The sequence below is a fragment of the Bicyclus anynana genome, chromosome 9, assembly GCF_947172395.1.
Source record: "Bicyclus anynana chromosome 9, ilBicAnyn1.1, whole genome shotgun sequence".
In the NCBI taxonomy this organism is placed as follows: domain Eukaryota; kingdom Metazoa; phylum Arthropoda; class Insecta; order Lepidoptera; family Nymphalidae; genus Bicyclus; species Bicyclus anynana.
This window is the reverse complement of record NC_069091.1, coordinates 3,826,613-3,970,791: the sequence shown is the minus strand read 5'-3', so window position 1 is coordinate 3,970,791 and position 144,179 is coordinate 3,826,613. Positions and strand designations below refer to the sequence as shown.

General features: G+C 35.5%; 1 protein-coding gene across 1 annotated transcript; it reads right to left on the bottom strand.

The window, feature by feature from the left end:
- Positions 1 to 24,145: 24,145 nt before the first annotated feature.
- On the bottom strand, positions 24,146 to 102,282 carry LOC112050184 (zwei Ig domain protein zig-8-like). Its single transcript, XM_024088377.2, has 7 exons — positions 101,590 to 102,282; positions 69,395 to 69,487; positions 43,520 to 43,728; positions 40,165 to 40,375; positions 37,388 to 37,515; positions 31,071 to 31,390; positions 24,146 to 26,668 (listed from the first exon to the last, which is right to left on the bottom strand). The coding sequence occupies exons 2-6, from the start codon at positions 69,450 to 69,452 to the stop codon at positions 31,175 to 31,177; spliced, it is 822 nt and encodes a 273-aa protein (XP_023944145.1). The 5' UTR covers positions 69,453 to 69,487; positions 101,590 to 102,282; the 3' UTR covers positions 24,146 to 26,668; positions 31,071 to 31,174.
- Positions 102,283 to 144,179: the final 41,897 nt, after the last annotated feature.

Genomic DNA, 144,179 nt, shown 5'->3' with positions numbered 1-144,179 from the left:
GCTTCCTTACTGCAGCTATCGCCTCGGCTTTAATTTTCAACTTATATCATACTGTACTATTACAAAACTGTTACAAAACCATATTATTATAAACCAGTTTTTAAGTATTATAACAAATATTCCCAGAGACAGAACTCATTTATTAGGTAGCTAATAAAGATTATTAAATATCTTAGTAAAGAGTGCCGCGGGACCCGTTCCCGTTCCTATTATAGGAGTTTGTTTATTTGAGGGTCGGCGCTATAAACAGATGTTCCGCTCCCATTTGCTGTCTGATATTAGCCCAGCGCCGGGTTAATATAATCCTTAATAAGCTAATTAAAGGAAAATATGGGTTTAGACCTATTTGGCTACAGGTTTACTGCATATTTGTTTATCTATACTAATATTCTAAAGGTAGGTAGAAAGTTTCAGTAGATCTCTGAATCTACAAACCGATTTTGATTTTTTTTTATTCTTTACAAGTTACAATGTCAACTGATGGTGATGACACAATCTAAGGTGGCAGCGGGCTAACTTGTTAGGAGGAGGATGAATATCCACACCCCTTTCGGTTTCTACACGACATCGTACCGGAACGCTATAAATCGCTTGGCGATACGCTTTTGCCTGTAGGGTAACAACTAGCCGTGCCCGAAGCCTCCCACCAGTTAAATTGTTTTCATCATCATCATCATTATCAACCCATATTCGGCTCACTGCTGAACTCGACTCTCTTTTCAGAATGAGAGGGGATAGTACAATAATCCACCACGCTGGCCCAATGCGGATTGGCAGACTTTACACACGCAGAGAATTGAGACAATTCTCTGGTATGCAGGTTTCCTCACGATATTTTTCTTTCACCGTTTGAGACACGTGATATTTAATTTCTTCAAAATCACATTAAACAATGGGAATTGGGGTTGGTAAATTATTTTGCAACCTATTCTCACACATGTGGTGAATTCTTTTGTTCTGCCTACTCTAGGATAATGATGAATGGTGGTGATAATGGCTTTCGTATGTTGAGTTTGACGTTAGAAATAATTATTTTACCTTGTCTAGCTAGCTGTTATGTTTATATTACCTTTCTTAATCGCTTACGTAATGGAAAAATAATACCCTCTTGTTTAGAAAACATAAAAAAGGTGTTTATTAACACCTGAAAATTATTGCAAATACGAAAACTAATAACAGTGTAGTTTCCATACGAAATAATTAGTATGTAGGTGACTGAAAGTAATTACCTACAACACGCAATACTTGATGACTCAACAATTATTGTGGAGTTTCTAAAATAATTAATACCTTGCTGTATAATTTTAATAATCGTATCAATTTTGATTCTAACTACGTGTTACAGAAGGTGGGAGAAGTAAAATAATACTTTCACTGTACACAAATTTATTCGATAACAATTTCAGCATAGCTTCCGCTATAATGTTAATATTACACGCTGATGGTAGTATAAGAATAAATCTGCCAAACAACCCTCTATTTTATAATATTTGCAAAGTTAGTGTCTACTGTTGGTAACACGAATATGTTAACAATACAAGTACGTTTTAATAATAGTTCCGGAGTATTATTATACAAACCAAACGTTATAATTCTATCTAAAACACATTAATTAATTAGAGATTTATAACAATCGTAAAATAATATTAAAATATCGAAACACAAAATTGAGAAATTAAATACAATATAAATCATAACGTGACGTCACAATTGTTAAGAGTAAAATAACCAATGATGAATTTATATTATGTAAAATAAATAATTATATTTATATAAATCATTAATAATAACCTCTATGCTGTTCGGATTGATAATCATTGTTAATTAATTAAATTTAACTATAATAACCGGAAGTCATTAAAGTATGAAATGGAATGACGCTACTATACGCTAGGCGGCGACACGTATCTATACGAAATAGGCGGGAAGCAGGTACTATTTGTAACATACGAGTGTTGTACACAACATGGATATCAATAGAAAATATTCAATCTCTATGGCATTTTTTAATGGCAAAAACGCTTTGGTGCTGGATGGGTCCTGTAGTAGACAGTCAAACTAGTCTGATAATGATGATGACAAAAACAAAACCATTAGTTTCATTGAATCTTTCTTTGTCATTGGTTATGTTTAAAAGAAAAAAATAACGGAGTCAGCCCATGTTTTCCAAGTCACAAAATTACAACAAAGAAATAACGTCACAATGTGCAGGTGTGTCATTATAATCATTCGTAAGAGATGGTATTACATCTAGAGAAACCACCATTTAAAAATGGGCCATAGACTGTACTTTGAAATTATATACGTCTGACAGAGACAAATCTGTTGCAGCCATATTTCCAAGATCAAAATGCTCTAACCCGACGTTAAACCGCAAGTTTCAAACTGAATACGCTATAATGCTTAAACATTTAAGAAGACCACAAAACAATGCTGAAAATTGTAGGGATATTCGCTTGGAGTTTGACATAAATAATAATGCTTGCTGCTATAAATCCGCTGTTCAGTTACAATGATCTTGTACGCATTTTATGTGCTGCAAGTAATCGAACGAGAAAAAATCAAATTCATAACTGAATTATAATTGATAACATTTGAAAGTGTTTGTAAAGCCAATTTACTTATGTCTACTTGAAATTTACAGGAGCACTTTCAAATACCATCCGTGTATTTGTAGTGACTCTAGCGTAGTGTTGTTACAAGTCACAGTCGATCCCGGCCCCTGATTATCAAACGCAAGCTTATAGGAAAGTCTTATTAAAGTGTTAATGATTATAAAAATGATAAAAAAGCTTGGCTTATCAAAGCTTATCAAAGCTTGTTGAACTAAATTATACGATTGTGTAGTACTAGAAAGATTAGTTCTAGATAAACTATAGTTTGTGTACTCGTAACATAGTTTGTGTACTCGTAACTCGTACTTAGTTTTAGATAAGATTGTAAAATGGTAGTAAACAAAAAAATAAACCTTGCCTGAGTTTGTTGTGGGCTCTTCTCGGACTAAGGCCCATTTGGAACCCTCGTAACTTTTATTTTAAGTTTTTGACTTTACTTACCACCATTGAAGCAAGACTCGGCTTAATGTTTCAAAAGTGCTTGTAAACTAAGCCTAATTGAAATAAATGAATTTCGAAGTTTTTGAATTTTGCGTGCAGCTCTAGCGGTAACAACATATCAATGCCTTACTGTTCGCAGAATCTTTAATAAATTATTAGGATTTTTTTTCAAGAATCGTCTTTAAGTGATATTCAGAGACGGACAAAAGAAATGAAGTCACATTAATTTCTTGGATCTCATTAATAACAACTATTCTCTTCATGTCATCTGAGGACTGTGAGCGCCGTGGGCTATTATTTCTTTATATCCGATACGGGAAATTAGGTCAGTGGAAATAGATTCTTGAGAATTGCGAATGATTGGAACTACTTTAGGTCGCCATTAGGATGACATGGTGTTTGCGTAAGGCGACATACATAGGTATGTTAGGATTTGTGAACATGTTATTAATTAGACTATTTGTTTTGTTCGATGACTTGATAGATACATGTTCTGTTTGATGGTTTTGTTATACAGAGTGCTAGGGAGTACTTTCCCATAACTCTAGGGTTACTTAACAAAATTAATATTTGTTTTGTAAATAGATCTTGAAATGTGTCCCGTATACGCATCCTTATATGACGTATCAATATTTTAAAATGCAACGTTGTCGCTTTGTTACATGGATAGTCGGTATTATTTGAATTACTTTGTATGAAAACATATTATATTTTTTAAATATTAGTCATGCAGTGGTTCCTCTATGTAGTTTCGTTAATACCTCGAAGTTATGGAAAATACTCCTGAGCATTCTGTATACCACCCACTAGAAGATTAATTTGTATGTGAAAATAAAGGAACGTCAAAGCAGAAGCGCATTGTTTAATTATTTGAAGACTAGCAGACGCGCGATTTCATCCGCGTGGTTCCCGTTCCCGTAGGAATCTCTTTCTCCAGTCGGTCCCTCATGACTGAGGAGCGATAGCGAGAGGCGATAGACAAGGCTCCTCCATCGAGTATGGTCGCTAACCATGTGGATAGCAATGTAAAAGGTGCGGGCTCCTGTTTCCTTTAGAAAAGAAGAGCAGTAGTTTCAGAACCTATTCAATGCAATGCAAAAAAGAACAATCATTTATTCCTTTTTTTTATAAACAAAGGAAAGCAAACGATATCGAAACCGGTTTATCAAAAAGCTGTTGCTTAGATGACAAATTGATAAATATAACAAATTATAAATTTATCTCTGCCTTGCTGTCAGCATCATCATTATCTGCCATTGGACGTCCGCTGCTGGACTTAGGCCTCTTGCATGGACTTCCAAACAAAACGATATTTTTGGCTTTGGAATGACCACGCTGGGCATGCGGGTTGTTCATTTGCAGACCTAGACTTCTCGAACCGGTGTCGCTGCTGCCCGACACCGGTCTGTGATACTTATGAAGTCTAGCTGAATTGAAATGGTTATACCGCCATTTGTCGGTCGCCAGAGCCTCGTCGGTTCATTTGGACGGTGCACCGCGAGCAGATGAGGTTGGCAGTTGGGGAGGCTAACTGGCACTAGCCTCCCCCTTACACCCCCTAGCCTCCATTGACCATGTAGATAAAAATTCTAAGTCATCTTCTAAAACTTTAGCTCCAATTACAAAAAATTGAATTTTTCTATATTTTGTAAATTTATCATATTTAAAATTCACTTCAAATAAAATATTTACTATGATATAAAACAAGGCATTACCGTATTAAACAAATTGTAAACAACGTTAAGTTAGCTCGACTATTAGCCGTATATTGTCCTAACACTAATATTGTTCCACCGAGAGTGTACGCATTTGTATACGGTATTTACGTAACCTATTTACACTAAAATGTAGCAAATAAATACATAGCAATGAATTGTAGAAGATATTCCTAGATAAGTGCTAGAATACTACGATCTCATTAAATGTTTAGAGTAAATAAACTTCGAAGTAATTGCGTATTCATGGTCCTGTTAATTTATACTGTGTTGGCTAAATACGGGCGTGTTCAAAACTAGAGATAATTCCAAGTTGTTTTAAATACTAATAATATTAAATAGAATTCGTTTTATAAACAATGTTTGTTGGTGAAAGCTGACTAACTTTTTTCTTTTTTTATTCTTTACAAGTTAGCCCTTGACTACAATCTCACCTGATGGTAAGTGATGATGCAATCCTTTCGGTTTCTACACGGCATCGTATATAGTTGCAAACCATACAAACTTGTACGGTTTGCAACTATACAGGATATATACTTTCTTATCTATACTAATATTATACAGCTGAAGGGTTTGTTTGTTTGTTTGTTTGATTGAACGCGCTAATCTCAGGAACTACCTACTGCTCCGATTTGAAAAACTCTTTCTCTTTCCCATTTATCGAGGAAGGCTATATATTATTCCCGTATTCTTACGGGAACGAGAACCACGCGGGTAAAACCGCGCGGCGTCATCTAGTATTTAGTATAAAATCACAAGGGTCTGGTCATCATAGGCACTAAATCTATTAGGAGAGGTCGAGTTAAGGCCAAGTCTGCTATTAAAGGCCCATGAGGCTGATTTGAATTATATTTACAAATGATTTTTTCATTAAATCTATAGGTAAAACAGTTAATTCTGGAGGACCTAATGCCCATAATCTCTTGTTTACTTCAAGCATACTTCCAATAAAAGGTGGTCTTTTTTTATGTATTTTTCATGAATAAATCGAAAAAGTTTTAATTTAGTTGGCGTTCTCTTCAAAAGGTGCCGTGCACCTAAATCTCATCACAACTTACTTAATTCAATGAAAAACTCTCCAGCTCTGGAAATGTCTTAGAAAGCAACCAATTTTTAAATTATTCTCGTCATATTTTCCATTATAATTATATCGATAATATAAATCTATTTCATTGGTGTTAGAAAAAGATATTCGACTTACTACACTAGACACATTACCTAATCTACAATGTACCCGGGAGTCGAACTTCCAATGAGAGGTGAGTAATTTCGACATTACGTAGTTCATTATTGCCTATCTGACTAATTCTTTGAAGGCTCTCGATTCGCGGTGCAACGCATTTCGACCGCCCGTCTTCCCCGTTGGGGCATCTGATGAGCCCGTACACCCACTTGTGGGGAAGTTTGCCCCCTTAAATCGAATTTTTTTAACCAGCTATACCTACAGTCCACAACTTTATTCCCGTGGGAGTATTCCCATCACAGAGCACAAAGTCTAGGAGATTACTTGGAAGTAAAATCCTTACCACAGAATTTTTCAATCCTCATGTTTTTTCTTCACCGTTGTGATAATTAATTTCTTAAAATATACACAACTGGTGCATGCTCCGGTCCGGATTCGAACCCACACCCTCCGAAATCGTTGGCAGAGGTCGTATCCACTGGGCTATCACGGCTCTAAGTCATAAGGTCATGCATAAAATATATTTTGTTTCTAGGCGCAGACACTATAAGCGCTGCTATAATATAGCCCGATTGTCCCCATTTAGTTAATACATACAATACTTAGTTATTATACGAGATTCATTACATTTATTACGACTGGTACCACATTTGGCCCCTTTTCCACATTTGTGTTTTAGAATAATAACCTAGAAACACGTTACCTCTACGGTCTTTTGTTCGTAGCCTACGCTGGTAACAATACAAATGTTAACAAAGCTTGTCCTAAGCCCCCATTCGCACGAGAGCGAAAAAGCGTTCAAATAAAGTATGAAATTAAATGAAGGTCCATTTACAACGCCCATCATTGAAAATGCAATATTGCTCAAAAACCGTAGCGTTTTAAAAGCTCTCTCGTGTCAACATATGCTTGGGAATGCATTTGTTGTATTAACGTCCGTTAAAAAACTCTCGTGCGAATGGAGGTTAAGCCGTAACCGTACGTTGTGACCCTATATCTCACGCTCGCCATATTCCCAGCCATCGCCTTAAGTTTAATTAGTTCCACTTTGCACTTGTTCTACACAAGCCCTGAAAAGCTTGCCATTTCCGAAGGGCTCTGAATATAGATTACATTTAACAACGTGATCCCAATTTCTGCTTTCAGTGTTCAAACAATTTAATACTCGAATAATATGACCCGACGCGGCGGGTGACCGTGGCGATTTTGACCGTGTTTGTCTACTGTCTAAATGTCATTTACCTACTGTGTAATATCCCAGATGACATTTGTTACATAGAATCTCAATTTCGTATATATCAACTAACATACGACAAAGCCTGCTGAACTTATAGTTTCGTTATTCCTTTGGAAAACCATATACTTCTTTTCTTTCTTTTTTACAAGATATCTATCTGACGCTGTCAGGCAGCAATTTATTTGAAACTGTAGTGTATATTAATAGCCGAAATACAGCTGCAGTGTTGGGATACGACAAATATTTAATTGTAGGCAACGTAAACTTTGCAAGACGCTTCAGTATATAGTGAAAGGAAATTGTATAAACTGTAAAACAGCAAAAGTTTTCAAAAATGAGAGAAAATTGACGATTTTCTTTAAGAAAGAAACAGGTAGTGCGTTTTATGAAACAGTATCATGTCGAGATAGATATCACGTAGGGCTCATGTCTGATAATAATACAAGAAAGATTTATTCCAAAGATTGCGGCTGATAAAACAAGAAGGGTTTATTCCAAAGATAACGTCTGATTATACAAGAAGGATTCATTCCAAAGATTACGTTTGATAATACAAAAAGGATTCAATCCAAAGATTACGTCTGATAATACAAGAAGAAATTATTCCAAAGATTACGTTTGATAATACGAGAAAGATTTATTCCAAATATTACGTCTGATAATTCAAGAAGGATTAATTCCAAAGATTACGTCTAATAATACATGAAGGATTCATTCTAAAGATTACGTCTGATAATACAAGAAGGATTTATTCCTAACATTGCGTCTGATAATACAAGAAAGATTCATTCTAAAGATTACGTCTGATATTACAAGAAGGATTTATTCTAAAGACTAGCTGACGCCGCGCGGTTTTACCCGCGTGGTTCCCGTTCCTGTAGGAAAACGGGGATAATATATAGCCTATAGCCTTCCTCGATAAATAGGCTATCTAACAATAAAAGATTTTTTCAAATCGGACCAGTAGTTCCTGAGATTAGCGCGTTCAATCAAACAAACAAACAAACAAACAAACAAACAAACAAACAAACAAACAAACAAACAAACAAACAAACAAACAAACAAACAAACAAACAAACAAACAAACAAACAAACAAACAAACAAACAAACAAACAAACAAACAAACTCTTCAGCTTTATAATATTAGTATAGAGTATAGATTACGTCTATAATCTCGTAGCTTTCGAGGCGAACTCGAAACTCGCACTTGTGAAATAAACAAGACATCAGTTTCAGAATAGCTCTCCAGATATTAGAAAAAACTTGCCTATAGATATAGATAATTGCGATCTTAGACTGAAATAAGGGTTCCATTTTTGTACTACGTACGTTTAGAACCCTAAGAACGATCAATTAAATTGATGTACTTTATTTTCAAGTTTACGATAATGTACAGAGAAAATGTATGATCTAATTTTAGGTAGGGGTTTTGCAATGTAGCGATTATACCTACTGAATGTGAAAACTATTACTAATTTTGTGTGTATTACCTTTTTAATAGGCAATTACGTAAGGTTTAATTAGTAATTAAGTATTTCTGGAGAGCTATCAAATGGAATATATATTACTCGTTGTGTGCTCTCAAATTCGCGCTTTTCACAAGTGCGTGGTGGACCATTCTAGGTTTGATTTGGTTACAGTTAGATTTGTTAATTAAGTTGTCCTTTACTTATGAAGCTTCTGCTAAAAATAAGCTCTAAAACCTCTTTCTTAAATGATGATGATTTTAATCAAGCAATTACTAATTACGCTTTTTTACACTTTGGGTGTGAAAATACCCAATCTTATAACCAGTGTTGTTAATTGAATATACTTAAGCAATTAAATTGATCACGTTAAGCGATAAGTAATATTCTTTTTATTTAAAAAATTAAGAAATAACTCCCTCTGCACTCCAACCCGTCGATAAATTGTTTCAGAATGTCATTCCCAACACTATCCAAAATTTAGAACCTTTATCAAAATTAGCGCCACTTTGGTTTAATCCGGGATGATCCCTGGAAAGCTGGCTATCGTAAATGGTTTAGAATATAGATTAAATTTAACGACGTGATCCCAATTTCGGCTTTTCAGTACTCAAACAATTTAACACTCGGATAATGTGCCCGACGGGATGACGGCAATATTCGCCACGTCATTGTTAACATTAGGTTATTAGGCTTCAGTTTAACATTAGGTTAGTTAATCTATTTTAGTATTATTTATATCACCATCAATTACAAGCTAGCCCTTGACTACAATCTCACCTGATAGAATCAGAATATGCACACCTCAGAATTTTCTTAATTCTCTAGGTATGTGAAGTCTGCCAATCTGGATTTGGCCAGCGTGGTGGACTAAGGCCTAACTTCTCTCATTCTGAGAGGAGGCTCGTGCTCATCAGTAAGCTGAATATGGATTGTTAATGATGATGATCATTTACAAAGTTGGTCGATGCCAGCAGACCAGACTTGAGACACTTATTTAGAAAGAAACATTATAAAATCACAGGTTCAGGCTGGGAATCGAACCCAAATCCTCTGTGTTGAGAACCACAGCTCTACCAAGTGCGACAGAAAGGTCGTGAAAATTTACCAAAATTATCTTGTCAAGCCTTATTCCTTACAAAAGCAAAATACATAAAAACTTCCAAACTAAATTAGATTATGGTTCAATTATTTCAATATTATTCAATGAACTAACTTTACAAATGCTTTTATTAGATTTATAGATAACGTAATATAAATTCAACTATTCAGTATTCCCTAGGGCACTTTTGTATTGACTGAATTTCAATTAAGTTCTAGTCTCCCGTGATACGATCATCCGTCAAACGATTCTTAATTGAATAGAGAGATCTACGAAGCTTATTTTGTCAGGATTTCATATTAAACTATTGCATTGCTTTCATCGCGGGCTTTGAGCGCGGAGACGAATCAAGAAATTATCGTAACGAAAATAAACCTAACACCCAAGCCGTGCATCAAGTTAACACATTTCGACGTTGTCATATCAACTGGACAAAGTGGTGTGAAGTTAAGCATGCCCCGGACCAGATTCGGACCCACACCCTCCGGAAGGCAGAGGTCGTATCCACTGGGCTATCACGGCAACTGTGCCACGGAGGCCGACAACAGTATGAATGTACATTATTGCTAAAATACTGGCACCAAATATACTGTGGGTCTGTCACCTACTTACATACCAAGTTAGTGAAATAATAAACGATTGCACCTAAACAATGACAGACAACAAACAACAACAGTAATGTGAAATGTCCTTAAATAAACAAAGCACGAACAATTATTGTTGGGAGCAATTCTCTATTTGTCGTCAAACCTCACGCAAGTTCCTGCAACTGAAGACAACAATATACAACTGGCGCTAACTGGGGTAACTTTGCATGCAATTTCGCTGTTATCCTTGATAACTTCTGACTGAAGTTTAGATTTACCAGACTAGTAAATCTGAATATTAATATCTCTGTAAATGACTGGCTTTACCCGTCTCTCCTTCTTCAGTATAATCTAAAGCAAACAGTTGAAACGAAAATCTATAAAACTAGCCGAGGCCTCGCGGTTTCACTTGCGTAGTTCCCGTTCCCTTGAGAATACGAGGATAAACTATAGCCTGTGACAGTCACAAGTAACGTGGCTTTACAATGTTAAAAGAATTTTAAAAATCGGTTCAGTAGTTCCAGAGATTACCCCCTACAATTCAAACTTTACCTCTTTATAATAGTAGTATATTTATAGCTCAAGTATTCCTTTGGATATAATATTACTTAGGTTAGTTTTTTTCCTTATTTTTTTTTAATGTAAATAGGCTCGCGTTTGACCATGATCTAACCTGATGGTAAGTGTAGATACAGTCTAAGGTCGGACACGCTTGCCTAGAAGGTGCCTATTCATTCACTCTTATTTTTAAGATACCCAAGTTATAATATTCAGGAAACACAGACTTGGGAAGGGTATTCCAAACCTTAGCCGTGCGTAGTGCGTGCGTAGTTATAAATTTTGTTTGGGATGTAGAACTAGCCGTTTATCATTTTATCTAAAATTGACTACGACATGTCTTATGATCATGTATAAATGATTTTGGTAAAACCTGATAATATAAATCAAGTAAATCAATCAAATTAATGAAAACACACGATCGACGATGCCATTGACAAAACCTATTAACAATTTGTAGGCTCAACTGTGCGTGGTAACTATAACGCCACTCAATTCAAAAGTCGTTTGATCGCAAGGTGAATCAAATGGAATTGGCCTAATATCCAATTGAGTGGATTAATCTAGTACATCTTATTTCCTTTGAAAGGAAGTGGCTGCGAATGGGGTGCTAAATGTTCGCCCCTGGCACATAAATCGTCGATTACAGTCCGAGGGTGGTAATAAAGTCGATTGTTATATTGCTTTGCTACAACATAAATCGTATGAAAGTCACTTTATATTTTTTATTAAAAAAGACATGGAAAACTACATACTTACCTACCTTATGGCTTCCGTATGGCACTGGGCTTGCCCATGGCACCCAAGTCGAACGGCGTTACGCAGTTTTTAATACAATATAAGAAAAAAAACCCTTTCATTCTTTGCGTAATTAATTGCCTACTTATTAGAGCCTGGACACTTATAATCTGGTACCTTCCGAAGGTCCAAACTTGTGGTGAAACTGATGATCTGGCAATTACAAGCTCTTAGCCTATGTTAATGGAACGCCTTGTGATAGAACTCGACTGTAAGTACTACCGTCTTGCTTATTTATGCCACTAAACAGCATTGCTGTTGTCACCATTATCATCACAGCGGGCGATGGAACAAGCTATGCTCGGAGTATCTCTGCGTGAGGAGATCCGCAGAAGAACCATAGTAACAAACATAGCTCAATGGAATCGCGAAGCTAAAGTTTCAGAGGACGGGGCACATACTCGTAGTTCGAAGAGCCGATGGACGATGGAGTCCCTAAATGCTGGAATGGCACAGTGTTGATCGACCCCTCACCTGGTGGACTGACGATATCAAGCGAGTTGCAGGGGCTTACTGATACATGTGGCTCAGGATCGTGATGTTTGGAAGTCTCTACAAAAGGCCTATGTCCTGCTTCAGTGAACGTCTATCGACTGATTTGATGATGATGACGAGGTATAACATTCTTGTACGTCTCAAGCTGACTGTAAATAGGTAAACACATTGTAGGACGTGCTTTTTGCATACCCACTTAACATCATGAAGCAATGTGCTTTTTCCTGACTTAGAGTAACTGTTTCGTAAACATAAGCTGTACAGCTCTCTACGTAGTAGGTATATTATTTATTTTCCAAGTTCATTGAATAGCTTGCCAAATCTCTCAGTGATCGTATAAATTCGCATAAAACGCAACAATTTGTAGCGCTGTTTTATGTTTTTTTCGGTTCGATAGATGTGTAGTTAATTTTGCATGACGTATAGCTCCCGATTTATTTATCTGAACTATGTACGTAGGTATTTACGTTATGACTTTCTTTTTTATATCTTGTAGTAGGTACAGTAACTTAGATTCAGTCTGTGAAAGACTTTCGGCCATATTGATTAACATACATAAAGATTTAAACTTTAATTTTCTAGGACCAAACCACTACTATTTAAAGTTCAGTTTATTTTGTATGTGGTTTTTTAAATCTTAATCTATATTTATAAATATGGTTTTAATCTTTGCTTATAATATGGTCAAAGGTTGTTACAGTGTTTCCATATTTGAAAACGTCTTTGATGGCGGCTACAATCTCTCACTTGGAACCTTCGCAAACCTTTGTTCTTTAATTATCTTATCTTAATACACATTAATTAGGCTCTTCCCTGCGGGTACTGATCCCGTTAAATTAAAACAGAATACTTGCTTGTAGGGCCGACAAATAATAGTCAGAGAGATGGTGGGACATTTTTACAAACAAGAAAAAAATTCAAGTTGTAATTTTTCTTATAGATAGATGTGCCAGTGAAACAAAGTAACTTTAGTGTTATTATTTACAAAAAACTATTAAAAACATCTATATTCACAAGTACATAAATACTTGATTTTTTGACTCTATCATTCACATAATGCTTTCAATGCTAATATTTTTTTCTTCGAGTGGGCTATTTGCTTGTTGCTCGTCATTAATGTTCAGCGTTCTTCTTAAAAATTTTCACTAGCTCTTACACCGTAACGAGCTCCTACAATATGGTTTCTGAAATTAGTCCCTAAGCACTCATTATTTAGTCGAATAATAATCTACTGTATTATCACGTCGTATACTGGACCGTTTTAGATAGATCTCATAAGAAATTTTACTTTATCAGCCTTACAATAGAGTCTAAAATAAATCGGCGCCGATTTTTAATGATTGCCTTTGTCAAAGAGCCTATTTAACATGATATAATTAATACTCTTATGATCCAAGATCAGATACAGATACCGCAAGATGTAACTTATTTTTTGAAAAAGAAATAATTACATAGTAAAAAAAATAACAATGATTGCCTGCTGCATAGCAGCAAAATAAGCATGACATTACTTCTCCGGATGAGGTTCGTCACAAAAAGCGCCAATGTACCTGAAATTATCATTATCAACCCATAGTCGGCTCACAGCTGGGCTCGAATCTCCTCTTAGAATGAGAGGGGACAGGCGAATAGTCCACCACGCTGGCCCAATGCAGATTGGCAGACTTCACACACGCAGAGAATTGAAATAATTCTCTGGTATGCAGGTTTCCTCACGATGTTTTTCCTTCACCGTTTGAGACACGATTTAACTTCTTAAAATGCACACAACTGAAAAGTTGGAGGTGCATGCCCCGAAGCGGGTTCGAACTCACATTCTCCGGATTCAGAGGCAGATGTTCTATCCACTAGGATATCACAGCTTCCTGAAACTGAAATGCTCTTTCTTTTTTGTCAGTAGGGTGGTAACTAGCCACGGCCAAAGGGTCCCACCAGCAAGACCAGAAAAACATTAATAAGGTTAGGTTAGGCTTACCTGGTCCTGAAATAAGTGAATTAGACACAATAATAAATTTCCGCAAAGTAAAGCTTATTTTTTTAAACGAGCATAGCATAATGCTTACACTATCGTGGGCACTTACCTCTAAAATTAAGTTATTCTAAGTAAATCATTAATTATCTCACCGTGTGTTTCCGACTTAATCTCAATAATTTATTTTATAATTATACTTTGGCACGCTATCTGCAAAGATATCGAATTTAGTTCACCGGTGTTGCATGCAATACTTTAATTAGCGATAATATTAATTTACTGGTGCCTATTTATGCGAGCACAAGTTGAAGAACTAGGGCTTTTTGTCACAGTACAGCCCCTGTAGCCAAGTGGTACGTCGATTCTCTTACTACGATCGCAAACGCTTCGAAAACTAGAAAAATGTATGGCTATCTAACACTGAAAATTCTTTCAGTGTTACAATGATGAAATTTTGCAGAGAGGTATCCTCTATAGTTACACAAGATTTAGCGATAGGGCCGGATTAAAGAGGTCTAAGGGCGGACGAATTCGCGGGCGTCCGCTAGTAATGTATAAACACACCCAGACACTGGAAAACACCCATGCTCATCACTCAAATATTATTCAGTTGTCGAACCCACGGCCGTGAATGCAAAAACCAGGGTCACTACCCTACTGAGCCACTGCGTTTCTTTACACTCTGCCGCCTCACAACTACAGCTGAAGCAAACCCGTTATCATAAAATAGAACATCTCAACTTCCTGCATTCCGTATAATATCAAAGCAAATAAATTAGGTTACCGCAAATAGAAATGCTTTGAACCTAGTAATATAGCTTTGCAGCTAGCTCTCTCTAAAACTGTTATACGAGTAACTACTTCGCTATGCATTTATTAAATTAATTTAAATGCTTCGTTGTATAATTCCGCATAACTTATACTGTCCGGCTACGAGTCATAATTTTTAGGATTCTCAAGAAGAAAATATTATTTTGTAGGAAATAATAGTCTGAGACGGATATGACGTCGCTCGATTTTGTGTTGGCTCGTGCCGTCGCTAGGTGGCGAGACTGGTTCCCGTTAAGAGTAGAGAGTTAGAGAGGGGTGGCGATCGGTTGGCGGGACCGACTTGCGATATAAGGCGCTCGTCATACAGTTGGCTTCAGTATGCTCGTGGCGTTTGAGCCGTTCACATTGTTGTGTAATTCTTTATGGGTTACTTGGGATAGGCGGGGAGAGTGACTTGAGTGGAAAAGGGGAGTATATGTTAACAGTCAAGGGCGCCTTAAAGCCTACACACAACGTTCACAAGTGCGTGACTTCACTCAAGGTCATTCTCTGCTACTCTAGGGTCTTATTAAGGCTACAGTTTGATTTGTAAATTAAGTTGTCGTGACAAATATTGGGAATCAACCTTTTGTTTGGTCTTCTTATTTTCTAAATCCACTTTTGTACATTCTTCCAAAAATATCATAACGAGCAGATCCCAAATAAATGGGATGGACTTCACTTACTCATCACTATCACTTAGAGGTATGAAATATAGATAATAACATTTTCTCAGACCAATTGATGATACATAATTATAAAACTTCATCAAAATCGATCAAGCCGTTTCGGATGAGTACCTAAGTGTGTAAAGTACTTAACACTGTGACACGAGAGATGTATCTATACTAATATTATAAAGAGGAAATATTTGACTGTTTGCTTGTTTGCATTGAATTGGCTTTGAAACTACTGGACCGATTTGAAATTTTTTTTATCTGTTGAGAAGCTGCACTATCTTCGGATATATCTTTTATCCCCGTATTCCTACGGGAACGGAAACCACGCGGTTGAAACCGCGCGGCGTCTGCTAGTGTATAAAATTTTCAAACTACAAGAGAGGTTATATACCACGCTGCTGCTCTGGATGGTGGGGCTCAGGTAACAAGTAAATTTATTCAAAAATCACAAATGGTAATGATAAAGTCAAAATGCATTTATTACAATTAGGCTTAGTTTACAAGCAAAGTCGGTTTATGTTATTCATTATTATCAACTCATATTCGGCTCACTGTTGAGCTCGAGTCTCCTCTCAGAATGAGAGGGGTTAGGCCAATAGTCTACCACGCTGCCCAATGCGAATTGGCAGTCTTCACACACGCAGAGAATTAAGAAAATTCTCTGGTATGCAGGTTCCCTCACAATGTTTTTCCTTCACCGTTTGAGACACGTGATATTTAATTTCTTAAAATGCACACAACTAACTAACTTTTTTATGTTATTATAATGGTGATAATTAAAGCCTTAAAGTTAAAGTCAAGGGGTTCAATAGGTAGATACAGAGATAGGTAGATTACCCCAACAGTTTTTTTTTTTGAAGTCTACAATCTAAGATCATTTCTTGCTTTTTAATTCGTTTTTAACATTCGTTTAAATCGTTTAAATTGTTCATTTGTCACACAAAAGGTATTACAATTGTTTTGAAGTTCAAGAACAGGCTGTCCTAGCTAGATTTTATGGATCTGTGTTAAGGACAACCAGCCCTATTTTTACATTATAAACAAACACAACAAAACATCACAACGTTCTACTCTTAAGCACGTAAGAGGTCACTATTGAAACTCGAGCTTCTTGTATAGACGGCTCCCGAAGCACTTTTCCATTGACTGAGTCTCGATTAGCTCTATTCATCCGCGGCCTGCCTCCGGCAAGGCTTCTAGGACCTTTGTAGTGCCTGCTCGAACCTGTGAAAGGTTAGGAGAAAAGAAACTACCCGATTTCTATTAGCCTGTACCACTCACATATTGTGAATACCTTTTTATTTATTATTTTTCCAAGGAATTACTTTTATATATAGAACAGGAACTATAAGATTGTAAGAATATAGAGTATCAGATGAGGTTCATAAAATAAGAAGAAACCGTTTTGTAAATTAGTAAAACAAATAAAAACTGAAGTACTAACCTTATTATTAAAATGTAGAAATGTATTTAAAAAACTACCTCTTCCCTTCTCTTATCTTATACTAGCTGACGCCGCGCGGTTTTACCCGCGTGGTTTCCGTTCCCGTAGAAATACGGGAATAATAAATCGCCTATAGCCTTTGTTGATAAATGGGCTATCTAACACTGAAAAAGTTTTTTAAATCGGACCAGTAAATCCTGAGATTAGCGCGTTCAATCAAACAAACTCTTCAGCTTTATAATATTAGTATAGATTTTAGGATTTTCAATTATTATTTTATGTTACAACATATTGGGTGTTTAACACTACCAATTTACCAACTTCGGGCTGAGATTTTTTACTGAAAATTTCTTGGAAGAAAGAAACGCTGAGTATTTCATTTCCCGAGACAGGACTCGTACTCCAAAATTACATTTGCTAAGCACTGAACCGACGGCAGTTCCTGGGAACCTTACTCAGGATATGTTTGTTATTAAAGCATCAGCTATTTTTTTATAATAATAAAAATCATATATTCTCATTAAAACATATACGCAACATGAAAAATATAGCTTTAAACTATAACTAATGGATGGATGCAGGTATCTATACTAAGAAAGAAATTATATGATAGACACCTGCGAATTCCCTGCTTAGATATAACAATCATATTATGTCATGTACAAACATGGCGGTGTGTGTGTGTGTCTGTTTCAGTCAGTGAGTGAGTGTATGCTTGTGGGTATATCTATGATATTGATATTTATAAAACTTGGTAATGTATTTATTTTGTAGATATCAAACCCGACAACGACACGTATGTCTTAATTTAATTCAGCATAGGGTAGAAGACATTTCGGGAAAGGTTTCAAACATCAATTCTATCTTCTTTAATACGTGATGTTATGTACCCATCGATCAACTTATTCGTTATGATGTTTTAGAAATGTTTGCTGAATAACTGATTTATATTATTACTACCTTGACGGCCTCCATGGCGCAGTGGTATGCGCGGTGGATTTACAAAATGGAGGTCCTGGGTTCGATTCCCGGTAGGGCCGATTGAGATTTACTAATTGGTCCAGGTCTGGCTGGTGGGAGGCTTCGGCCGTGGCTAGTTACCACCTTACCAACAAAGACGTACCTCCAAGCGTTTTAGCGTTGCGGTACGCCGTGTAGAAACCGAAAAGGAGTGTGGATTTTCATCCTACTTCTAACAAATTAGCCCGCTTCGACCTTAGATATCATCACTTACCATCAGGTGAGATTGTAGTCAAGGACTAACTTGTAAAAAATAAAGAAAAAAAACTCGTTGTTTTACAAAAAATATAAAATTAAAATTAGTTGAAATATACCCATATTGTAAATCAACATTTACTTTAATAAATGTTGATTTAGAATACCGTTAGGGGCTAGCGATCGTGAAGTTTTAGTTTTTCATCTTTTCTTGCGATATTACAGAGCTTTTATTTTTTACTTTTTAAGATAATGCTTTTTTTATCGTTGATTAAATAAAATCAACACAAAAAATAAGTATTTACTTCATTATATCAACACAAAGCCAAGACGTAAATGCAGAAAAAGAAAGTATTTCTTTCCTTAAACTTGTTGTATTAGCGATTTTATCCTAGAATAATTTCCAAGCTACGTGCCCAAAGTCGGGTTGGATGGATTGCGGTCTGCAAGATTAAATTATCAATACTTAAGTACTCCGGTTCCCTTTTCCCCGAGTGGTTTGAAGGATTAGGTCATTATTATTTTTAGCTTATTCCCATCTTAATTCTACTTGCTTCGTCTTCTAATAAATAGGGGGCGGCTTTATCTCAAAAACTCAAACTCAAAGTTCATTTGTTTCAATTATGCTTAGTTTACAAGCACTTTGGAAACGTCATATAATAGTATTATTAGATAATATGTAAGTATCCAGTCATGTAGGTATTTAGGTAAATAGCCAGTAATTTCCGAGCTATTTTGTCGTTTATATTAATTAATTATTAATTATCATGAACACAATAACCCAACTTTTCAACGGAAGCTTATAAGCTTCTGTTGAATAAAAACTTTAAACTTATTGAGAGAAAGTGCCACCCTTGCCTGTGGTTTCAGTTTATTATAAAAAAACGTATGTACGTTTTTTATAATAAAGTGATTAAATTACTCTTAAATAATTATTACTTAAGCAGTGATAGCCCAGTAGATATGACCTCTCCCTCAGATTTCGGAGGGTGTGGGTTCGAATCCGGTCCGTGGCCTTTGCACCTTCAAATTTTCAGTTGTGTACATTTTATGAAATTAAATATCACGTATTTCGGACGGTGAAGAAAAACATCGTGAGGAAACCTGCACACCAGAGAATTTTCTTAATTCTCTGCGTGTGTGATTTCTGCCAATCCGCATTAGGCCAGCGTGGAGACTCGAGCTCAGTAGTGAGCCGATTATGGGTTGATAATGAATTATTACTTACATCTATTTTACAGGTCTGGTATGGTGTAAAGGAAGTGAGATAGTATACTTGAGCGCATCGTCTGGCATATCATTGATATTTGTATGCGGGATGCTGCAGCGACACCGCTCCGTGTGGCTTCTTCCTTAATGTGGGGTAAAATAATAGGAGGGGAAAACGTGAAAGTCTTTGTTCTATCGTTGACAACCTATATTCGGCTCATCAGTGCGCACGAATCTGTTCTCAGAATGAGAGGGATTAGGTTAATACGAGTAGTCCATCACGCACGTTGGCTTTGTTTTATAAAGGTAGAACATTCGCATTTCCAACTGCAAGTTAGTGGTGCAGTGGATTTATCAAGGTACAGACGCAATGTCGATGTTTTAGCTAAACTACAGCTAGTAAAGGTAGCAAAGTAATGTTATTTCAGTTGCAGTTTCAGCCTGGTTTTGTCGAGTGGTCGTCATGTTTAGCATTGTTGACGGTGAGTATACAGGAAACAATTGTTTAGGTACCTACGCCGAAATTGTGTTGAGTTTATGTTGGTACACTTCAAATTGGAAAGTAAACGAACCGTGTAACCGAATATAAACGTAATTTTGGACACAACGGTCATGTTATTAAAATTTTCGTACCACAAAAATGTGAACTTGAAAATAGTGTCAAGTCCGGTAAAGTGGATTTTCAAGGTAGTCAGATGAAAAATCTATACAAGAGAAAATCGGTGTAATATTTCAATGTTCTTAAAAAAATTCTCAGAAGCTTATAAGATAAAAATATCCCATAGCGGATATGTGTGTCCTACTATAATATTATAAACGCGAAAGTTTGTATGGATGTTTGTTTAGATGTTTGTTACTCTTTAACGTCGCTACTACTGAAGCGATTTGGCTGAAATTTGAAATGGAAATAGACTTTACTCTAGATCAACACATAGGCTACTTTTTATCCCAAAAAAATTATGGCTTCCCGAGATTTGCGAAAACTGATGATTTTGATGATATGAATGTTTGTTACTCTTTCACGCCTCGACCACTGAACCGAATTAGCTGAAATTTGGTATTAAGATATATTATAGCCTACTTTTATCCCGAAAAAATCCATGGTTCCCGAGAGATTTGTGAGAAGCTAAATTCCATGCGGACGTAGTCGCGGGCGTCCGCTAGAAGATTTAATAGAAGAAATCCCATTAAGCACAGTCTTGGTATGTCTCGAAGGTATATGCAGCGCTCTCGATGAAAGCTCCTACGATTCTTCACTTTTTCCAACTCTTCCAACTGTTTAACAGTATATAATCATAATATACCAATCAACTGTTACCTAAACATGGATCCATCTATTGATGAAAAACACATCAAAATTGGACCAAATCGGACCATCAAAATTGGTATTTGAGTTTATAGCAAACAGGCAACCAAGCGTTACACTGAAGCTTTACCAATACGTTATTGATCTATTATAGTTTGTTATGAAACGTCTTCAATGAAATAAACTTACCCTAAATACCTCGCCATACAAAAGAGTCTGTCCACAAAAGGTATCCATTGTTATGTTCTTTCTTACCGCTGACGTGACGATATAAAATGATAAATAGCTCACTTCACTGGTTCACAGCTACAAAAGAAGAAACTCTGCGATGACCAGACATATCTAATATTATGAAGGTTAATGAAGCCGTGATAGCCCAGTAGATATGACCTCTGCCTTCGATTCCAGAGGGCGTAGGTTCGAATCCGGTCCGGGGCATGCACCTCCAACTTTTGCATTATAAGCAATTAAATATTACGTCTCAAACGGCGAATGAAAAACATTGTGAGGAAACGTGGATAACTGAGATTTTTTTTAATTCTCTACGTGTGTGAAGTCTGCCAATTCGCATTGGGCCAGTATGGGTTAGTTTGAATGAAGATGATGATGACGAAGGCAAATAAATTTTTAGCCCATGCTCCTACCATATGTATGGTATAGTATGTATGGATAAGTATGGCAGGTAGTAATTGTAGTTACTCTGTGGTTGAATAAGTTGTACCAAACAAGCGCGCTGCCATCAGGCTCCATTCAGTACAATTTATGTCCGTATCATCAGCATCATATCAGTCGATAGCCGATGTCCACTGCAGGACATAGACCTTTTGTAGAGACTTCCAAAAATCACGAACCTAAGCCGCCTGCATCCAACGAATCCCTGTGAGTCGCTTGGTGTCAGTCCACCTGGTGGAGGGTCGACCAACTCTGCGCTTTCTAGTGCGGAGTCACTATTCTAGCACCTTAGGACCCCAACGTCCATGGGCTCTCCCCCCGTCGCCACTTTAGCTTCACGACGCTTTGAGCTATGTCGGTAACTTTGGTTCTTCTGCGGATCTTATAGCATGTCTGTGTATCGTTCCACATTGCCATGTGTTTTTAAAATTAAAAAGACATGGCAATTAAAAAGAAATGGAAATAGCTAAATACCTAGGTACCTAGCTAAATAGCTAGGTAAGTTAATCATTCGATATAGCATTGCACTGCTTCGACTGATTAATCTGAACGGAGTCTCAGAGTGCATCGGTATTGTAGCTTACATACGTATAAGTAGATAAAAACTTTAACGCCAATAGCTTTCTAGTGACGGTTGGTTTGGTTGTTGAAGCTTCACTAGCTCCGTAAGTGTCGCATAAAGTCGTAGTCAAGCCAATGTTTGCCGACTGTTTGACATCTAAACGCGACGGACGTGCCTGTGGCCAGCTCCTCTCTACGATTTGTTTGACGTCTGCCCACCTAGTGGAGATCAACACTGCGATTTCCGGAGGGAGCATCCTTCCACTGACGTGAACCTGGCTCTTTGACGTTACTGAGCATGTAAACATTACTGTACTCAGCTATGTGCTAGCCTTTTGGCGCTTCAGCTTTGATAAACTATTTTGATGATTTCGGTTCCCCTACAAATCAATGTACCTACACAATTTTGTTATGAAATATTGTTAAAGGAGATGGTCCAAAATTGTATGGAGCCTAGGATCAGTCATTGTACCCTGGTGGAAATAAAAGAAAATATTTTTTTTAAACTGATAAATTGATACAGCAGCAGGCAGGTCATCTCCTCCCGAACAAAAATCCAGGTGGGGGTACGGGCCTCGAGGCTATGCCTCCTTGCCCGGGTAAGGCCAAACGGTGGAAATTGATACTCGAACAAATCTACGAATTTACTTTAATTCTTTCGAAATAATATTCATTCTCTCCCAAGAAATGCAACATTAATATGGGTAATAATGGCGTTTTCAATGCAGTAGTCGATTTGACGATTACTGTCAATTGTCATGTTGCTTTAAGGGCGCCATCTTGATATAACTCAAAAACTTGGGTTTTAATTTTATTTATTTCTTTTTATGTTGTTCGATTTAGGTATTCACTTCTTTAGGTTTTAATAAAATCCTTGTATTTTTTAAATTTTAATGATACGGGGTACAAGAGTGGACTTGAAATGAAGCATCTCCTTTGTGAATGAGAATATTCTGTTATTTTTAATACAAATGTATATAAAGGGTGCTAGGTAGTATTTCCCATAACTCTATGGTTACCTACATTCTTTGAAGAAAATTAATTAAAAATGTCTAAAGATCATGTTCTTAAATGGAGTAAAAAAATGTATTTTGCAAATAGATCTTAAATTGTGTCCCTTATATAGCATCCTTATATTATGACCTAGCCAAACTTATTCATAGATAAATATCATGAAGTAGCTTACTAGTGAAATGCGGAGTGCCAAATGCAATATCTCCTCGATATCGACAGCCTTACCACTAGGATTGCGTATTTTAAAATGCAAGGATAGATTAAGGCGAGTGTTATATAATTATTTGAATAACTTTGTATGAAAATATAAAAAAAAATAGTTTAAAAAATTGTTATTAAGTTTGGCTCCTATGGACTTGTCAACACCTTGAAGTTTGGCGAAATACTCCCGAGCACCCTGTATATGTGCATTAAGAAGAACATTAGTCATGTTTTTTAGGCCGTTTGAAATTCAGCCTTTTGAAGAAGACTGATTAAGTCCATGTTGACAATGGCACATACCTACCTCCGTTCATAGAACAATTTGCATACAAAAAACGTACATTATCTCGCTCAAGTCGCTTACTACACTAGGATTCACTGTCTCTTGGTCTAAGATCACGGAAAGCCTAACCCTGAATAGACCTACAATATCCCTTACCTAACATTGCAAAAGATTTCCCCATTTAATGAAAAATGTAGTTTGCTACAAATACAAAAAGCACGTTTACATCTATAGAAAAGTACGAGTAAATCTGTTGACCGGTGCCCTCGGGTGCTTTTCCATCGGCTGGGCTTCGATTAGCCCCATTCAACTCGCCCTAGGCAAGGTCTTTCGAGCTTTTGTCAATGCTTTCAAGCCCGTAAAACGCTATACTGCAAACGAAGATGGCCTGATTTTTTTTTTGGCCATTGTTTCGTAAAAGGTTACGGGATTTCATTCCAATAATGGACACAAATACAATTTATTTTTTATGTTACAAACCTCTTTGTAACATTAGCTTAGATACATTATGTTTATGTACTTTATATATCTAAATTAATTAATTATTATGTGTGTAAGAAACAAAATAAAATAACAAGTGTTAATAAAAAATGGTCTTTTAATTAAATCAACTTCAAGTTAAAAACAATTTTTCTAAATTATACCCTTACCCTAGACTACCATCGTAATACTATTTTAATATAATACAACAATGTAATTGAATTGAACATTAGAAATATTCTAATGTCTATTTATAAGAGCCCCTACACACTAGTGTTACTAACGAACAAGTGTATCGTTTGTATGCTGTTGGGTCCTTAACACCTTCGCTGCGGTACGAGGTCAATTGACCTTGTACGTCTAGCGTGTTCAAGAGTTACGAGATCGATGGACCTCGTACCCAACTAAATTAAGTTTTAGTATGACATCAAACAACCTCGTACCGCCCCAGAGAAAAGTATAGAAAAATCAGTGCCGCAGCGAAAGTGTTAATAAGTCGTAACATCGTCACTTGCAAATTTTGCAAACGCAAAAGCTTTGTTAGAAACGATATCCAGAGCTACAATAATGTTGGAATACAGAATTTCTGACTCGTCGTGACGGATTAGACTTAGAGGAACGTAGGGATCCATAAGATTTGTGAGCTGATTAGAGTCCATCCTGTCCGGTATTGGATCTGCAAGTTCGGGTTACGTATATAAGTTTACTTATACCGGAGTTTACGGCATAGCTTCGAGTAGTATGCTTAATCATTCATGAGATTTTACGCAGCTCTTCCGTCCAATAGTCTATTATAATGAAATCAACTTTGATAAACACTAGTGTAAATGGGCTCTAAGATTATTTTAATCATTACTGCGGAAACTAAACACATTGTGATGGTTCCGATAATATAATACTTGGGTGTTACAGTTAATCTATTCCGAAAAGTCTGTTCGTTTTGTAATTAAATGAAAATTTATTGAAAAAATGATAGAACATGCGCGTTTGTATGTAGACATTGTACTTAAACTGAAGGCTTTATAGAAAACTTCTTCAGTTTACACACCAGCGCGCTGACTGTCAACACCTAATAGCTCAGGTAACCCAGTTAGCTACCCGAATCAAGAATTTTCGTAAATATAAAAGTTGAGCGATTCTGCAAGAGAAGCTACTCACGGAAAATTAACTTTATCCTGGGCTAGAAGCACTAAGTTCAAAGTCAAACAGACCTCCAAAAGTAGTCAAACTATAATAGAAAATGACTTGACTTTACCCAACATTATGACGCGTTGCGTGTTTAAAGTATGTTTCCGCAATAATATTCTCACATTTACCCTGGTACTTAGGATATAATGGATAGCCCTAAACGACACTTGGCACAGATAGATGCCTTTAAATATTATAATTATGGTAATAATAATATTATAGTATTTATTTCGATGTCTTACATCTTTAATTAACGAGATATATAAAACTTTACGGCATTTCGATAACAAAATTTGTTGCACTTCTATGAAATATACTGCAAGACCGATTTAACCTTTTAGTGACTCGTAATTTGGTAAATGGACTGTGTGACGTAATTTATTACAAGAAACTGCATTATCTTAAAAAAAAACTAATACAATGTGATACGTTCTTATTCTGAGGGTAGGTGAAGGCAAAATTAACCTCAGACAATCTTTCATAATAAAATTAATAGTTATAAAAATGTTTGAAAAACTGAACTGTTTCTGGCAATTAATATTTTTGAATGCAGCCACTGTGTTAATGAATACACACAGTACTGTTTGTTTAACTTAGTTATATCGATCTTGTAGTACAATTTATTGTTTATAAGTAATATTATTTACAATAAATATTATTTATCAAATAAATCTCAATGTAACACCGTAAACAGACAGTTCAAGATTTATGGTAGGTAGTTATATATATACTTGGTTGTAATATTTACAATTTTATTTTGAATATTATCGAATAACGTATTCGTATATCGTACTCATATTCCATATTATGTTATATACTACAGATAAGATATTCTGATCACATTCAACATGATTTTTGTTTTAAATTGCTGCCCTAAAAGTATTTTCGTCACAATGGTAATATGAAGATTTTTGTATAGTTTCTTATTTTCCATATAAAAAAATTAAGACAAAGTTAACATTTAGTAGGTCATTTCTTCATTTTTATTTTGCGTATCTCTGCTTACTAGGGCCAGTCGTCTGCAATAGCTTCTATCATTAAAAATAATAATTTCTTCAATGTCATTTTCGTAGTTTATTTGCCGTATATACGAAAAAATATATATGCTAAACTATATGTTAAATATAGATATATATTTTTCTTTGTAAGAATTGAAAATATCAAATAAAAATTTAACGTAATAAGGTGTTTTAGTCAAATGAAATTTCCACGCTTGCACAAGTTACCCCACGTTACTCTCAATATAATAATACAAAAATTCTGAATTCTCGTTTTCATTAAAACTTATTTTATGCCGTTATAATTAAATTATATTACACTTTTTATATCACAAAAATACCTAAATATAATATAACGCTGACAACGCACAGCACAGAGGGGAGTGTTAGGCTTCTTGCACAATGCGCGTTTCCTTGCATGGCGGCTGGTGTTTCCCCTGGAACAATAAATTTAATTAGTTTTTATATACTTACTAGCGGACGCCCGCGGTTTCGTCCGCGTGGAATTTAGTTTTTTCACAAATCCCTCAGGAACCATGGATTTTTCCGGGATAAAAAGTAGTAAAATTATGTCTTAATCCATACTCTAATATATCTAAAAACCAAATTTCAGCGAATTCGGTTCAGTAGTCGAGGCGTGAAAGAGTAACAAACATTCATATCATCAAAATCATCAGTTTTGCCTATGTGTTAATCCAGAATAAAATCTATTTTCATTTACGCCAAATCGCTTCAGTAGTATCGGCGTTAAAGAGTAACAAACATCCAAACAAACATCCAAATATCCATACAAATTTACGCTTTTTTAATATTAGTAGGACTAGTAGGATTCACACCACACAATTTCTAACTGGCAAGACCTATAACGAGTCTGGCACTAATTAATTGCCTTTACGCCTAACATGCAACCGACGACATAATATCTCGTGCACCGCTATTAGTTGATAGAAAAATAGTGGCGGAACCGGATATATCGCTGTCTCATTCATTGCGTAGGGATGAATGACATAGGATTGGGGCCATACCGCCGCTATTGGTCGATATCTATTTCCTTTCACGAGATATGTCGTTGGTCGCATTGTTGTTCCTTTGCTCATACAATTTACAAAGGTGTTAAAAATAATTATGATTTTACTAAAGTGTGCCTGATCGATATGCAAAATTTTAATATTAGTTACCTACATTTTAATCAATCGTGAAATTAATTACAAGCAATATAGAGTAAAATAATGAGCAGAAAAACATTATTAATCCAATAATGAACAGAAATACATTATTAATTGGATAATGTCAAATAACAAAACTATAAATTACTTTATTTATAACGTGAAATTTTAAAAATTCATTTATGTCATAAAACGCATTGTTCAGTAGAAATCTACGCAGATTATTCTTAAAAGTAATTAGGTACATGTTATAACGTCGAAAACAATTTTAATTGACTATTACTCTGCTTACTATTTACTCCGGGCAGCATTTTGATCATAGCGGCCATTTAAATCTTAAAGTTAATACACATAGATGCACACACATAGATATTCCCTATTCCCTCAGTCCCAGAGGCCGTCTAAGGTCACTGCTTACTGAGGAACTGTTTTAAAATTCCTATTCATCCTTACCCATATGCAAGGGTGAATACTGAATAGGAATTCTAAAAGCAATAGCACTCCATCTTAAGCCACGTATTATATACTTAGCTCGCATTCGCTAGAGAGCTTTTTTAACGGACGTTAAAAAAGCAACGTTGAAATACAATTCCCAAATTTATGTTCATATGGCAACGTTTTAAAAACACGACGCATTTTATGGAGCATTGTTGCATTTTCAATTTTGGGCGTTGGAAATAAACCATGAATTAAATTAAGGACTTTATAAAAGCGCCAACGTTGTGTTTTAACGTATCGCTTTTAACCTCTCGTGCGAATGAGGACTATATATCAGGTTAAACCACTTGACTCCTAAATGTCTCTCGTATCCGTTACGTGACATATAAAAAAATGTAAAGTAAACTTAGGGCAATAGGCGAGGACAGTATCATGCTCCGCGCGATAGAGGAATATAAAGATTTTTTAAATAGCTCACAACGGTAGATTAAAACCGCATTCCCTGACTGTCGGCTTCTTCAACGCAGACGGGCTTTTCGATAAAATACTCGCGGGCAGCGAATGGTTAAAGTCAAGCGTATTTCTGTCATACAAAAATGTATAACATCCTACAAGCACTGCTTACCCTGCAGACACATTTAGAGTCTTTACTTTAAATAAAGTTTGAATGAGAGAAATTTGAATATTGAACAAATTGGACCTACGTTATATGCTTAAATCTCTCTCTAATCAAAACTTTATGTATGCCACTTGCTTACAAGCGATTAGTCGGAAAGCCTAGAAAGAGGGACAGCCTAGCATACCCCAGCGCAAAGTGCATACCATTGCATGCTGGTGTATACTGGTAGGTAGGCCATTATATTAAAAATATCGTTACAGAATAGCCTATCTGATCCGCATCGTATGTATCGGACGCATTGCATCAAACGTATTTTTAATTTTACGATAAAAAAATCCGTTGCGATCTGTACAATGCGGATCAGTGAGTTTCTATGACTTTCTATACAAAGAATACTAAAATCAGTTTGATGCGATCCGATGCGTACAATGCGGATCAGCTAGGCTATTCTGTAACGATTAACTTTAATACTCGCAGGTGCGAGTTTCGAATTCACCTCTATCTCTCTCTGTTTAACACGGCACTATAAAATGAGAAGAATAGCTGCGAATGCGAAACTCGCACTTGCGAGTTATACAAAACATCGTTAGACACGCCTGCCGTTTATGAGTGGTCTCTGATTTTAATAATAAGGCCAAAGGCTTACACTATTTTAGTTTCCACGCTTTAATAATTCAGGTAATTTCGTAAGAATGGAGTGATTATTTTTATCAACGTACTTCAAAGGCTGAGTTTTTCATATAAAAATTCAATTAACATTCCGTTTCTGAAATTTATTTGACTAAAAATGGCAATAAAGATAGTTTAATTACCTGACCGCAGAGTAAACAAGCTTTCAGAAGCAGTACCACGTGAAAGCTAATAATAAACCACTTTTAAACAGTAAAACGCCGGCCAACGTATTAAATGAAATATGAAACAAAGTTTCATTAAGGTGTAATAACACGCTGCGACGAAATTAATTTCATTTTTATGAAATTCAGTCACGAATTTTATTATTTAGTTCACTTTGTGTCACACAGCTAATCTTTTAGGGAAATTAAGTGTGTCTTACATAAATAACAAACATTGACTTAGTTGTTGACAACTTAGTTACCGTTTTATGTTTCTGTATTTAGTTTAATAGTAAATTACAAAAGTGCTGTTTTCGTTTTATAACAATTTGTCTGATTAAATGAGAATTATAAACTAAATAATAAACTAACTAAAAAGAAGGTTAGATACAACAAAGTTAAGGTTTGGTTTTTGTATACGTAAAATAATTTTTCTAGCTATTAAATTAATAAAGAATCTCGCGATCACCGATGCTTGTTAAAATATTTATGTTAAGTTACGTAATAAATAAAATTATTGTTAAGTTAAGTTAATTAAGTTTATAAGTCTTTGCAGGACTTATAAACTTAATTAACTAACTTATAAACTTAATTAACTTAATTAACAGGACCGTTAACTGTCAAAATATTTCAGTTCGATGGCGTCGCTGAATTTCCTATTAAAATAGAACTAACGCAACAAATAATATTTTGCGATGCGTTGAATTTAATGCATACATTTTCCTTCAAATATCATATTGTGAGTTCACATTTCCTATTCTATTTTCATTTTTGGATATATTGCGAGAAAATCTCCGTACTTCTACGGAACGGGAGTGGCAGTTTTAAATTTTGAATCTAATAAAACCATCTTTTGAAATGGAATATCGGTATGTATTTTTACTCGCACAAAAGGGAGTGCAGCTACTTCGCTGTTCTTTTATAAGCCATATTATTATATATAGTAAGGCAAGCAATGCAAACAATAGTATTTTGAACATCGCAGCTAAGTATTTAAATGCTAACTATGAAGAATTTCCATTCAAAATCAAAATTCATTTATTTCAAGTACGCTTAGTTTACAAGCACTTTTGAAACTTACCTATTTAAATTCCGTTTATTTGTCAGATAATTAACAAAGTAACTGAGTGAATTTTACCTGTACCTTTTACTGACAGTGTGTTCGTCAAGCATTTGATGTCTATGTGCGTATTACCTGCACCTATGATGGTGATGTTTTGACTTTCGACTAAAGTTGTAAGTATGACTTCCCAGTGGACAGGTAAAAATCACCATAAAGCGCGTAGCTTGCACCAGCGTACTTTATTGATATTTTGGGTAATGGTCGCCATTGACGCTCAATTATTCTCAATTATTCTCACGTTTCTGAAAAGCAAACGGCAGCACCCATGCGGCATACTATACAAGTCATGTACGCAGTGACCAACACACGATCAATTATAGTCGTGGGTGCTACAGAAACGTGAGAATAATTGACCGTTTGTGGCTAGCGTAAGACTCACCAGTAAGTACGTAAACGCTTGCTATAGCCGACAGTGCGTTGTTGGGCACGCACTGGTAGGCGCCCGCTCCAAACGTATGTATTGCTTGCACCAACAGTCTACTGCTACTGTGTATGCAGGTAAAACTTACCCGTAAGCAATTAAAACTCACCAGTTGGTATGTGAACATGTGCCGTAGCCGTCAGCGCATTGTCAGGGACGCACTGGTAGGCGCCCGCGTCGGATGTGCTCGCTGCTTACACCAACACTCTGTTGCTACTGTGTATACAGGTAAAACTCACCAGTTAGTACGTGAACGCGCGCCGTAGCCGTCAACGCATTGTCAGGGACGCACTGGTAGGCGCCCGCGTCGGATGTGCGCGCTGCTTGCACCAACAGTCTACTGCTACTGTGTATGCAGGTAAAACTTACTAGTAAGCAGGTAAAACTCACCAGTTAGTACGTGAACGCGCGCCGTAGCCGTCAACGCATTGTCAGGGACGCACTGGTAGGCGCCCGCGTCGGATGTGCGCGCTGCTTGTACCAACAGTCTACTGCTACTGTGGATCCCCTTCTCTGTGACCAGCGATATGCCACCGCGGGTAGAGTCGAAGTTTATCGTCTGTGTGTAAAATTCAAATACTTTAATAATTAGAAAGGCACACAAACTACACATTTTCAAATTAATTACACTTTTTATTGCCTGTTAAATTTAGACCAATACGCCTAAATTTAACCTTTGTTATATTACCTACAAATTATGAAAATCATAAGTAAGCCAACTAACTGTATTCATTAAGAAAATATTGTTCGGTAACATCCCGGTTAAAATGTTGTATGTACGTTCCTTATACAAAAAAGGTAACAGGGACTTAGTAATGTGGGTTAGTAGGTTAGTGTGATAATGTCTCCGTAAGTATCGACCATAACTTTCATAAGTAATAAGTTAAAAATCGTGGACGTGAGCATGTAGGGTCAGTACTATACATGCTCTTCGAAGCACGGGAGTGTCCCACCAACAGGCAACACGATATATAAAGCGCAATACCTATTGACAGAAGACCACTTTGGAAATACATCACTACGACTTTGTAAAAGGAATTATTTTGTTACTAGCGGACGCCTGCGACTTCATTGACGTAAAATTCTGTTCTACGCAAACTCCGAATCATGGATTTTATCACGAAAATAAGTGTTTTAAGCCTATGTGCTAATCCATATTCAAGGCATATTTATAGTTCAGAATCATTTGGCTCGATGCATCCACTCGCACACTCACGCACACAATCTTTCGCATCTTTACAATTCAGCTGTTATGTGATTTGCCAAGTCAAGTCAACTATCTTTATTTATTTTTTGGATTGAAGTAACAAAATGTCAAAATGTGTGAAATATGACATGATATTAAACAACGAAGTTAGTTTTGCAAAGTTTGCGTGCTGTCAGGCATTATCACGGCACAGGCAGAGTTATGAACAGCGCTGCATATTCATGGTTTTGAGTTTTGCATACGATGACACTGGGATTCTAAACTTTGGTAATAATTGGAAACTCAAGTTAACCTCGAAATTACACTGATATTAATTTAAGCAAGTTTTATTTCAAGAAAGTATCACTTGAAATGATTTATGTAAAGGGCATCACGTGAAATTCTGAGTAAAACTTTTTAGAGTTAAAAAAAAGCCTTTAATAAAGTGTATATTTTAAGGTATACGAGTAAGTAATGTGCACCAAAAATATAAAAGTAAAAGATTTTTTGAATTTTAAGTTCACATTCAGAAAATGGCAATAAAAACACTTTCTTGTATCGTATCGTATCGTTCAGTCTTATAAAATAAATAATATGATAAAAATATAATATTAATGTAAAAAGTATTTATTAACTAAGCCGTTGTAAACGAGTTAACATAAAAGTTCTTTATGTAATTAGGTACCTAAGTTTAAAATTCGTAGCAAAGCAAAACAAGTAACTTTGGGCCTTACAGTTTATCCCCCCAAGTATCAACTAAGTAAAACCAAGATACTGTAGTATACCGAAGCCTATAGATAGGCTAAGAGCTGGTGAATGTATTCTCATAGCATAGTTATATATGTTAATATTATAAATGGTATTTTTTTCATTGAATGGCTGCATTCCTGGTGTTACGTGAAAACAGAGTCTAAGATGAGAATCAGCTAAGTAACAATTGGTATTAATTTTATTTGTACCATTATTTGTACCATTTTCTTGGTTGAATTAAACGTTACATCGTAGTGGATTGTTAAGTCTCTTAACAGTATGTCTTTGCATTGTTTTGATAGTTAATCATCGATACAAATAAAAAAGTAAGCTAGTCGCAGTTGCAGCCTACCACCAATCCTTACTACCTTAAACAGTAAAGCAAATAAACCAATTACTAGATTTGACTGCGCCCGTGCGCCGCGTGCCGGTTTTTTCAAGCACAAAGGCCCAATCAAATACGATAACTTTCAATTAGTTAGTAATGTATTTTTATGTTGTTCTAAACAAATAAAGCAAACGTAGTTAGAGCATTGAATTACAGTCTCAACTTGTTGCAAACTATGAATAGCCAGTTAGCTTAAAATAATATATATTGGTGATAAAATGGTTCAGTTTATTATGTTGTGATGTCAGAATTAAAATGAAATATATTTTGACTTACAACGGTACGCCTATCAGTTGTCTATTTATTAATTGTCTACGTCGTTACCGTAAGCTTACGCAAACACAGCAGCGTGAGAATGTCAAAATGGAATACGAGTCCCTTTTCTATCAATCTCAAGATAAAAGCGAGAAAAATACCGTTTAAAAAATTAAAACATCAAAGAATCGTCTTTGTGGATCAACGTAGTACCTCACTCAAAAGCCCTCTGTTGGATCCGGAGGAAAAGCCTGTTTATTACTTTCAATATTAAAAGTTTCCTCTAGGGGATTATAAACACTCAAGTACTAGTCCTCAATATAGGGAAATATTTACCCACTTACTCAAAGTCCGTAAAATATTTTAAGATGATAAGTTTTTCTCTAGAATGAATTCTAATAATTTAATATTCGATTGATGGAGTTATATCGAGCATTCACTTAATCTAACAATGCACATAAATGTAAGCATTGACTTAATTTACGCGGTTCAACTTAATTGATTAAAATAATAAATCTTAAAATCTCGATTACTCTTTTTGACTATCGCTTGTAAAGCAAAATTATATGGATCACCTTAGTAGTATTTTTTTAAGAAAACTCTCTTTCATCGTATAACTCGTATTTTAAGAGTACCTAAAAATTTTTATAAAGTTCCCATTTTTGGCTTAAATTATTACTTAAAGCAGATTAAATATGTACGCAAAACTTATAATTTGTTGAAGATAATCTGTTTCAAAATACTAAATTTTGAAACAGATTAAGTTAAGGTTAAGTTTCAAAAACTATACAAATTACGGTTAAATTGCAAAAACTATACAAACAAACATTGTACGTTTAAAGCAAACCACACATACACACTCGTTTAGTCTACACTGAAAAGTGAAAGAAAATTATTTCTTGTGCTGCCAGGTAAAAATAATACCTACGAATATCTCTATATATGCATTTTTCTATTACAGCTGCTTTGTCAAATAGATTTTTAGAGAATTGATTGCAGGAATAAATGGTTTACTCACTCTTGGACTAATAAACTTGTAGTCGTGGCGTATCGGGGAAAATGGAATACCTAATGGCGGGCCCAGAGGGTATTGTGAAAGCATCGAATTTACAGGCCATTTGCTACTCCTACGAACACAATCGTGTGATCGACTTCCGAGTTTAAATGTACCTAAACCAAACATGTGTCCCTTATTGACAAATACTCCCATGTTCAGTTTGATTAGGGATGTCCAACTAGGAAAATGATGTACTTTACATATTGGTGAGTCTTCATACATGGTTATTGGAAGCTTGGGTCGACTAAACTTTTGACATCATCAGTATTTGTGATAGCGTTGTAAAAATAAATAGAATGTCGATCGGGCCTGTGGACAGTAATAATCCATCCATCCATCCATCCATCCATCACCTTACATATTAGTGAGTGAAGAAAGGACTACATGGTTATTGGAAGCTTGGGTCGACTAAACTTTTGACATCCTCATTATTTGTGACAGCGTTGTAAAAAGAAATAGAATGTTGATCGGGCATGTAGTCAGTAATAATCCATCCATCCATCCATCACTTTACATATTGGTGAGTGAAGAAAAGAATACATAGTTATTGGAAGCTTGGGTCGACTAAATTTTTGACATCATCATTATTTGTGACAGCGTTGTTAAAATAAATAGAATGTCGATCGGGCCTGTGGTCAGTAATAATCCATCCATCCATCCATCCATCACCTTACACGTTGGTGAGTGAAGAAAGGACTACATGGTTATTGGAAGCTTGGGTCGACTAAACTTTTGTCATCATAATTATTTGTGACAGCGTTGTAAAAATAAATAGAATGATGATCGGGCATGTGATCAGTAATAATCCAAAATCCCAGCATATATCGTCGTCTGGGAATCCTCTATAAAAAGAGTTGTTTGTACACGTAAAGTTGATAAAGAATCTTCGAGTCGTAACTATCGTACTAAAAATTACGTGAAGCAATGTAGAACCTAGGTCATACTTTCCGCGTACCTAATACAAATAGTAAAATAAAAGAAAATAGCACAAGAAGGTCATTTCACAAAATAAGAGCCTAATTTCTAGCTTCAACGGCTAGATCTAAATTCAACGGGTAGTAGGTTCGATCCTTATCTGGCGTATCAGTTTCTAACATTAATTTAATTAGAAGGGAGACCGAAATATTACATGGAAAGACAAGCCAAATTTTTATGTTAAATGAAACTACATATTTAAATACGTTCAAGTATTTGCCGTTACTTATTTGCATTTCGCAAGTCTTGGACCTTCATGCCCGGCATCGCTTCACATATTTTTCACAATAAACATTAATAACACAGCGGGGAATGTGAAATGAGAGCCATTTCAGACCCATTCTTACATTTTTTCTTTAAATCTTAAAAATGTTATGAATACAAAAAAATTCGACGTAACATTTCGTTCAAATGAGATACAAATAACATTTTTACGTGGAATACGAATATTTCAATTGTCATTATGGTATTTCATCAACGTAATGACATTTGTTTTTTGTGTACTATACCTATATACATTAAGATATAGGAGGGTTACATTATATATTTTATTCTTCTTTTTCGAATATTGCGTTACTAATGACGGAAAGAAGTACAGATGCACATCATCATTATCCTTCATTATTAACCCATATTATTCTCACTGCTGAGCTCGAATCTTCTCTCAGACTGAGAGGGGTTAGGCCAATAGTCCACCACGCTGGCCCAACGCGGATTAGCAGACACACACGCAGAGAATTGACAAAATTCTATGGTTTCCTCACGATGTTTTTCCTTCGCCGTTTGAGACACGTGATATTTAATTTCTTAAAGTGCACACAACTGAAAAGTTGGAGGTATGCCCTGGATCGGATTCGAACCAACACTCTCCGGAATCAGAGACAGAGGTCATACTCACTGGGCTCTCATGGCTCAATGCACATAATACACCTACAAATGTCTATACAAACAACGTTAGTTAGTAAAGATGTCGTCATCTTAAACAACGGTCAGTGTCTTTATACAAATAAACTACTTCACGCGTAAGCTATGTTAGTAAAAGTAGTAAACTACGAGTATAATTATGAACGAAAGTCTTTACTTTCCTTATTTGCTTTCTTTCATATGGTTATAAAAGTTTCTCTTTTCTTTTTCTCGTATGGTAGTAAAGCCAAACTCGTAAACTCACTGGCGCATTATAGCCAGTCTTGTCATTTATTACATCTAATTAGATCGACATAATTCAGTATAAACTACCAAAACACAGGCAAGCTTGTTTACCGTAAAAAAATGTCATTTTTACCTGACTCTTACTTCCCAATATATTAGATCATCAACAGATTTTTTATTCACATTTTAAAAATTTTAACAATGTTGGTATAAAAATAAGATACAAAAACACTATTAAAAATTTATAAAACATCCAATCACTTTGCTAATAACTTTTGTGAGTTTCCATACTTTGGCTTACGTTGAGAAGCTTGACTTATGTGCCCCGCCCATTGCCACTTTGGCTTTGCGACACGTGGAACAGCCCCTTATATAAGAGAATATTCTCCTGCATTGGCCAATAAGATAATCCTTATGATGAGACAATTAAAAGAATGTAGTTTTGACGGCCTCAGTGGTATGCTAGGTGGATTTACATGACAGAGGTCCTGGGTCCGATTCCCAGCTCGGCCGATAGAGATTTTCTCAATTGGTCCATGTCCCTATCAGCCTGGAGGCTTCGGCCGTGGCTAGTTACCAACCTACCGACAAAGACGTACCGCCAAGCGATTTAGACACAGGAAGGGGTGTGGATTTTCATCCTCCTCCAAACAAATTATCCCATTTCCATCTCAGATTACATCATCATTTACCATCAGATGAGATTATAGTCAAGGGCTTACTTGTAAAGAATAAAAAAAAAGTTAAAATATTATAGAAAGCCTGCTAAAGACGTGTAATATCGTGATCAATTTACCTTTCCTCTATGCGTCCAGTTGATGGTACTAGGCGGTTCAGGTGTATGCCTCACTATGCATGTGAGGTTTATTGTGGAGCCGGCGTAGATGAATAGGTCTGGGCCGCCCATTATTTCTGTTTCTGGTTCTGTTGGGCAAAAATATAATACTTCATAAGCCTCAATAGCTCAACGGTAAGAGCGGTCGGACTCATCACTGAGGGGTGGTAATTCGATCTCCGCCCCATTGGTCTATTGTACCCCTCCTAATACAGTCTTTCCCGACTAGTGGAGGAGGAATGGGAATATTGGTCATATTTAAAAGTTATGACAAATATTATTTAAAAAAATACAGTTTTTGTTAGAGTTTGATTAATTAAAGAGACTGAAAATGCCCGGCAAATTTAAAAACACTTCGTAAGGAATTTCTAAAATTATATTGCAAATATTGGAATGACTCACTTTGATACATGCATTTTTTTTTCTAGCAATGTAAATACACACATTCGTTATTTTAACAAATATTTTAAGATTTATTTAGGTAATAAGTCTACTATTTTAAGCAGTCAAGTTCTAACGAAATTAATATTACTTATATTAAATTTGATATGTTTCAACTACCCTACTTTTAAGTATTTACGCAACTACGCCAGGAAAAATAGGATTTAATAAATTAGGATTTTTTTTTTTTTTTTTATTACTTACAAGTTAGCCCTTGACTACAATCTCACCTGATGGTAAGTGATGATGCAGTCTAAGGTGGAAGCGGACTAACTTGTTAGGAGGAGGATGAAAATCCACACCCCTTTCGGTTTCTACACGACATCGTACCGGAACGCTAAATCGCTTGGCGGTACGTCTTTGCCGGTAGGGTGGTAACTAGCCACGGCCGAAGCCTCCCACCAGCCAGACCTGGACAAATTAAGAAAATCTCAATCTGCCCAGCCGGGGATCGAACCCAGGACCTCCGTCTTGTAAATTCACCGCGCATACCACTGCGCCGCGGAGGCCGTCAAATTGTAATATGTTTACAACTTCGTGATTTTTGTTATATTGGAAACTAGGAAAGTAGTTCCCGAATCTCGCACATAACCCAATAATGAAGGCCTTTTACTTTAACAGTCAATAGAGATTTTCTATTGGGGTAAGTGGAAGCAAATATTCTTTGTTAGATTATCTCTTTGACATCGTTTGGAGGTAAATACATTATTTGGTCATTCATTCTTTGGTTGGTTTTGTCAGGAGAACAAGTCAAATAATAGGAATTTCTTCTCATTTCTATTTTCAAATTTTGTAAATCAATCACAGATATTTTATTTCACTATTATGTAATCTGAGGCTTTGTAAAATGTGCATGTAATATCACTCTTATAACCAGAATACAGCAAATAGTCAGGTATAAAGATCTCTAGTGTTATAAATCATATATTAAGTATAGATATTATATCGTCATCATCATCAACAACAATTCATGTGCGGCTCACTGTTGAGCACGAGTCTTCTCTCCGTATGAGGGAAGTTAGGCCAATAGTCTACCACGCTGGCCCAATGCGGAATTGGCAGACTTCGGACATGTAGAGAATTAAGAAAACACTTAGGTTTAGGTATGCAGGTATCCTCATGATGTTTTCCCTTCACCGTTTGAGGCACGTGATATTTAATTTTTTCAAATGCACATAACTTGAAAGTTGGAGCATGTGCCGAATTTGAAGGTATCCCTTCCGAATAGAAGGCAGAGGTCATATCCACTGCGCTATCACGGCTCTTGTACTTGTATTACATTTACTGCATAATTTTGTCAACCAACGACATTATGGAATCAACAGAATAAAACTGTCATAAAAATAGAATTGTGATGAACTGAATTAATTAGAATGAAATATTCGGTACTATACACCAGAAATGAAATGATAAACTAAAACAAATTCTACGTATAATTCTTGTATATTTGTCATAGAACAGACTGGTTTTCCTGGAATTTATTTTTTGAATATCTGTGCAAAAACGGAAAATAAAAGAAAGAAAATGTATTTTCATCAGGCGGTGAATAGAACAACCACTTCCTATATTAGTTACGTTAGTGTATTGTTGCTCAAGGAAACTCCTGTTCCAGGTTTTATCTCTTTACAAAGGCACTATTTTTAAAGACTGACAGCATAATGTAATATTTCTAAAAGCAGGACAAAGTTTTACTCTGTTTATTGGCGTTGGCTTTCCACTTACTATCCTTAACTACTAGTGATTTGACTTAACTACTAGTGACTTAATTGTGATAGCCCGCGATAGTCGTGATAACTAGTGAATATGACCTCTGCAAGAGCCGTGATAGCCCAGTGGATATGACCTCTGCCTCCGATTCCGGAGAGTGTGGGTTCGAATCCGGTTGTGTACATTTTAAGAAATAAAATATCACAAGTCTCAAACGGTGAAGGAAAACATTGTGAGAAAACCTTAACCTAACCAGAGAATTTTCTAAATCCTCTGCGTGTGTGAAGTCTACCAATCCGCATTGGGCCAGCGTGGTGGACTATTGGCCTAACCCCTCTCATTCTGAGAGGAGACACGAGCTCAGCAGTGAGCCGAATATGGGTTGATGTATTATTTATTTATGACCTCTTCTGGAAGTTTTGAGTTATGTGCATTTTAACAAATCATCACGTGTTTTTTTTTAAAAGACAAGACAGTTTGGTTATAATTATGGTTAGAATCGTCACATATAAAGACGTTAAGAATTTGCATTTTTAATCAATTGGGACCATTCCTGAAGAAAACTGAAATCTACAAAAAAGTTTACTTACCTACTATATTAAGATACACCGCGTGACCGATAGGTGGCGTGGTAGATATCTGGCACTCGTATTGCCCGGAGTCTCTCTTCTGTGGACTCCTGATCTTCAGCGCCCACTCCTCGGAGCGCGGCTTGTGTTGCGCTTCGAAGCGTTGGTCCGAAGTGTACGTATACCGACCCACTGTCAGTAGGTGGATGTCACGGTGTCGTACCCAGGACACCTGCACAAATATTTTTTCTAATTTAATTATTATCATCATTAAAAACCCGTATTCCCCTTACTGTTGAGCACCAGTCTTATCTCAGAATGAGAGGGGTTAGGTTAACAATCCACCACGCTGTCCCAAAGCGGATTGAAAGAAGAAAGAAAATAAAATCCTATCCTACTAATATTATAAATGCGATAGTTTGTATGAATGTTTGGATGTATGTTTAGATGTTTGGATGTTTGTTACTCTTTACCGCCGATACTACTGAAGCAATTTGGCTAAAATTTGGAATGGAAATGGATTTTACTCTGGATTAACACATAGGCTACTTTTTATCCCGAAAAAATCCATGGTTTCCCGAGATTTGCGAAAACTGATGACTTTAATGATATGAATGTTTGTTACTCTTTCACGCCTCGACTACTTAAACGAATTAGTTGAAATTTGGTACTGAGATATATTATAGCCTGGATTAACACATAGGCTACATTTTATCCCGGAAAAATCCATGGTTCCCGAGGAATTTGTGAAAAACTAAATTGGCGCGGACGAAGTTGCGGGCGTCCGCTAGTTCATATCTAAAAGTTAAAGACAATCAGTACCCTATCCTTATGACAGCATGTCTGTCTGTAACCCTTAAAAAGAAAAAATGTACAGCTCAGCATATGCCGTGCACTACGTACAAGCATAGTTAATACACGGCGCTGATTTTCAGCTGAGTAAAAAAATTCTAACATTTTCGGCAAGCCGAAACAATATAAACAATTTTCAATGTCAAAATCTGTAGTTAGTTCTCCATAGCTTCAAGCGAAAATGGATATACCTAAATTTCATTTTATCTAATCTATCAAATCTAATAGCTGAGGCTTTCCGACCTTTATTAAAAAGGCTTCACCTAAGCGTTTGTACAAAAATACGTTTCAACTAGCTAAGGAAAATAATACAGGGATACAGGGTACTTATAATAACAATCCTTGTTATTTATGAGAGTACTGAGCACTTAATCTTTGTAGGCAAATGGATGTAATAATACGGAGGCGGGCAACGATCATCTTTGATCATACTAGTTATGATCAAAGAGAATATCTATGTAAATAACAATAGTTATTGAGGCCTAAGATAAGCAAAGTTTTATTTTTACCTTAAAGTTGATATTGAAAATTATTATTTTTGATTAATAATTATTTGATGTACATAACACAAAAAAAAATCTGGTGTATTTATGAAAATAGTACATTCTGTCTTTTAATGGAGAAGACAATTATTAGGGCACAATAGTTTTCCACAAGAACCTATCTTTTCTCACAAATCCGCAACTATCCTTTACGTTTCTTCTATACAAAATACAAACATACTTCAACAAAGTATGGAGGTACGGCAAAACGCTTCAGGCAAAACATAAGCGCAGGATAAGAAATTAATATATAACAAAATACGTTTTCTACTTGAGGAACCATTAAACCTGCTATCTTCCAAAGTTACCACAGTTCGTAATTGTGTTATGTTTTGCCTTGGCAGAGGCACTACTGTACCTTATACCTATATAGTAGAAAATGCCGGTAGTTCAATATTAAAAAATAATAACTGACATTAATGTTGTATCTGTCTGTTTCTAATCTAGATTTTCACGATATCATACAAACAATCGAATTACTGTAATTATTTATATAAACATTTCATTAAATGAAAAGAAAATAACATTTCGAGTAATTACTCAATTCCCTACAAGTTGTACTATGAAATTAGACTAAAGCCCCTTTTCTGTGGAATACATAAAGCCCACAAGGTGGCGTAGCATGCACAGCTGTCATGTGACTACGTCGTAGCGCCGTCGTAGCAGCGTAGAGCCTATTTAATGATTCACTTCACAACAAAGGGCTCTGAGATTGTTGTGTAGAAACTGTGATTGAATACTGGCCACTCGGTCGTCTAGCCTTTAACAAACTGACATCTACTATACATTTAAAATCCAGGCTTTTAAAATAGTCACTGCCTAAACAACAGGAATACAATTTGGATCAAAAATACACATAATTTGGATCAATTCAGTTAAACACGTGGTAAAGTTACGAGTAGGTATATAATGCCTTTATACCATTTAATGTCATGTTCTTAACAGGGGTTAAAGTAATTTAAGCTAAACTTAACATTACTTGATTTCCATAACCTACGTATTTGATACTAGCTAACGCCGCGCGTTTTCCCGTTGGTTCCCGTTCCCGTAAGAGTATGGGGATAATATAGCCTATAGCCTTCCTCGATAATTGGGCTATCTAACACTGAAAGAATTTTAGAAATCGGACCAGTAGTTCCTGAGATTAGCGCCTTCAATCAAACAAACAAACAAACTCTTCAGCTTTATATATTAGTATAGATATAGATTTTCTAATGTTGTATTTATGCTGATAGCCTGCATTATATTATATGTGTTATGCTGCATACGAAACGGGCGAGAGGCACAGCTGCCAAATTTCAGATAGAAATGCATAATAGAATATCATACATATTGCCATTTCCATATCCTTTGATACATATTTTTATATATTTATTATAATCGCCGAAGGTTTTGCGAAATATCATTTTCGGTACGTTCTGTAAAAGCGAACTTTTAATACTATTAAGGTGCTGATAGACTTGAGTATTCACTTGTAATAGAACATCGACCATTCGCCGTTTTTATGTTTGTCGAACTAATAAGAAGAAGAAGATATTGATTCCATTTGGATGCAGTAAGAGCACAGAGCCGTGAACTGTATGAACCATGATAGCCCAGTGGCCTCTGCCTCTGATTCCGGAGGGTTTGAGTTCGAATCCGGTCCGGGGCATGCCCCTCCAACTTTTCAGTTGTGTGCATTTTAAGAAGAAAAGTATCACGTATCTCAAACGGTGAAGGAATAACATCGTGAGGAAACCTGCATACCAGAGAATTTTCTTAATTTTCTGCGTGTGTGAATTCTGCCAATCCGCATCGGGCAAGCGTGGTAGACTATTGACCTAACCCTTTTAATTTTGAGAGGAGACTGAAGCTCAACAGTGATCCGAATATGGGTTGATAATGATGATGATGATGAAGGGCACAAAGATGATGCAGAGTGGAAACACTAAAAATATTTTTCACGATCATTATGTTTTAATTTAACGAAAAACTTCACTTACAGTTCTATTCTGAAGGTTCTTCACTTTGCACAGAAGTATAACTGGGTGTCCAACTAAGCCGGTCACGTTGTCCGGCGTGCTAGGGTCGAAGTACGGCGCGCCTGGTGTCTGCGGCCAGTCTTCTAAGAACTCTGTGCGGAACCGGCGCGAAGACTCGGAGACCGTGTTCTGGTCTCGCGGCCGATTACTACCGCTGTCTTGACGACATACTGCAAAGAAAAATCACACTAAAGAGGCCATACCAACGTTTCACAATAAAATTGGGTAAAAAACGTCCGTATAAGATGCAATGCAGGGTATACCAAAAATAATATGGGACATCTCATCATCATTATCATTATCATCCCATATTCGGCTCATTGCTGAGCTGCCCAATGCGGATTGGCAGACTTCATACTCGTAGAGAATTTTTATTAATTATCTGGTGAGCAGGTTTCTTCACGATGTTTTCCTTTACCGTTTGAGACAAGTGATATTTTATTTCTTAAAATGCACACAACAAAAACGTTGGAGGTGCATGCCCCGGATCGGATTCGAACCTACGCACATCTATTTTCGGAATAATGATTCCTCAGACACATTTTCCGGGGGCTGCTAAGTTTTTCAAGTACACCCTACCAGAATAATCCAAAGTGACTTGATGGCTTTTGCAGCTAAATACAATGTCTGAAATGGTGGAAGATCGAATAATAAGGTAGTGTAGAATAATACTCGATACTTGAATTTCAGATGTAACTGACAGTATGTATAAAAGAATATGGGTTAATTACTACTTCTCGAATTGGATGCAGGGAAGTATCAAAATAATAAGTCTTCAGCAACATTTTACGAGGCCCGCTAATCATCACTTACAATCAGGTGAGATTGTATCAAGGGATAAATAAAAAACAATGTATATGTTTTAGAATTTAAACTATCGTGAGTGTTATTCATATTAATTGATTATGAACCACGGCTAAAACTCACGTGATATTAGGTCGGAGTATGCCCGACTAGTTTCGAACTCATACGGGGCCCTTAGTCATGAGCTGGCTCTTGCATCGCGGCACGATCCAAACTGCGTGTAACAACAAAGTGTAACGGAACCTTCACTCCCCACCACTCAACCCCTCTCCGCGCCCCTAAGGGCCGCGCGACTTAGGGCCCCGTATGGGTTTGAAACTAGTCGGGCATACTCCGACCTAATATCACGTAAGTTTTAGTCGTGTTTCATAATCAATTAATATGTATATGTTTTACAAACTTATAATTTAAATTATTATTTTTTGCTTTGACTTTGATTAAGTGCAGAGGCTCAGTAGTGAATTAATCTCGATCTTTATCATACATCAACATTAGCTTGGACACAAACACGTTCAATTAGAAACCTATCAAAACTTTCACGTCCTCAAAGGAATAATAATGACCCTCAGTCACCCTCGTCGAAACTTCCTAACATTATGCAGGGTGTGAACAATTGAACAACTAAAGTAGAAAGGACCAAATCCCTCGAAATACTGCAACACATTTGTCGTAAATTTGATGCAGCATACTATGTTCAAGGCATTATCAACCCATATTCGGCTCACTACTGAGCTCGAGTCTCCTCCCAAAATGAGAAGGGTTGGGTCAATAGTCCACCACGCTTGCCCGATGCGGATTGTGTCTCAAACGGTCAAGGAAAACATTGTGAGGAAACAGACAATTTTCTTAATTCTCTGCATGTGTGAAGTCTGCCAATCCGTATTGGGCCAGCGTGGTGGACTATTTGCCTAACCCCTCTCATTCTAAGAGGAGACTCAGGCTCAGCAGTGAGCCTGATAACTCGGCAAATAAGGCATAACTTTAACCTATTTCATAATTTTCTTCATGTATACTGCTCCCCAGTTAGGTCTCCAGTTCCATATTAGGTATTTAAAAGATTGCAGCCTGCTTCAAATACCTATTTAAAAATGTCGACCACCTCTCCAACTATAAGCACTCGCATGATTCCAAAGTAATTCAATCAGATTATCAGTAATCTACAAAACAATAAAATGAATAGTAATGAAGCACTCACAGTATCGAAGTATTTACTTAGAGTAGTACAATAATGATAATTGATTACAATAAGCAACAAAGTGGCTCTGAATTATCATAGCAGTGACAGTCACTCATCTAGCTTCACCATAATTATATTTTAGTCAAAATATAAAAAAATATATAACCTAAAACTACAACTAATACTCCCCTTTTTAATTAAATGGTGTAATAAGTTTTCAAATTAATTGCTGATAAACTACACTACAAACAGTAACCAATTAACGGGTATCTACTTGTTCTTCGCAACAAAATGCTAACTAAATACTATAGATCTAAGGAATTCCTCTGCGACAATCATTTAGATGAAGTAATTCGATCAATATTTCAACCATTCAATACAATACAGTGGTTATTCTTGCTGCCTAAATATAGGATTTATGAAAATTTCCTTATCTTTAACAGCCGCAAAATGGATTGCGTATCGCTTTTTTGGGTTTTACTATTAAGTGCCTGTGTTATTACTGTCGATGTTAGCTTTATTGCATCTAAACAAGGAAACGTATTGAAGATCATGTTCTGCGTCTTTAATTCCATTTTTCAAACCACTGGTTGTGTTGCTGCTAGTCTTATGCATATATTCTACAGGCAACTGAATATTGAATTGGTTTTAAATATTCAAAGAATTTCGAAAATAGTTACGTCAATTAAAACTTCTAAAAAAATTAAAATGTTTAACGTTCTCTCATGGTTTACGTTTTTTTTTGTTACATTAGGCTTTGCGGGTCATATTATGTTTTATTGTGTTTATAATAATATCAATTTCCTTCGGTGTACTTCTTTGCTATTTGCACTTTATCATGATGTACAAATCATGTACGTCTGTCGCATCACCATTTTGCTGAAGGAGTTTCTAGATTCATGGAGTTCAGAACTTCATAGCTTGAAATTAGTTGCGAAGGAAGACATGGTGAACATTAATAATATAACTAACGAAGGTAAAACACGAATTTTCTAACACAGACCTTTGTAAGCTTATTGGAAATACATTTAGGTATTATTAGTTTAGAATTTAAACTATCGTGAGTGTTATTCATAATAATTGATTATGAAACACGGCTAAAACTCACGTGCTATAAGATCGGAGTATGCCCGACTAGTTTCGAACCCATACGGGGACCTTAGTCATGAGCTGGTTCTTGCATAGCGGCACGATCCAAACTGCGAGGTGGCTGCGCGATGCGCTGCGGCTCGCATTGCGCGCTGGGAGAGGGGTTGAGTGGTGGGGAGTGAAGGTTACACTCTTCGACGGTTCATTAATGTCATCTTCATTAGACTTGTCTTCTCGTAAGCAAACCGAAATAACGCTATCTTCTTCCAAGTTTTTTGTATGAGACTATAAAAGAAATAGCGGTTTCCACGCTGTGGGCAGCAATGACCCATGATCCCGATTCTCGTGAGTTTAAGCCGTGTTTCATAATCAATTAATAAGTATTATTATAACCAAAAAGTATGGTGATTTAAATAATAACTATATATTTTATGTTTTAAGGTCTTTCAGGCGGCACCAGTTGCATTACATTTGTTAATAAACACGAATTGAAACAATTATTACAAGCATATAAGAAAATATTAGAAACTTATGAAATCTGCAAAAAGTTGTTCCAATTTCCAGTATGTCATATTTTGTACCATAGATTTATTAAAACTCCACAGTAAATGGACTCAATGCCGAGAATGCTTTGAAAGTTGGGCTATTATCATACCCACTCCTGATAGTCTTTACTGCTGATTTGAGGAAGAGAAAAAAGGGGATTGTTGCTCACTTTAAAAGCACACAAACGGATCCGATTAAGCTTCGCTTCGACTCATTCCTTACCCCTATCCTATTCTACTCCCACCCTACTCCTATCCTACCCCCACCCAACCTTACCTTATCCTTCCCCTACCCTACTTCTACCCTATCCCTACCAAACACCTACACAACCCCTACCCGTACCCTACTCTAAACCCTAGTATATATAGAGATATGTAAAACTACAAAAAAATGTGTACTAGTATCAACCAAAATGACCTCTGTAGTAGACCAAGTATATGACCTCTGCCTCCGATTCCGGAGGGTGTGGGTTCGAATCCGGTCCGGGGCATGCACCTCCAACTTTTCAGTTGTGTGCATTTTAAGAAATTAAATATCACGTGTCTCAATCGGTGAAGGAAAACATCGTGAGGAAACCTGCATACCAGAGAATTTTCTTTATTATCTGCGTGTGTGAAGTCTGCCAATCCGCATTGGGCCAGCGTGGTGGACTATTGGCCTAACCCCTCTCATTCTGAGAGGAGACTCGTGCTCAGCAGTGAGCCGAATATGGGTTGATAATGATGATGATGATCAACCAAAACTAAAACTTCTTAATATTTCGTTTTTCAGATTATATACCATGGAGCAAAATCTTTTCTGTATAGCTTAGTTATTTTTCAAATTCCACTCAAAATACTGCATGACACACGATACAGCGTTCGATTATCCACCGTGAGTATTTATTTACTCAGAGGCACAATTATCCGCCCACTTTAATATGCTCACGTATATTAGAGTGGGCGGATAATTGTGGCTCTAAGTATATAATATAAGAGTGAAAATGAATCATTGATACTATACCTATTATGTGTATTGTTACTCACACAGACGCTCCAAGCAGACGATTTTAACGTACCATTTATTGTATTTTTGACCATAGGGGTTGTATAATATGAACCGAAGGGGTTGTGCATACTTTATGTACTTAACGTAAAGCAAATCGCTAATTGTTATTATATATTAGTTTTCGAAGAAAATTAATTACTTATTTCGTTTTCAATTAGGCTAGTTAACACTTTTTTTTTAAACGGTCTTATATTGATTATGCTACAAATCGGATATGCTTTAGTTTGACGTATACATGTTTACTAATACTATGACGTCACAAAACTTCGGATAGTATTTTTGGCGTTTGGAAAAATAGATAGAATACGCAATTTTTAATATGAGTTTTCTCTCATAATATTTTACTATTTTTTATTTAAATTGATATAAAAATTAATAATGTTTATATTAAACTAGCGGGCGCCCGCGACTTTGTCCGCGTGGAAATCAATGTAAACTTTCAACCCTTATTTCATCACTTTAGGGGTTTAATTTCAAAAATTCTTGAATAACATTATATTAAGTATTTTTTCATGATTTATGAACAATTTTTTAAGACTGTAACTCTAAAAATTAAGGACTTTCCATACAAACTTTCATTACCTATTTTAGCTTTATGCATGCAAAGTTTCAGCCCGATCGGATTAAAATTGACGAAGTTTCATACAAACTTTCATTCCCAATTTTATCCCTTTGGGGATAGAATTGATTAAAATCCTTTCTTCGCGAACTTCATAACATCTACCTACTTGCCAAATTGCAGCCCAAACCGTTCTAGTAGTTTGCGCTGTGCGTTTATAGATCACTATGTCAGTCAGTCACCTTTAAGATTTTTTTTTTCTTTTTTTTTAATTTTTTATTTCTTTACAAGTTAACCCTTGACTACAATCTCACCTGATGGTAAGTGATTATGCAGTCTAAGATGGAAGCGGGCTAACTTGTTAGGAGGAGGATGAAAATCCACACTCCTTTCGGTTTCTACACAACATCGTACCGGAACGCTAAATCGCTTAGCGGTACGTCTTTGTCGGTACACGAGTTATTTAGATTTAGATTTAATATCAGCCAAGTATCAATCTTTGAATACGTACTATCAGGGTACAACTACGATGCACTTATAAAAAATCTATTTTAATCTTCGATTTCGCAATGTCTTATTAATTTCTTTGTCATTCAACGATTGTTATTTGTATTTATAGGGAAGTAACGAAGACATGTACAATATTAGTATATCTATATGGACTGTTAAAGATTTGCTTCTAGAATGTGCGCTTTCTTTCACTAGCCAATCGTTCTACAACAAGATTGAAGAAATCCAATCAGTTTGCACTTCTGAAGTTAATAAAACTACAGTTTCGAGTGAGTTTTACATTATTTACAACTATACTAGCGGACGCCCGCGACTTCGTCCACACGTCGCAATTTTTAAAATTCAACCCCTAAAGTCACTACTCTAGGGGTTGAATTTTAAAAATTTTAAAATGAAAGACTTTTCATAGAAGCTTTCAATATCTATTTCACCCTCTTCTATTTCTAATTTAGGGTCAAAAAGTAACTTATGTTTTGCTCTAAGGTCCCATTTACCATTATATCAAAATTCATCTTGATCGGTTCAGCCGTTTAGCCGTGAAAAGGTAACAGCCAGACAGACAAACAGACATACAGACAGACAGACTTACTTTCGCATTTATAATATTAGTATAGATATTTACAGGTTGCATTATTTTCTATGAACAAATTATTTAATCACTTGAGAATTTTTCAGTTAATTACTTATATCACAAAGATGCAGAATGCAGTTAACAACAACAATTAGAAGTTGTACAAGAAATTTTTTATTCATATAAATAATTGCTGTTTTTAATTTTTTTGTACTCGAAGACTTAAGTGGTTAATTTTTGTTCATTGGTTTTTTACGTAATAGGTAAGATAAAAACATATGGGTTTATTAAAAAAAAGAATTAGAAAATTTTCAAACAAACAGCGTAAAAAAGGTCTTTATTAGGACAATATTTGTAGGGGAGTTTGTTTTATTTAAAAACAATTTATGTTTATTATAATATTAAGTAAAATAATAATTTTTCAGATGCGCGACAAACTTATAAGAACATATTACGTTTAAATGGCGTAGTCTTTGAAAAATTGTATGCATATGGTTTATACAGAGTGGACGCTACATTTCCTCTACAGCTGATCGCCATTGTTACTAATTATATTATTGTAGAGATTCAGTTTGCACTTACTAGGAAATAAAATAAAATTCGTAAGACATACATACTTAACAGTGGCGAAGAGTCCATACAAGCCGATTCCCGCCGGGTTACCGTTTAAAAAATTAGAATTAGAAATCTTTAAATATGGTTTATAGTATGTAAGGATATATGAGAAACCTTAACACGCGGTATAATTTTCCTTTTCTTTGGGATCCATTCGACAATATTCCAAACTTCACCACTGCTACTTATGGACGTGAATATTATAATTAAATTTTAAAAAAATCTCAATAAATCATTTTGTTTTATTCCATTATAAGTTAGCCCTAGTTAGTTGCCTCGACTGGTGACAAAAGGGCTGTCTCATTTTTTGCGCAAAGGATCGCCTGGCTGTCCAGCGCGGAAATTCATCTAGCATTCTTACCACCGTTTCACGTGGGCATGATTTGTATAGTTATTAGGATAAGTTGGCTTAAGTTCCTTATTGTGTTATTTCTCAATAAAAAACAAACATTGGCAAAGTTAGCCCTTGGCTGCGATTACACTTATCATGCGTCACACTAATATTATAAAGGCGAAAGTTTGTGTGTAGATGTGAAAGTGTGTACGTGTGTTTGTTCCTCTTTTACGCTGCGGCTACTGAAGCGATTTGGCTGAAATTTGGAATGAAAATAGATTTTACTCTGGATTAACACATAGGCTACTTTTCATTCCGGAAAAATCCATGGTTACCGCGGAATTTGTGAAAAACTGAATTCCACGCGAACGAAGTCGCGGGCGTCCTCTAGTTCACAATAAAAAAAAACATAGGCAAAGTTAGCCCTTGGCTACGATGTTAGTGACGATGCAGTTTAGTATAGAATATATGGATTTGACATTTTGAAATGTTGTCCAATTTTTATTAATTGTGTCAAGTTAGTGTCAAATCCTTATTAAAACTGACGTCTGGCAGTTAGACACAGATAATGCAATGAATTGTATGTCAAAGGGATGCTCATACGAATTATTATTGCCCACTTGTAACAAGTAATATAACTGATTAGACAAATATAGAAAAATTTGAAAATTGGCCTTATGAGTTCTTCTTAATGGTCCGAATGTAAGGTCTTTCAGCTTTTTTTCATTGTATAGAGACTGGGTTTCTCCTTTCAAAATGACGCCGGTAAATGGAAAGAAGGTGGGTGGTGGGGAACCCTAACAATATAGGTCGGAAATGAAAGGTCACGAAAATACCATTACATAATATATATAAATGATAATGTATTAAAAGTAATAATTTATTCAGTTATAGATTAACAAAATTGACTTTATTAACCCGGCAGCACTTACTAGGATTTTACAAACACTAATACTCGCTACTGGGTAAAAAATACCACAGATTTTATGGTCCATTATTCAAGACAAATATGTAGTTTATTGTTTTATGTGCATAGTATAATTTTAATAATATTATTTTAAGTAAATAAAAAGATATATTACAGTCTAATCATTTATTTATTAAAAATATGAGCCTTTTGAAAAGAAAGTCATAAAATTCGAACAAAAATCGTTATACTCAAATACAAACTAACAAAAATGCTTTTTCTTCTTAGGAACTATATAAAATTGAGATATTTATGAAAAGAAGACTTAAAAACTATAAAATCAAAACAAGCATATATTTTTTATACCTCGGGAAGTTTTAGATATTTGGCATAGAACTTGTTGTTCCTCGCCCGTTAGTAAAAATGACTTTATCTCACGTTATCGAAGCAGTCCTCACATATTGCGGCTATATGTTCCCGGCATATTCTCTTGGAGCATAACTTACGAACTGTCTTTGTCTTTCGATTTTTTTTCCAGTCACATACGGCGCAGCGAGAGGATGAAGTAAGCCCAAAAGAGCCCGAAGCTCAACAATGTCGGTAGACTTACAGTCGCGTTCCCTCGTGAACTTAGATTTCAGATCTTCAATGTCAATATTTGTGTTATCGACAATCTTTGAAGACGACTTTCAGTAAATATAAGCTCCCAAGCCTCTATTATAGAGGAGCAAGATCTACCTTCACCTTTCCTAAGGTGAAGGTAGTTCCTCCAACTTTCATTTCCTAAGGTAATTTCAATGGCACATCTTCTAACTATTCTTCATTTGAGGATTGAGGTTCTTCATTTAAGGGTAGATCGCAAGGAACTTCGTCAAGGTCCGAGTCTGCGTCTGATTCATCAACATCTTGCTCTGAGTCACTTTCATGTTCACTATATTGCTCTGAATCTTCTACTTCCGAAACATTTTCTTCCTCGCTATCTTCTTGCTCAAGTAATTCTGCTATAGTGCTATCTCTCAGCCCGAAATCCATTTTAAATAGGCTTTAAAAGAAGATAAACAACCTTAAGCAAACATTTAAAAAAAAAAAAAAACGAGAACTTTCGCTACTGGGTATTTTTTACCCATAGTCACTTTAAACGTCCGTTGTGGCGATTTGCCCGTGACGCGGTGTGCGTGTGCGTTAGTTAGCAACTAGAAGCGCGTGGCGCCGAAGTGTTTCGAAAAAGAAATACATCAATTTATAGGTACTCTGTGGTAATATTTACCCAGTAGCGAGTGCTGCCGGGTTAATATTATTCGTGAGTTAATAATCGAATACTGTGAGTGATTGGCTACTTTGTAATAATTACAGCTACCTTTATCGATCTAGAACTTTCATATTACTTTTTCTGATAGACAATAAGTAACTAGCTTCAGTGAAATAAGTGTGTATTTCGAAAACGTTTGCTTTACTTAAAAAGGATAAAAATGGTTAAATATTACAATTCGAATGAATTTTTATATGACAACCACTTGGACAAAGATGTCCAATCAATATTTCTACCTTTTAACACTATGCAGAGGCTGTTCTTATTGCCTAAATACAGAGTTTATGAAAATTTCCTTCTATTCAACAGTCGCGTAATTGATTGTGTCTCACTTATTTGGATTCTTCTATTAGTTGGTTACGTTATTGGAAGTGATGTGTACGACCTTGCATTTTCAGATAATATTTTAACTATTACTGTTTTTGTCCTGGTTGATTTAATTTTTCATAGTGCCGGTTATTTGACCGCTGGCCTCTTGAACGTTTTCCATGGGAAGCTGAATATTAAATTTGTTTTAACCGTCCAAAGAGTTCTAAAATTTCTTACACCCAATGAAATTGGTCACCATTTCAAGTTGTTCAACATTGTTTCTTGGAGTTCATTGACTATAATTCTTTTGGGATACGCATTACATGTAACGATTTATACTATAAATAGTCATAGCTTCTTCGTTGACGGTATTTTATTAGTGTTTGCCAGTTATTTTGATATGCATATAATCACTGCTTGTCGTATCAACAGTCTAATGAACAAGTTACTTACCTTATGGAGTTTAAAACTTGGTAACTTAAAAAAAGTTATTCTAGCTGATGAGATGGCTAATGGCAATACTAGTGCATTTGAGTTTAATGAAGGTAGGTAGATCAATTTAAAAATAATTAATGTGATTTTTTAATTTAATTGTTGACATTATTTTAAAGATTCTTTTTTCGTTAGTTGTTTTATGCATTTGCGTAAAGAAGAACATTAAACTGTGTACTTACTGCGTATATAAGCACAAGTCCCTACAAACGGCCTATGTCCTGCAGTGGACGTCCATCCGCTGACATGATGATGTATTGATTAATTCATTTGAAAGTTTAGTAATGTTAATGTGTTAATATTCATAAATATATCTTTTATTTATTTTTTGCTACAACAGTTGCCGCCAGTCGGGATTCAGATGTTTTTGAACAGGAATGGAAAATGCTATTACAAGCATATGAGAAAATTTTAGAAACTTACGATATTTACAAGAGGCTGTTACAAGTTTCTGTAAGATTTTTAGAACATTAGTCAGTCTGAAGTAAATGCTGTTACTAACAGACTTTTTTATTTTACTACATAGTACTGTAAAATAGTTAAAATACTAAAGTTTATAAAGTGTGTTCATTTTTTTCTATAAAGGTTAATCTTTATTTATTTTATTCAGCTAAGTTTTTTTTTATACGCGAGTGCCTACTTATATTTATATAAATTTCGATAATAATTGCCTTCCTTGCTTTCAGATCGTGTTCCACGGAGTGAGAGATTTTTTGTACACCCTACTTTTCGCAATGGTTTCACTTGATATATTTTATTATTCTTCAAAAAACAATAACTTTCCTGTAAGTATTTTGAATATTTCTAATGACTTGAACAAAACATTTTAACAGACTCAGACGTGATTACAAAAATAAGAAAACTAATATCGAATAAAGGTCATGATTCACAGCATTTGTCAGGACAACTTAATTAACTATTAAATCAAACTGTAACCAAAATAAGACCCTAGAATGGCAGAAAATGACCTTGAGTGAAGTCACGCACTTGTGAACGATGTGTGTAGGGTTAAAGGCGCCTTTGACATATATCTAACACTCCCCTTTTACACTCAAGTCACTCTCCCCGCCTATCCCAAGTAACCCATAAAGAATTACATAACAAGAGATGTGGACGGCTCGAACGCCATGAGCACACTGAAGCCGTCCGTACCGCTAGTCTTTGCGACGCGGCGATAACAAACGTTATTCTATTTTCGTATTTTTCTTGTTTAATTCTCTCTGTATTATTTATGCTCGTACAATCGTACATAATCCAAAGTCGGGTTAGTAATAAATATTATAAATTATAGTATAATATGTTGCACTTAATATTTTGTTTTTTTTCTCTAGATGTCAAATAAAAGAGGCATGAAATTGATCGTAGTCCATTTTTCTGGATTGATGTGGATAATAAAAGATTTGTTTCTGGAATGTGTGCTGAGTTTTGCGAGTCAATCATTCTACAACAAAATTGTAGAAATTCAATCACTTTGTATGAATGAAGTCAATAACAACAAAAATTTGCGTAAGTTTATTAATTTGTCTTGTTAAGAGTGTGTTATTTATAATGTGTAATCGTATGCATTTTGAGTCAAGACAGCCAAGACAAGCCATTGACACAAAAGATATATAGTGCATAAGCATATACGACATACGTATAGCTGCACTACTTTTTTTCAAGCTATATACTCGTATTAGCATTACTTGTAACTATGTATGTAAGAAAATCTTGGAATATTAATTTGACCCACTTAGCGGTTTTCGATAAGGATAAACTTTTGCATACGCTCTGAGTTCTGATGACAATACATGACTAGCTACTCGTAAGAAACGTCATTACAAATCCAATATGACGGCCTCCCCAATCACTTTATCTAAGTAGGAAAGACAAATCTTGGAATCTTAATTTGACCCACTTCCCGGTCTTCGTGTAGAATGAAATATTGCACACGCTCTGAGTTCTGATGACAATACATGACTTGCTAAGAAACGTCATTACAAATCCAATATGGCGGCCTCCCCAATCAATTTAACTATGTTAAAAAGACAAATCTAGGAATCTTAAATTGACCCACTTTCCGGTCTTCGTGTAGTATGAAATTTTGCACACGCTCTGAGTTCTAATGACAATACGTGACTAGCTAAGAAACGTCATAACAAATCCAATATGGTGGCCTCCCCAATCACTTTAACTATTAAGGAAAGATAAATCTTGGAATCTTAATTTGACCCACTTAGATTAAGATATTGAAAATGTAATATATTTATATCTGATATTGTTATATGATTTTCAGTGTTTCATTGTTAACATTTCAGATGCGCGACGGACTTGCAAGAACGTTGCACGTTTAAACAACGTAGTGTTTAAAAAATTGGACGCTTGCCGTTTATACAAAGTGGATGCAACATTCCCCCTGCAACTAATCAGCTGTATTACTAATTACGTAATTGTGGAGATTCAGTTTGCGCTAAGTAGAAAATAGGTAATAATCATACCTGTTATAAGAACGAAGTTTTTTAGTGAAACAGGTTATAATAAAAAAATAAGAAAAAATATCATAAAAAAATAAAACAGAAAAACACAAATCGTATAATATTTCACTTTGTCCATCGCGATATAGTTTTTAAATAAGGATTAAATTAATTTATAAATAACATTGCATGTTTATATAAGCACAATAATTTTATCATAGTGAAATAAAGACGTTCTATTTATTTTACTTATTTCATTTTTCTTTTCCAATTCATTATTCCTTTTAATAATAATGATAATAAGAATTGTTTATTTGAAAAAACTCAGTACACAAATTGCAATGACGTCCTGACCCTTAAACTAGGTAAGCCCGTGTCTTAAGGGCCAGTGACTTCCCTAGGTATGAACGTGTCATAATGTATGTCATAATGAACATGACATTTAAATGATTTAAGTATAAGATGATGATGATGATGATTATAATGATTACTTGACCTAAAGGCGTGCCAAAAGGAAGGATTATGATTTTGGCAGTCTTCAGTCCAGGTCTACCATCCCATGAAGTAGACGGCCTTTGATGGCCTCCGTGGCGCAGTGGTATGCACGATGGGTTTACAAGACGGTACGCGCTATTTACTATTTAAAGTTTGAGATTGGAGTTGTTTGACGTGTCACTTGTATGTGAACCAAGCAGGCGTTACTTTGCGGAAGTTCATCGTGATTATATAATGATTTATTTATTTTGCTATCCTCCGCGAAAAGCCGACGAATCCATGCGACAACGTCACCCAGGTCCGTCAAAATACTCTCTACGTACGTTTCACCCCGAAACCGGAGCATCCTCAGGAGATGTTGACTCTACAACGTACTACAACTTTGCAATTGCACGTTCGGGGTGAAACGTACGTAGAGAGTATTTTGTCGGACCTGGATGACGTTGTCGCATGGGTTCGTCGGCTTATTATGTTTACAAAGTAGCTTATTCAGTTATTATCCATAGTACAATAATAAAATTAATACTTACGAAGCACTTACAGTATTGAGCTTTTCACTTAGAGTAATACAAATAATAACAAAATATAAATTGAAACAGTTAATTGATTAAAGTAGCTTTGATTAATGACAGTCACTTTTTATTTCAGAATAGAATAAATAATTTCTATACTAACACGTAAAGGGAAAACAACGGACCCTTTTTAATATGCGTTTAATATTGAGTGCTAGATTTTACACTTATTAAAATAACAGTGAATACTTCTGCGTAAATTATCGCAATTCTTCACAAGCTATCAATGTCAATAAACTACGTACTACACTATATTGGATTAAAAGACAAAAAATGGCAAAACACTTCAGATCGAATGAATTCCTATATGACAATCACTTGGATAAAGATATTCGATCGATATTTCTACCATTCAAAACTATACAATATTTGTTTTTGATGCCCAAATATAGAATTTATGAAAATTTCCTAGTATTCAACAGCCGTGCCATGGATTGTGTATCGATTCTTTGGATTTTAATATTGAGTTTTTTACTTATCAAAGTTAATATTGACTTAATTTTAATTATACCAGGAAACTTGTATATGATATCAGTCAGTGTGTTTGATTTAGTTTTCCAAACTACTGGTTGGATTGCTGTTGGCTTTTTGAATACGTTTTACAGAAAACTGAATGTTGAATTGGTTTTAAATGTTCAAAGAATTATCAAAATGGTCATGTCTGACAGGAATTCCAAAAAATTCCAATTGTTTAACATTGTCACTTGGTTATCGTTTATTGGTGTCACTTTGGGGTTCAGTGTACATATTGTGCATTATTGTGTTTCTACCAATCTCGGTATTATAAGAACTGTTACCACGGTTTTTGCACTTTATTACGACATGCAAATAATTTCCGCCTGTCGCATCATCAGTCTATTGAAGGAGCTTCTAGAGCTATGGAGTTCAGAGTTTCGTAATTTAAAAAGAGTTACTAACGCAAATATGGTTAACAATGATAATCTGACCAATCAAGGTAAATATCAACATTATTGCAATACCATCTATTACATCTATCACATCACATCATCATCATTGTCAGCCGATGGACGTCCACTGCTGAACATAGGCCTCTTGCATGGACTTCCAAACAAAACGGTCTCGAGCCGCCGGCATCCAGCGGCTCTCTGCAACCCGCTTGATGTCTTCGGTCCACCTAGTGGGGGGTCGACTAACACTGCGCTTTCCGGTGCGGGGTCGCCATTCCAGCACCTTGGGACCCCAACGTCCATCGGCCCTTCGAACTATGTGGCCTGCCCACTGCCACTTCAGCTTCGCGACTCGCTGAGCTATATCAGTGACTTTAGTTCTTCTGCGGATCTCCTCATTTCTGATTCGATCACGCAGAGAAATCTATCACATCTACACATTATTAAATAATAGCGTTTGGTCTCCCTGCCGGGGTGAATGCTCGCCCTGTGCAAAAATAAATTTTTACTTGTATGTAACGTATATTTAAGTTTATCTATTTTGCGTATTTAGGTAAGTTTGTTCATTTTTATTTCGACTTTTTATATATATTTATGTTGTACCGGGCGTGAGAGTTAAATTCAAGTAAAATAATAATAATAATTTATTTATTGGCTTTTTATTATAGACTAACTGACGCCGCGCGGTTTCACCCGCGTAGTTCCTGTTCCCTTAGGAATATGGGGATAAAATATAGCCTATAGCTCTCATCGATAAATGGGCTATCTAAGACTGAAAGAATTTTTCAAATCGGACCAGTAGTTCTTGAGATTAGCGCGTTCAAGCAAACAAACAAACAAACACTTCAGCTTTATAATATTATAGTATAGATTACACATTATAGATATATAAATACTATAAAAATATTTCAAACATTTCTATAAAAATATATATTTTTTATTATGTACATGACCAATGTTCCCTTTTCCATCTAATTAATTGTAAAATGCAAAGCCCATATGCTGGGGATAAACCCTTTATAAAAGAGTTAAAATTTAAGTTCGGCATAATTTATATCATCAGCATCCTCAAACATGTGATATCAACCGATGAACGTCCATTTGATAAAGGACTTTCAATGGACTTGATACTTGATATAGGACTTGAAAGGTCCTTTTGTAACGATTTCTAATACAGCACGGTATTGAGCCACCGTAGTATGACTAATGAACATCTCTGACTTTTATTTAGATTATTAATGTCAATAAAGACTAAATAAAATAAAAATACTTTGGGATAGTAGATAATCTTGTAATGTGTTCTTACAGATGACGCCGATATTACAGTTGATAATCAACACGAGTGGAAAATATTGTTACAAACATACAAGAAAATTCTAGAAACTTCTGATATTTGCAACAAGTTGTTCCAATTTTCGGTATGAGACTTTTAATTTTTAGACCCTACTTTTTTTTTGTTTTTCAACTACTCGACCGCCTAACTGCAATCTCATCTGATAATGATGATCGAGGACTAAAACTTGACTTGGCTACATCAGGGACTCTATTGCTTAGTAGTAGATCGTTATTAGTAGAGAATCGCCATCGTGTTATATAGTGCCGGACTCTTACCGGCTAAGAACCCCTCCTATTTTCTAAACGCTGGTGTCCTTGCGTTATATTATAGCCATATAGCTCGTGTACTTTTTTTAACGTGGGGAAATCCTCATGAATACCTTATATAATACATTTTCTATATATATCAGCTACTATTGAGATTGTTTTTACGTATCCATAAATAACCGTCGGTAGATAGTGGGGACACTTGACTCATTAACAAAAATTAGCTCACGTAATCTTTACAAACTGAATCAAAAACATTGGTAGAAGACCCCTCATTAACTTAAAGAACTATCCTAAGATACTCCTCGCTATAAAGTTAACGAGTAAAAAAAAAACATTCCACTTTACATGTACCAGTACCTACCCCAATTTTTTTTCATGATTTATTATACGACTCTTCATATTTTTTTTAAAATGTGATTGCTCATGCTAATTTACTGCTTTCTAGTAGTAAAAGTGTCTGTGCTAAACAGCGGACAGACGTCTGTCTGCGGACAGATGACATGGCGAAACTATGAGTATAAGGGTACGTTATGTGGACAACGGAACCCTAAAAACGGCTTGACGTACATGAAAATTGCCAGGCACAAATAAATTTTGCCTCTATTTTGTGGTACCGTTTTTAATGCGCTTATTAACAATCCAAATCAATTTATTTAAAAAAAAATGAACTAGTAAATTAGTGATTTATTTAATTGATTTCAGATTATATTCCATGGAGTGAAAACTTTTCTGTACAGCTTGGTAATTTTTCAAATTCCACTCAAAATGTTTTTTGAAGCACAGAATAAGCTTCTAACAGCTAATGTGAGTAATTTTTGTTATCATTCTTTAATATTAGAATTATCAATAGGCCTCATGACTATAGGCCTATTAAAAACTATATGACCTCTGCCTTCGATTTCGATTAGGAAGTCGTAGGTTTGAATCCGGTTCGGGCCATGCCGTGCGACTCTAAATTCCACCCGGACAAAGTCGCGGACGTTGGCTAGTCCCTAATATTTTCTTTAATCCGCTAACGGTGACACATATTAAAATCACCCGGTCTCCCAGACACCGGATGATTTGTGTGAACATTTACGGAACCATACACTGGGTGTGATCCGACTCGCTTTTGGTCGGTTTTTTTTTGTTTATTTATTGTAATTTTGTATATAGTAAGTAGATCCTTTCTTCATCGTCAATCAAAAAGTCCATTTGTATTTTTGTGACAGAAAAAAAAAATTATTTACTTAAATATTTTCTACTCTATTTATAAATTATTATTTTTTACTTTTTAGGCATCCGCTATAGACATGCACAATATAAGTGTTTTTATATGGACTGTAAAAGATTTGCTTCTAGAATGTGCACTATGCTTCACTAGTCAGTCATTCTATAACAAGATTGAGGAAATTCAATCCATTTGCATTTCTTCAGTTAAAGATATTACAGTTTCACGTAAGTATAGTATTCTCATCTATGAATAATTTTAGTTTATATATTATATATTTAAGTTACAATGCTGTATTCCGAACAGATAAATTTCCATTGGTTCCACTAATGGCACGTGTGAAGATATATCTAAGCTATTATTTTAAAGAGGAAAGATTAGATTTTTCCGTACACTGTTTGTTACCATTTAACTCAAAAACTACTTGACTGATTTTAAAATTCTCAACCCATTTATCAGAAACCTAAGCTTTCTCAAACGTTATATAGGATGTTTGTACTGTGTAAATATTTTGAATTTTTTCTGAATTTGAATTTCATTTCATTTTACAACATTGATTATACTATATTCCCGTATTCACACGGAAATTTCTGCATGATCGAATCATAAATGAGGAGATCCGCAGACGAACCAAAGTCTGACATAGCCTCAGCAAGTCGCGAAGCTGAAGTGGCAATGGGCAGACCACATAGTTCGAAGAGCCGATGGACGTTAGGGTCCTTACATCCATCCACCTTGAGACCCTAAATTGCACCAGAAAGCGCAGCATTGGTCAACCCCCCACTAGATGGACCGAGAATATCAAACAGGTCGCAGAGAGCAGGTTCGAGATCGTTGTGCTTGGAAGTCCATTCAAGAGGCATCCAGCAGTAGACGTCTATCGGCTGATAATGATGATGATGATGATGATTCCCACGGAAACGTGAATAACGCTGATGAAACTGCGGGGCGTATGCTAGTGAATAAATATTTATAACGTTTTTTTTTTTAATTTGTTGCATTTTGTCCAAAAATCACCTAGACTCTCTAATACATCTTCCAGATGCACGAGACACTTGCAAGAACGTGATACGTTTAAATAACGTAGTCTTTCAAAAGCTGAATGCGTATGATTTATACAGTGTTGACGCACCATTCCCTCTGCAAATGATGTCCAGCATTACTAATTACGTTATTGTGGAGATTCAGTTTGCGCTTGGTAATAAATAGAAAACAACTGCACCCAACTCACGATTTAGATCGTGTTGAAAAGCAGGTTTTTCAGATTTCTTTTGTATTTGTACAATGCTCATTAATGGAAGCTTATTACAAGCTTATTACAAGTGTGTGTGTGTACAGGAGATTTTATAATAAATACAAGTGTGTGTGAGATTTTATAATGAATAAAACATTTAACAAAAGAAATTGTCTGGAATTTTGCATCGCACATTGAAGTTCGTGCTTAATAGGGAATATAATATGTATTGATAAGAAAAAACACCTGCATAACAGTGATAAATTAAAAAGCATAGTTGTGGAACATTTTCCTCGCTCTAGTTGAGGTACCAACGTCATCAACTGAAGAACATCGATAAGTGAAGGAAATGCTGACGAAAATGGGTTGGAGTTTGTGATAGTTAACCGCAGAACTTTCTGTGTCTCAAGAATCAACTCAAATTTAATGAATCGCGTAAATATGGAGCACGTTAATACTCAACGTGAGCCGAAGGACCAAAATATTCTTCGAAAACATTCGCTAAAGACAATCATAGACAAGAGGCGTCTACAGACGACTATGAGCACAATATATCTTAATTTAAGAAGCAGCTTATCTATGTTCAACGCCGACCGAATGAAACCGAACCGAAACCGTACCGAACCAACGTAGATCGAAGATTTAAGGCGATTTTCATTAATTGTCCACCCTAATGACACATAAGAATAGTCTGTAATCTCTAAGTTTAAGCTACAGTTTACTTAAATCATGAATACTGGTTTTAACATTAAAAAACAAGTATTACAATGTCGTAATCTACCTAAAGGTCCCTGAAAAATATGTTATAATTAATATATTTTAGTCGAAATTCGTTCTCCCAAAATTTGGACATTTTAAACTTACTTTGTTTGAACATTATTTGTAGTAAAGCCTTATTAATTTAGGACCCATGTAGCTTATAAATTAAAATAAGCGAGGCCCTTTGTCTAGTTACTTAATAACACTGAAAATTATTAGAATATGTTTAATAAATATGCTTGTTTATTTAAACTGTATTGTGTATTGTATTAAATGAAAATATCTGTTTGTTTAGCCAAATGGAAATTTATGGACCTTTGTATTTTAACAAATATAAATAAATACAAATACCAATAGTTTTATTTATAATGCAAATGGTAACTGCCTCTTAGGTTCAGTAGTTAGCCTGCCTTGCCATGCCTCCCAGTCCTATCATGAATCATGGGTTCGAACCTAGATCGAGTCATGAAATATTGAGTTGTTCTTCCTTCTTTTAGTAAGTATAACTTGCATTCTACATCTATATTTAGTAACAGACAAGGGCGAAACATTATTTCACAAAAACCTGCGGGAAATATGGATGAAATAAGTCGGCCCAGCCTTTTCAGAGATTAGCCCGGACAAACGAAATTACAGACAGACATGCATTTTAAAAAAGCTTGATCATACTTTAGCATCGTGTATAGCAATAAGAACTTTAAAAAAACAAAGACATTATTTTGAATTAAAACACAGACACAATTTTTTGAAAGCAATACCCTCGTCAAACATATGACGCACACATCGACAATGTTGGCCAGATTAAAGCTGTAAAACGTCGCTATTCCCCAAGGGATAATAATTAAAAATGTAACACTCAATAAAGTGGTTTTTACAAGTCTCTGGCGTAATTCTATTTCACAATTTATTTTGAAGTACGTATTTTCTGAGTTTGGTTTTTTGTTCATTTTTTTAGATATTTTTTTCCTCGGTAGGTACAGATTTCTCGCACCAGTGTTGCTGCTGCCCGACACCAGTCTGTCATTGTGAATGGTTATACCGCCATTCGTCGGTTGCCAGAGTCTCGTCAGTCCATCTGCAGGCACCACCTAGCTCAACGAGTCGCGAAGCTGAACTGCAGCGCACATAGTTCGAAGAGCTGATGGACGTCGGGGTCCCAAGGTGCTGGATTGGCAACCCCGCACCGAAAAGCGTAGTGTTGCTCGACTCCCACTAGATGGACTGAGGCCATCAAGCGAGACCGTTTTGTTTGGAAGATGGACTTCCAAAAAAAACGGTCTCGACCCGCAAGAGGTCTACATCTAGCAGTGGACGTCTATCGGATGTTAATAATGATGATGATGATGATAGTGATGACTTTATTGATCAAATTTTAATGATAATGACTGACACAAATGCTGCTTGCAGCTTGACTACAACATCAATTAGTGTTAGTAAAGCGTTAATTTGTAAAATTGTAATAAATAAAAAATATATTGAATCATAAATATATAAGCTTTGCAATATACTTCTCAGTAAAAGCTACTTGAAACGCACGCAATTACGCAAGTCCTCTAGCTTTCATACACTGAAAGCTGAAAGCCTTTGTAGGCAGACTGCGGTAATGATTTTTAATTATGCCGTAACGCAATTAACACCTCGGTGGTCTAGTGGTTAACCGGTGCAGCTATACGTATTATGAGATTTTAAATTCGTTAGGTTCTAAAAGTTTGTTGTTTTCTTTTATCCAATATTCTAAACTTACCTATATTATTAATGTGAAAGTTTTTTAACTTTTAACACATCTTAAAGATAGATCTTAAAGATATTAGGCAGATAGAGCTCATGGAAGAGCTCAAGTGCGTGTCGAGCCACTTGCTGTGTAGGGTTCCGTAGATTAAGTTAGCACTTTAATCTCTTATTAGTGCACAAAAATACCGATAACGATACCCCACATTATGAGATAAACGATAAGAAATTCATCCCCACTTTACATGTAGGGAGGGTACCGTAAAAAAAATATTCATAGGATCATAATGGGATAATATTATGAAATCGTGGGAGATACGGTGCTACTATTGTACCTTATCTTATGTACTATTTATTATCTACTAATATTTCGGCAATCATTGTAAAAATATAAAATTTTGAAGTTTACATTAACTATGTAAAATAAACTTGATAACGGTTTCCTGTCGGTCTGATAACAGAACCAAACGTTTATGCCTCCATCCTGTTACGTAGTCTTTAAAAATTACATGAATCAAAATATAAATGGGAAAATGGGAACCAAATTTAATATTACAAATGTGTGTCGTTATCGAGTTCGCCGACAAAAGAAATGATATCTAAGCGGGTGCCAAATTTTATAGTCAATAGTCAATATTCATTTATTTCAATTAGCATTAGTTTACAAACACTTCCGAAAGGTCAGGTATTAATATTATTAGATAATGGTGATAATAATTAGTCGAAAACTTAAAATTAAATTTACGAGGGTTAAAATGTAGATTAAGTATAAGACTTCGTTATCCACCCATAATCGGGTCACTGCTGAGCTCGAGTCTCCTCTCAGAATGCGAGGGGTTAGGCAAATAGTTCACCACGCTTTCCCAATGCGGATTGGCAGACTTCACACACGCAGAGAATTAGGAAATTCTCTAGTATGCAGGCTTCCTGCCTATCGCAGTTAGGCGTTAAACAAAAAGCTACTTCTGTTGTTGAAGAATAGGTTTTATCTTTCATGATTCATCTTCCTTTGTTAATATTTTAAAAGCGTATCAAAACATTAAATTATCTGAAAGCATTATGGTTTGCGTTCAGATATAAAATTAATCACGTTACACCAAAGACATGAAAAGAAATGGCGCGGAAAATAGACGGTCCTCGGGGAGCCGTAAATCCAGAGATTGTCAACAGTTTGATTAAGCGGTAAATTTTAAATCACATTTCCTACGTGATGACACTTTGTCACGGGAGGGTTTTATGAGTGTGTAACGGTTGTCATCACGTCAATACTGATTTGGATGACGTTTTAGGGTTATAACACACATAACAACTCGGAAAGGGATTGGTACTGCAACTCGAGCTGGTTAGTATTCTTTATATGCAATTCCTTGCAACGCACAGTAATCGAAATCGTAACGTAATTGCCTTGCTTCGGGACATGCTTACGACTAGTCATAGCCGAGTCAACGTCTGGTTGATGTCGAGACGTTACAGTTACTATCTCTTTCCAAGTTCTTGCTGTGCTTTACTTTTAGGTAGATTTTGATGGATATCTGTTTAATTCAACTCTTCGTGACCGATCGGACAATTTTATGTTTGCATTGCAAACCGAAACATTTGCGCTGACTACAATCATACACAATGAACGATGAGTTAGGTTGAATCGCGCTCACAATGCAACGGTTTTTGTTAGAAAGGTTTCGATGTCATACGCTTCCCCTGTATTACTCCAAAAAAAATTAACAATGCCTTTCTATTGTACTAGCATCCCAGTCGTTTAAAATGACACAAACGCGTTCACACTTTAACTGGAATTATAGATTTCATAGTTATAATTATATACGTACGTTACACTTATAAACCTGACCTCTGCCTCCGATTCCGGAGGGTGTGGGTTCGAATCCGGTCCGGGGCATGCACCTCCAACTTTTCAGTTGTGTGCATTTTAAGAAATAAAATATCACGTGTCTCAATCGGTGAAGGAAAACATCGTGAGGAAACCTGCATACCAGAGAATTATCTTAATTCTCTGCGTGTGTGAAGTCTGCCAATCCGCATTGGGCCAGCGTGGTGGACTATTGGCCTAACCCCTCTCATTCTGAGAGGAGACTCGAGTTCAGCAGTGAGCCGAATATGGGTTGATGACACTTATAAAACTCTTGTTGACGACCGCTCTCGCACAGTTGGCAGTGCTGTGCTTCTCAACAGAGAGCTATTTCATAATAATTTATGCAATATGCATGCATAGGTGGTAGGAATTGTCTGTCACTAGCTGCCAAAGACGTACCTCCAAGAGACTTAGCGTCGGCGACCTGGACGGCCTTCTAAGCTTCTGGAGCGAGCTCGGGGAGCGGGGACCTAAACCGAAGGACCCACGCACAACGGCCCAAGGGCAAGTGTGGAAACGGTCCAGAAGGGAGAAGAAGAGAATTAGCGTTCCGTACTACGAATGAGATTAATCTATGACAAGTAAGCCCTTAACGAATGAGATTACAGTTAGGAGCTTACTTGTCATAGATTATAAAAACCGTTTCTCGAGTACGATATAATATATCTGTAAAACTTTTTAGTAAAATTACCAAATAAACAGCACTTGAGCATTTCAAAATGCGGGAAGAAAATTCCGAAAATAGATGATCCTCCAAGGAGCGTAAATCCCCGGATTGTCACAAGCTTGATTAAGTGTTAAATTTTAATTTATGATCCCTCGGCGTTGACGGCGAAGAGTGACGTTTTACGACTCTGGCATTCGTAGAGTTGCGAGACCGAAAACATTATATTTTACGTTTTGTTGGGAAATAATAATTTCTTCACAACATTATTATGAAGTGGTCAATCTCATAATATTTACCTATGCAAGATATATTTTACAGCACAAACTCTATATTTTCATAATCAAAGTAAGATTAAAATGATATAGGTAAAGCGCTCTAAGCTTATTCTATCCGTGTTCATAATTCTGTTGAATATTATAAGAGTAGCGTGTAATATACATATTTCATTTACTCTAGTATCTTAGAGCTTCAATTTTGAAATTGAATAAAATATCCGAATGACGTAATAATATTCACCTGAATATTGTATAAATGAAAAAGTTATATTAGGTAAATATTACGTATTCTATTGCTAATATTAGCAAAAGTGTTTTATAAAATAACTTGCCTGTCCTGGGGTTCTTCGTTTTTAAATTGTTAAATTACCTATATGTCTTTTTATTACACTTTTTAACCGAAAAACTTTTTCTTTTTTTTTTTCAAAAAAAGGAGGAGGTTTCTTAATTCGACTGTATATATCTTTCTTGTTAATTTTGTCATTTCATCTGCTAATCTTATAATTCAATGTAGGTTTGTTATTCAAATGACAAGAACACATTTTGATAATTTAAGAAATAGGCATGATTGGTAGTCAAGCGCGAGTCGAGCGAAATGTTTGAACCAAATTACCGAAAAGTACAAAACTCTCACTAAATACAATTTCACTTTTAAAAAGAGACTGTGAAATGAAAATAATGAAAATCTCAATTGTCTTTCTTTGAAATTCAGAATCATTTGTAAGAAATAAACTTATTAAACTTCTCTGTTTTTAAGTTTAATAAGCATAAAATATGATAGATCAAAGAAAAACAGTTTCATAGAAACTAGTTACCAGTGGAGGTGTATGAAAACTGAACGGAAAATTCTAATCTCAGCATACGAGCATTGGTCACGTTCACCTAAAATTTTCACGTAAATATCTGTGTTCCTCTCTATATACAAAAGGGCGTTGCACAAAACTGTACATACTCGTAGGTTACAGAATTGCTTGCGGCATTTCTCTGGAATGGGGCTAAAGTAATGGACTAAGAGTCTACGATAGCTAGATTTGCCTCATTTTGAAAGGGTCTGGTGACTGGACACATGTATCCTCGTGATATCCTGTAAAAATACGTTCTAAACTTGCACAATCTATGCTTGTATGTACAGGGTGTACCGTAAGTATCACGACATAATCTACAGGGTGATAGCTGACATCAAAGCCTACTAAAATAACGAAATATAGGATGGTTTTTAAGTTATACTGATTTTTGTACAAAATATAAAAATTACTAACTTCAATTTTGTCGTACCATGTGCTGAAAAATTACTTAAACATTGATTTTATACTTGTTAATTATTTTTGAATAGTTGTTGCAAGTAATGAAAGTTTAAAAATAAAGTAAGTAATTTTGACCACCTCCGTGGCGCAGTGGTGAACGCGGTAGATTTACAAGACGGAGGTCCTGGGTTCGATCCCCAGCTGGGCCGATTGAGGTTTTCTTAATTGGTCCAGGTCTAGCTGGTGGGAGGCTTTGGCCGTGGCTAGCGATTTAGCGTTCCGGTACGATGTCGTGTAGAAACCGAAAGGGGTGTGGATGTTCATCCTCCTCCTAACCTAATCGCATCATCACTTACCTAATCAAGGGCTAACTTGTAAAGAATAAAAAAAAAAAGTTTAAATTTTTCTACTGCAAAAAATGTTTTTTCCAAAAAACGGTATTAAATACTTTAAACTTAACGATTTTTTTCGTATGAACTTTAGACGGTTACGGTCATTTTATAAGGTATGTCTAGCTACTACAGGCTCTTGCTCTATGCGTATAACTCACCAATAATGCACGAGAGAAAATGGACCGTAAAGAGGCAGGCGGCTGTAGCACGCGCCATCGTTCACAGACCCTCGGGGAAAGGGTTCATCGTTCCTGAAACAAAGACTACGTTAATAACTCCTCAAAGACACCTTTTTGGTCTTTTGTTTCGTCTAAATAAACACACTCACTCCTGAGTGCACTATATAGGTCGCTCTGTGAGACATTTTTGACGACTTTTCTGGTTTAGATAATGCTGAACTAACGAACCGGTCAAGAGACGAATATCTTAGCATTCCATGGATTCACCGTGCGGGTGCCGGGTCCATCGCGTGGTAGAGAGAAAAACTCCGAGCAGAGTCCTGGACTTGTGACTACAGGATGTAGGGTTAAGGAATTCCTTGACGATCGATCAACACTCCCCGTTCTCTGCGTGTCTCGTGTTGTTCTCCCTGCCTAGCCAAATTTGGTAAGATCCTATTAGAGCAGCTTTGGATACTCGTTCTAATGTAGAACGAGTACGAACGAGCTGCATTTCTAGAGAGACCAAGGTCTTTAAGCAAGTTATAAAGAGATTTTGCTGGTAATCGTCTCCGCACCTACTTCTACGGCGTACAGACTAACTACATAGCCATTTTTAGTTAGTTCGTTTGGTAGGTCTCCCATGGTCTCATATACCTTTTATAATCAGGTAAATAAAACGATTAAAAGTGGAAAATATTTTTTTTTTATCAACCCCTTAAACCATGGCTCACTTATGGAGTAGTCAAATGTATAAAAAAACGTGATAAACTTCATAAAAAAGCTAGAAAGTCGCCTAGTAATGTTGAGATACAGTATAAATATAAGCAATACAGGAATATATGTCACAATATTATCAAATCGCTCAAAAAACAATATTATAAAAGTGAACTTGATAATAGCCGGGGTAATCCGAAAAAAACATGGAAGGTTATTAAAGACGTCTGCAATTTAGATAGTAAAAGGACTTTACCTAAAGAATTATTAACAATTGACGTTACACCTGTAAAATCGCTTAACATTGTCAATGATTTCTTCACATCAGTAGGCCAAAACTTAGCAGATAAAACATTGTCACTAATTAAAGAATCAAACTGTAGCTTATCAATGAAAGCTATAAAGGACACAGCACCTTTGCACTCGATGGTCTTGCTTCCCACGGATCCCCATGAAGTGTCGGTAGTTATTTCCTCGCTGAAACCAGGTAGTGCTGCTGGATGGGATAATATTCAGACCAATATATTAAAGTACTTCCGAGATGCTGTTGCCTATCCTATCTCCTGTTTATGCAACTTAAGTTTCGAAACAGGTTCTTTCCCCGTACGATTTAAAAAGGCAATAATTACACCAGTACATAAATCAGGTGATAAATCTCTACCAACAAACTTCAGACCTATTTCTTTGCTGCCGGTCTTGTCTAAAGTTGTAGAAAAGATCGTAAGTAAGCGACTTAATAATTATCTGGAATCTAATAAATTAATTTCGTGCAATCAATTTGGATTTTGAAACGGCAAGTCTACCGAGGATGCTGTGCTTAAACTTACCACTAAAATTTTGGCAGATTTGGATAGTAGTAAGAAATGCATGGGGGTATTTATTGACCTGCAAAAGGCTTTCGATACCGTTTCTATTCCTATTCTGCTAGCTCGTCTACAAAACGTCGGAATTCGAGGTGTTGCTTTTGACTGGTTTCAAGACTACCTGACTGATCGGCAGCAATATGTAAGGGTTGATGAATTTTCTAGTTCTACTAGTTGTTGTAAATATGGTGTTCCACAGGGTAGCACATTTGGTCCGATTTTATTTTTGATATATGTGAATGAACTCAGTGACATGAAATTTCCAGGGTCAGAAATATTCATGTTTGCTGATGATACCGTGCTACTGGTTAGTGGTAAGTCCTGGGATGAAATTAAGCGAACTGCAGAGGTGAATCTCTCGATATTAACTAAATGGCTTGAAGATAGCTTGTTAACATTAAATGTTGATAAAACGAAATTCATTTGTTTCAGTAAAACGCAAGTCACGTCTCCCAGTACTAACTTTAATATAACTATCCATGGATACCCATGCAACAGATCATCAAATAATACGCTGGGCAGTTCTTGTTGTTGCAAGCTATTGTGCAGAGTAGAAAATATTAAATATCTTGGTGTCAATATAGATAGCAATTTGAAATGGGATGTCCATGCAGGTGTGCTATCTAAACGTGTTCGTCGATTAATTTATGTATTTAAAAGCTTAAGAGATGTTGCAGACAAAAACACCATTCTATTAACTTATAAAGCACTATGTCATTGTTTACTGAATTACTGTATTCTTGTTTGGGGTGCTATGTCGAAAACATATATGTTACAAATCGAGAGATCCCAACGTGCCGTTCTTAAAGTATCTTTATCCTTGCCGTTTCGCCATCCAACTTCTGATCTATATAAACAAGCTAAAGTTCTGAGTGTTAGAAAGACATTTGTATGTCAAAGCCTACGTTTGTATCATCGTGAATTGGTTCCTTTAATCCCTATAACTTCTTCTAGAAGAAATACATGCCCTAGACCATTAGTTGCAAGCTGTTTTGCTCGTAAACAATACCTATATATTGCTCCACGTATTTATAACTTATTACAAAAAAATAAACTCAGTATCAGAAAATTAGGTAATCATGCTTTTAAGACGTACATATTTAACTGGTTAATTGATTGCGATTACAACTATGTCGAAAATCTAATCGTTCAACATATTCTTTAAACTCGAACACATGAGGATACTTTTCTTAGCAAGCGCGTTCATACACAACGCATACACACACACTCGCATACACACCCACACACACACACACACGCACCCACACAAACACACACACACACACACACACACACACACACACACACACACAAACACACACACACACACAAACACACAACCACACAAAAATTTATTTATTTGTGTTTGATCTTGTTTTACGAATACACCTTTCTTGTTTTGCCTACTACAGATTATCTTAATTAAGTAACAGATTATCAAAAAGTAACACTAATGGGAATCCACTGGCTCCCAAGATACAGTTACAGCTAGTTTGGGAGCCAGGGATCTACTCTTTTATTGTATTAGAAATTTGTTACTGTGTGATTAATAAATAATTTTTTATTTTTTTTTATTTTATTTTATTTATTAACATTAAATAACTCGGAAGTTATCTATATTTTTGTTTGTATATAGTCTGGCAAGTTCGTTGATGACCCACCCATGATATGCGAGCGACGTGGGGAAAGAATGCGAGGGTGTGAAATCGTGCGTGCGGGGAAGGGAGGTGACATTTCGTTGAAAGTTTAAATGGGACCAATCTAGAAGTATACTCTATCAAACAAAAAAATATTTTTTTATAACTGGTTAAGAAATTACCAAGTTATGAGGTAACAAACATAAAAAAAACATACGCGTCAAATTGAGAATCTCCTTCTTTTATTTGAAGTCAGTTAAAAAGTGCAGTATAAAGAAAAAAAATATAATAGGTATAATATTATATACTTTAAGGTGAGCAGTTCAAACAGTTTTTTTAAAACATATCGCACAAAAACAAAATGGACCGTAAAGAGGTCTCTGTATGCGTCATCGCTCACAAACCCTCGGGGTAAGGGTCTATCGTTGCAGAAACAAAGCTGGCGTTAATAACTTCTCAAAACGACCAACTGGCCTTTTGTTCGCACAAAATTAAATAGTCTTTGAAACTAGATAAAACGTTCTAGGTGACCGGTAAATGACGTCTGGTAATGGAACTAATGCAGAACACAAAGTTCTGTTATCACACTAATAAGAGTATTTTAAAGCCGAAAGTTTGTGTGTAGGTGTGTATGTTTGTTTGAACGATTGATCAAGCAATTTAGCTGAAATTTAGAATTGAAATAGATTTTACTCTGTATTAACACAAAGGCTACTTTTCATGCCGTAAAAAATCATGGTTCCCGTGGGATTTGTGATAAACAGAATTTGACACGGACGGAGTCTCGGGCATCTGCTAAATTGAAATTCTTTGGCAATATGGGCCAAGCCATGAAATATTGTGTTAGAAAGAAATTTACACTAATTAATTATTATTAAAAAGGTGAAAGATTTTATGAAAGTATGTAAATATGTGTGTAAGCTTGTTAGTTGTTACTCTTTTATACTGTCTTGCTGATACTTTACTAATAAACCGATTTGGCTGGAACTAAATTAACGTACTCCTTTATTTGAATTATGTAGCTAATATTAAATTAAGTTTACATACTATTTTTTTACGCGTAACACCACGGGGCGCAACTAGTTTGTCTTAAAGGCAACAGACAAAAATGTGGTTAGCTTATGGACCAACACCATGTAAAGTAAGCAACTCCATGGAAGACATGGAAGACCATGCAGTGTAGGATTTATTAAGTTTTGCAGTTTTACGTTTTTCTACGCACTTATACACTAAAAACATACAGCGTAAATACTGTATTCACAATATAAAATTCAGAGTCGTGATCGAAATTACGTAAGAGAACTTTTATATTATTACGAGTAGGTAGCGTATATCTGAATTTTCTACGTATTGATTTCTACATTATGTATTCCTGGAATTATCTCACTATTCCTACCTTACAAATAAGGAAAGGCTTCAAAATAAATATTCCAGTGGAATAAAATACGACAGCATATAAAGCCCGTAAAGTTGCACGTGTAATGAAGTAAAAAGGAAATGTCTGGAACTTTTACCCTTAACACCCAGTTCACGGTAAATGCCCTTCCATTTAAAGAGCAAGACTTTTTTGTTGTTACTCGTACTTTAAGGTAAAAATATTTCAGGTGTGAAAACTTTTTCTCACCTGGGAACCTCGCTACAATATTGTAAACGCAAAAGTACCCTACTTTATATAAGTTACGCAAGATTAAATTGTCAACTCCTTAGGGAGGTTATCCTGCAAAGTTTTGTACGTCTTGAATTTTGGTCTACAGCCTGCATATGAATGAATTTTGTAATCAGACTCTGTCCAAGAATAAAAAGAATTTATTTTACTTGTTTTATTTATATAAAAAAAATATGTGTGGAGCTTGAAACCAAGAAGCTCCTTCTTCTTCTTCTTCTAAAATGACCTATAGGGTCGAGTGGTGACTACAGACCCTGCTGCTACGAATAGCTTACTACTTTTCCTGCTTTATATTCAAATTTGTTTTAGATTTAATTTATAATGAGTTTACAATTTATAGTTTATACAGGGTGTCCCGAAAATAGTATGACATATTCTACGGGGTGATAGCTAACATCAAGGCCTACTAAAATAACGTAATATTTATTAGCCAAAACTTTACGGTTTTCAAGTTATATCGAACAAAACCCCTACCTTCAGTGCAATTTAGTCGTACCATATGCTGAATAAATACTTAAACGTTATTTTATTCTTGTTAGTTATTTTTGAATATTTCGTTCATAAAACTTGAAAACTATAAAAATTTGGCTAACAAATATATCATTATTTTAGTATATCTTAATATCAGCTATCATCCAGTAGACTATGTCGTACTCTTTACGCGACAACCTGTATACAGGAAGTCTTAGCAGAAGCTTCAAAAGTGGATTTAAAAAAAAAAGAAAACCAATGTCGAACAAAGGTTATAATTTACAATATTTGTCAGGACAAGTTAATTAACAAATCAAACTGTAAACAAAATAAGACCCTAGAATGGCAGAGAATGACCTTGAGTGGAGTCACGCACTTGTGAACATTGTGTGTTGGGTTAAAGGCGCCTTTGACTGTTAATAAACATTCCCCTATTCCACTCAAATCACTCTCCCCGCCTATCCCAAGTAACCCATAAATAATTACACAAAATGAAATGTGGACAGCTCGAAGCAAACTGAAGCATACTGAAGCCGACTGTATGACGAGCGCCCTATATCGTAAGTCTTTCCCGCCAACCGATCGCTACCCCTCTCTAACTCCCTACTCTTTAGGGAAACAAGTCGCGCCACCCAGAGGCGGCACGAGCCAACACCAGATCGAGCGACATCATATGCGTCTTAGGCTACTATATCCTACAGTAGTTATAGAATATAGATAGATAAGACAATAATTAATTATATCATTAGATATTACATTACCTAATTATCATAGACTAAATTTACTACATTCACTAAACAGTTATTGGATTAAGTTAGACCAAGGGCTCCTTGAAACCTTTGTATTGCAGGTAAAGCGAGAAGAGAGTGCCTATTTGCAAGTTGCTTTGAATGGACTAACTGAATTATAAGCTTCAACAAACTGGGTAACAAACTAGGGTTTGTACTAGAAAATTTTAAATTTAGAACAATAGTTCTAGCTTTATTACTCTAAATAGAGAAAAGCAATGTAAATGTGAGAGTTGAAATGAGTAGAAAAGAGTAGAAAAGTAATTACTAATAAAGCGGCATTTTAGTTAGGAATAAATAATCTTACAAAAATGTGTTGTGCGTGCGATTTCGAGTAGTTAGATCTACTACATTTCAAATTAATCTGTATTTCTCAATCTATAGATTAAAAGAAGAAAATAAATAGTAATTAATAATTTAATAGATGTCAAGGATTATTAAACCTGTGTAATACGTGTTTAAACAGGACCACTGGTAACGTTTAGCGATCCCTTACTTGTTCTTTTATAAATTATTATTACGTATTATAGTATTAGAAAACAAAAACCATTAAAAACAACCATTAAATCCACTTTGAAGTATCGTTTACCCACATTTCTTAAAAAAAAAAAAAAGGAAAAACATATTTTTTTCGGTACATCTTTGCCCGGTCTACTCCATAATAATTTTATAGCTAACGATCCTTCCTATTACCCTATAAAGAAAATACGTGGCAATCTATTTCATTATCAAATTTTAAGCAAAAAGATCACTATATTTTAAAAAATACGAATTTCACTTTTTCCTGTTTAAGTACATTTACGTATTAAAAATTTTAATATATTGCAAAATGCAATATATTAAAATTTTTAATATCTCGTTGGATAGCTAATTAGACACACTTGTTTTAAAATTGCTATGCAGATAAAGTTGCAAGGTATTTTTTTTAAATAAATTTGCATTTAGTTATAGGATACAGAAAAACATTTTAAAAATTTCAACACACAACCAGTAGATATGGGGCATTTTTGCCCCATATACCCTAATTTGATTTGATAGTTAATGATCTCTACTATCACGCCTTAAAGGGTTCGCTATACGTTTCCAGTGACCCTGTATATAAGTGTATGCGTTAATCAATGAAGTTGCAATAAATCGTAACAATAGATACAATATAAACTTGTTCTGTTCTCCGTAAGACATGGAGTTAGCAAATCAAATGAATCATGCCTACTCCGTGCATGAAAAATACAAAATAAAAACGCTCTAAGAAAATAAAATTCGTAGCTTTTCGACACGAATGGCGCGGCAAACTTGTTCATAAAAAACTTCTCTGCACTAAAGCGTTTCTACATTGTACGCAGCGCTGTTAGACTTCTATAGGGATTCGTACAGTATTCCACCGCTTTAACCAGAGCGGTTAAACTTTGTAAGCGATTTATTCGGTTTGAGTTATTGTGTGCTAAAATGTTTTGTAACATCCCAGTACGTTCTGTATTCACGTAGTTTTCATATTCGTTAAAATAAATGAATTTGTTACAATGTTACATTTTTTTATTCTATTTGCTTTGCGTGTGATGTTTGCAAAACAGTCACGTGTTCTATGGAAAAATAGAATTACATTCTCTCGTTTTATAGATTTAATTTTCGAGTTCACCAGTTGTAGAATATTGGTCATATTTTATATATTTAAATTTAAAGCTAAACATTTTTATTTTCACAAGTGGATGTCTGTATTTATTTTAAAATTGGATAGAATTTGAGTATACAATTGTCAATTTTTGTCGGGTCAACAATCAAAATGCTCTGAAAATTATACCGTATTTAGAGCGTGATTAAATATATTATCATTGTATTCTAACCCATTGAATTGTAGTTAAAAAACTTCTTGACTACTGACTAAAATACTGTATAGAAGCAGGCGTTAAGCTATGCGAACTTTCATCATATTTGCAGTGAATTTGATTAATTCTGCGACATTTCCATAAACAAACTGACAAATTCAAGCAAGAACTCAGACCCGTAAACTCATATGTTGAAAGTTCTATTACGAATTTTTTTGTTTTATATTTTTAAATTTATGTCTCTTAGATTCGTTGGGGTTTCACGAAGAAAGAGCAAAATTAATCATTTATTCATTAACTAGTATCATTAATTAATAATAGTGGTTCGCGGTGTGAGGTGGGAAGCGAAGTGCTTGTAACTCAAAGTGCAGCGAGCTTGGAGAGTGCTATAAATAATTTTACAAGAGCAACTATGTTGAGAGCTTTTACGAAAATATATAAACTAAAAGCCTGTGATGGCTAGACTTTCGCCATTTTATCAAAGTTGAAAGGTTGACAGCTTTTTTCCTACCATTGTCAAGTACAGAAAGTCGAGTGTTTGAACCCTTGATACCTTTTACCTCGCAAGGCCACCACGATCCATATTCTGTAGTTTCCTAACATAATAGAAATGATATGTAACAGTTTCTTAAATCTTAATATATATAATAACTCAAAGGTACTGGACTAGAGGACTGACTGACATAGTTATCTATCAACGCTCAGCCCTAATCACTGGACAGATTGGGCTGAAATTTGGCATGCAGGTAGATGTTATGACGTAGGCATCTGCAAAAAAATAAGTTAAAAAGTAGATTTTGATCAATTATATCCAGAACATCTTGGCTTTTTATTGACCTGATTCTACCCGAATGTCTCATAAAAATCAATGTTTTTTTTTTTTTTTTTATTCTTTACATGTTAGCCCTTGACTACAATCTCACCTGATGGTAAGTGATAATGCAGTCTAAGATGGAAGCGGGCTAACTTGTTATGAGGAGGATGAAAATCCACACCCCTTTCGGTTTCTGCTCGTATTGCAACCTTGTCATCATCCTATGGTAGGAGCATCGGTTGTACATCTTTCGCCTTTTTTATGGGAAGGTGTACATTACACAAACTACACATATAATCGGCTTAACTCTAGGTAATTTGTTGCAAAATACTCAACTCCAATGTTATATAAACAACATTCTCATTACTCTAAACTTTAAATGTTCAAACAAATCCAGTTCAGTAATCCAGCCAGCGTTAACAACGTAATTCCAAGTATATCTTGTTTAGTGTTTATTCATAAAAGTTATGAAAGATTTATTAGGTACGTCGTATTGTGTCACTTTGTTATGCAGGAGTGCATTCAGGCGGAACGATAGAACGAACCCTCGATAAAAACCGCTTTTCTCTGATAATTTACAATATTGAAACCAGCTCCTTTTAACTGGCTCACAATAAAGTGACCTGACAGAATTCGTCACGTAACAAAAAAAACGTTAAATAGTTAAATAATATAATATGTAGGTATTTATGACAATGAGTCTTGAGTGTTAAAGAAATCGTAACCTTAACTCACGTATTGAAGTGATAACTCCTTAGGGTAAACCGCTTCGTAACGTAACGCGTTACATGGCTACTCTGTCTGGCTTTTTTGTTTAATATACTGTCTGGCTTTTTTGTTTAATATATAGTCGAAAGAGTAACTCTAGTTTCAGTGGCTGTAATCACAAACTTGGATACAGAAAAACTTCTTCTTATTTCCTATTTCTGAAACAACAGAGTCATTCAACTGAAGAATAAATTATTACCTTTTTTTAATATTTTTAACAAGTTAGCCATTGACTACAATCTCGTATCCTGATCGTAAGTGATGATGCAATCTGAGATGGCAGCGGGCTTACTTATTTATGAGGAGGATGAAATCGGTTTTTACACGACATAGTACCGCAACACTAAATCGCTTGGCGGCACGTCTTTGTTGGTAGGATGGTAACTAGCCACGGCCGAAGCCTTCCATCAGCCAAAACCTGAGGTTATTACGATATAGGCGTATTCAGCCAAATCTGTTAAGTTTATTATGCACCTAACAATATATTATTCCAGATTCATAATTATGCATTTTCATATCTATTCTGAGCTCAGACCAATTATAGAAGGACCTGTATCGCACTCATAGTCACGAACAAAATTGTCTGTCATTTTCTGAAGAAAACGAGCTTAGATTTGGTATATATCTTATACTAAACTAGAAGTTTGTGCCCGTTTTTTACACAATTCAATTACACAAAAGGGTATTTTTACGGAGCTCTTTAACCGACGAACACGATTACAACTGTTTAACATCGATTATATAGAGACAGTTTCAATAATCGCATTAGATCGTTGATCATATACTTTGACAGAAAAGTAACGTCTGGCGAGGGAGGTCCTATACAATAATTGGTCTGAGATTCTAAGGCATTGGAGTAGGAAAAGGAAATGTAAATCTTAGCAAAGTCCACATAAACTGCTAAGTAAACTATCTTAGCAAAGTTAAAGCAAAGACCTTTCTGCTCCAGTTATCAGGTTCATTCAATAAACTTAAGTTTTAACACAGTTTAGTTATGATTATTTAATCATCTGCGAAATAATAAATCATTTTTGAATAGTTAATTTTTACACTTAGAGGTTTTTTTATTGAGAAATAATACAATATAGAACTTAAGCTAACTTATCCTAAGAACTGTACAAATCATGCCCACGTGGAATGGTGGCAAGAATACTGGCTGCATTTTCGCAATGGGCAGCAAAGAGGTTTTTTTGCAAAACATATAATATGGCTATGGTATTCGGTACATGTTAGATGGCTTTTGTTGAGAGTAGTCGCTTTCAAACATTTCAAAGTTTGATGTGTTGAACTCATGTTACTCAAGTGGCGTTATAATTATTACTTACAATATTTTTTTAAATGTATACCTACCAACAGGCAAAGATTGACAGCCTTAGAGCCATGTCTTCATGCTCTTATTTGCATCTCAATTTAAATTACTGTTATTGGTTAATTAATTATTATATTAAAATATACCAACTTGAAATTTTAATTAATAATATCTTTTATAAAGAAAGGTTATTTATAATGAAATCTCGAAAACCTCAACTTACAAATGTGAAATTTGACAGTGAGGTAGTTTACAAATAGTAGACATCCGCTAAAAACGGATTATGCGACAACGTCGGATAAAGGAGATCAAAAGGCAGACAAAGTCGCGGGCATCCGCTAGTAAAATATAAACAAAACATTGTTAGCCGTTAGTTGACTACAATCTCACCTGATGGTAAGTGATGATGCAATCTAAGATGGAAGCGGGCTAACTTGTTAGGAGGGGGATGAAAACTCCTTTCGGTTTCTACACGGCATCGTACCGGAATGCTAAATCGCTTGGCAGTACGTCTTTGTCGGTAGGGTGGTAACAAGCCACGGTCAAACCAGCTAGACCTGGACCAATTAACCTCAATCGGACCAGCCAGGGATCGAACCCAGGACCTCCGTAAATCCACCGCGCATACCACTGCCATCAAAATAATATGTGTATTGTTAGATATAATAAAATATTACTCCGATATTGCTCAAAACATAATGTGGACACATGAAATTGTGTTTAAGCATACTTACATAAAACATGGCCACAGCAATTAGCCCACGGCGTGAGGAAAATCAAATTTGTCTGGACGCAAACAAGACTGATGGTTTCCCTAACGATTCATCATACTAGCCGCTTCAGCCGTCCCTGTAACCTTCAGCTCATTAATTATTGTAATTTTACTGACCTAATTTACTTAGGTGGATCTTGGAAAAGATTTATTAAATATAATCTACTTTTAAGGATCTTTATCTGTAGCTGAAAAATTCTTTTAAAATAAAAATACCGCAAATGACTGATGAAAAAATGATATCATGATAGATGATAGAAGAACAAAATATAAGAATGAGACGAATATCTTAGCATTCCATGGATTCACCTTGTGGGTGCCGGGTCCATCGCGTGGTAGAGAGAAAAACCTGTAGTCCTGAACTTGTACAGGATGTAGGGTAAGGAATTCCTTGACGATCGATCAACACTCCCCGTTCTCTGCTCGTGTTGTTCTCCCTGCCTAGCCAAATTTGGTAAGATTCCATTAGAGCAGCTTTAAATACTTTTTCTAATATAGAACTAGTTGCACTTCTAGAGAGGCCAAGGTCTTTAAGCAAGCACTTGTCTGTCTCTAAAACGTTTTTAAATTCGTAAAAAAATAAATGTACATAGTTTACTTTCTATTACAATGTACTCTTATAGTATAGTAGTCAAATAGTACTATAATAGTATAGTGTAGCAATAGTAATTAGGTTTAATAGGTAACTTTGCTCAAAACTATTTTATCCAAAGTAGTTCAAACTTTAAGCTATACAAAGCATGTTTATGTTGGTGGCACATAAAGCAATTTCACTTATTTTTTGCCACACTGCAAATATGACCTACCTATAGCAATAAAAGACTTGGTAGAGCGATCAGTTATCATAAAAATATGATAGAAAATATTATTGTCTGTCTGTACTCTATCTAGATTACGAAGACGAAAGTCAACATAAAGATAATTATATTTTTATGTCAAGCAGGCATTTTCTAGGCAAGGGCATCTATTTAAGGTACCTAATTATTGTTTTCCATAGCTTTTCTCATCCTTCGTAAAACTATATACCTTAGAATCCCTATTTGGCTGGTGGGAGGCTTCGGCCGTGGCTAGTTACCACCCTACCGACAAAGACGTAATGTAGAGACCGAAAGAGTGTGGATTTCATCCTACTCCTAACAAATCAATCAATCAAGCAATCTAAGATGGAACCTCTTCCATCTTAGATTGCATCATCACTTACCATCAGGTGAGATTGTAGTCAAGGGCTAACTTGTATACATGCCCCGGAGCGGATTCGAACCCACACCCTCTGGAATCGGAGGGAGAGGTCATATCCACTGGGCTATCATTATGTTCGTTTGTATGTACGTAAAATACCAACCAAAGAAAATTGGTTGGCATTTTGCATAATGATATTCTACTTATGTGGAGCTTCTTCAATTAGAAGAATTTGTCTTGCTAAATTATCTTCCTGGTATGTCCATTTGTATAAACAGATGAAGTTGAGATTCTTTTCAAGAAGTGCAATAACATTAATTCATATTCCAGCTACCTCGCATTTCAGCGGAGTTGCATAAAATATAGTCGCCATTACGTGCCGTGCGCGCGGACGAACCAATTTGCCGGAACGTAAACATGACTGATGGGTTCTTTAACGATTCATCACACTACAGCGGTGCTTAGTTACTGCAAGTTTTAATTAATGCAGTAACAATCACTTGTTATACTTCGGTTATCCAACTTGTGTTATAAACTAGTTTGTAGTTCGTTTTTAGGGTTCGTTAACTCAAATGGAAAAAACGAAACTCTCAGATTGTTGTCAAGACTCATTATCTCCTAAATGCGTGGAAATGTCGAGCTGATTATTATTAAAACATTATACATATTCCCAAAATCAATAAACCTTTAAATCCCTCTAAATTATCGTCCTATTTCTATCTTACCCTTTCTTTCAAAAGTTCTTGGGCGTATTGTACGTGAAAAACTTAGTCTTTATTTAATTAGACATGATATTTTAAGCCCAGTTCAATCAGGTTTTCGATATGGGCATAGCACAACAATAGCCTTAGTTAAAGTCTGCGATGATATTCGCTTTGCTATTGATAAAAAATCCTTACCATTATTGCACTTTTAGATTTTAGTAACGCATTTAACACCGTAGACTTTGATTTACTTTTAACTTTATTGAGAATTTGTGTTATGTCTCCATTTGTGGTCAATTACCTACTCTATAGTAGGTTTAGCCAGAGTAAGTATATAGGTAGGCATTACTACTCTGGTCTACAGTCCCTTAAAGCTTTGAACCTTCTAAATTACTAACTTGAAAAAACGGATATATCAACACTCTTAATAAATGGAATCAAAATTTATAGGGCACTTACTTTTTATTGATCTAGGACTATAAAGACTAATTAAGTACAAGTAGGTACCTAAAACCGTCTTACGCTACAAGTATAGGGAAAAATCTGAAAGTAAAGGTATATTTCTAACTAAATCATGAAAATCATTTGTACAGAACCCTCGGTGGGTGAGTCCGATTCTCACTTGTCTGGTTTTTTTATTCAGTTTTCGAATTTCAATTATTTTATGTCTTTCTCTAAGATACAATCTATCTTATTGCTAATTCCCGTCAATATTAGTTTAGTAGTTAAGTAAATAGATAACAAATTAACACAATGGTTTTAAATATTAGCACGATGATAAACTCTTTTTCGTTAATTTAAGGATAGACAAAATTTCCTTTGACCCAAAAATTTGTTAAATTACGAGCAAATGAATTTCAAATTGGTGTTAAAAGAACCCAACCGGATTTTTACGGTTAGTAAGTGGTTAATTGTCCCCATTGGAGGTTCCTTTGCTCTTTTATGTAAATTTGTGAGCCAAAGTCTCGACAAACTTTATAAAATCACGGAAGGTTGTAGAAGCTCCAGTTCTTGCTAAATGTACTGTGTAGTTATGATTGCGCAGAGAAAATTTTGACTCACAAAGTAAGGAAGCGAGTAATTTTCTAAAAGCTTTTATTTTTATTACGATTATTAAAGTTTTATTCAAAATTTCTGAGAACTTCTTTGTTTATATATTCCATGACTTTCCTTTAACATTAAGAGTACGATTACGATGGTAAGTATAGATATATACTTACCATCATCTAACTAGCTTGCCAAGAAGATGATTATTGTTCACCCTTGTTTTATGGATGCCCAAAAAAATTAAGATGTAAGGACTGCCCTCCTAGCCAAGTAGCACGTCGATTCTCTTTCTACGATCGCTAACGCTTCGAAAACTAGAAAAATGTATGGAAATGACAGATCTTGATCACGTGACCTGTCGATAGCATATGTCATTCCCATACATCTTTCTTGTTTGCGAAGCGTTTGCGATCGTAGAAAGAGAATCGACGTGCCACTTGGCTAGGGGGACAGCTCATCATGCGGTGCCGTTTAATATTTTTTTGTTATATTTATGTCATCACAAAGAAAGACAAGATAAGACACATAAATGCAGCTACGTGGACCTCGTCTTCTAGATACTATACGCAGTATCTATACAATAATATATAATGCTGAAGAGTTTGTTTGTTTGATTGAACGCGTTAATCTCAGAAACTACTGGTCCGATTTGAAAAATACTTTCAGTGTTAGATATCGAGGGAGGCTATTGGCTATATATTATCCCCGTATTCCTCCGGGAACGAGAACCACGCGGATGAAACCGCGTGGCGTCAGCTAGTGCAATATAACAATGCCACTTACCATTTCACATTCAAGTGCGCAGCGTACGTGTCTGTTGAATATTTCAAGCGGAAATATCCCTATAATGGCGTTTATCTTAATTTTATAGCGACTTTAATGTGGTTGTATATCTTATTTCACGCGGAAGGTGGCGCGGCCTGAGGCTGTATCACGCTGATACGACGTCGTATATACTCGTACGAGCCAGCTATATGACGTCTATAATAAGTTTATGTTAAGTTGCCAAGGGGTCATCTTATCTTGCTAGTATAGAGTTCTTTACTTGTCTAAGAAACACTGCCTACTGTCAATGCTGTGTTTTGTTCCAAAATACCTGTATTTAGGTAATCACAGGCATACGCTGCTAGCCCTTTTTCAAGTTATGCCAGCAACTTAGACTAGGTGTTAAGCTACACACCCTATAACTATCTCATGTTACTCATGTAACATGAGGTACTTACGGCGTTGCTTTTCATTGTAATCTTTTGTGAAACTCAAAGAATACTACCTATTCACCGCACTTTGCATCGAAAGTGCGATCTTTTGACGTGACAACGTCTTATAATTCGATGGAGCCGGCTCCACACTCGAAAAAAGATGACGAAATTTTTTTACAAGAAATAAAGTATATTCTGGTCTATGAAGATTATTAATAATCAGTATTTTAGAAAAACGAACATTTTCTTTTGAAAAATGCAACCATTCCATCAGTATTTTCTTATGACGTTGTCACGTTCAACTATCATCAGTAAACCGACTTTTGGGACAACCGATTTTTTTTAATTCGCATTTTAGTGTAGTACTCGTAGTAGTAGTTTCTTAACGGCAAAGATTGTCGGTAGAAGAGGCGTTGATCGCAGAAGTATCAGAGAGAGGACAAGAATCGCGAGTGCCGCACAATTATTTCGTCTCGCGAGAGAATTTACAAAGTTGACTGGCGACTGCCAATCTTCCCAATCTTCGCTAATCGGAAAGGCATTAAAAAATATTTTGAAAAAAAAAACATGTAAAAAATATAAAAACATCGTGCAATAACGAAACATCCTTGTAAAACATCCCCAAGCGGAAACTATCGTTCAATAAGCGAAAGCAAACTAATTTTACGAGATCTATAAAACGCTTATTACATTAATCTATTGTCCTACATCCTCGTGACCGAAATGCCAAGGAGAAATGACGTCATAAACAATAAGATAGCAGTAACACCCTGTACACAGATAGCTCGTAAAGTAAACGGATACAAAACGGCTTATAAAACCGATTTTATAGCTTCGGTTGCCTTCTTTCCTGGACCTTTTATCGTGATGAAGTTGTATCCAACTTTATAAAAGTATATGTAGGGCAAACCTATCAAAGATATATCGTTTTAAGAAATAAGTACGTACAAGTTATCATAGGAGAAACTAAAGGAAAGTAAATGAAAGATTGACTATATGTATACTTTATAGTCACCATCATCGGCAGTAGATATAGAATAAGTATGCATAGGTATAAGGTTTGAATGTACTCATAAGTAAGTAATTAAATATTTAGTAATATGATTAATAAGAATTCCCACTCTTTAGACTCATGGGGTCAGATGTATAATACCGTAATTTATATATAAATAAGGCAGGGTAAAGGAAAATTGCACTTCACCTGAGGAAATTTGATAATTTGTTTTTTAGAGACGAATATAGTCACTGTTAAAATGACTACTGGTCCTTATTCTATATATTTTAAATTATATTCTTTATTTATCTATCTAATTTATTTTATTAGCGGACGCCCGCGACTTCGTCCTCGTGGAATTCAGTTTTTGAAAAATCCCCGTATTTTTCCGGTATGAAAAGTATGTGTTAATCCAGAGTGAAATCTATTTCCATTCCAAATTTCAGCCAAATCGCTTCATTATCCGCAGCGTTAAGGAGGAACAAACATACACACACAAACTTTCCCCTTTATAATATATGTGTGATTCGTTAATTAAAGAATGGGTTTGTCAATTACAATAAGAATTATTCTTACGACGTAATTAAAAATTCTTAAATCACAATTATAATACTAGTAAATTACTCCTATTCCACAGTAATAGATTTATTTTTCACACATTTTCTTAGTACTAGGGCGGCAAAAGTAGGTAAAAGCCTCGCAATAACCCACTCATCGTATAAAGAGGCTAAAGCGGCATCGCTTCGACGGTGATCAATCATCTCCGGATAGACCTCGAAAACCACTTCAGCCGTATCGATATTTGTAACGGTTTTTCTTAAGACGTTCAATGTTTGAGTACATTTTATATTAACTAGAGAACTCCACCCAACTTCGTTCACATAGATAATATTTTAAAATTGCGAGTCAGACATTTATAAGTAACTAGCGGACGCCCTCGACTTCGTCCGCCCTTAGACCTCTTTAATCCAGCCCTTACAGTAGTATCGCTGTAAAAATAGAGTACTCCCGTTTTCCCTCCACTGCTCTGCTCCTATTGATCGTAGCGGCATGAAAAGTATACTATAACCTGCCTTTAAATATGAAGAATAAATGTACCAATTCTTTTTTAAATTCGTCGAGTAGTTTTTGTTTCTATAACGAACATACAGACAGACAGACAAAAATTTTACTGATTGCATTTTTGGCATTAGTATCGATCACTTATCACGCGCTGATTGTTATTTTGGAAATCTATTTCATGTACAGAATTGACCTCTCCACAGATTTATTGTATTGATTACGACCTGTAAAGTAAACTAACATTCTTTATGATTAACTGTTTCTGAATATCTCACTATAGGGCTAAAGCCCGCCAACCCACATTGGAGCAGTTTGATGTATTAAATCTCCATTTCCCCTATTCTATAAGAAGACAAGCGGGTCCCTGTAGTTTAAGTTAGTTGATAATAATGATAGGCTCAGGGATTTTTCTTTTTAAAAGGGGATGGAAAATACACCACGCTGATTCAATACTGGTTGGCGTTTTAAAAGTGATAACTTGCTTTCCGAGACTCAGGAGAATTTCCTTTAATTTATTACATCACTAGCTTTCTAACTCTGGGCTGCAGCTGTAAATATTCTGAAATAAAGAAAGCTAAAAAGTCCTTAACAAATTCCAGAATTTTAATCTAAGACCACAAGTTTCAAAGTCTTTCTTCTTCATAATCGTTCACTCTTGGCAGAGTGGAGTTTGGTGGTGGTTGCAGCGATGAGCGACTCTTTCTGTGTAATGTTCCTTCATTTTTGGCGATTGGATGCATTGCATGGGAATACTCCACCATGGATGATTGTGTAGCACCCTTGACTTAATCCGTCCAGGTGGTTGGAGATCGGCCAATTTATCCTATGCCTATGGATCAGCTGGATTTATTGCCTTCGACTTGGCCCTGCACTACCAATCGCTGAATTGAATCCTGATTTGGGGAGACGTAGCAAAAGAACCTTTAAAAGTTTCGAAGTTGCAAAATATAATCTAAGCCGACGAGTAGCTAGCTAACTAAAAATTAGCATTCTTGAATGTACGTTACTCAACCAAACAATCCCGGCTTTACAACTGTTTTATAACCTGGATTAACACCTAATTTATACCAGTTTACGCCAATCTCCGGAAACTTCAAAGAATAAACAAAGACTGTCTAACAAACTTCTTCAATCATTTCCCCTACTGTAAGATATTCAAAAATTCTACTTTGCGGGATTATTATGTTTATTTCCTCAATTTCAAAATGGGATTACAGGGAACTGCTGGATGCTGGCAGCTTGAGATAATTCTGTTTGGAAGTCCGTATAAAGCCTATCTATATCCAGCAATGGACGTCCATCGATGACTTCTTTTACAACTGAATTGGTAAACATTTCCTAAGAATATTATTTTGTAAATGGAAAAGCCATTTACAGATGAGTTATTCCAAACTAATATTTTTAAGCGTAAAAGGCTTGAAATCACACAGCGAGCGATTGAGCGAGCTATGTTTGATGTTTCTCAGCATGCGAATCATAATGGATGGAATGGATATCCGCAGCAGAACTGTCACTGACATTGCTCAGCGAGTCCGAAGCTCAAGTGGGCAGGGCATATAATTTAAAGAGCCGATGAAAGTTGGGATCCCAAGATGCTGGAATGGCGACCCCGCACGTGTGAGCGCGTAAGTGGACAACTTACGCCTATAAACAGTAACACAATCATCTCAGTGACCTAATTTAAACCGTAAGTTCCGGAAGACATTTGTAATTTGTATCATAGTTTGTGGATGACATTTTGTCAATTGATTTGATTTTTATTTTGATGGGTTGTTTAGAAACCAAAATAGGAAATAGGCCAGCTGGGCAAGTTCTAACGTCATACAATGTGCTGTAGGGCTATTTTTTAACCTCAATTTATCTCTCTGTCTAACACGATACTATAAACAGATATCGAAAGATACGAGTTCGAATCTCACGTTATCGAAGTGATAAAAACGTCGTTACAGAATAGTGTTACTGCTGTGTATCTATCTATCAACCTAAAGCGAAGTGTCATCACGAACCTGTATTTAAAAAGGTAATTTCTATGTAGTACAATTAGTACGTATAGTGCATACCTTACTTTGAAGCTTTGTTCGCGTCACTGCGTCTCACCAGGATACAGTAATGCTGCTTGGCAGCAGAACATAGAATGGAACAACACAAAAAGCTCTATCTCACTTAACTTAATTTAAAGACAGTCGTAACTTGTTTTAAACGTTTTTACTTGTCTTTTAAAAGTATAAAAGAAATATTCAACACAGTTTTCCATAACAATCCGAATTTTATACGACGTGTAACTATCGCGAAAACCCGCAAACCACATTCCTTTGCGAATTGTTCCCGAACCATTGAATACAAAAGTGTTCAGTGGCGACTTTATTTGTACCCCTATAAAATATACACCGGTCCACGGATTTATAGGCCCAGAGCTAGCGGTAGAGCGACATACATATCTCATTTTAGAACGGTTGAAAGAAGGTCAGCCTTTTCTCCTATTACAGGTAGCCAATTATGGAGTTTGAAAACCAGCACAGCTTTGGAAAGTAGTGTATTATAAAGTATATGTATTTCTTTATATTTTCCTTGGTATATAACGAGTAATTATGTCCCCTATCATCAGTCCCTTAGCTTTACGGCAACCCTTCGATAAATAAAGGTTTTTTCAAGAGAACTTTAATAGTTTCTAGTGAGGTTACCACAAAGCTATCGATTTGGATACTGTACAGTACCGTATACCGTACTAATCTTATGGTTTCTTTTTATTCTTTACAAGTTAGCCCTTGACTATAATCTCACCTGATGGTAAGTGATGATGTTATCTAGGGGATGGAAGCGGGCTAATTTGTTAGGAGGAGGATGAAAATGCACACCCCTTTCGGTTTCTACACGACATGGTACCGGAACGCTAATTCACTTGGCGATACGTCTTTGTTAGTAACTAGCCATGGCCGAAGCCTCCACCAGCTAAATCCACCGCGCATACCACTGCGCTGCGGAGGCCGTCAAGTAAGTATGAAGTGTGGAAGGAGCATGGATTGATAAACTTTCAGCCTTCGTAAAATAATATATCTCTGACGATTACAGGCTCTTGGTCTATAAAATGTATACACCGGTCTACGGATTTATACGGTCTAGTTATTGCGTCTCTGAATATAAAGTCTATTGTTCTTTCTGCGTACCTTGTAGGTATACAAAGGTTCTGGTTTATTGGTTGACTAACCGACGCGCCGCGGTTTCAACCGCTTAGTTCCCATTCCTGTGAGAATACTGGTATAAAATATAGCTTAAGACACTTACAAGTAATATGGCTTTCTAGTGGTAAAAGAATTTTCAATATCGGATTAGTGGATCCAAAGATTACCCCCTACAAAACCACAAAGGAGATGGTTCAAAATGGTATGGAGCCCAGTATCAGTCATGGCGGAAATAAAAGAAAATATTTTTTTTAACTATTTTTAATTATACAAATCTACGAATTTACTTTAATTCTTTCGAAATAATATTCAATCTCTCACAAGAAATGCAACACTAATAAGGGTATTAATGGCGGATTGATGACGTTTTCAATGCAGTAGTCTATTTGACGTTTGCTGTCAATTGTCATCTCATAGTTGCTTTATGGGCGCAATCTTGATAAAACTAAAAACATGGGTTTTAATTTTATTTATTTGTTTTTATTTAGTTAATCAAATTTGGAGGAGCGAGTTGTTGTTAACGAGTCTATGCCTGGACTGGCGGCTCGTCTTGCATTCCCACGAACGGAATGTGCAGGTGATCGATTCCGAAAACTCTACTCAGCGATTTTGCATCCGTGAGAGAAGCTCACGGGTGCCAGATCTACCGCATAGGCAGGCGCCAGACCTGCCTTTTGTCCAGACATAACTATTTAGATAAAAACTCGTAGCTATAGGTATTTTTACACCGAAATCCTAAAAAAAACATTTAACTGGCAGCTGCTGTAAAGATAAATTTATGTGAGTTAGAATACTTATAAGCAATATAATTTCACGTGTAGTAAATTGCTTTAAGCCGTTGAAACTAAATATCTATAAACTAAGTTCATAGATATATATATATAGTTTCAACGACGTACTTCAAAAGCCTAGTAGAGTGGGTATACAGTGATTTCTACCTTCCTATAAGACCTAAATACAAAATGTATAGAAGTTTACTGTTATTGCAGAGTTATTGCGGAATTTAAAAACTCTCGACCTCTTTGGCCTAGTTATTTATATATGTCGCTCTATAACCCAAAGGTCTCAAATTCAAGTTTTATATTCGAGAAGTTTGAGATTATTGCAATCAGACAGTCAAACTTTGTTCTATAATATGGATGGATGTTAGCTCATTTCCAAACGTCCAAATGGAATTATTAGAAACTATAAAGAGAGAAAAGTGACATAAATTATACCCAAGAGAAGTTTCCCTAAAAGACCTAAATGCTCACACGTTTTCCGTGAAATTTAATTAAATTCAAAATCTGTACGTTTCTAATCCGCCTGTGTCTCCGGAAACTTTTCAAACATGAAAATGGAGTGAAAATGAGGAGCCGTGTGCAAAGTCAGTTGTCTTTTAAAAAAAAAAAACTAGCTGACGCCGCGCGGTTTTACCCGCGTGGTTCCCGTTCCCGTAGGAAAATGGGGACAATTTATAGCCTATAGCCTTCCTCGATAAATGGGCTATCTAACACTGATGATTGTGTGTAAGTAATATATACTCAAACAATTATATATATATTGTAAAATTTGCGCGCCATTTATATGACAATACACTATGACTTTATATTTGTATGACCATCTTCTATATTTAAGTGTATTTAAATAAGTTCATTTCATTTCATTTCATTTCGAAAGAATTTTTCAAATCGGACCAACAAACAAACAAACTCTTTAAAATTAAATCTTACAAAAATATTACCATAACAGGCGACATAAATATAAATATTATTTCAAAATCCTTAGAAAACACTAACGAACGCAATAACAGGATAAATTACCTGAATATGATTACTCATCATGGTCTGCTTCCTGGCCATTCGTTTCCAACCCGACAAGACAACTGTTTAGACCATATTCTCCTAAAATTAGAAAAATCTAAACGTTCTGCGTTTATTGCCGTAATAAATACTACTATTACCGATCACCTCATGGTATTTTTATGTTTCTCAAATATTGATGACAGACGGTGCCCAAAAACGAAAACTATTACTGACTTTAATGAAGCACTGCATAATCTTGCTAATAAAAATCTATCTATCCTTCTTAGTGACAATAACCCTGAGCTAATAATTGAAAAGTTAACAAATGAAATTAAGGATTCACTAGACAAAAACACTAGAACTATAGTACTACCTAAAAATAAACGCGTTATTAAACCATGGATAACTCCAGGAATTTTGCGCTGCATTCGACATAGAAATAAATTACAAAAAAGTGTGCGTCACAACCCAACTGACGAAAATTTAAAAAATGTGTATAAAAGGTATCGTAATTTTTGCAATAACTTAATTAAAAAACTTAAACGGAACTATGAAAAAGAGCAGTTAGCCAAGTCTAAAAATTATAGAGCTCTCTGGAAGAATATTAAAAAATTTACACACTTAAATAGCTCAAACAATAACGCTACCGAACTGTTGAAAACTAAGTCCTCTCCTACCGAATCAGTTAACTGTGTTAATTATTTTCTTGCCAGTATTGGAGAATCCTTGGCTAATAATATTCTCCAAAATAACATGCAGCAACAATCTTCTACGCTAGTTACAACATCCTACACCCACTGTTCGTCTTTTGGACTGCTTGATACAGATATCGCAGAAGTTAGTGCAGTACTTATGAGTCTGAAGACGAATAGCGCGTCGGGGTGGGATAACATTCCTACCGAATTCCTAAAACTTGCCAATAACTTAATAACTCCTCTTATTGTGCACTTTGCAAATCTATGTTTTAGTAAAGGTATTTTTCCCGCATACTTAAAAAAATCAGTCATAACACCTGTGCATAAGTGTGGTAATAGAGATGATGTGAGCAATTACAGACCGATTTCAGTACTCCCTGCTACTTCAAAAATTCTAGAAAAATTGATTAACAATCGACTACTAAGCTACCTAGAACAACGCGCTATACTATCAGAATCCCAATTTGGATTTAGGCGAGGAAAATCCACTGAAGATGCTGTAACAAATCTTACTACACTAATAATAAAAAAACTGGATACCAACAAGAAATGTCTTACAGTCTTCCTTGATCTGAAAAAGGCATTTGATACTGTCTCTGTCCCCATACTCTTGCATAAACTAGAATCTATCGGAATGAGAGATAAAACATTATCTTTGTTTCAGAGCTATTTAAGTGGTCGTACTCAAATGGTCAAGATTGATAAATACATCAGTAATGAATTAAATATTAATTACGGAGTTCCCCAGGGAAGCGTTCTTGGTCCTACTCTATTCTTGGTGTATATTAACGAACTTTGCAATCTCAAGATAAGAAATGGACATATTTTTCTCGTACGCAGATGATACTGCAATTGTATTTACTGGAAACTCTTGGGAAGATATCCGTTACCACGCTGAAAATGGGCTCAGAATTATTGCAAAGTGGCTTAATTCAAACCTCCTGACACTTAATACTAGTAAAACAAACTATATGTGCTTTTCTATCTGTGAACGTTCCCAACCAACCCCAAAATATGAAATAAAAATACATACATGTATAGGAGACAATCCCAGCTGTCATTGCGCGACTTTACAAAAGGTGTCCACCTTTAAATACCTTGGTGTTATACTAGATTACCGTATGTCTTGGTATTCTCATATTGACCTAGTATCAAACAGAATTCGGAAACTTGGATGGATATTCAAAAACTGAAGGCACATTGCGTCTAAAAAAATTTTAATTACCGTTTATTTAGCATTAGCTCAATCAGTTATGTCCTATTGCATTACTGCCTGGGGTGGCGCATCTAAAACAAGATTTCTGGAACTAGAGCGTGCCCAGCGTTCTCTCCTAAAAGTCATGCTCTTCAAACCATATATGTTCCCTACTACACAATTATACTCTATTGCGGAATTACTCTCAGTCAGGAAGCTATATGTTTTAAATATGGTTCTTAGAAAGCACATATCCCTAACTTTTAAGCCTACTACTAAAAGAAATAGATATATTGTTGCAAAAACAGAACGCACCAGAACCGCTTTTGCTAGAAAGCAATATTTTTCACAATCAAGTTATTTGTATAACATAATTAACAGAAAACTGAATATATATCCTTTGAATTTATATACTTGCAAAAAAATATTAAAAGAATACTTATTAACACAAAATTATGAAGAAGTTGAATCTCTACTGAAGCCAATTACATAATACGAGTACAAGATTAACCTAACACACACACACACACACACACACACACATACACATGTTTTTATTAGTTTTATTTTTACCCACTATGATTAATTTAAAAATTGTATTACTGCTTGTTATGGAAGAGCGGAGTCTTCTGTCACAGGAGTTTACAACTCTTAAAAGAAGACTCTAGCCTTTTACTTTTTGTTACTGATTAATGTTACTGAAATAAACTATTTTTTTTTTTTTTTTTTTTTTTCTTTAACTTTATATATTAGTAATGATATAGATATAGAAGTATAGACACCACCAGACTGGTTTAAAAAATCTCATATTTAACTCCAACCGCACGTCAGAATGTAGTTCTAATTAAGCTTTTAACATTTGACCCACGCAGGACAATGGAAAATAACCTAACCCTTCTAAAACAGTAGACAGTAAGTAAGTATCTACTACTTCAAACTTCTTTACATACTAAGTCCTCATTCGCACGAGAGTTTTTTAAATCTTACAAATGCGTTCCCAAGTAAGTATATGTTTACACGATAGCGTTTTTAAAACACGCCACTTTTTTATCGAGCATTTTCAATTTTGGGCGTTGGAAATAGACCTTGAATTAAATTAAGATCGTAAATAAAACGTTTTAATGTATCGCTTTTTTAACATTCGTGCAAATGAGGACTTAAAGATGAAATCGCAGTCAAATGGTCACATAAAAACTTTAATACCAATGTATTATGAACTAAGATTTTCACTAACCGAAAATAGTTCAACTACCAAATTTTCACCTCAAAAACAAAAGTTATAAAGTGCTTTAACGTTATACTATATTTTATTCAAAATCTATCAGACGGAATTTTCTGAAACACCATAAGATCTAAATATTAGATTTTTCTCGACGCTAAACCCGGTTGCCATTCATATTGTATGCAAGTCGAGCGTGTCTTATCTAACTTGATAGCTACACCCTTTTCTTTAGAAATTCTTTATTGGCATGGACATTTCCCCGAGATGGATGCCAAAACCTGAACAAAGCAAATATTGGCTGGATCTGAATCCTTTCTTGGCCTGGATCGTCCATTAAGGAGTCTTTATGTATAAGAGATGAAATTTGGAATACTTTGCAAAGTATTTAATAAGAATAATATTTGCCTTAACTTGTTTTTTATATGGCCAACATTCTTGTTTCCTTGTTTCTTGTTTGGTAATTAGTCAAAAAATTTGTCACTAATGGGTACCAAATTAGTGATAATAGTCCAATAAACAATATTTTTTGTTGTAAACAAGTTTAGTGAATCGCTTCCAATTTTATATTCTAAGTAGCAGATCGCTCGCGGTTTCGCTCGTTTAGTTCTCATTACCGTGGGAATACAGGTGTAACATACCTTTTGTTACTTACTGATAATGTAACTTTCCAATGTTGAAAGAATTTATTGGTAAATTAGTTTCGCCTTTTCGTAACAAACAAACAAAAAACCAAATTTCTTTATAATATTATTAGTTTAGATGACAGTTCTAGGTTTTAAGATGCTAGTTACGACAACATATTCTATATTCTACCTAAATACTTATTCAATTGCATTTCAGTTAAAAAAAATAATTGAACGATCATTATTTTATCATCCAAATATATTATGTTCACGCCCTAAGTAATAAACATTTATAAAACTATTTTATTAAAATTTAACATTTACGAAACAAAACACGAAATTACATACCTTTGTTTTATATCAAAAGTTCCTACTAATAAGAATAAAAACATTTTTTTTTTACTTTGTACTTTAATAATAGATTTATTCATAAGCCAGCCAGCGTACAGAATTACTTGTAGCTTGTTATAAAACCAAAAGCATTGGAGCTTTTTGTTTTATATTATGAAAACTCTATAGAATTTGTTATTCAAATTTTATGCATTATCCAGGTAACCGTCTAATTTTAACTTGTTATTCTGAAATTGTTAATTATTCAAGTAACAATAGTGCGTAGTTTTTATTAAAAAATTTTATAAATGTTTAACAATTATTTTTTACTTTGAATTTTAGCCATTTTTTGAATGTGACTATAGCAGGGCGCTGCTGTTTGACATTTATTTTTATCAACATCATAGCTTCACTTGTAACTATATATGTAAGAAAATCTTAGAATCCTAATTTGGCCCACTTTCCAATCTTTGTTTAGACTGAAATGTTCCACTTTATTAACATAATAGCTTCACTTGTAACTATATATGTAAGAAAATCTTAGAATCCTAATTTGGCCCACTTTCCAATCTTTGTTTAGACTGAAATGTTCCACTTTATTAACATAATAGCTTCACTTGTAACTATATATGTAAGAAAATCTTAGAATCCTAATTTGGCCCACTTTCCAATCTTTGTTTAGACTGAAATGTTCCACTTTATTAACATTATAGCTTCACTTGTAACTATATATGTAAGAAAATCTTAGAATCCTAATTTGGCCCACTTTCCAATCTTTGTTTAGACTGAAATGTTCCACTTTATTAACATAATAGCTTCACTTGTAACTATGTATGTAAGAAAAACATAGAATCCTAATTTGGCCCACTTTCCGATCTTTGATTAGGATGAAATTTTCCACACGCTCTGAGTTCTAATGACAATATATGACTAGCTAAGAAACGTCCAGTATAAATTCAATATGGCGGCCTCCCGAAGATGGCGGACTGGCTGTTTAAAATCCACCCCCATGATATGAATATCAAATGAAAGAGTTTGCTGTCTAAGGAATACGAAAACAACAGTAACTGAATAGTTGGAGGTGCATGCCCCAAACCGGATTCGAACCCATACCCTCCGGAATCAGAGGCAGAGGTCATATCCACTGGGCTATGACGGCAAAAAAAAAAAACAGTAACATAAAGCCTAAACATACGTCTCGCAGGCGTCCTACACTTCGATAAATCAAAAATGGTGGTACTTACCGTAAAACCAAGGGCACTGACCACTAGCTACCGTCAGCCACCAAGATAACAGAAAAGCGCGACGGGCTAGCTTCAACCGTTAGGAAGATACAAACGATATTCAATTGCGTGTACGACTCGCAGGCGTAGATTAGGCTTTTAAGGATAAGGCAAGTAAAAGACAACAAACTAAAAATCTATGTTTTCAGAATCACAATGTCATACCTACGGGTTTCTTACGATTATCACTTGGAATCAAGCAAGTCATACGTAAATATAAAATCACAAATACAGGCCAATAAAATCACAACCCTTCCTTATGGATATGACGTATTTGAATAAAAATACAAAAATGTGTAAAATTCAAAAAGTGAAAACTTATTTGTGAAAATGTGAATTTTATTTCGCGGACGTCAGACGTTGCTATATGTCACTCTCCGGTTTATTTATGTTACTATTCGAGTAAGATATCGCCGGAGCGGGTTAACTGAAGCGTACGTATTGAAGAGCTGTGTGGTTTACAGCCTCAATGCAGTATAGTACTTGCTCGTAGCTCTCAAAAGTGAGAACTTTCGCAGTGTATTTTTTACTGAATTCAAAATTAAAAAACATAATCAAAATACGTTTCGTTTAACCCTTAAATGCTACTATGATTTTATATACCACTATGACTACAATGGGTGAAATAACACCGGGCTGCGAGTATATCTCGAAACTAGGGCTCGCTCAAAAATCATGTTTGTCAAACATGATTGATCATTAAGTATTAAAGGTAAGACTTTTCTATTTAGTCAAGTCAGAATTCGTTTTTTATGTAGTAAGTAAATCCTTTCATCGTAATCTATACTTAAAATAAATCTGTAGAGAAGTATATTTACAAAATAACTATTATGGCATGATTAGTGTACTGATGCCAAAAATGCAATCAGTAAAATTTTTGTCTGTCTGTCTGTAAGTTCGTTATAGAAATAAAAAACAACTCGACGGATTTTAACGAGACTAAGTACAATTGTTTTTCATACTTATGAGCAGGTTACAGTATACTTTCATCACGCTACGATCAATAGGAGCAGAGAAGGGAAATGTTGGGAAAACGGGAGAAGTTACTCTATTTTACAGCGATACTAAATACTATGCTATATAGGGCTGTTTTAAAACGTTCTAAGGGCGGACGAAGTTGCAGGTGTCCACTAGTCATCAATAAACATTAAATTACGCAATCAGCGTGCACGGGAAACTGTTACCTACTACTAACAAAGACCCCGAACCTAACACTTACCATTCAATCTACTAAGCGAACACGCCAATAATGCAAATCATCTAACTCCCACGGGGCCCAAAAGATCCAATAATGCTTTATCCGGCACGAATGTGACGAGCCGATCCAAAAATAAAATATATTTGATGATATAACATGGCACTTTAATTAAAATATAAAGCTTTTTTATACTTGCTAAAACAAAAGATTTTATGAATAATCCTGAAGTTATTAAAATACGAAATGTTTTTTAAACAACAAAAGGTTTTTTAAACTACAAAAAGCTTATGGTCAGGCCTCCGTTCATATAGGAGTGGGAGATGGAGCTTTGACCCACGTTGCTCCAATGCAGGCTAGCGGGTGATAATCCGCTCTTTATCGACCACAATCATCAGATGTTAATGTTCGTTGTGCTTGGAAGTCCATGTAAGAGTCTGTGGACGTCCATCGGCTGATAATGATGATGATGATGATTGTTTGTTTCCTTGTTTTGTGGTGTACAAACAAAGTATATAAATATAAATAAATGATATCAAGCGACTAACAGAGTCTGAATGCTGGATTCAGCGGGTCGAGACCTTGACTATGAAAGTTAATTTAGAATTTTTAAGATTAAATTATTATCAATGAAAATATAAAAGAGTCGTGAAAGCCTAATGGATATGACCTCTGCCTTCGATTTGAATGGCGTAGGTACAAATTCAATCCGGGGCATGCACCTCTATTTTTTGAGTTATGTGCATTTTAAGAAATTAAATATCACGTGTCTAAAACGGTGAAGGAAAAACATCGTAAGGAAACTTGCATACATGAGAATTTTCTCAATTCTCTGACGTGTTTGAAGTCTGCCAATCTGCATTTGCCCAGCGTGGTGGACTAGGGCCTAACCCTTTTCATTTCGAGAAGAGACTCGTGCTTAATAGTGAGCCGAATATGGGTTAAAAATATAAAGTATATTAATTGTTACCATTGTCTACAAGATACGAACTTTATACCGTCAAATGCATACTCGGGGTTGGTTTGACGATTTAATTTATAGACCGCGTCCATATAACAGAATGCAGCTGTTTTCAATTCCTATTTTTCAGCACGTACACCTAACAAGGAAATAAAAGACTATTTTATACAAGAATACACGCTGTTAAAACTCTATTACAATAGATTTTTATAAAAACAACATATTTAATCCGATCTTTGCGATGAAGTTCTGTCTTATTAAAAAAGGCTAGGATTTTTCAAGTAACAGTTAAATGATAAACAAAATCGTGTCGTTCTCTTTCACAAACCTAAAACAAAATTTAAAAAAAAAGGTTTCACGTATTTTTAATGTACTCCAAAGTAAACCGAATATATAGCTATATATTTTTATTATAGATAGATTACTTGGTTTCTTGTTGATACTATAGATGACTTGGTAAGTTTCTGATGACTGGATACACCCGTACCTCGGAGCGCATCTTAACCCCTTAACCGTAGTCCTTCCCTACACCTACCTTACCTCTACCCTACCTTGTAAATCCCGGTTATTATCATTAACATATCCTGATAGTGCTCGTTAATAAATTTAAGATCATCACAATAAGCCCGCCAATTTGCATTGGCGCAGCGTGGTGGGTCTAAGCTCCATATTATATAAGGAGGAAGGCCTGGTTACATGTTAAGCGCTCCTAAGCCGTGTAAATGGAAATTATGATTATGGTGATGATGTTAAAGGGATGGTCAAAAAGTTATGATAAAAATATTTTTCAAAAAGAAGTTGTAATTCCGTTTTGATTTTATACAGAAATTATAATAATTATTACTAACTATTTTCTTTTGTTAGAAATAGAACAATATATTTTTTATTTCAAATAAGACAAAATTATATACCTACCAAGGTTTGCGAAGTAGTTTAAAAAGTATAAATTATCCAACAAAGACGAATCAAGTAAAAGTTTTGGCGAAGAAAATTTATTCTCTTTTCTAAGAATCAACAATTCTGATCTTTAAAAAGTATATTTTTAGTAACTTTTTTAATGATATCGATAATTGTGCGTTTTTATGATATATTTTTTAAGTCTAGAATATTTTTTAATGAAACAAGATTTTGTGCGATGTCGTACCGGAACGCAAAGTCTGTGAGAACATCTTTTAGTAGATAGCTACCAAGACCAGACCAGACTTAGACTATATAAAACTAACGAATATTGACCTAAGCCGGAAATCGAACCTGGTTATATTCAACACAAAAACATAATAAAAAATCAATTTTTCACCCATACTAGACTTTGGTCAAAAATTGCTTTTTATTAGTAAAAAGATATTAAAATTATCTAGAAAAAAAATTTGGTATATTTTTGATGTGCAATATTTTTAACAGTAATTAAATAAAGCTATGAATATAATCTTTCACAGAGCGTGCTAAATACTCAGTGAGCTGTTAAGTACAATAATTTCAAGAAAATAGATTAAAACTTTGGTAGAGCTTACATGAATTTATTTAATTGTATTTCACGTCTTTGTAAATTTAAACTCTTACATTTGTATACCTATTCAATACGAAGATAATTATTTTTTTTACCTTATTTAAAAAAAATACTTACATAAAAGCAAAATACTACCTAACTGGTAAAAGCTGATATTTACACTTAGCATCCATGTACCTGCACTGAAGTAAGTATCTATAGTGTATATTTCAACACTCCTGAAAATAAAGTTAAACTAACACTATTCTTATTGTTATCCGCACGAAATAAACTTAGCATATACAGAAATTTTCTAGTATCATTAAGATAATTATATAAATATTAATAAATATATAAAAAAAAACTTATGACAAACAAAAATATGAATCAAACCGCATAAAAGCTTCCTCAAAAAAAAAACAAGCTCACCGGATAATCCTCCAATAAAATTCTCCAACTCAAGTCCTTCACAAAGCATCCCGCACCGCAAAAACTGTTTTCAACTTTGCAACTCGGCAAATTAATCACTCGGTGTCCCATTTAATTTCTCGCACACTTTTCCAAACACTGAAAAACAATAACACTTTGCACAAAAAACCGGCAAACAAAAGACCGTCGAAGTCACTCCACTTTGTTTTACGAGGAAGATATTTTATTTTGTCGCGTAACACAAGTGTTTTATTTTTTTAATTGTTAAGTGTCACTTTTACGAAATTCGTTCGTGAACCGAGTTCGCACTGATAAGAGCGGGCGTCTCTTGTGATAGGAGGACCGATACTGTAAGGTTTGTACCAAACGCGCCTGCGTAATTTTCTACCGCGGGTTCTATCTGCACCCATGATACATTTCTGCTTCAATTAAACCCAGCTCTATACTCAATTACATTTCCAAGTGTTAACCTGGTGGCGGAATTAATTGTGTAGTATAAAATGTATATTGCATTGTACATGAATCACTTTATGTGCGAAAATGTAATTACAGCAAGAGTGTGTTAAAATGGCGTAGCAAAATTGAAACATTTTCTTTCTAAATGGTAATTAATTTGTATTTTCAAATAAAACGGTCTGGAGTCGCCGTCATCTGCCCGTAAATGATCAGGATGGGCATGCGGGCTGGTCATTCGCAAGGGTTTTTCCGCCAAAATCCAGCCAGTTTCGAATGGTTATACCGCCATTCGGTCGCCAGAGCCTCGTCGGTCAGTCTGCAGGGTGCACCACTAGCAGACGAGGTTGGATGTTGGGGAGGCTGACTGGTACTAGCCTCCTGGGTGTCTCGTTGATCTAGTGGTTAATCTGTAAGGATCATGAGGTCCTGGGTTCGATATCTACTCGTAGATCAGGCTATATAACGGGAAGTTGATGGTGTGACTCCTATACGCCACTGAGAGCCCTAGGACGTAAGTCTTGAAATTATCATTAAAACTTCAATAAAAAAATATATCTAAATATCCGAGTACCGAATCCAGGGTACCTGCGCTAAAACCATCGATTACTAAGTAACTAACGCGAAGTTATAAACATCACAACATTTACACTGAATTTACTAGCGGACGACCGCGACTTTGATTGAGCTCCTTACTGCTAACTATAAACTACCTCCCTGCCTCGTGATGATATTTAGCTTTTTAAAAGTAGAGGTAAGTACTCGTAATAGATAAATAGGCATGTTTAAATACCTACTAAGATTTGTATATAGTCTGTGTAATCTGAGAATGACTTCTCTCAAAATAACATTTATAACTTTTAACAAACTGAGTTTATATTCCATTGTGATATAAATGTACAGAGGCACAAACTTTTTGATTTCTGAATAAACTGCCCATAGTTCGACAGTTAAGTGTTTGAGACTTTCGGGAGACGTTTTGTAGGCCAAAATCTTTTGGTTACGGACAAATACGAGTAGGATTAATAAGATCAATAGTTAATAGACCATTTACATTGTGGTATTGAGTTTTTCTTTGCCAAGAAAAGACGTAATTAGAAGCTATAAGCCGTTTCTCAATAGCAACCTATATCGAAATTCAAGGTATCGTAAATGTTTTTCGTAATAATGAACTATAAAAGATACATTACATTTTTTTGGAGTATGCTCAAAGCTTCAAACCGTGCAGGGCCCTTAGTCATAAGAGCTTATTCTCATGCAACAACGTGTGAGGAAAATGTGTGCGGCTCGCAGACATGCTCTGAAAATTAGCAATTATTTCAATTATAGAGCAAAAAATGCTGAAAATTAGCAATTAGTTAATTTTTAAATATTTATACAACATAATTATTGTCTCTTAAAGACAGACCTTAGTATGTACCTCAGTAATTTTCAAGTTACTTAGTGATTGGAGATGATTGGTTATGATGACTAAAACTTGTAAATAATATTATTGCTAGTAATACTATAATGATAGGTTTGTAGATTTGATTAGAGGTAATAAGTACCCCGATATTAAACAGTAGCGACCCAGGATATTACACAGTAGCAGAGTTACTTGATGACGAATTATTTTATATCAATAAAATGTAAATGAATATGTATAATGTTTTGCACGCCTATGAGGCAGATTGTGTATGAACATTAAAATGTAACAATATCTGTATATGACCACATTTTGGCAATAAATGATATATTATTTATAATTACTTACGATTTATTAATAACTTTGCCAACACACAATATCTACTTGTGGATATATTTATGAGGTGTCATGTATGTATATTGTGTCATGAACGGATGTAGAAGCACCTTAATAATCATGGTCCAATGATCGGATCGAACGGGTCTTTACGGACAGTTTGGCCTCTCGTTACCCCGAAATCTTTTTTCTTTCTATTATAAAGAACCAAAGTAAGGGCTTTATAGACCCGAAGGGCTCTAGTCAAAGATAATGATTATCTTCCTAACCTCTTTTTACTGGCCATTTTTTGGCTTTTTATTTACGAAGGACATTTTTGGCATCTATATTAATAATAATCATTTTAAACAGACTAAAATACTTGCTACTTCTATTTCTACAAGGAAACTCTTAGCTGATAACACACAAAGTGGTAAGTTATTCATTACCGAAGTTTTTAAATAAGATGCTATGATAAATTCGCATAAATTGAGTAAGTAGCACGCACTTTACAAACCAAGTATCGTATAAGCGAGTATTACTTTTATTAGAAAAAAATAACTTTCCATACCTAAGCGCGCTCCAGACTTAACGATACACTTAACCGTGTGTGGCTGGCGTTATGTTTTGTTATTCGGTGTGAAATGCTCAACTTGTAAAGCCCTTTACACACTAGTCCAAACCGGGCTTACCTCGTTCCCAAATGCCTACATCGAACATCACTCGCTTACAGCAATTCCTTACCAATAACAAAGACGAAGGCATCTGTTAGCGCAAACAATTGTTTGTTTTCCGCACAGTTTCACACGTGGTCGCGTTTGTGGCTCCACGCTGCCTGAATATCAATTATTCCTATCCAACAGTTAGCGTTACCAGTTTGAAACTCACGTAGAGACTATATTTAACAGTTTGCTGTAATAGTTATGTAGTTTTCCTACACTAAGTAGGAAAAGCGTTTGGAAAAGCTTTCGGTATAGCTGTTTGCTTGGCGGTAACTGTATATGATGTTACCATCAAACGATTTAACGTGTTCTGAAATTCTTAAGAATTAGACAGGGATAGAGAATGCAGTGATTCTTGAGGCGGCGCGTATTGTAAGGAGGTTCCTCACTCTGGAAGCTTAGGCACTCAAATGTCCCGCAGCGGGAGGGTTGATTTTTATTTTATAAATTTTTAATAGTGATTTGTATTTTATATTTATATCAACATTGTTGAAAAATTAAAAAAAGGACTAATAAATAAATGAGAGTTAAAGACAGAGATAGACGTGATAGCCCAGTGGATATGACCTCTGCCTTCGATTCAGAGGGCGTAGGGTCAAATCAGTTACGGGCATGCAGTTCCAACTTTTCAGTTGTGTGCATTTTAAGAAAGTAAATATCTCGTGTCTCAAACGGTGAAGGAAAAACACCGTGAAGAAACCTGCATACCAGATAATTTTCCTTTTTCTCTGCGATGCCTGGTTTTGTAAAATGGCAAATGCCCTTTAAGGGCTCAGACACAACTTGACAATATGACTGCCATTTATTAAACACTAGCGGACCCGGTCAAGCTTCGCTTTGACTATGTGCACTTCTTTCTTATCCCTACCCTACACTACTCTACTCCTACCCCTACTCCACTACTCTACCCCTACCCTACCCTAAGCCTACGCTACCCCTACCCTACTTCTGAATTCATTTGTTACAAAAAATGTAATAAATGACAACCGATTATGAGCAAACTTCACATAAGCCATCTACTAAATAGTCTGAACAAAGCCTAAACATTTGGTTTGGTTAAGTAAACCCGTTCTTCAGTTCTGAAATTCCAACGAAAAGTGGCATTGATTTTTAATACCTATGTAAATTATTTCTCTAGGAAAAATCATAGACAACAAAAAGACATTTACGCATTCTATAACCTATAGAATAAATATTGGGAATTGTTTTCGGAAATAGAAACTTTAATTTACACAAAATAAATTTTTACGCACGTTTTTCAGTATTTCTGAACGCACGTATAAATGTCAATCATTACAGTATTTGACAGGATGGATGGACAACAAATGTTTGACAGGTACTAAACAAAGTAACATTTATGGAAAATTATGCATCTTTCATAATTATTTATTCGTCCAGTTTTCATTGTTTTTAAGATGTATTCTGCTATTCTTGGCGGAGACAAATCCGACGAATGAAAAACTATGAAAATCGGTCCAGCAGATCTCGAGTTATAAGTGTTGTAACAAAGTCGACTTTCTGTTATATTTATAGATTTTTACAAATCAAATAAATATTTTCATTTAGAACAACAACCTTTACCTACACATACACAAATAACTCATGAACTCATTACTTATATCGTAAGACTCCATTGTTTTAAACTTCACGTTTAAACCACGCTTCCCTATTCATCACAGAGTTCGTTCATATTAAATTTGATACGCTCATTATAACTGCGAGCTGAAATAGGGACTGGCGTTAATAAATGACGTTAACCCGTCAACAATTGCTTTTAATATTCCTTTTCTAAATAAAAAATGGAAACAAGATGTTTTAAAACAATTTACAATCACAACATCAACATTACAATTATAAAGCTGACTCTTTATCATACAAGACGATGCGCGGCAGTTTCACCCGCGTAGTTCCCGTTCTTGTGAGAATACGGGGATAAAATATACCGTATGATGCTCACAAATAATGTGGCTTTCTAGTGGTATAAGAATTTTCAAAATTGGTTCAGTAGAACCTGAAATTACCCTCTACGATACCACGAACTTTAGCTCTTTACAATATTAGTATAGATTTGAAAAAACTGTAAGTCATATTAAAAAGACTAGTGCGAATCTGACTTACCCACCGAAGGTTCCACACAAGGCTTTTTTTATTCCTTACAAGTTAGCCCTTGACTACAATCGCACCTGATGGTAAGTCATGATGCAGTCTAAGACGGAAGCGGGCTAACTTGTTAGGAGGAGGATGACTTGTTAGGATTCTACACGGCATCGTACGCTAAATCGCTTGGCGGTACGTCTTTGCCGGTAGGGTGGTAACTAGCCACGGCCGAAGCCTCCCACCAGCCAGACCTTGACCAATTAAGAAAATCTCAATCGACCCAGCCGGAGATCGAACCCAGGAAGGTTTTGTAAATCTATCACGCATACATAAACAATACATCATATGATAAATAATAAAAAATACGTTTTGAACCCAATTAAAAATAAGGACCGACGCAATATTACATTCATTACCTCACCCGGAGTTTGAACACGGGATCAAAGGGTACTAGAGCCACTAAACCATAGACTTAAAAATATGATAGAGGGAGTATAGTTTTCATAAATATGAGTAGGTACATATGTAAAATCTATTTCAGTCATGTGGAAATTCACAGTCTGTCAATATTGTTTGCTTAACGCTTTGAATGTTTTATGAAATGGTTTTCGAGCACATGAATAACTTATTAGTTTAGAATGTTTGATTTGACGTCACGTGTAGATGATAAGAGGTAAGTTGAAAGACTTTATTAAATAGTAAATAGTAGTAAGTATTTTAAATTTTGATGATGATGATGATTTTATCATTATCATACCATATTCGGCTCACTGCTGAGCTCGAGTCTCCTCTCAGAATGAGAGGAGTTAGGCCAATAGTCCACCACGCTGACCCAATGTGGATTGGCAGACTTCATACACGTAGATAATTATGAAAATTCTCTGGTATGCAGGTTTCCTTACGATGTTTTTCCTTCACCGTTTGAGACGCATGATTTCATCCTCTGGGCTATCACGGATGATGATTATTATATACTAATTGGGCCAAATTGTGCAGGGATATCTTGCAATTTTGCGAGAGGATGTAATTTAAATATATTTTTTTATTTGATAATTATTGTAATTGTTATTTTAGTTAAGATAGTCAATAAGCTTTCTGTACATCAGTTTTATGTTTAATTTTTCTTATTTTTATCTATTTTTACTGTGGTTTGTGTTTTGTTCTTTTTAATTTTTATGTACATTTCTTTTAATTAGTGTAACTGGATTTATCCGTCCTAATTAATAATAAATAAATAAAAAAAAAATAAAAAAAATACATTCTTTGTTGTAAATAAATTCTGGGTTTTACGGAGGAAATCACAGGTGTTTACTAGTATTAAATAAGTAGAGGCTAAGCCTCTACTTATTCGTGATAACTTCCTTGAGTGTCTCTTTTAACTACAATCTCTCTGTAATGAAGCCTTCTTTCGTTAATTAAGGAGTTTGAAGTCAAAACAGCAGAAGCTCTCCAAACATTTATACTTGCGCCCCTAACGAAATTATTTTAATATTCCCAAGGGACCCGGACCATAACTTTCAATTATTTATTAAGAGGTGAGTTTATCTTCGCATCTCGAGCGTTCGAGTAGGGCACTCACTCAATTTTATGAATCGCGGTTTTGCGTGCTTAATGATAAACGTAACGGGCCATCCAACTCGGCCTCACGGTAAGTGCGCGTAAAAATGAATACCTATTCGGATAAAATAATATGGAAATGCTTACTTAGCGTTTATATTTGGTAGTAAAAAGTTATTTTTGGGCGTACTTACTTAAACGAAATGTTTTATGTCTGAAATCTTACTTAATTCTCGTTCAAAGTTGACGAGCGTATAAAATGGATTTTTTTTTTTGAGAATTCCGATTACGGATTTGTATTTATCCTAATAACGTTAAATTAGGTACTATCCCGATTATGATATTGATTGAGTATCACCTATTTATTGCCCACGTCAAAATCGGTTCAGCCGTTTGAGAAATTAGCCGGAACAATAAGACTGACAACATTTTTTAACATTTAGAGAAAAGTCCTTAATTTTAAATTATAAACAGACACTTCAATTTTATTTATTTGTAATAGTGTAATAGATATTAGAATGGACCGAGACTTGGTCGCTAACTATGGGCCTTATTAGAAGGCTCAAGGTCACTTAGCAGGCGATGGAGCGAGTTATGCTTGGAGTTTCTCTGTGTGATCGAATCAGAAATAAGTATATTCGCCGACGAACCAAAGTCACTGACAAAGCTCAGCGATTCTCGAAGAGTGGGAATGAGCAGGCCACATAGTTTAAAGAACGTTGGGGTCCGAAGGTGTAGGTCGATCCCCACTAGGTGGACCAAGGACATCAAGCGGGTTGTAGTGAGCCGCTGGATGCTGGCCGCTCGAGATCGTTGTGTTTGGAAGTCCATGCAAGAGGCTATGACCAGCAGTGGACGTCCATCGGCTGATAATGATGATGATGATGATGAATAGATAATCTATACTAATATTATACAGAGTTTGTTTGTTTGTTTGATTGAACGCGCTAATCTCAAGGACTACTGGTCCGAATTAAAAAAATATTTCTATGTTAGATAGTCCATTTATCGAGGTAGGCTTTAGGCTATATATTATCCCTGTATTCCTATGAGAACCAGAACCACGAGGGTAAATCAGCTAGTAACATTATGTGAATGTATAATACATCCTACGAGTACATTTAGTAGGTCTTTCTTAACGTCTTTACAAAACTTTCACGCGTTGCCTTGAACGCAAGATGCCCATTTCTTCTTTTCATGCCGTAAATAAAGTAAATAGTAAAATGGTGTCAGGTATACTCAACGTAAGAAATAACAAATATTCATGTAAAAAAAGGTTGTATTTAATAACAAAATACCAATCAGTGTGATCACGCAACATCGGCGTATAACAGATTGAGGCAGATTAAAACGTCCGTAAAAAAGGTTTACCTGACGGATATGTCCGCCGCATTCAATTTGTTAAATTACAACCGAATGGATATCCTGATTGAGAATTAAGTAAATGTCGTACAAATAGGACGAGAATAACCAAATTTAACCCGTGCAGAGTAAATTGAGGTCTTTGGACACCAATTCGAATTGTTTACGTTAAGAAAACACAAAAGTTTGTGAAGGCGATGTTGGCATACGTGCCCCGGCGAGCAAGTAATTAGGTATGTATTGACGGCCTCCTTGGTGCAGTGGTTACAAGACGAAGGTCCTGTGTTCGATCCCCTACTGGCCCGATTGAGGTTTTCCTAGTTGGTCCAGGTCTGGCTGGTAAGAGCCTTCGACCGTGGCTAGTTACTACCCTACTGAAAAATACGTACCGCCATTTAGCGTTCCGGTATGATGTCGTGTAGAAACCGAAAGGAGTGTGGATTTTCAACGTACTCCTAAGTTAGCCATCAAATTGCATCATCAATTACCAGGTGAGATTACAGTCGAGGGCTAACATGCAAAAAATAACAGAAAAATATCCTGTATCCTGTAGGCTGACGATGCGTGCCACGGCATATCTCGTATAGAGAAAAATACGTAGTCGACCAATAGCGCCGTAACGGAAATATTGCTCTCTCTTGCGTCCTATTGCTACCAAAGGGAGAGAAGTATTAACGTATGTTGATCTGTTTAGAGGCGCTAACATGCGACCAATGAAATAATCTCGTGAAGAGAAAAAAACATAATTAAACCAATGACTTTCAACCGGAAATACCGCTATCTCTTTCATTGCATCTGGAATAAAGAGATGGGACTATGACAACTCTCTACCATTGGACGATATTTTGTATATTTCTCTTCACTTAATTGCATGTTAGCATGATAGTGTGTATATTAATATTTGAGCGCCACATATGTTATGATTTTAATTTACTTTATCTCATATTACGAGGAATCAATTCACTTTATTTTATTTCTACCTGATGTGTGATAAAATCATTTAACCCCAAAAACTCATTTTCTAATAGTCTTTTAGTAACGCTACAGATACCCGATCCCTTGCAGGCGTTAGATTACTTCCATCAACGCCTCCCTTTAGCCTTAGGTCAGGCTAAAGTAACTACATATTACTTAGCACACAACGACCCTTGTTTGCATATTAATACACTAGCATGTGCCACTATGCGCAATATTGTGGCGAGACGAGCCTATATAAAATACAATAGCTATGTATAACAATGAATATATATGAATATATAATAATGAATATAATAATGAATAATAAATATATAATAATGAATATATATACAATAGCTATGTATAACAATGAAACAAATAAGTGCACAAACTTGTCTAGAACTAAGTACACAATCGCATAGTTTAACACCAAGCTTTAGTATTATTTATATAATCATCATCAACATCATCATCATCATATCAGCCGATGGACGTCCATTGCAGGACATAGACCTTCTGTAGGGACTTCCAAACATCGAATCCTTGCGACTCGCTTGATGTCGTCAGTCCACCTGGTGGGGGGTCTACTAACACTGCGCTTTGTAGTGTGGTGTCGCCATTCCAGTATTTTGGGATCCCAACGTCCATCGGCTCTTCGAACTATGTGAACTGCCCATTGCCACTCCAGCTTCGCAACTCGTTGAGCAATGTCGGTGACTTTGGTTATTCTACGGGACTCCTCTTTCTAATTCGATCACTGACTTATAACTTGCACATTTTACTACCTCTATCACTGCGCTTTGTAGTGCGGGGTCGCCATTCCAGCAGCTTTGGAGCCCAACGTCCATCGGTCATCTATATAATCAATAACACTATAATAAGACTTTCCTTGCTTACGTTTAATAAACACTTCAAACTTTTTGAGAGACATAAAAGAGATACTTACTAAAGTATCTTTCTCGAATCAGTGGATACAGGCATTCTCGCAAAATTGATTGATGTATTTAAGCTACTAACCGCATAACAGTATAGAACAATTATCACAAACTAGTTACCAAGCGCAGGGTGAGTGAGCGAGCTGCCTCTCACAGAGATTCAAGCATTCACTGCTTTAGACGCGATGGCATATTTTACTGACACATTGAAGTATTAGCTTGTAAACATTTTGAGTGAGTTTATCTTGCAGCTCATCATTATCAGTCTATTTCACCTCTTTACCTACTACTAGTCTAGGAAACTTACTCCAAAGGAACCGTGAGGACTTCTGCCTAAGATTCTCAGGGCGTTGGTTCGAATCCGGTCGGGGCATTCACCTCCAACTTTTCAGTTGTGTGCATTTTAAGAAATTAATTAACACGTGTCTCAAAAAGTGAAAGAAAATCGTGAATTTTCTTAATTCTCTAGGTGTATGAAGTCTGCCAATCCGCATTGGTGGACTAAGACTTAACTGTTGGATTGAAAGGAAAGCAATATTGAGACAGCGCGTTTCGTAAGGAAGTTCCTCATTCAGGAGCCCAGACCGCCTATTGTCTTAAAACTAAATTTTTTTTTATTTTATTGAATTTTAAAAAAATGTGTAAATACAAATATTTAAATAATTAGGCTTTTTAATTTACAGCCAACATTATAAACAAACAATTAAATTTTATATAAATAGTAAGTACCTACGTAATTAATTAAATGATTAAGCACCTAGACACTTCGCCACGAAAGAAGTCCCGTGGGTAGCGCGGAGTCTATAAATGTGGTAATTTTTATCCCAGCGTAATTGTTTTAGAATTTTCCCAACATGTTAATGTCCCCTGTGTTAAATATTTTTTTTTTTTTTAGTAAATATACTTAAACAATACACATTACTATCTTGCCCCAAAGTAAGCATACTGAGTAGCTTGTGATATGGGTACTAAGACAGTTGATATTATAATATTATAATATTATAATATTAATATACAATTATATACTACATAAAATTCAATCAAATTTAAAGATGCACAGTACTGGCCCGCACAAAATGTGCATAAAAATATATAATAAATTACCGCAAAACATTAAGAAAAAGGAAAACATTAATGAGTTTTTATTAACATTAAAAAACTTTTTGCTTGAAAAAGTATATTATAAAATTAATGATTTTTTGACCGAAAAACGATAAATCCGCCTCTCTACTTATCTTATCTTATGTTATGTTATGTTAAGTTAAGTTAAGTTTTACTTTGTAGTTACAACACCCTCACAGGGTTCCATTTGTAATAATTATGAAATTTTATTTATGACATGTGGAAATGTAACTTAAATGAATAAATAAATAAATAAATAACATACAAATACTTATATAATGTATAAATAGACACAGACACTGGAAAACACCCATGCTCATCACACAAATATTCTCCAGTTGTGGGAATCGAACCCACGGTCGTGGATGCAGAAAGCAGGATCATTACCCACTGCGCCACGCGGCCGTCATATACCCGTAGCCAACGATCCAAAAATACAGGAAAAATTTTACAATAATAAAAATGAACTTTACTTACCAAATTTTAATAAAAACATTCGCAGGCGTTAACTAAATGAACGTAAACCTACATTTAAATATAATTTTTCATTCCTAAAGCCTAATTAAACAGTGCGCAATTTATTTTCTGTCACAAGGACTTAAAAATATACAGACACAGAAGGGAAAATAGACAGTGACTTGCCCTTTTAAAGCCATAAGAAAGGCCTCTAATTGAATTGCACAAAGAGTGGAGCCTTTCATCTCTTGAGTGAATTCGGGGAATTCTTAACATAAGTTCCGGACCCAATTGCTTCTTATACCAATATTATGTATTGATGGAACGCCGGCACGCCAAATAGGATTCCATGCCACTTGTCGGTGTAATTTTGCAAAAGTGCTAAATTAGATTCATGCGGTCTACCCTCCAGTTGGAATTGGCTTTCAAATTATATTAGGATTACTAAAACCCGTGACTTTTACGGGTGATTATTTTTTTTTTCTGGAAAATACACACAGCGTATATACTACTTTAGTAGTACTCTTTGTTTCCAAAGAGAAAGTAAAAAAAAAAACAAATTGTAGGCAATATTACAGTTGTCTAGTACGTTGTAACGAAATAATAACATTATTATCCGCATACATGATGGATCGTAAGCTCATAATAGTCGTAATATAAAACAGGGACAGGGCTCTTTTTCAGGTAGTAATCTAAGGACTTGTACACAATGATTCAGAATCAGAATCAGAATCATTTATTTGCAAGTAACATTATATTTAGTTCTAGAATAGAATAGAAGAGTTGTTGACTATTTGTAGAATCTTTACAAATATTGTCAAGTGACGTATCAAAAGTGCTTGTAAATTGAGCCTACTTGAAATAAATGAATTTTGAATTTTAGTAAGACAAAGATGTTTTTACCTATTTGTTCTCTCTCTCTATAGTCGTTGCTTCATTACTGAAGATCGTGGTCCTGGTAAGATCCCAGCCTCCTGCGGGTCCACGCCTTCCATCGGCTTCTGTTGGTGGCCATCGCTGCTATAGTGTAGAACTTCGTCCCTTTCAACTTGATTTAGACCGCGAATGTTCCACGTTCCAAAGCGATGAGGGTGTCTCGCTAGCATTTTTCCTTCGCTGCAATCACCAGATGCATAGTTTCCAAGTGGTGCCTGGTACGTCACACTCACGTGGCCGGTAACATATTTCCCACCACCTAACCCGGATAGGTGGCGCCGGGCGTTAGCCGGATCATCCGACAAATTTTCCCTTGAGTTACGATCTACCATTTCTCTCTTGGGAAAATAGTGCAGTGGTTTCCCCTTGCCTTCTGCACCAGACATTTCAGGAGTTACTTCTACTCCAAGGTTGTTGTAGCCTCGTCCACCTGGTTTCCCAGATGGGTGTATGGGTATCCCGCCATTGGTCGGTCGCCAGAGCCTCGTCCGTTGTCTAGCAGGGGGCACCGCGTGCAGGTGAGGTTGACATTTGGGTTCGACTAGAAGTTAGTGTCGTTCTTCCCCTTACCCCCCAATTACCTATTTGTTAAGTAAGTAAAATTAAATGACATTAAGTTTAAAAGAAATATTTACAACTATTAATATTAATATAATTACAACAATTTTTAGAAGTTAAATGATTCGTTAAGGTTTGCGGTAAAAGGTCCATATAGTTCTACAAATAACGCACGCGTCTTTCGTTATCTTGTGATTGGTGTATATCGATCATGTATACAATAAATCACATATTTTAAATACAGTTCTGTGTGCGATTTTGTGGTTGGTTTTACTACAGAATATTTAACGCAAGTGTTGATGTGTATGAATGAGACTTAAATATATTCAAGTACCTTTTAAGTAGATATTATATAGACCTACTATAGACTCGCACACAATGATACGCAAAGTTTTCAGTTAAGGGTGCGTTTAGTCCGAAATACTATCTCCTGATTAGTGTATAACGTATATTGTAAATACTGTATATTTAATATGCTGTAATTGGTTGGTTGTAGAACGTAATGTTTAATGCACTAATGTGCAAGAGGCTTAATATTTAGGTATATAGGTACAAATACTTAGGAAAATGGAACACCTTATTTGTTTCTAACTTTATTTAGCTTATAAAGGAAACTTTCCAGGTAAGTAAAGAGAATAAGAGGTAAACTACCTGTAAATGTGTCATTAGGGAGTGCTTACGGGGATTAACTACGTCGCATATTGCGAGACGACAGGCTCTATTAGACTTTCTTTCGGGCTACGAACGTTTAAGGTATCCACGGACATGGCAATAGCTTTATCGAGCTGCGTCATTCCTTTGTGTTAAGCGCTAAGCTAACTATTTGTTTTATTTACTAGTAGACGCCTCGCGGTTTCACTCGCGTATAGTTACCGTTTCCATAGATTATGGGGATCAATGTATATTTGGTTAAGATGTGGCTTTCTAATGGAAGAGTTTTTAGAATCGATTTGATCGATTTTGAATAAAATTGTAACGTACAGTAAATGAAAACTAACCTTTTAATTTTATTTAGGAGTTTATAGATTTAACTTCAAGTGTCTCGTTGTCTTCATGATAATGTGGTGGGTAATTTGGCAGCAAATCAAGATAATCATCCTATATTCGTTTATTGAGACGTTGTTATTAATAACTTTTAAAACAATTTTTTGGATATTTTCGCTAACCGCATAAGCAGCTCGACAGGTTTTAATTTATTATGGTTTTCACAGGAATAAAAGTCCAGAGAGAGGTTTGTTTATCAAGATCGGATCCGAGGGCAATAGTTTACCAAAAAAACAGAAAATAGAATTACACGCGGACGGATTCGCGGATTTGGTTTAGAACATTGAACATAATTTTTTTTTATCTCTACAATTAGGTCCTTGACTACAAACTCACCTGGTAAGTAATGATGCAATCTAAGACAGAAGCGGGCTAACTTGTTAGGATTAGGCTGAAATCCAATCCTTTCGGTTCCTACACGACATCGTACCGGAACGCTGAATCGCTTGGCGGTACATCTTTGTCGGTAGGGTGGTAACTAGCCGCGGCCGAAGCCTCAGCCATCGAACCCAGGCCCTCCGTCTTGTAAAGCCACCGCCACCACTACGCCACAGAGGTCATCGACTGCACAAATAAATATAGTTCAACGAGTGACAGAACTCGAAACTAATTCTACAATCGATTATAGTTTTGTAACTCGTTCTCTTTGTAAGAACCTCAGTTCACTCGACCTGTACTTCTCTCAAGGGAAGAGCTTTCGAAGATAAGATTCCCCCGCCAAAGTTACGTTGACTTTGTCAAACTTTTCTACCTTGAGTATTGAATGCAGTTAGTACTTCGTAAAATTACCAGTTCAAGTAGTAGGTACTCTTTGCTTTGCTATTAGGTAATCTTTCTTTTATGCGCCACTAGTGGAAACTTTGTGAAATAAGTTTCGCAGTAAAATTCGGGCACCAGTACCAGTGCTCGAGTCTCCTCTCAGAATGAGAGGGGTTAGTCCACCACGCTGGCCCAATGCGGATTGGCAGACTTCACACATGCAGAGAATTAAGAAATTCTCTGTTATGCAGGTTACCTCACGATGTTTTCCTTCACCGCACACAACTGAAAAGTTGGAGGTGCATGCCCCGGACCGAATTCGAACTTACACCCTCCGGAATAGGAGCCAGAAGTCATATCCACTGGGCTATCACGGCTCTCTACTTATAGGTATTAAAATCCAATTTAAGCTAATTTCTACCAAATCAAAAATGCCAATCTGGACTTCAACGACCTCAACTACTGTTAAGTTTTCTACCCTCTAGCACTTAAGATATCAATGTCGAATAGGTAACACTATAAGTATCATACAATCGATAACACGAGCGGTAGGTAGAAGCACTCGCGGGTATAATCGGGCGAACGATATCGACACGGCGACGGGTTTGAGTGACACGACTGACGGGCTTGAATGCTAACAAGGCCCGCTCAAAGAGAAGATACGGGAGTAGGTAGAAACGGTTTTTTTTATTACAAACTTTTATTTATGCGGCATTTTAGACATTTTACTGAAAGAAAATACCTCTTTCTATAAGGAGTCTGGCTCTGTAATGGGCTGTTAAAATAGGCTCATACGAGTAACTATGACTGAAAGAAAAGTTTAATTTTGCATCTTTATTGTCAGCCGATGGACGTTCACTGCTGGACATAGGCCTCCAGTAAGGACTTCTAAACAACACGGTTTCAAATTCAACCCGTCAGCAACAGGGGGTCAACCAACAATGCGCTTTTCGGTGCGAGGTCGCCATTCCAGCACCTTGGGATTAACGTCCATCGGCTCTTCAAACTATGTGCCCCGTTTTGCTTATTTACGTACATTTTGCTTATTGAGTACTTTATCTCTATTCAAAAATATTTGAAAAATACAAATAACAGGTGAGATCAAAGAGTAATTCCCGTTTTCGTGGAAATACGAAAATAAAATATAGTTAGTCTTAGTGGCTGATAATGTACCTATACGTTGTTGGGGGAATTTTTTAGTTTTTTTGGTATTGGCTTAAAGCGTAACAAATAAAATCACTTTCGCACACTCACACACACACACACACACACCACGCACACACACATTGTAGAAATTTGTTAAAGTCCTCTGTTTCGTTGTGTTTTAATAATATCTGTAAAAATATAGTGTATATAAATAATACTTAATAAATAATAAATAATTTAATCAGACTGAGCCATTTTTATGGAGGTTTCTTTATTAATCTTGCCTGGAATCTAGTTTCTGTGTAACTTAAGTTTAATATCATTCGTAGAAAATGTAATAATGTACGATATACATCATTTCTAGCTAGTTCTAAAAGGTGCTAATATTGGGTAACACAGTATAAGATATTGTGCAAACGTGAGCTTCCAAATTTTGGCGTTAGACCCAACGTGTCAGTTACGGGAATAATAATTGAAATTCTAGGTACGAAGTTTCTGTGCGAAATAAATGAATATTGTGATATTATTTTAATGAATAGGGACCGCTGAAAGGTCCATTTAATATTTTATTTTTATAACAAGTACTTGAAACAAATAAATGTAAATGAAAAAATGTATAATAAATAAAAAAATTAAAAGAATACCAAAATATGCAAAGTTATTACTTTGTGTTCTTCAATTTTATATTTCACTTAAAATAAATATATTTAGACAATACACTATCTAGCTGCAAAGTAAACGTAGCTTATGTTATGGATAGCTATTAAGGTAGCTGATTTTATTCTATACGTGTAAACACTACATATATTAAACACACCCAGACATTCATATGCATGCACATCACACAAATATTTTCCAGTTGCGGGAATCGAACCCACGTCCGTGCATGCAGAGAACAGGGTCACTCTACAAATCCTACACACACTGCGCCACGCAGCCGCCAAACCTTAAAAAATATCTCGTAGCTTTAATAAAATATTCATAACTTTTTGCGAAAACATTGCAGCTGTTATTATAAAATATGAGTAGTACCAGTATATGCAGAGACTAACGATTTAAAAAAAAATGAAACTAATAACATTGTATTATGCACTTGGCTATAAACGCTGTTAATTTAATTATAGTCTTAATAAGACAAAATGGCCGCTTTGCCGTATACCGCAAACATACGCAGTAAATTGTTTACGAGAAGTTAGATTGCACTGTTCCTAGCAAAAACTTTTCCATACATACCCACTTTTAACTGGAAATTCTTAAGAAATAAAGTAGTTGGTAAGTGCTCTTCTGTTTGTAGTTGAAAGGTTTATTATTTACTAGCGAACGACCGCGACTTTGTCCGCATGGAATTCAGTAATCACAAATCCCGCGGGAACCGTGTATTTTTCCGAGATGATGAGATGAAAGTAGCCTATGTGTTAATCCAGAGTAAAATCTATTTCCATTCCAAATTTCAGCCAAATCGCTTATGTTGTCGCAGCGTAAAAGAGGAACAAATATACTTACACACTTTCACACTTACACACAAACTTTCGCCTTTTTATTATTATAGTAGGATTCAAGCAGTATATCGATGGTATTCATTCCAACATTTTAGTATTCATCCGGACGTTAAATCTGTTCGGTTTTGAATCTTACTAATTTATTTGAAGCGGCTATAAAAAATACGTCACTTTTTCTTTGTGGGTTACCACAGGGCACAGCTAAAATAATACATTTCATTTAAAAATTATATAAACTAATAACATTTAGAAGTTCTAGCTAAGTTATATATATATTTATTTAGATTTTTTTTCTGTAGAATTAAGGTCTAATGTACACACGTGAAATTACCTTATTAATGTAATTCTTTTGAGAAAATAAAGATCTTAAACCAGAAGTTAAATAGGGAATTAACATAAACAGCAAATTATCTTGCAACGAATAAAATGTCTAATATTTCCAAAATCGATTAGCAAAGTTATCTCTTATTTGGCGTTAATCCAAATGCATTCCGTACAAACTTCTTGACTCGTTGCGATTTATCGCGGGATAAGTACAAGCGATTTATTTCACTAATTCCAGTAAATGTCCCATTTTCCGTACTGCATGTTAGTAATTAGGCCTCATTGCTGGCAACTGGAGGCCATCTTTTAACCCCTAAGCTACGGAATTGACGTCATTATCAGTCTGTCTGTGTGTATAGGTATACGTAGACAGAGATTTGTATTATTAATTATAACATATTATTAGCCGTGTCCTGTATGTGTTGTGTGTATTCAAATTAAGCTATACGGTTTATTCATTCAGTAGTATGACCTTAAACTTCAGTGAAATGAAACTCAAAGGTTATAGAATGTAGAGAACTTGACGATACATATTCAACAATTTATTATGCTCAGAATGTCTCTATGACCTCAGCTGTTCTATTAGAGGTTCGAAATTGCCTTAATCCAGCGGTTAGCAGATGACATGTTTTCGGATTTCAAGGTTTTCAAGGAATCCTTCGGTGTCGGTCTATAAGAAATTTACATTTTCTTTCTTCTAAGAAAATTTTCGATCACGCAGAGATACTCCTAACATAGCTCGTTCCATCGCCCGCTGTTGGACTCTGAGCCTTCTTATGAGGCCCAAAGTTAGCGACCAAGTCGGAACCATAGGTCATCACTGGCAACACGCACTGTTCGAAGACTTTTGTCTTCAGGCACTGAGGAATATCGGACGAAAAGATGTCGCGAAGTTTCCCGAATGCAGCCCAGCCGCTTTGGCTTTGAAGAAATCAGATTACCGTGTTCGGTCTTCAAACGCGTCAGCTGCCTCTGTCCAATAGACAGATCTCTGGCGAAAACTTTGAGCTTCGATTGTTTCAATCGCATTTTTAATACGCTCGGTATTGAAGTTTCGCAAGTCGCTGGTTTGCGACTTAGAGATCTGTCTACTGATTTATCGGTATTTTGACGCATCTGCTGAAGACAGTAATATCATTTCTTGCCTCTCTTCCATGAGTTTAAGTGTATGGTCTGAGAACTTTTTGGTTCTGATGATAATGATGAAGAAAATTTTAGTAAAAATTCTGTACTGGTAAGTTCTTTACAAATAAAATTTGATATTCTGTAGTTAAAGATGGAGATTGGGAATTTCCTATTTTGCTGTAGGCAATAACAATTTCTAAATCATACTAATAAGTATCGAAAATCCTACTAATAAACGCAAAAGTTTGTATGGGGACGAAGTAGCGTCCGCTAGTGATCAATGATTTAAATTAAACATACTTTTTACTGTACATATTTACGTAAGATAACTCCATAATGAGTTGCTTGGCTGTGCGATTTCTTCCAAATCGATAACAAAAGATGCCTTGCTTGCTGGCCTTTATCCAAATGCACAAATTTGGAACTCGTTCGAATTTATTTAAGCACTAATAGCTGTTAAGTATTTTCTCCTTTGTAGTAAACGATTTCGTTTAGCCATTGACTATCCTACTTGGATGTTTGTTACTCTTTAACGCCGCAGCTACTAAGCCGATTTGGTTGAAATTTGGAATGGAAATAGATTTTATTCTGGAATAATACATAGGCTACTTTTCATCCCGGAAAAAATCATGGTTCTCGAGGGATATTTTGTGAAAAACTAAATCTCACGAAGACGAAGTAGCTCCGATTTTAAAGACCTTATTTAAAAAAAATGGGTTTTTGATGATTTTGATTACAGAGTAGCAGCTTTGTGTGCAAAATTTAGTAATGATTGATTTTGCGTAAAATCACACTAATATTACAAAGGCGAAAGTTTGTGTGAAAGTGTAAGTGTGTATGTTTGTTTCTCCTTTGCACTGCGGCTACTGATGCAATTTGGCTGAACTTTGGAATGAAGATAGATTTTACTCTGAATTAACATACAGACTCCTTTTTATCCCTTAAAAATCCATCCATAAACAGTTTTAAAACTTTTTAAATTTGTAACTAATGAACAAAATTTTTCGCTATTGTACTTTGCTTTGTAACAGCTACAATACATGCTCTGTGTGCAATATGCTAATAGCCGTTAGAACTGTTAAACCTAATTCAATAGGTATTAATTTTCAGGAGAACCACTTCATCTAACATTCACAAAATTATTATGATCAATACTGACAGACTGGTTCACACTGGCAGAGAGCCAGATTGCGGTTCGCATCTACAAACGGGCATAAACATTAAGTAAATTCCAAATGCCAATCAGCAATGTGGCATCACATGGTATCAGTGCGCGTTAGCCAATATCGTTTGAACTAGAATAATGAAAACTTGGTTATAATAATGTGGTTTTTATAATCTATTGCATTATAAACTGAGTAGTCTGCTCATCAAACATTTCCCTACGTTTGTCTTGACAATACTACACAGGTCATAGAGAGTTCGATCCGCCTCGTCGCTTCAATGCGGATTGCCGAGCTTGGCGTAATCTATGCCTTTTTAAATTAGAAAGTAATAAAGTTTGTTTGGTGCGCTCTATCATTGGGAAATACTGGTTCAAATTGACTTTTTTCTGTTATATAGTATAATTAAAGCAGAAAGGATACAGGCATCTAAAAATGTTGCGAAAATGGGAAATCTTTAGGTATATACTATTCATTTTTCGCAAAAGAAAGCGCAGACTTCAGCTAGTAATGTCTGATTTTGTAATAATCACTGTTAGTTCATGAAAATAACCGGGACGAAATGTAATAAATTATTTTTGCAATCAACCAAGGTAAATCAAAGACAATAGTCAAGCAGCTTAGGATCTCTCAGGTTTTAGTTCAGTTCCTTATCCATGGATTTATTGAGTCCCAATTTGTGACTAGATTAGTAAAAAAGGTTATCTCAGTTACTTACAGGTCCAAAAGGCACATTCAGGAGTTTAATTAACCACACGTTTGTATGAAGCACTCGTCATCCAATCAAAATGGTATTGGATTAGTAATCTGTGGCTCTTTTGATCACTGAGTTTGATTGGGAAACCTTTCAGCAGCGGGGTAAAAAAACGTTGGCCTTTAAAAGCAATTTGCAACATTTTATTTAAATGTTTTATTGCAACTTCTATCTATGTTATTGCGAGCTCTCATAAACTGTTCTTATTTTCCAGCTTTAGTGATTACAGTATTACTCTTTTTGCATGTTTTTGTGTTTTAGGCAATGGTTTATGTCGTCTACAATCAGGTAAAGGATCTGTTTACTCTGCTCCAGTAATATCTTAACTAAATCGCTAAACTAAAATCGCAGGAAACCTCTGGATGCTGGCGGCTCGATACCGTTATGCTTGGAGGTCCATGCAAGAGGCCTATGTCCAGCTGTGGACATCCATCGGTTGATAATGATGATGATGATGATGAATGTATTAACCCCGATCCTATAGCCGAATGTAAATCTAGACGCCCGAAAAATGTCCTTACAATCCTAAAGATGACATAACGAGCGACAATGCTTCCCAGGCAACACAAACACAGGCGAAGACGAGGTCTCTGATATGATGACGTCACACGGGCGTGGGACTTCAACCCACGATCTCGGGGATGGGCGCCCAGACTACACTCAAACCAAAATGTAAACCCTTCCAGAATGGCGCTCTAAGTCGAGGTCTGATTCTCAGAGGAAACGCCCTTCGAGAGTCGTTCCGCCCACATTTTCTGCTTCTGCCTTTGGGCCCCATTAGGCAATGCTTCTGCGCTCGCCCAAACTTCCAGTGAAAACGCTGAGGCCCAATTAACTACGCCCATAAACTAGCCTACGGCACTTACACTATCAGGAAAAAAAAATGCCTATTATAAAAATCTGATAGATTTCTTGCCGCAACAATGTAGTAGGGGTTATTTACCTACAAACTTTTTGAGGACAATCGAAAATTTCCGCAATTTGTAGATACCTACAGTTCTTTCACTAGTTCACAGTAAACAAGGATAAAATACTGCACACAGGTCTTCTCAATAAAGAATACTTACGTGTCGGGATTAGGTAAACAAGGGTTGATTTTTTGCACGATCCAAGCAAACACGTCCCGTGTTGACATCATTATCGTCCACAATGAAGAAACACCGACTGCGGTATCCCAATGAATTGAATGTTTCGAGGAATTATTTTGTGGAAAATACTAAAATGGGTATAAAGAATAGCAACGATAATAAAAACTTCTATTGACGATTCTTTACTATTCAAGTACCATTAGCACTTCAATAATAAATTAGTTACCTGCTGCTTCGTTGATTCAATGGTTACGGTGTAGGATGAAAGAAGGCCATGAACATTAAGCAATTTGGCATGTCTATTTTCATAGCGATGTTTTAACTGAATTTGCAAAATTGACCCCGACCGTACATAATCATGTTAAATTATCGATTTCTAATGATAACAGTCTCTGAGCTACGGACATACAGACGGACAGACAGTCACGAAAGGCGTAACTATAAAGGTTCCTTGTTGACTACGGAACCCTAATGACCGTAAAAACCAATCAAGGAATTCAAGAACACGTTTTAAAATATTTAACATTTAATGCTAATACTTTAAGAAGTTCTGACGGTGAAGTCTTATGAAGAAGCTGTTTTAAATATAAACTACGAAATGGATTAAGAGAGAAGCAGGTTTTTTTTTCAGTTATAGCTGTTATTTTTTTCAAGATGCGCTCCGGATGCAGCGATTAAGGTTTATTAAATATGTAGCGCAGTGCTTCGAAAGTTCCTTGGTTGTATTGTTTAACATTTTCTATTTCGTGTTTTGTAGAAAAAAAGTGAAATATTACCAAAGTTAATTTACCAATTCAAAATGCTACTTGAAATAAATGAATACAAGAAATAAAGTATATTCTGGTCTATGAAGATTACTAAACAGTATTTTAGAAAAACGAAGATTTTCTTTTGAAAAATGCAACTATTCCATAAGTATTTTCTAATGACGTCGTCACGTTCAACTATCGTCTGTAAACCGACTTTACAGACAACCTGATGGTAAGTGTAGATATAGTCCGAGATGAGACACGCTTGCCTTGAAGGTGCCTATTCACTCTTTGTTTTGAAGTTATCCAAGTTATAAGATTCAGGAAACGCAGACTTGGGAAGGGTATTCCAAACCCTAGCCGTGCGTAAAGAAAAGAAGACGCAAAGCATTTAGTACGGGTTTAAGGACATTTTTATACAATCACATTAATATTACTAAGGCGAAAGTTTGTGTGTAAGTGGGAAAGTGTGTAAGTGTGTAAGTATGTTTGTTCCTTCTTTCCGTTGCAGCTACTGAAGCGATTTGGCTGAATTTTGGAATGGAAATAGATTTTACTCTGGATTAACACTACTTACTTAGGCTACTTTTCGTCCCGATAAAATCCATGGTTCCCGCGGAAATCGAGAAAAATTGAATTCCACGCGGATGAAGTCGCGAGCGTCCGCTAGTTGATAAATATATTCACTACCACGTTGCTCTAGTGGTTAGCCTAAGTGGCTTTCGATTACGAGGTCTTAGGTTCAAATCCTGAGTCGGGTTGAAATATTGAGTTTTCTTTCTTCCAAGAAGTTTCCATTTCTTTCTGTCTCAACCCGGAGTTGGAAAATAGGTGGTGTTACACCCCGTCGTAAGCACCTCAAACCGTCTGCCCTGGTCACTATCATTCATCTCTGATAGTGGTTGTTAGTAAATTTAACATTATCAATGTAAGCCCACCAACCCGCATTAGAACAGCGTGGTCGGCTTAAGTTCCATACCCCTCTTCTAAAATGAGGGTAGCCTGGCACTATAGTAAGGCGTTAAAATAGGCTGACAATGACAAAAGTGATTGGATTTTTATCTTCACATAAGAAGTAGAATTAATTGTAGAAAAATAGCGTTTTATCACACAGCTGAAACAACAACTCGTTATCGTGTTTGCTATATTTTTTACAGCAAATCCCTTACGTAAGGGTTGGGATTGCTTCTACTGCTACTGGAACTTTTGTTGATAAAAAGTTAAGCTCTCTCATTAGGAGATAGAAAGCTTGTGTTGCGACGCTGTTGAAATATATTTAAACTAGCTGACGCCGCGCGGTTTCACCCGCGTGGTTCCCGTTCCCGTAAGAATACCGAGATAATATATAGCCTATAGTCTTTCTCGATAAATGGGCTATCTAACACTGAAAGAATTTTTCAAATCGGACCAGTAGTTCCTGAGATTAGCGCGTTCAATCAAACAAACAAACAAACTCTTCAGCTTTATAGTACTAACTCTGGTGTTCTTTGTATTAAAACTAAAGCCATGTATTTACGTCAGTCTAATATAAAATATATATATTTATTAGATACGTCAATAATACTCAACAACCAAAGATACTATAAAACAGTGGCGTGCATAAGGTTCTCGATCAGGGTAGTCACTAATGAGAAAAAATACTAAACTGGGAAAATGTGAATATTATAAGCATTAAGAGAAACATCTCTCAGGGTATACAGTACTTTAATGCATGTATGAAGTGCACGCCAATGCATAGAATCCTCAATAGCTTTAAGCTTTTTAACAAAAAAATTCAACCGACTTCAAAATCACAAAAATAAATTAAAAAGCGGTCGGTTGAATTTTTCTGTTAAACAGATTTTATTTTTCTGTTTTCAGTGTGTCCTAGCATAGTGAACGAAAGCGCCACAGTACAGACAATTTCAGTATTCTCATTTTAACACGATATTACTGAACTGATTTTCATGAAAATTAGGAACTACTCTGGGAGTAGGTATACTCTTTTCAACAAATAAATATTTTTTAAATTCATTAAGAAATGACGACGTTATAAGGTAACAGACAAAAAAAAAATACTGAAACGATTTTCATGAAAATTAAATGGGACCAATCTGGAAGTATACTCTTTCAAACATAAAAAAGACTTTTGAATTTTTTAAGAAATGACAAGGTTATGAGGTAACAAGTTTAAAAAAACCATTAGCGTCAAATTAAGAACCTCGTCCTTTTTTTCGAAGTCGGTTAAAAAGGGCCGGACTCACACCATTGACAGGTCGTGGTTTATAATACAAGTATCTTGATAGGTATTCTTGCCAAGAAACCGCACAATAGTGCCTAAGAAACTTTCTAGAAGAATACTTACACTGCTAATAAGTCTGTTAGTTAATATAGTAGGTAGTTATTGATTAGCGTTTGCGGGGCTTCAGTGATAGCGGCTTAGTAGCGTTCTTTATAGTGTAAGAGCACGCAGTCATTATTTCAAATCCAGAAATGAAGTTTTAGCAACAAGCAATGCTAAATGAAACATTACTCAGAAACCTAAGTTATGATTAGCGCTTCGGGGTATTTAATGAAGCACGTAGTTCATTAACGAGCTTGCAGCTCTTGATAATACTATAAGCTCTAGAAATCCTTTTGACGCCGCTGAGTGAAATGTCAATGTTTTATACAGGAAAACCGTTTGTAAATATTATTTTAAACTAGTTGATGCCGCGCAGTTTCACCGCGTGGTTCCTGTTCCTATAGGAATACAAAAAAAAAATGGTGAAATAGGGATTGAAAGACGGGACGGGACGCGGACGAAATCGCGGGCGTCCGATAGTTAACAATAAAAATTTTCTTTGCAAAGCATGTCGGATTTTTAAAAAGTCGACATATAATATTGGTATAAATAATTAAAACTAGGGGTTCCTAACCAACTAGATGAATAGTTTAGTCGAGGAATAGATTTATGTCAATACTGCAATGGGTGAACCGCTGAATCTCTTCAACTCTCTAAACTTTCAGACCGTTGGAATTGATTCAAATTGATCTTAACTTGAATATTAACTCAATATTTAGGTAACCATCTCTCGGTGTATACTTGTAAAGTTATATTAGATCAGGCGTTATTTGATTAGGAATGGTGCTGGTGTTTCCTTTAGTCTGGAACTTGCGTTCTTGGTGTTATATTGTAAATTCACGAAGTCGGGATCTTATACACATAAGAAATATTTTTCTTGTATACTATTTATTACCTAGTATTATTAATTTTTAAAATAAATATTATGGCTTAAAAATTTACTGTGTACAGAATAAGATATCAGGTGATTTTATAACAGTACGAGTGTTTTCATTACGGTGTGTTTTTATTTAGTTTGATATTTAATTAAAATTAATAAAAAGTGAATTAATATGCTTCATTTAACTACAAATATGTCACTATCTCTAAGAAAAATAATGTGGATAGTAAAATAAACACTTCTTTTAATAAAAATACGGGAGAGACGTGTTAGCCCAGTATGTGTGACCTCTGCCTTCGATTAGGAGGGCGTAGGTTTGAATCCGGCCAGGGCACACCTCTAACTTTTTAGTTATGTGATTTTTAAGAAATTATTTATTTTAAAATTCTCACTGCTCAAATACGGTTTGTGTAGGGCTAAAGTTTTACTTTGTACCAGTCATTAGTAGATGTTAAAAAGAGTAACCTTATCACTCACGAGAAATAAATCACCAACTTCTCGACTCCGTTTTGAGAATTTATAGATACGAAAAACTTCTTTAATGTAATATCCTTACACGCGGCTTTATGTTAACTTCACTTATAACTATGTATGTAAGAAAATCCTGGAATCTTAATTTGACCCACTTCCCGGTTTTCGATTAGGATGAAATTTTGCAAATTTTGCATGAGTTCTGATGACAATACATGACTAGCTAAGAAACGTCATTACAAATCCAATATGGCGGTCTTCCCAATCACTTTGAACTATGTTGGAAAGACAAATCTTGGAATCTTAGATTTTTAAAAAGTCGACATATAATATTGGTATAAATAATTAAAACTAGGGGTTCCTAACCAACTAGATGAATAGTTTAGTCGAGGAATAGATTTATGTCAATACTGCAATGGGTGAACCGCTGAATCTCTTCAACTCTCTAAACTTTCAGACCGTTGGAATTGATTCAAATTGATCTTAACTTGAATATTAACTCAATATTTAGGTAACCATCTCTCGGTGTATACTTGTAAAGTTATATTAGATCAGGCGTTATTTGATTAGGAATGGTGCTGGTGTTTCCTTTAGTCTGGAACTTGCGTTCTTGGTGTTATATTGTAAATTCACGAAGTCGGGATCTTATACACATAAGAAATATTTTTCTTGTATACTATTTATTACCTAGTATTATTAATTTTTAAAATAAATATTATGGCTTAAAAATTTACTGTGTACAGAATAAGATATCAGGTGATTTTATAACAGTACGAGTGTTTTCATTACGGTGTGTTTTTATTTAGTTTGATATTTAATTAAAATTAATAAAAAGTGAATTAATATGCTTCATTTAACTACAAATATGTCACTATCTCTAAGAAAAATAATGTGGATAGTAAAATAAACACTTCTTTTAATAAAAATACGGGAGAGACGTGTTAGCCCAGTATGTGTGACCTCTGCCTTCGATTAGGAGGGCGTAGGTTTGAATCCGGCCAGGGCACACCTCTAACTTTTTAGTTATGTGATTTTTAAGAAATTATTTATTTTAAAATTCTCACTGCTCAAATACGGTTTGTGTAGGGCTAAAGTTTTACTTTGTACCAGTCATTAGTAGATGTTAAAAAGAGTAACCTTATCACTCACGAGAAATAAATCACCAACTTCTCGACTCCGTTTTGAGAATTTATAGATACGAAAAACTTCTTTAATGTAATATCCTTACACGCGGCTTTATGTTAACTTCACTTATAACTATGTATGTAAGAAAATCCTGGAATCTTAATTTGACCCACTTCCCGGTTTTCGATTAGGATGAAATTTTGCAAATTTTGCATGAGTTCTGATGACAATACATGACTAGCTAAGAAACGTCATTACAAATCCAATATGGCGGTCTTCCCAATCACTTTGAACTATGTTGGAAAGACAAATCTTGGAATCTTAATTTGACCCACTTTCCGGTCTTCGTGTAGGATGAAATTTTGCACACGCTCTGAGCTCTGATGATAATACATGACTAGCTAAGAAACTTCATTACAAATCCAATATGGTGGCCTCCCCAATCACTTTAACTATGTAGGAAAGACAAATCTTGGAATCTTAATTTGACCCACTTCCCGGTCTACGTGTAGGGTGAAATTTTGCACACGCTCTGAGTTCTGATAACAATATAATTATGACTAGCTAAGAAACACCATTAGAAATGCAATGGCGGCCTCCCCAAGATGGCGGACTGGCTCTTTGAAAACCACCCCCATGATATGGATATCAAATAAAAGGGTTTACTGTCAGGAATTTGAAAATAATAGTCACTTAAATCCAATATTTGTAATTTTTAGTGCGTGTTTTTTAGTTTTTTAAACTATTTAAAGTTATTTTACTATATAAACTTTTGTCAAAGTTATCTCAAAACACTAAAAAGTGACAATCGAATCAAAAGCTTCGTACAAACCGCCGCGTATCCTAATCAAATATCAGCGGATCCAATATAACTTCACTGGCGTTCGGAACGTTAACGAACCGTATTCAGCGAAGCCCTCAAGCGCTGCTATCAATGCACGCGTTTTAATTTCATTAGCAAGTTAGTTATCGGGATTTTATGGTGCTACCATATTTGTATTTGTACTAACATTTGACTTAATATCTCCGCGATTGAAGGACTGAATTCAAATTGAAAGAGTATTCTATCTTGCCATTGAGCTATTGATATACAAACAACACAAACCTACAATGTTCATAACATTAAGACGAGGAAAAGATATAAGACTTTGCATTGTTTAATTTGACATCCATTCATTTCTGACAACTGGTATTGACATAATATTATAATTGACTTATAATAATGACATGTAATAAAAGTAATAACATAATATTTTTATTGTAATTGTATTGTAATCTTTAGTAATGTAATTTGTTTTTTTTTTGTAATTGTTTTTTTTTTGTAATTTTTTAGATATCATTTTTTTTTTTTGTTTTTTTATATTTAATTTTATGACTTGTTTTTTAATTTTATTGCTTTTAGTATATTGTAGTCTGACATTTGTTGCATATTAATTTGTATTGTGTAATTTGACATTCATTCATTTCTGACAACTGTAGTATTGACATAATATTAATTTGTGTACGCTGTGTTAACCTATAATTAGCTGTGCAATAACTACTCATATATTTATTTCAATGTAAATCTTTAACATGTGAAATTGTAATAGCTGTTGGTTATCCTAATAAAAATAAATAAATAAATAAAGACACATTTCAATGATTTAATACTCCTAGATACGTTACGTGCTAACAAAATCACCGCAAAAAGTATTCCAAATTCAGCTACTCCACTGGGCGTGCACATGCACTAATTGTGTTTATTTACATTATGTATATTTACGGATATATAGTTTATACACTTCCTGAACACACAACTCTGTATTGTAGACAATATTTCGGTATTATTTGTTATCGCCGCGTTGCAACGACTTGCGGACGGCATTCGAGCCGTCCATATCTCTTGTTGTGTAATTCTTTGTGGGTTACTTGGGATAGGCGGGGAGAGTGACTTGAGTGGAAAAGGGGAGTGTTTGTTAACAGTCAAAGGATCCTTCAACCCTACACACAACGTCCACAAGTGCGTGACTTCACTCAAGGTCATTTTCTGCCATTCTAGGGTCTTATTTTGGTTACAGTTTGATTTGTTAATTAAGTTGTCCTGACAAATGTTGTGAATCATAACCTTTGTTCCACATTAGTTTTTTTTATTTTTGTAATCATTTCTGAGTCTGCTAAAATATTATATCTTTCTTTGTATACGAGTACTATGCGGCTAAATTAAATTAAGCCTATTGGGTGACTTTGTTCGCCTCAGTTTTGACATACTAATGTTATATCAAATAGTATAAAATCATTTACGCATTTGTCTTTTCTTCAGCAAATAAAATCACTCAACGCTTTTTCTTATTTCAGATAGACAGGCATGAAGAAGCCAAGACACAATAATGGCGCGGCAAAACGATCAGTGAAATCCAATACTGTGCCTAAAACGGAAAACTCCCCTCCGAAACTCGATTCATTAGATGACGATGACCAAGGGTTTGGGGGGTGGCTCAGGTTACTGTCATTATCAGATTCTTTTAACGTCCCACTACAGGGTAAAGCCTACCACTGTATAGGGGATGATCATCATCAACAGCCGATGAACGTCTACTGCTGGACATAGGCCTCTTGCATGGACTTCCAAACAAAACGGTCTCGAGCCGCGAGCATCCAGCGGCTCCCTGCAAGCTGCTTGTTGTCCTCGGTCCACCTAGAGGGGGGGTCGACCAACACTGCGCTTTCCGGTGCGGGGTCGCCATTCCAGCACCTTAGGCACCCCAACGTCCATCGGCTCTTTAAACGCAGTTCTGCGTGATCGAATCAGAAATAAGAAGATCCGCAGCTAAACTAAAGTCACTGACATAGGTCAGCGAGTCGCGAAGGTGAAGTGGCAATGGGCAGGCCACATAGTTCGAAGAGGAGATGTGATATGGAGCTTAAATCCATTATGCGGGTCTAATACGTGTTGGTGGGCATGGGTGATGTTGATGATAATTACTGGGACTGGCAGCTTAAGCTGCTCTCCGAGGCACGGTGATGTAACATTTATAATCATTATCATTATCAACCCATATTCGGCTCACTGCGAAGCTCGAGTCTCCTCTCAGAATGAGCGGGGTTAGGCAAATTCTCTCGCACACAACTGAAAAGTTGGTGCATGCCCCGGACCGGATTCAATTCGGTGTAACATTACTAACCTCTTATCTCTGGACTGAAATTTTTTACTGAAAAATAAAATACAGTCTGACCCAGGACTCGAATCTAGGACCTTGTGATCTAAAGCTACATAATCTTACCACTGGATCAACAAGGTAGTAGAGGGCAAGTTGGTATAAATTTATGTAGTGAAGTAACTACATCAATAAAAAATCAATTTGCTGAGATTTTTATAAATTAGAGAAGGAGGGTTTTGTTTGTGTTGTATGTCAAAGTTCACTAGGTAATTCATTTAAATAGAAATCTGTTGTCTAAAATATCCACTGTTTCAATGCAGTTTCATTTTTATTTTTGGTCTTTTTAAATAGTAATAGAATAAAACTATTTTCACCATTTTACAAGACGCCGCGAGTTGCTTGGCTTTCATCCAATAACAACTTGATAGGATCAAGTTAGAATTGACAAGAAATGGCTTCCAGAACCGTTCCTAACGCTATAAAGTCTACAACATTCATTTAACTGTTCTTGACTCGGACGATTTTCAAGCCATTTGTACGTGAATCCAAAAATAGAATCTATAAAAACCAATGCTATCACATGCTTAATATAGGTTGGATTTCTTTACTTGTATGTGGCTGTAATTACAAGGTACCTGTGCTATTGTAACGAAGTCTAGTCAGGGACTCGTAGAACATTATACACAACTGATTACTATTAAGTTAATTTTTCGTGAGTAGCTTCATCTCGATGAGATCAACTTTTTTATTTATTAAAATTCTTGATTCTGGCAGCTAACTGAGTTACCAGGAAATAAGAATTTCTGAGCGTCCGAACGAGATAATGTACCACGCAATTTGTAGGGCACTGTGGCTGTTAAGTTGCATAACTATTAATTAATCAACAGTACTTTTGATAAAGTACCCTCCTCCCAACTTGTATCAATAACGAAGTTAATAAAAGTTATTATTAACCAGCGTTTTTACTGTAATTAGTGTTTGGCAATAATGTATTCATATTTAGACAACTCGGGAACAATCTTGTTTATAATATAACAGGAGTGCACCTGCACCTGTATTCTTTATTTGTAATATAACTTTTATATTTTTATCCTTTAAATCTCTCTGTACTATATATTTTTGACGGCCTCTAAAGCGCAATGGATTTACAAGTCCACCTGGGTCCTGGGTTCGAACCCCGGCTAGGCGGTATTGAGGTTTTCCAGGTCCAGGTTTGATTTTTGGGAGGCTTCGGCCGTGGCTAGTTACCACCCTATCGACAAAGACGTACCAAGCGATTTAGCATTCCGGTACGATTTCATGTAAAAACCGAAAGGAGTGTGGATTTTCATCCTACTTCTAACAAGTTAGCCCGCTTGCTTATTAGTTTGCATCATTATTCACATCAGATGAGATTGTACTAGGGCTAACTTGTAAAAGAATAAAAAAAAAAAATGTGTACTAACAACTACTGCTGTACTAATAAAGATCCCTTATTCTTAGATCGGATGAAGGCGTGGAGAACATGAGACTGTTTGTGATAGCCAACACCATCGTGCTCCTCACGACTCTCGCATACCCGCACATGCAACTGATGTTTGAAATCATATCTGATGCTCTGTACGGCCCTGATGCATTAATTTAATACACCCATAAAAGAATATAACGGGATAAACATATCAATAATATTGTACAATGGAAGAAGGACTTCAAGTAAGTATGAAATTATTATTATTGACAATGATGTTAGATGAAAAAAGAGGGAGATAGGTTACATAAACCACATTCGATGCTTACAACAGGCACGCAAACATTATTTAAGTGGCGTTGTCAACGGCGCGATGACAGTGTGGCGACTGAGCTCAGGTTTGCTAATTAGCATAGTTTTAACGTCCCAGTTGCGGTCCGCATATAACCTATCTACCTCTTTTCTCTTCTCTTCTGACGTCATTGATTATAGACGCAAAAATACCGGACGTGTGCCGACCGAAAATACAAATTGTTCTTCCTTATGAATCAAAAATATTAAGCTATAATTAAAAATAATAATTGTTACGTTCAAACATGATGTCAATGAAGCCCTTTGAAACGATATCCCTTATGACACTATTTAAAAATATTAACCGCCATTCCTAAGATATACATCCTGTTTTTTTTTATTTAATTACAAATTTATCATCATTTATCACAAACAACCCATATTTGGCACACTGTCGAGCACGAGTCTCCTCACAGCCTTAGCCCACCACGCTGGCCAAATGCGGATTGACAGACTTCACACACCTAGAGAACTAAGAAAATTCTTACGTATGCAGGTTTCCTTACGATGTTTTTCTTTTACCGTTTGAGACAATTATGATATTTAATGTCTTAAAATGCACATATATTTGAAAAGTTGGAGGTGCATGCCCTGTATCGGATTTGAATATACGCTTTCCGAATCGAAGGCAGAGGCCATATCCACTGCGCTATCACGTCTCTTGTATAGTATAAAATTTATCTACAGTTTTCTATTTTTCCCTATATTTGTAAGACAAGGATGCGATGCAGATTACTGCGATGCCTGGCAGTTCTATAGTAAAAGGCTGAAGGAACAACAACTTCAAAGTACTTCGCTCTTTGCAAACATATTCTATGTGTACTCGTATAATGTTTGCAATATTTTCAAAAACACTAATTCAATTTACTTAAGATCTCCGTTACTTAATGCGCATTTTTCTGGAAATATCACCCTAAGTAAAGGTTTATAGTCCAGGATCAGTGGTGCATTTATACAATTAATTACTATGAAGTTAATTAAATTAAAGAGATAATGTACCACGCAATTTGTAGGACATTGTGGCTGTTAAGTTGTATATCGATTAATTAAGCACCAGTAAAAAAAAAACATCTGGTTAGTAACAACTTTTGGAAAACTTTATGAGAATGATATTTGCTATCGACAGGTCACGTGATCAAGATCTGTCACTCCCATACATTTTTCTAGTTTTCGAAGCGTTTGCGATCGTAGAAAGAGAATCGACGTGCCACTTGGCTACAGGGGCAGCTGATTTACTGTTGCTTATTAAATAGTTATACAACTTAACAGCCACAATGATTTACAAATTGCGTGGTAAGATATCTTGTTCCGACGCTCAGAAATATTTATTAACTGGTAACCCAGTTAGCTACCAGAATCAAGAATTTTCGTAATTAAAAAGTTGAGCATCTCATCAAGATGGAGCTACTCACACAAAATTAACTTGATGGTAATCAATTGTAAAAACGCTCTACAGATCCTGGGCTATTATTATATCACGTTCAAAGGTTTCAATCTACCAGAATGAAAAATGCGTGAAAGTACTTTAAGTAAAATACACAATTAAATATCATCATGTTCCTTTTATATTTGCAGGAGAGAAACAATTTTTCTCGGAGCTCAGTTATAAGGTCAGCCCAAGTTCCACGTACAGCCATTTGTATTGTCTTATATTGTTAATTGTGTTGACCCAGCGTGAAATATATCAGCCATGGCGGCTTCGAGGTGGTATTTAGGTTATTTTTCTCAGAACTAACTATACAATTTGGTTATTTAGATTAGATTTATACCTTATATCATAATGCTAATGAACAGAATATATATAAAATGTTAGTGTTAGTGTAGTAAATTGTAATTTTAACTAGGTCTTTCAATGTAAATTGATTTTTATTATGCTATATGAAATGTAAAATAAATACTTTAACCTTAACCACGTCAATTGTATTTCGTTAAATATTCGCAGTTGTAATTGCGTTAGACATATTTAATAGAAATATTTAAAGATAGAATATAGAAAAAAAAAGAAAGTAATTTAGGTAAGAGTAATATTAATAATATATTCTTTTGTAAATTGAAGTACGATATTACATTTTCGCAGTGTTTGATGGACGTTTTTAGCCATGATAAGTATGGTAGTACGTTTGATTTTCTCCATAGGTATTATTGTATGGTACTCCATGAATATGTGGACGATGATAAGCAATTATTTCAACGATAAGTTTAAAGAAAGCTTTTTCAATGAAACAGACGAATATGAATACGTAGAGTTGTGATAAACATGTAATTGTTTGACAGTTAGCCATAAAATGTTTTAGTTTAAAAAGTTTTTAGTTTAGGTGGATTCACACTATTATTTCTAGTCATTATTATTCACGTTTGTAGTAACTAAACCACGGTGTATATGTATTTTCTAATATTAATGTCCTGTGAAAAGTTCCTTGTACAACGTGTAATGTGTTTACCAAATAATCACTATAGCTTGACAAATTCGTTCGTAACACTCCCGATGCCCCGCGCAGTCCTTTCCCCCCGTCGCCCGCATACCATGGGAATGTCATCAACGGACTTGCTATATATCGTTATTTTATTTTATTTAACGTACCTATTCTAAAAATGGGTAGGAAAGGTATTCCGTGTGAATCTAGTCTTAGAGTTAATAATTTTAATTCAATTCGTTTGTATTATTTATTTATTTAAATGTAATACAAGCATAAGTAATTTATCTGATATTATTCACAATGAAATAAAGAATTTTACAAAGTTCTTTGAGTATTATTTGTATTTAAACATTAGAGCAGTGATAGCCCAGTGGATATGACCTCTGCCTCCGAGTCCGGAGGGTGTGGGTTCGAATCCGGTTCGGGGCATGCACCTCCAACTTTTCACTTGTGTGCATTTTAAGAAATTAAATATCACGTGTCTCAATCGGTGAAGGAAAACATCGTGGGGAAACCTGCATACCAGGGAATCTTCATTCTCTGCGTGTGTGAAGTCTGCCAATCCGCATTGGGCCAGCGTGGTGGACTATTGGCCTAACCCCTCTCATTCTGAGAGGAGACTCGAGCTCACCAGTGAGCCGAATATGGCTTGATGACGAAACATTAAAAACACCTCGCTGTTAAAAAAACTACAAACTGATTAACGTTTTAAAGTACGTACATAGGTATGAAAGAAAAAAAAAGAAAAATCTTTATTTTTAAGTACTGCCACATATCACATTATTAAATTCAAAATTATATTATTATGTCCACTCAAACAGTAGAGCAATATTGGATAGAAGCAGGCGTTACTTTGCGGAAGTTCATCATGATTATATAATGATTTATTTATTTTGCTTTATGATAGCAAAATAAATAGCTTAGAAAGACAGCAGATGAAAATGTTCTTGTTGGTAAAATAAACACATACCCACCCGCAAAAATAATAGGTGGTATACTCGACGTTCGTTGCCCCACACGCAAGGGAACGAACTTACAGGAAATTGCCTCTAACAAGTTTAATTACTTCAAAAGAAAGAGGCTACACCAATCTCGTTTTCTATTTGGCCTTGTTTAAAAGGTTTTTGATTGAAGATATTTTTACGGTGGTAAATTTTATTATAAGTACATATGTTTTATGTATAGAAATATATATTTTATTCTATTTGAGGCTCAGACCAATTATAGAAGGACCTGTATCGATAGTCACGAACAAAATTGTCTGTCATTTTCTGAGGAAATCGAGCTTAGATTTTGCATATAACTTATACTAAACTAGAGGTTTTTGCCCGTTTTTTACACAATTCAATTACACAAAAAGGAAGTTACTTACTTTAACCGACGAACACAATTACAACTATTTAACATCGATTCTATAGAGACAGTTTTTATAATCGCATTAGATCGTTGATCATATACTTTGACAAAAAAGTAACGTCTAGCGAGGCAGGTCTTATACAATAATTGGTCTGAGATTTGAGGTCAAGCTGTGTAAAGGACATGTCCCAAAATGGGCCTTTATTATTTATAGTTTATAAGCAGGTCGATAGTTTTTTTACGGATAGAAGATACAAATTGCTGTTGAGAAAATAATTTTCAGAATTTTTGTGATTTTGAAGTCGGTTAAATTTTTTTGTTCAAAATATTTTATATTTCTGTTTTTAGTGTGTACAAGCATTTTATTTTCATAAAAGGCAGTTCAGTAATTTTGAGTCAAAATGAAAACAACAAAATAGCCTGAACAGATAGAACAGTACGGGCAATTTCGTTATTTTCATTTTAACACAAAATTACTGAACCGATTTTCATGAAATTGAAATGGGACCAATCTGGAAGTATATAGTAGAACTTCCTCCTTTTTTTGGAGTCGGTTAAAAAAGTCTGAAATTTTAAAGCTAACCGAGATTAGGTAGGTTGGTTATCTAAAAAGTTTAGTATTCTAAGAGTAAATGCTCAGATTTGGCAATGACCCCACGCGGGTGTAAATAAGATTAAATGCGGGCTGTTCCAATAAAAACATAACGAGGTCTGAGTGTGTAAAATGAAAGATTTATCCCTTTGCCAACGACAAGGGTACGGGCTTTGTAAATAAATTCATACCAATATAAGGAAGCCGGACGACATCGGAGTGCTTTCTGTGATATTCTCAGGAAAAGTGGTGTAGCTCAGAATAGAAATGAAAAATTGGGGTCACATGAAATTCTATTACTACACGTGACCCCAATTTATTTAAAAAAAACATATAGATATTTCATAATAATAATAAAGTTAAAAACTAATAACTTACATTATGGCGTATCTTGTTTATCGTCAAAGAATATAAAAAATAGCAAAAAAAATATTGAAAATAAACAGGCACTATAAAAAAATGTATTTATGATGTAACCGAAAGAATAGTAAATTCTTAAATAAATCTTTGATATTTTCAGTTTCAGTGGTTTAAAACCGAGACAAAAAATTAAATAAGTTATTTATAATTGAATTATGAATGAAGCAAAAAAAAAATAAAACTAATAAGAGATATATTATATAAATTATTAGATATGTGTTTAAAAATAACTCAAAAAAGATAAAGAATGTCGAAAATGCAATAAAAACACTGTTGTAAAAGAGCATAGCTAACTAGGTCTGAGTGAGTAAAATGAAAGATTTATCCCTTTGGCAACGACAAGGGTACGGGGGCTGTGTAAATAAATTCATACCACTCTATTGAAAGTCGAGACCCCGAACTGGATGAGTGTTTTGAAAAGAAACCGCTTTGATATTCTTCGGGAGAAATAAAGCGAATGGGTCAGAGCGAAGACATAAAACGGGGTCGTTTGAGATCCCATTCTGGGCTAAGTACTCTTTGACAGGAAACACTTTTAACGCGTACGATAGATTAGATAGCGTGCTGTTAGAAATAAAGGCTTCAGCTTATAAAATTGTATGGTTTTCCGTACGACGGGGATTTCCTGTAAGTAGCATCAAGTATTTTAACGCTAGTTGCGAAATCGCTAGAGCATTTACTCGGGTAGATCAGAACATTGACTTTCTAATTGCGAACTACTTTAGTGCCCAATTAGCATAGTTGTTTGAGTATTTATTTGCAGAATGTATTCTATAATGTGGCAACCTCATTACGTAGAATGATTTAAGATAAACTTTCGGCTAAGCTTTTAAAAAGCTTCCTTAAAAAAATATTCTCACCTCGCATAATGTTTGATATGCCAAGAGGGTGGAACTCAGTTTTTGTTTAAGAAATTCTAGCTTCAATATAGTTTCCAATTTTAAACATGCCTCGTTCCTGGAATGGCCTCCACACAGTTTGCATTTTATTGTGGTTGACGTCCAATAGTTGCACTGACAGGCAGGTTACAAAGAGCCGGTGATGGATCCTCTGGCTTTATAATTCCTATGTCCAGCAGTGGACGTTCGTCGGCTGATATTAATGATCATCGCGATTTGAACCCTTTGTCAAAAGCTAAAAGTACAATTGAATTTGTCATGTGTACTAAATTTTACAATATTGTTTCTAACAGGTTGGTTCTATACTGCCTATAGGATCATCATCATCAGTATAAGCCGATAGACGTCCACTGCTGGACATAAGCCTCTTGATTGGACCTTGAAGCACATTGGTCTCGAATTGCCAGCATCCAGCAGTTCCCTGCAACCTGCTCGATGTCTTCGGTCCACCTAATGCGAGGTCGACCAACACTGCACTTTCCGATGCGGGGTCGCAATTCCAGCACCTTGGGACACCAACGTCCATCGGCTTTACGAAATAGCCTGCCAATTGCCACTTCAGCTTCCCGTCATTGAATATTTCTACAATGTATTTTTAAACGTTTCTAATCAAATTTTTCAGCATAGACGAGTATGCTAGTAAATGCTAATCTGTAAACTACTGTAAACTGTATATTTCGTTACTCTATGGGATATAATTCGTTAACGTTAATACCTATCGGCTGATTATGATGATGAATGATGAATACTTAGAGTCGCTCGTGCGTACCCGTGCAAAGCAGCTAGTACCTTACACTCGTATTACATGGAGGTGGAAGATTTTAATTCAAAATTAACCCTCCGTCGGGTAGTACAGGTACAAATGATCCCTCCTACGTTCCGTGTGACAAGCGTGCAGGCGCGACGGGAGATAACGTCCGTCGAACGAATGGGTCGCATCCGGCACATATAGATTGTTATCACGTTCAGTAACGCTGTGAGGGGTTAGAGCTTTTAACATGACCGTTTCTATATCTGTGTGTAGTTGTTATTGGTGCTCATGTGAATTATTTCTACACTCATCAGCAAAATTTGTTATAAATGTAGCTTCAGTGTTGTGTACTCATATGGATGATTTCTACACTCTTGTGAATTGTGTCATCATCATCTGCTTACCCATATCCCACTTAAGTGGGGTCGGAAAAATATGTCAATATTTTCCATTCGTCTCTATTACTCGTCAACTCATCATCCACTCCTTTTACACACATGTCCTCTTTCACACAATTCAACCATCTTTTCTTTTGCCTTCCACTTGCCCATTCAACATTTTTCTAGTAATATGACTTTCCAACGCACGTCCATACCAAGCTAACCACAACTCCTCAATTTCTCTTGTGAATTGTGTAATAAATATAATTTTAGTATCTATTAATTATTAATTATTTTATTGCAATTTTATTTTAAACCTGGTAGATTTAGACAATTTAAATCTTAAATGTTGAGATTTAAGTGCGTGCAATAATTTAACTGTCCATGATTTATTTTATTACAGACGGCCCACTTCACATGGTCCACACGATCAACTTTGAAGTTAAGGGTCCGGTCATAATTACAGCACCGCCCTCCAAAAAATTAAAATAACATAAACTCATCATAGATTTAAATTAAAATGATTGTAACTCAGGTTAATATTAAGTTTTACTCACTTATTATTTGAATTGTATGCATCAGCTCTAAATCAGGTCAAACAGTTTAAGTGACTCCCAGATAACGTCCGTTCAACAAATTCGCTGCTTCCGAAATACATTGTAATTTCGTTCTAAAAGGAAATTAACCCTTTGTCACAGCATGCATACCAACTGATGCGCCCTACATTCTTAGAAATCTCAGCTTTTAAGATTTCTTATCTAACGCTAACCGTCTGAATACGGAAATTGCATGTTCTGGCCTAATCACTGGCCATATATTGTATGAAAGTAAACTTAAGGAGCCCCAATAGCTTCATTCACTTAATAACTTTTATTTAATAACAGGGCGGACTAAAATGCAGTTCCTCTAACTAAAGGAAAAGCCTCTTTGTCAGTAAAAGCCATGGCATGCAATGAAAAAAGTGGTTAAGCCACATTTTTCAATAAATAAACATATTTTTTTTTAATCTATATTTCTCTAGATATCGTCTTTAAAAGTTTTAGAAAGCTTAACATTTTTTCACATAATTAATTATTTATCATTAAAAGCGCTAACTGCTAGTTGACCATTCATTGACCAACCATTGCTCGAGCAATCTTGATGGATCGAGTCGACCCCAGCTGCATTTACAGTGTGACGTAGGCGTAAAGGTTCATCATCATCATCATATCAGCCGTCGGACGTCCACTGTAGGACATAGGCCTTTTGTAAGAACTTTCAAACATCAAGATACTGAGCCACCTGCATCCAGCGAATCCCTGCGACTCGCTTGATGTCGTCAGTCCACCTGATAGGGGGTCGGCCAACACTGCGCTTACTAGTGCGGGGTCGCCATTCCAGCACTTTGGGACCCTAACGTCCATCGGCTCTTCGAACTGTGTGCCCCGCCCATTGCCACTTCAGCTTCGCAACTTGTTGAGCTATGTCTGTGACTTTGGTTCTTCTGCGGATCTCCTCATTTACTGATAAAGGTTATAGAAACGATTTCTTCAACGCGGTAAATTATTTTTAGGGCGGCTGATTCTTTTGGTGTTTAAGGCTTCCTTAACTTCGAATTGTTCGACGCGTTCGGCTCGGATTAGTGTGAGTTTAACTTTAGTGCGAAGAAAGTGCATAGGTGGCATACTGCAGTACTGCTCCTCCTTTCCTTCGTTCCTAGTGATGATTCCTGATAAATTACTTATCTATTCGCGAGGTAATAGCGATTAAGAGCAGCGGTAATTACTTAACGTTGGGTGACGCGATACCTTATTCGCTATAAAAACGACAAAAACGTCTAGATTTTTCTCTCGTATGTTTTCACGCCAAGGTATCAGAAAGAGATGTCTTTGCCTCACCGTTCATTGGCGCGAAAAGCTCGAGGGAATCATGGCGTTTCATAATGAAAACCATTTGAAGATGAAAAAATGGCCAACGTTATTAAAAATTTAAATCTCTTAAGTGCTCGATGGCATTTCTCGTTATGAAATAGCATTTTATTTAATACTAGCGGACGCCCACAACTTCGTCCGCGTGGAATTTAGTTTTTACAAATCCCGCGGAAAATATCTTTTCCCATTCCAAATTTCAGCCAAATCAGTACAGTAGTTGCGGCGTTAAAGACTAACAAATATCCAAACAAACATCCTTACAAACTTTCGCGTTTATAATATTAGTAGGACTAGAGGACGCGACGTCCGCGTGTAATTGAGTTTATATAAAATCCCGCAGAAACCATGGATTTTTCCGGGATAAAAGTAACCTGTGTGTTAATTCAGTTAAAATTTATTTCCATTCCAAATTTACACCAAATCGCTTCAGTAGCTACGTTGTAAAGGAGGAACAAACACACTTAAACACAAACATTCACTTTTATAATATTAGTGTGATAAGTATATTTCATAGTTTGACTATTTATAGACTATACCAGGTATTGCTTAGAAGAGTCGGCTATAAATTCAACATCTTTTATAAATTTTAACATTTTAACACAAAATTGTCACCTGTTATCATTAATTTTAATACTGTTTTCTGTGTAAATTGCAACCAACTCATTAAGAAAAGGTAGCCTGACCTCATTTTGTAACGCAAAATAAATTACGCCCAAGTTAAATTACACACAATCATTAAATGTGATTAAATATAAACAACGTGTCTTTTATAAGTTAACCGAGGTTTTAATCAACTTAGTTAACAATAGTTAACCGACTTTTAGTTAATGGCAAGTCGTTGTTGGTCCGGTGGTAAGCATATGTAGCTTAAGATAACAAGGCATTGGGTTTGAATCCTGGATCGAGCTGTCTTTCATCCAAGTGCTCATCTTACCGTCCATTTTAGGTGAAAAATTCTTAGCCCAAAGTTAGAAAGTTGCAGGTGCTATCACCTTATCTCAAAGAGTGCGTTTAACTTTCGATACCAACCGCTATCAAAAACATCATGGTTGCTGAAAAAATAATACAGTTTTCCCCACCTTTTTCCACCTCTTCCCTTTAAAGTAAGTTTTTATTACTTCATATGGGTCGGGTCTGGTTCTGATCAAAAATATTTTAATCCCGCTTTTATTTTCAAAGACAGCACATTTGAAAAACAAACAAGCAAACTTGTACGGTCGTACAAACAAACGAACTCTCCCGCTTAACAATATTAATATAGTTTACGATTTAATCTATCTATATCTATACTCTATACTAATATATAAAGCTGAAGAGTTTGTTTGTTTTTTGTTTGATTAACGCGCTAATCTCAGGAACTACTGGTTTGATTTAAAAAATTATTTCAGTGTTAGATAGCCCATTTATCGAGGAAGGCTATAGGCTATATATTATCCCCGTACTCTTACAGGAACGAGAACCACGTAGGTGAAACCGCGCGGCGTCAGCTAGTAAGACATATTCTAGCTTATTTCAATATTCATTATAAGAAGCTGATTATGATAGTTATATTATATCCACTTATTCTCTCTAGTGACTTTCACTCACATCTTGTTTTAAAACAAT

Bases quoted from the DNA above. Each gene is read 5' to 3' on its own strand.
- LOC112050184 (XM_024088377.2), bottom strand. From the start codon at position 69,452: ATGGCGCGTGCTACAGCCGCCTGCCTCTTTACGGTCCATTTTCTCTCG. The intron at 40,376-43,519 runs GTAAGTGAAGTT...ATATTTGTGCAG, and splicing joins AGAACCTTCAGAATAGAACT to GTGTCCTGGGTACGACACCG. The intron at 31,391-37,387 runs GTAAATTGATCA...TTTTACACACAG, and splicing joins ACTGGACGCATAGAGGAAAG to ACGATAAACTTCGACTCTAC.